Here is a 121,896-nt window from a genome sequence, read left to right on the forward strand (position 1 = left end):
CAAATTAATCAGACTAACACATTAGCATACAGCTCAATAACCCTATAACTAAGCCGGCAATAAAATAAAAGAAAGTCAACCCCCAGTTGCAGGCCTGTTTCTTTATCGGGTACGTTGGGACCCTAAACAGCCCTCTTCGCTCCCCTTGGGAGCCCGCACATCCAACTTGTACTCACAAAGAATGCTCCTCTTCGTCTCGCGCTTCTCACCGCAGCACAGCAGCAAACGTAAGGCAGGCAGCCATCCTAGCTAACTGGCTAGTTAGCCGTTAGCACCATCTCACGGTCGAACCGTGCGCTCGCCTCGGCAGCACAACACGGCAACAGACGACTCCTTCTGCGTTCCTCGATGGTCGCATGAACCCACCACTACACTGTACTGATAACGTTACTTCGCTAAACTAGAAGACGGCCCGACTCACTGTGGGGAGAGCCCCTCACCGTATCCAGTCCATTCGCGCGTCTTGCTGTGCTAGCAACGAACACCGACTGGCTAGCTCGCTCCGTAACGTCGCTGGGTCCACATATGGGACTGACGAGTAGTCAGTTTGTCTCCCCAGTTCACACAAACAGTTCCTGGGATGGGTCTCGGTCAGACACCCGCACACATCACTGTTCACTAAACTTCAATTACATTTCTCTCACCGCAAAATAGCATATAACAACTCGACATCACACTGCTCCGTTTGGCTCACACAAGGGACGAGAGACCTCCTTCCCTCCGTCCAGTCTGCTCGTGCTCACGTTTTACGCTGCCCTCTCAACCAATCACATTCAAGGTAAGGTATTCTCTCCACAGCCAACCAATCACAACAATGGTAAGTTTCAACACTAAAATAAATGCATTTCACATTGGTAAACAACTGTTTTGCAGAACAATATCAACAATATAATATATTCATATTCAAAAGGTATACAAAATAACAAACATAGGCCAAACTCTTATCTAATAGTGCAATATAATATATCTAAGGCCTATAATTTAACCACAAGGTTACACACATTTAGCCAAGTGATGCTATGACCCTAGAGCAAGTAAGAGACAGGTATCCCACTAAAAGATACCCAGTGAACCTGGGCCCTCTGGTTGGGGAGGCTCCTCTCAGCTAAAAACAAACATCTTCAGACGCCTCGCCTGGCGTTGACTGTGTTTTTGGTGTTACCGTGTGGAGTGCGGGGAGGTGTGTCGAAGGTGTCTGGCTGGGAGAGCTGGCTTTGGATCGGTTGGGGGAGCCTGGTCTGCTGCGTCTGGTGGGCCCAGGGACCACGGCCCTGCCTGGAGCTCCTCAGGCGGTCTGACAGGACGCGGAAGCGGGGCAGGCAAAGCTAACTGCTAGCCAACGCAGACCGGCAGTTCTGACAGTCATCCTGGCGTTCGCTCTCTTGGACAGGGAATTTTTTAGAGGGTATGTTGGATATATGTTTTTGTAGTTTTTTTGTAGTTTGGATATATGTGTTGTTGTAGCTTGGATATGTGTTTTTGTCTTTGTGTTGCACTGCTGTGAGCTGGGGGAAAAGCTGTTTCGTTTCATTTCACGTGCGCAGGTGCATGGAATGAAATGACAAATACATGTTTCTGATTCTGATTCTCAGACTGATTTCCTCAGACAAAACCTTATCTAGTGGGGGTCAGTGGTCTCATGTTTATCTATTCTGTACCCTTCCTATCAAAATAATCCAATCCCCTGAAGTAAGGGAACAAGGCCGTTTGCACCCGGGAAACAATTCACCTAGGTATGATGGCACTTACATAAAGACTTCAGCCCTTGTGTAAGCATGTGTACATACTTGAGGCTTCACAAACCATTATACTCACTCACTCACTCACTCACTCACTCACTCACTCACTCACTCACTCACTCACTCACTCACTCACTCACTCACTCACTCACTCACTCACTTTCACCTGTACGCAATTTCCCAACCCCAGCCATATGTGCAGGCATCCAACCTGCTCAACAGCAAGTTAATGCTCCCATAATGGGACTTACAATGACTTGGAGGATACCAATTCAAAGTTTTGCTGGAGGCCATGGAGATACACAACAATTGTTGCAACAGAATCTATGGCCTTTACATCGAAGGGCAGTCTCTGAAAACTGCTATAGCCCCCTGTCACCATGTCTGAGTGCAAGTAAATGAAACCCTAAGGCAGATGTCATCTAATGTCTGCTCCTGGACTGTTTATGTAAAATGTTAACAATTTCTGTGTTGCTGTATTCACACTCCGCCCACCATAAATTAGTAGTTTTTATGTGCCCTTGTAAATTGTGGCACATTATTACACAGGCACACACGTGCACACAAATACACGTAGACACAAGTCAGAACATGTGTAAACAAATACTTTGCTTATACTCAGACATATACATAAGTAACAACTGTCACACATACATACACACACAAACACACACACACACACACACACACACACACACACACACACACACACACACACATACATACATACATACATACATACATACATACATACATACATACATACATACATACATACATACATACATACATGTGAAAACTGGCCCTCTTAAATGTGAGGTCTCAAATAACACCATTATTCTAAATGAGATATTCTCCTCCACCCACCAAGATTTGTTGTTCCTCACTGAAACTTGGTTGGAGGCTGGTGACTACAGCCAGCTCTTAGAATTATGTACCTCCCCCATGACTGTTTTAGCTCACCTAGGCTCAGTGGTCATGGAGGCGGTATCACAGTCATTTTTAAAAAATGCAACCGGTGCGCTCCCATTGTCTATAATGTTCACACCAGTTTTGAGGTTTTTGTGGATCAAACAGGCGGTACTAATCCCGTCCTATGTGTAATTCCTAACGGAATTTTCTGAGTTTCTATCATCAGTTGTTTTAAACTTTGATAAAATTTTTAATCTCTGGGGGATTTTAATTTTCATGTGGACATTCAATCCAATGCCAGCGTTGCTGAATTTCTTAGAACTATTGACTCCCCCCTCCCCCTCCCTTTTTTCTTCCAATTGCACCGTGCTCATCACAGCAGACTGGACTTCTAAAAGTCTCAAATGACCTACTGTTGTCTTAAGACTGTGGTAAATGTGCCATTTTAATTCCTCGAGACCTCAGTGTGGCTTTTGATACGGTTGATCACTGTATTTTATTAAACTGCCTCAAAGACCAGGTTGGCATCCAGGGTACTGCCCTCAAGTGGTTTGCCTCCTACTTAACCAACAGCACTTTTTCGGCTAATATTGGCAACCTCTCCTCCTCTACTGCCCCAATAACTTGTGGAGTACCTCTAGGTTACATTTGAGCACCCATTTTATTTTCTCTGTATATGCTCCCTTTAGGCTCTATCTTTCACAAGCATAATGTCTCCTTTCACTATCAAGCTGACGACATGCAAATATACCTTCCACTGAATCTGGAGGATTCTCACTCTATCCCATTCATACTTAATTGCCTCCAGGACATGAAATGCAGGGTGGCAAAAAACTGTCTTCAGAAGTAATTGTTTGTGGTCCCCCCAACACCACAGGGAGTCCAGCTAGCTGCCTAAGGCCTTTGACATTGAACGTCCATGCCGATGCCAGGAATCTCAGTATCATATTTGACCTGGCAATGACATTTTATAAACAGATTAACTTTGTGGAGAAAGGTTGCTATTTTCAGGTAAGAAACATTACTAAACTGAAGTCAATTCTCTCTCCCAACCATATGAATACTGTTACCACCGCATTAATCCGCTCAAGGCTGGATTACTGCAACTCATTATACCTAGGCGTTGGTCAGTCCTCTTTGTCTCACCTGCAGCTGGTGCAGAATGCTGCAGCGAGACTTCTAACTGGTACTGGAAAAGGAGTCAGCATTACATCTGGCTACACTGGCTACCTGTCAAATACAGGATTGAATTCAAGGTGCTTTTATTTGTTTTTAAAACCTTACATGGGCTGGCACCCCTGCAAATTTCATATCTTCTCTGTCCCTACTCCAACTCAAGGCCACTCAGATCCTCAGAGCAATTGCTTTTAACTGTTCCACAAACAAGGCTAGTGGGTAAGGGAGGTTGTGCCTTTGCTGTTTTAAGACAAAACTCAAGACATATATGTTTTCAATGGCCTTTGGTTGTTCCTGGTGGCTTTTGTATTTTGGTATTTATTTTTTTATTTGACCTCAAATTTTATTCTGTTTCTGTTTTACATTTGTGCACAAATTTTGTTATTGCCTTATATCTTATCCTTGCCTTTCACTGCTGTTACTCATGCCTTTTTACTACCTTTTGTGCCTTTTACTACTGATTTTATTCGCTATTGCCGTACCTTTTATTATAATTGTGCAGCACTTTGGTCAATTTCGGTTGTGTTAAATGTGCTTTAAAACTAAAAATGATTTGATTTGACACACACACACACGCAAACAGTGCATGTGAACACACAGTTGCACAAACATGCAAGCAATACTCTCAATCAATATGTATTCAAACAAAAGTCCCTCAAAAGAGCCTATGGTACATTACCCAGATTCTCTGAGTTCATCCTGTATGTTTACTACATGCTGTAGTGTGGCAACGTGTCTCCTGCATGAACTCCTTACATGTTTACAACATGCCACTGACATGGTTAAGCCACAGTGAAACTATATACTAGGGACATGGGACGTGTGTTGGAGACTTTCAAGTGTGTGTGTGTGTGGGGGGGGGGGCTTCAGTTACATTTGCCCGTCACATGTTGGTACCAAGATCTTTTACTAACTTTTGACTTAATTTACATAATAAAACATGAGAGTATAATTTTCCCTCTATATGCTGAGTACATATGTTCCTCCATAGTAAAGTATTCATCTTTCCCTTCACACACATAATATGTGTAGGTGGATGACCTTTTCAACACAACTCAAACCTTTCTCTATAGGCTATTAAGCAACGCCACCGGAGCAGTTGGCGGACTTCGGTGACTTGCTTACAGGAGCAGAGTCTGTCTCAAGAACTGCACATGCCCAAGCCAAGTTTTAAAATACTTGGTGGCAAAAAATTAGGTTTCATTAGGTTTCTAACCAAGGTGAGAGTCCCTTACCTATTCTTTTAATGCTTTATCCTTAAGGACTGAGCTTCTGGTTGACATACATTGATAGCCACCCACTATGCATTTACTCTACTTCTACCCTGTATTAGCTCAGGATAATAAACATATAATAAAGTCCTAAACGTCACAAGGTAGAGTAATATTAGGAATCAGGAATCAGAAATACATTGTATGAAATGAAATGAAATGTCGTTTCCCCCAGCCCACAGCAGTGCAACACAAAGACAAAAACACATATCCAAAAACTACAAGAACTACAATACCACACAGGACCGTGGTCCCTGGGCCCACAGGACGCAGCAGACCAAGCTCTCCCAGCTGATCCAGCGCCAACCATCAAACGAAGACAAACCTTAGATGCAGACGTGGACAAAGACACTGCATGGACGGTACTGGGTGAGGCTGCCGCAAATGTGAATTCACGGCACCATCTTTCCACACCGGTACTGGGTGAGGCCGCTGCAAACGATATTGATGTAACGAATTGTAAAACTGGAGTGTCTGTTGGCCAGATATGGAGCAGACTGTTTTGATAGCCAAAATGAAATGAAAGCTGAATTGGACTTTAAGGAATTGATCCAAAGGGTCAGCCGGTTCAGGATCAGTAGCTCATTAAGTATAAAAGGAGACTAGGAGGAGTTCCTCTGTTGGAGAGTATCCTGTCATTATATGAGAGCACCGGGGTCAAGACCTAGCAAGGTAAGTGGTAGTTACTGCTCACTTTGAAAATCTGAAGAAAAAAATGGTTTTGAGAACTTTTCATTTTCTCCTGCCCTGGCAAACAATTTGTGAGCACTTTTCTGGAAAGGCGGTTGTTTGTTTAAACTCCGAAGACAATATACTTTTTCTTATTTTGTGACTTTTCTAAGGAAAAGAAAATCTTATTTCCGACAAAAAATGGCTACACTTTGACCAAAAAGTGATTTAAAAACTTTTGTACTTTTATATATTCCATGTGGCACATGAAGGGGCGGAATCTAAATGAGAAAAACAGCATCTGCTTGCATATTATGGGTATTATTTTCCTGATAACAAGGCCGTAACACTCCATGTTAGTGTCACAGACAATTCCTGCTGGATATGAATGTATATGTTAGTGTGTCTCAGAAAAGGGCAGTTTTCTCTCAACCAGCTGATGATTTGTGCAGCTTCTCGCAGCTGAAAGGAGACATAAACCTCCTCTTTTCTAACAATTACACTAAAGGAAACAGCCGTGGTTGTTTACTACACATATGTATATATGTATGTTTGTATATATGTATATATATATAGTGTGTGTGTGTGTGTGTTGGGAGAAGAACTCTACAGACATTATTTTATTGTGTCCTACCTGCTAAAGCTGATAGTCAGAGAGGAAAGGAAAAGGTGACAGATTAGTTATCGACTTCACAGCAGTGTCGTTGGAGACGCTCAGGCTCGCGCACCACATTTTGTGCCACAAAACCTCCAGACAGTGAAGAGAAGTGAGAAGTGAGCCACATCTAATACCGTCCGGTGACCCCTCTCCTCGCTTAGGGGTGCCAGTAAAGACAGAATGCAGTGAAGACGTCCACCAAGACCACGACGGGGGGGTCCCCTCTGTTTGAAAAGGCGTTGCTGAAGGTTATTGTCCTTAAAGGTGCTGTCTTATTCATTTTAGCTCTTCCTTTTACATCTGATACATTCCGGTTTGCCGCGTCCTGTGGGCCAAGGGCCCACAGCGCTGCCGGAGCTGCGCCCGAGGAAGAAACACCGAGGGCGGTCTGACAGGGCGTGGAAGCGGGCCAGGCTAAGCTAACTGCTAGCCCATGCAGACCAGCAGTTCTGACAGTCATTCTGGCTGGCGTTCGTTCTCTGGATGGTGGAATTTTTGGACTGTGTTGCACTGAGTGCACTGTGTTGTTAACTGTTTGTGTTTGTGTTCGTGTTTTGTTTTGTTTTTTGTTGCTTTGTTCTCTCTGTTTTTGTATGTTTTTAGTGGTGTTTTTGGGAAATTTGGGATGTGTGTTTTTGTCTTTTGTGTCGCATTGCTGTGAGCTAGGGGAAACTGAATTTTGTTTCTTTTGTGTACACAAGTACATGAAAGAAATGACAATAAATTGTCCCTGATTCCTGATTACTAATTCCAAACAGTTTTTTTTTTTTTTAAAAAAGAGTCTACTTTACAAATACCTTCATCTTCTTATTATTGTGAGCCAATTTGTCAGGGTGAAGCCAGAGTTTGGCAGTGGCGTATAAGCCGTGTGCTCCAAAGTGATGAACCCCCAGATGGTTATATCTGCAGATGTGAATCAGCACCAAATGTTCAACCAGCTCCACATTTTCTGACTGACTGGTAAACGATGGCCAGATCCGGCCCTGCGCTGCATGCTGATCTGCTCAACACATCACAATCAGAAAAATACCCACTACTGACTGCTCAACACACAATCAACGACAAGAGGAACGGCAAGTGCAAAGCAGGAATTATCAGATAGTGGGATAGGAGGCGACTTTACTTTTCCTGTCCTGATCAAACCTGACGATCCTGCTCATCGCAACACAATATGTGACCAACTACTGATTGTTAAACGCTCACTGACCAACAAAAAGAAGAGCAAATATAGGCCCCATCGAAACAGAAGCAGTGAGACCCACGCTGTGTGCATATGTTGATGCTGCCATTGTAGTTGATTTAGTCTGTACTGTGTGTGTGTGCGTGTGCGCGTGTGTGTGTGTGTGTGTGTGTGTGTGTGGGCGGGCAGGTACACGTGCATGTCTTGCGTGTCTGTTTACACATGTGTGATGAGACAAAGCAAAGCGGGTGCAGGGGGAGGTGTCGGGGATTCTGCTGACGAGGCACTCTGGGAGAGAGAGGATTGTATCTGGAGTGTATTTCGGGCGGTTCGTTCAGAGTTGGCTAAAAGTAGTACCAGCCAGGCTCCTCTTCAGCTGTTGTTTTGTGTGTGTGTGTGTGTGTGTGTGTGTGTGTGTGTGTGTGTGTGTGTGTGTGTGTGTGTGTGTGTTTGTGTGGGGAAGGTTGCCAGGTTTAATTAATTGGTATGTTTGAGATGGCACAACTTCTAGCGTTAAAATGCGTGGAGATGAAGTTAGTCATTCATCCATCCAGCAAACCATCTACAGAAGAACAGGCAGAAGAACAGGCTCCTCTTCCTGTGTGTCTGGGAGTGTAAATAATGTGAAATGATTTGTATTTGCGATAGTTCCGTCTACTTTTTCAAGCTCTACCATGTCTCTGGATAAACAGGGTGTGTGTCTGTGTGCGTTGTCCTGTGTGCCAGAGCAGGATAATGCATCACAGCGTGATGAGGAGGTAGAACAAGTTTGTTCAGTCAGAGATGAAAAACACCGTTGTCGACTCTTATCTGCAGACATAGTCGTTCTCTTCCCACTTTGCACCGAATACCAACTCAACGGCCGCTTGCAATTTCACTGCGTATCCGAGGGGGGATCGTTTGCAAAATTAGTTTGTGTTCTGCCTTTTTGTCCGAAGGTCAGAGGTCACGGGGCCTGTTGTGCTGGGGGGATGGTTGGGAGTGGCGAGCGTCTCATGTTGCAGCATAGTAACTAGGCTCATGCGACTCAACGAGGAGACCAGAAGCACCATGGTGCAGAAGATATAAAAGGTGATCTTGTAGTAACACTGGCACATGGCCATAGGCTTCGCGGTTTCACACCATGAGATCAGAGAATCTCCAACCATTAAACCTCCCTGTCACAGGACAACCTGTTAGACACCAGATTTGACAGCTGGGTTTGTTTAAAATCTTCAATGCCATTTAAAAATGGTCTAGAACTGCCTTGCAAACACAACTGAATAATTTCCACCAGGATCTGACTTGGGGTATGGTGACCCACTCCCATTTTGAGGACAGTATCCTCTCCGTTGTTCTACGGGACAAACTTAATGTAGGCATTTTATTTCAGTTATTACCAATAACTTAAACAAATCATTTAAATCTCTTGAAATTTTCAAAACTTGCGTTTGGTTCTGTAAGGTAACTTTGGTTCGAGCATGCTTTGGCGATATGAAGTGGACGTGCTTCGTTTAAGCCCAAAGCCTCCTCACGCTTTGATCATTTCATTATTCAATAATTGAATAACATAATTATGGATATAAAGAGACCTAGATGGCTCGGCGTCAGATGGCAGTCGCCCTCGCCAGCTAACCAGACCCGCCAGCACCGCCGCCTGTCTCGGCTGCAGGACTTTTTGTAAAACAGACCATCCCCCCATGTTTGCTCTTAAGCTTCGGGGGGCCTTTCCTCGCCGGTCTGGACAGCAGGGTCACTCGTAACCTGAAAACCCAACTCCTACATACTTCACATTCCCCCCTTTCTCCCTGCCGGAAGCACAACGCATTCTCCCCCCACTTTCTTTAAATTACCACTGCCTGAGGATAGAGGTAAGACGGAAAAATGAAATACATTGAAGTTTCCAAGTTAAACAAGCTGACTTAACTTCCAGCCAGAAAGGGCGACCAAGGCAGCCTCTCAGTTATACAGGATTTGGGGTCCTGCATGTCTTAGAAAGGCATTGGTGAGGCGATCTGATGTTGTTCTTCTCCCCCCCCCCTTTTTATTGTACTTGGCCAATTACCCCACTCTTCTGAGCCGTCCCAGTCGCTGCTTCACTCCCTCTGCCGATCCAAGGAGGGCTGCAGACTACCACATGCCTCCTCTGATACATGTGGATTCACCAGCCACTTCCTTTCACCTGACAGTGGAGTTTCACCAGGGGGACGTAGCGTGTGGGACGATCACTCTATTCCCCCCAGTTCCCCCTACCCCCTGAACAGGCACCCCGACTTACCAGAGGAGGTGCTAGTGCGACGACCAGGACACAAACCCACATCCAGCTTCCCACCCGCAGTCATGGCCAATTTTGTCTGTAGGGATGCCCGACCAAGCCGGAGGTAACATGGGGATTCGAACGGGCGGTCCCTGTGTTGGTAGGCAACGGAATAGACCACCACGCTACCCGGACGTCCCGTGATCTGATGTTTAAGATCGCCTATGTTGATCCTTATAATCACATTAGCTTTTGAGTTCTCCAAATGCTCCAATCAACAAGTGCAGTGGACGAAAACCTGGTTTAATCTGGTCTTTAGCTATTGATGGTGTTTTATCTCTGCTCTGCCATATCTGTCTACTACTCACAACCTGTTTACTTCTCTGAATGTGCTGCTACTCCCCTTCTTTTTTCGGGTGGTTTGTGTCTTCCTCAAGCTCGGTCCTCTACCAAACGCCTGGGAATTTGATGGTTTTGGGCAGTATCTTAGCTGTTCCTAGGACCGCTCTCTTCTGGACAGAAACCTCAGATGCTGTTCCTGGAATCTGCTGGAGCCACTCTCCCAGTTTGGGGGGTCACAGCCCCTAGTGCTCCTATTTCCACTGAGACTACTGTTGATTTCATCTTCCTCGTCCGATCTAGTTCTCCCCTCAGCCCTTGGTATTTCTCTAGCTTCTCATGGTCTTTCTTGCTGATGTTGCCATCGCTCGGGATTGCTACATGGATCACTACTGCTGTCTTCTGTTCCTTGTCGACCACCACAGTGTCTGGTTGGTTAGCCAGCACCTGCTTGTCATGCAGCCAGCAGTTAAAAAGAGCAGCTACAGTGAAAGCTTTTGTGTGACAGGTCAATTTTCCAAACTGGGGGCGTTATAGAGAAGCCGGGAATTCACGAGGCTCAATTTCTGAAGCTTAATGCTGCTTGTTTGTGTTCGGGTATGTGTATCCTTTTACGTGTGCTTTTGTGGATTTGTGCATGTCTTGCCTATGTGTGTACATTTGTGTGTGTGATTCAAAGCGGGGTGGGGGGGTACTTATACCTCTGTGAGTTTTTTCTGAATACTATAGTTTACACTAAGTGCTGGTAAGATGCCAATATTCTGTCGGTGTGTTTCCCTCCAGAAGAACGATAGAGGAGATATTTAGCCTATGTATGTTACTGTTTGTCTTACCTGATCAGCGTTGTCAGCCTAAACACATATTTACAATTTATCACACACACACACACAATGTTGGAATTTCCTTAGTGGAATTTTGTTTGTCAACAAATATTACTTCCAGTGTGAGCTTCATGATGACCATTCCTGCCCCATCTGCACTTACACACAGGGATTAAAGCATACAAGTATCTGTACCTTTTTACCTTCTCAACAGCCTGTTTCAATGAACATGTGTCCCCTCCATGTGCTCTCCCTGTCCTCAATATTCTAAATCCATGGCCACTCTCTTCCTGCAGATTTAAAGTGACCTTTGACCTTACCAAATAACCTTTGGTCTTTTCTAGCCAATCAGCTGTTACTTCCTTCATGCCATGTAGTTTCCTCAGTGGCCTCTGACATCCCCAAGTACCACCACCAGCAGCTCACCTGCTCAAAAAAAAAAAGGAAAAAAAGACAAACACAACTTGGAAAAACAAATGGTGTGTATACACTCGGGTTTCATGTGCTTTAAATCTAGTCTGGAAAATTCTTCTCCCTGGTATGTATCATCGATATCATTCAGCAGGATTAAAAAAACCTCATCAACACCATGGTCCCAGGTCTGCTTCAGGACAAGCTGTCCCAGCTGCACGTGCCTGTCTCCACCTGCAGGTGCATCACCAACTTCCTATCTGACAGAAGCAGCACATGTACCTGAAGAAACACGCCTTTGACTCCCAGACCGTCAGCACTGGTTCCTCTCAAGGCTGTGTCCTTTCCCCTCTACTCTCCTCCCTGTATACAAACAGCTGCACCTCCAGTCACCAGTCAGTCAAGTTCTTGAAGTTTGCTGATGACACCACCCTTATTGGGCTCATCTCTGGTGGGGATGAGTCCCCCTACAGGTGGAAGATTGACCATCTGGTGGCCTGGTGTGGCCAAAAAAACTTGGAGCTCAACACTCTACAGACAGTGGGGATGAATGTGTTCTTCAGAAAGTACCCAGTCCCACCCAACCCCATCACCGTATGTGGCTCCCCAGTTGACACTGTGGAATCCTTCCACTTCCTTTTTTTTGGGGGAGGTTCCCCAATTGTAAATGGCCAATTACCCCACTCTTCAGGGCCATCCTGGTCACTGCTCCACCGCATCTGTTGATCCGGGGAGGGCTGCAGACTACCACATGCCTCCTCCGATACATGTGGAGTCACCAGCCGCTTCTTTTCATCTGCCAGTGAGGAGTTTCGCCAGGGAGACATAGCGCATGGGAGGATCACACCATTCCCCCATTCCCTCTCCCCCCTGAACAGGCACCCCGGTCAACTAGAGGAGGCGCTAGTGCAGCGACCAGAACACATACCCACATCCAGCTTCCCATCCGCAGACACGGCCAATTGTTTCTGTAGGGGTGCCCGACCAAGCCAGAGGTAACATGGGCTTTCGAACTGGCGATCCCTGTGTTGGTAGGCAACGGAATAGACTGCAATGCCACCCAGACACCTGGGATCCTTCCACTTCCTTGGCACCATCATCACCCAGGACCTCAAGTGGGAGGCTGAACATCAGCTCTCTCACCAACAAGGTACAGCAGAGGATGTACTTCGTGCGGCAGCTGAAAAAGTTCCACCTGCCAAAGCCAATGATGGTGTACTTTTACACTACCATCAATGAGTCCATCCTCACCTCCCCCGTCACTATCTGGTACGCTGCTGCCACTGCCAAAAATGAGGGCAGACTGCAGCATATCCTTCGCTCTGTTGAGAGGTTGATTGGCTGCAACCTGCCATCCCTCCATGACCTGTACACCTGGAGGACACTGAGGCGAGCAGGAAAGATCATAGCCAATCCTAAACACCCAGGCCATGGTCTCTTCAAAACACTCCCCTCTGGCAAGAGGATAAGGTCTATACAAACCATAACCTCGCACCACAAGAACCGTTTCTTCCCTACATCAGCAGACCGTTCCAACAAGCCCCCAGATACCTACAGATCCTGATATTGCCACTCCACCCCTTTATCTTCCCTACTGTGCTCTTTGTACAGACACCTTGCATAAAACCTGCACTACCCTGTAAATAACTCTTATTCTGTAAATACATTTAAATTCTCATTTAAATTTTTGTAAACACAGCTCCCAAAAGTTAAACCTAGTGCCGTGCATCAGGGGCTGCCACCTGGTCTCATGTTCCCATCTGAACCGGTGTTGATTGCACAATATTGCACCTTACTTGCATTTTTATTTTATCTTGTAAATATATATATATATATATATATATATATATATATATATATATATATATATAATTCCTTTTTAACTTTTGTCTTTACTGTTTACTGTTATTTTTTTCCTCTCTTGCACCAACATACCAGACAAATTCCTTGTATGTTCTTGTACTTGGCAACAAAATTCTGACTGATTCTGAAAACACAGATGATTCTCCCCTCAAAAACAGATATTTTGTAAGCTAAGACATTGCAATAATTCACCATGTCTCAAATTTCATGTGACAGAGATCGTCAGTGGATCAAATTATTGATCATGTCAGTAAACATCACATGGGACAACTAAACGCAGAATTTTGACACTGTTTGTATGTGTAGATGTTTATCCATCTCTGTTTATGCATCTCTGGATATAACAGGCCTGTGACCTTCTCTTGAGTCGCTCGCAGTCTTCAAGTTGGCTTAGATCTGAACCACGAAGCAACACTTCATTTCAATAAAAGGTCAACCCTGCTCACTATCTCAATCTGCTCCACACGCTGGTTGAAGAAGACAAAAGAGTATTATAAACTTAAAACTTAATGCTTGTTTTACAAATTGCATAGAGGATAGAGGATGTAGAAGCTGTAATTTTTTTTGTTTTAGTTTGTTGGGAGAATTCCCGTGCAGCCATAAAAATGGGTTGTGTTTAACTGCCCCCCACACACACACACACGCACAGAATCAGGAAAGTGCCGATAAGTGATGAAGGGTCTGCGTTGACGGCAACCAGACAAAGATAGCTGCACGGTCCTGACTCACATGTCAGAGCACTGTGTCAAACAGACAGTATCAAATACCAGGGGTTCTCCTGGATGTGTTGATATCACAGAAACATACACGGAGGGACAAAAGGGGTGATGGGGGAGAGCGAGGGAGAGAAAGAGAGAGGGAGAGAATATTTGAATGTACAACAGCTCTTTATTTAATGAGAAAACAAACTTTAACAAGAACAATGACATCATCAAACACAGTCACTCCTTTATATTAACATGCAAAAAAGAGTTCAACTTCCATCATAGAACCATGATCGATTCAAAGAGAGAGAAAGAGAGAGAGAGAGAGAGAGAGAGAGAGAGAGAGAGAGAGAGAGAGAGAGAGAGAGAGAGAGAGAGAGAGAGAGAGAGAGAGAGAGAGAGAGAGAGAGAGAGAGTCTAGCTCCATTTACACAAAGTCTTTCAGTATCAAAAATTACAACAAAGCAAATTCATTCAAAAACCATAAAGGACTCAGATATTCAGAACCAAAGAATTCTCTCTGACTGAACACAGCACATCCTGCACACCCCAAGAGTTCACAAAAACTTCTGTCTTTTTTTGTGAGTCTGCAAAAACCAAATTCCGCTCTGAGCCGAGCCGCCAGCAGCCCGGTCAGCATCAGAATCACGCCTTCTGACCCCTCGCCCCTCACACATTTTTTTTCTTTCTTGTTTTCCAAATAGCTAATTTGGCCAGTCTTGAAATGAAATTCATTAAAGTGGTGGGTAACTGAGCTCAAATCTGTGTTTTGGGATACCCATACCCCAGGAAAACATATCAGTAACCACCCAGCCAATTCTGTATGATTAAAAATGTTGCGAAGTATATAAAACAAAGCTTCCAAAACGTGTAAAAATCTGCAGCGTCCACTGGTTTCAGACTCTGGGGGTGTGGCACCAAAAGGAAGACAGCAACGTCACCAAGGAAGCCTGCCAAAAAATCAAGAAAGGAAAACGGGAAAAATACCCAAAAACGGTCCAACTCCGCAAATCAGTTCTATACATGGTTCAACACATTTTAACATGTCAACAGCAATACATCCCCCACATTTATAAAGTATTTTGAAGCAAATCTGTCAATTTGGTTACCCTGCTCTTTAATGTGCGTCCAGATTTTTTTTTTCTTTGCAGAGTAGTGTGGAACATAGAGGAAAAGATAACAACAAAATCTTTCTCCTAAGCCCTGAAACCATGTCTGTAGTAGGCTAAATAGTCTGACCAGTCTGAACACTGGATAAACAGATGGTATATTGTTTCTGTCTGCAAGCACAAAGAACAGCCACCCCCTATGCCAGGATTGAGGTGCACCAGATACCTGTTTGTAGCTATGGCCCCATGTAAAATCCTCCACTGGAGGTCACCTGTCCGTTTGTTCATGGGAAGTTTGCACAGGGGCCGCCAACTGTCCCCCGGGGACGATCCCACACCAAAAAACTCAGTCCACCTCGACACCATCACCCCTGTCAGGAAGTATAAGTTTGAAAAATTCACACTGATATAATAGGCTGCTTTTTTCCCTTGAGCCTCAAAGTCTCCCAACTCTAGGGTCTTTAGAGACAGTAGGATGTCCTCCTTATGTTGCCACTGTCCCACAGCAGGAGAGACAGACAGGGAAGGAAAGACATACTCATATTCATCATCCCATTGGTCAGATACAGAGTATGATTTTCAGCAAACACTTAGGGCTTCTAGCAGGGAAGCCCAGACCTCCTCCAACAGCCTGAGCAGCAGTCTATTGGACTTGATGTTGAGCAGTTCAGCTAGATAGGTGATGGATGTCTTCATGAGATTACCCAGCTTAACATAGCCAGCCTCTCTCAGTCTGGATCTCATGCTAACAGAAGACAAAACCTGATAGGTGATGAAACCATCCATGGTTTCATCACCTTGGATGTCTACCAGGCCCCATCCTCCCTCCTGTACCAGCAGGTATAGTATTGCTGATCTCAGCCAGTGCTGCCCTGACCAGAAGAAATCCACAAATGCCCTCTAAATTCCTTCAGTCAGGCCCCTTAGTGGAGGTAAGATGATCAGTTTGTGCCAAAGGGTCGAGGCAACCAAGTTATTGATGATCAGGACCCTTCCCCTGTAGGAAAGCTGAGGTAGCAGCCATTTCCATTTAGAGTCTGGCACATACTCTCTCAATAGTACCCGCCCTGTTCTTCCTCTGAAACTCCTCTATTCCGAGGGAAACACCGAAAATATTCATGCCCTGCCTTCTCCACCTGAGGTTTCCTGGTAACTTTGGCATGTCCTTGTCTGCCCACTGCCCAATCTGCAGAGCTTCACTTTTTTCCCAGTTCACTTTTGCTGAAGATGCCCTTTCATACATGTCTAAACTACTACCCAGGAACCCCACATCTCTCTGGTTTCTGACAAACACAGCAAGGGGTGCTGAGGCAGCCCTGGTAGCATAAATCCTGATAGTCTGGATCTTAATATATTCAGAAGAGGCTCAATAGCTAAAGAGTATAGCTGTCCAAAGATAGGATATCCCTGTCTAATGCCTCTCTGAACCTGTATTGGACAGCTCAGCCCACCACCCACTTTCGCCAAACAGAACACTTCCTTATAGACCAAACCCAGCAGTGACGCAAAACCATCTCCAAAACCAAACACTCTTAAAGTGGAAAAACACTCTTAAAGTGGAAAAAAGAAAACCATGATCAACCCTATCAAACGCTTTCTCCTTGATCTAATGATATAACTTGAACATCAAAACTGTAGTTTACAAATGTCAAATAAATCTCTCATGAGAAAAATACTGTCCATAATGGAACTGTCTGGTACACAGTATGACTGGTCTCTGTGGATTATTAATTCCAGAAAGTTTTTAGGCTATTGGCAAGCACTTTTGAAAGAAATTTGTAGACTGTACATAACAAAGCCTCTAGTCTCCAGTTCTTAAGTAAAGCCAAATATCCTTTTTTGGGTAAAAGTGAAAGAACTGCGTGCCGGCAAGATATCGGTAACAGGCCTGTCTAAGAACACTCCTGCAGCACCTCCCACAGGTCGGCTCCCAAGCACTTCCAGAAGTACTTATAAAAGTCTGCAGGCAGTCCGTCCAGTCCAGGAGCTCAACCAGAAGCCATTTGACCCACAACAGCAGTGAACTCCTCCAGGAAGATGTTAGCATCCAGGACGGCTCTGTCCTCTGAACTCAACTGAAGAAGCCCCTGCAGCAGCTCATCCGCACACTCTCTGTTACAGTCCTCGATCCTGAATAGGGCACTACAGAACTCTACAGCATGTTGTCTCATCTTAACCAGGTCAATTGTCACCGTACCATCAGGGAGGCAGAGGCAGACCATTTATTTGGTCTGAGAGATGGCCTTTTCCTGGTTAAAGAAGAAACAGATGGGAGCACCCATGTCTCTAATGCTGGTGAACCTTGACCTGACCAAATCCCCTTTAACTCTTTCATGTATAAAAGAAAGTAATTCCTGTTTCTTTTGTTGAAGCCTGTGATTGTGCTGTTGTGAGTGAATACTTTTTTTTCCAAATCCCTGATTTCTTTTTCTAAATCCTGAATGACTCTTTTGACTCTCACTGTGGAATGACTTGTATACTGTTGACAGAAAACTCGTATATGTGCCTTGCCCACTTCCCACCACTGACTCAGGTCTCAGGGACTCAAAGTCCCCCTTCCTTTCTTTCCAGATTCCCCAGAACATCTCCAATTTCTGACAGAAATCACTGCCCTGAAGCAGCTTAACATTAAAGTGCCAGTATGAGCTGCTTTTAGTGGTTGGTGAGATGTGAAAGTCTAGAGTGACTCAATGATGGTCAGTGAAACCTACTGTGTGAATGTGACTGTTCAATAACCTGTTGCTAAACCTATGTGATATGTAAACCCTATCCAGCCTGGTTACACTCACATTCCAATCTAGCACCTGTATACTGCCTAACCTGGGGATGTTTGACCCTCCATACGTCTACTACACCTGATTCTGAAATCACCTGTGATAAAGTGGTGGATGACTGTAAGTGGGGTTCCTCTCCTGTTCTGTCTAAAGTAAAATTTGTAGTACAATTCCCCCCATCACTGCACATTCACTCTGATCACACTATTTTAAGAAAACCTTTATTTTCTGAAAGATGTCCAGCCTGTCTGAGCCCTGATTCGGAGCATACGTATTAAAGAAACAGAAGGACAGGTCCTGTATTTTTGCTCTGACCAATAAAGCCCTGTCTGTCACTATCTTTGTGGTAGAGATGATATCAAAATTAAACCCTGGAGAAATAGAATGGCTATACCAGCAGAAAAATTAGTCTCATGAGACAGAAAATACTGGTCCTTCCACCACAAACCCCAGTCTATCGCATTATCTTTGCTGTTGTGTGTTTCCTGCAAAACAAAAAACAAAACAAAAACTATGCCTAATCTTTTCTGTGTGATCATTTCTGAAATTACTGCCCTCTTCTGTCGATCCCTCCCACCATTAATATTCAAAGAGCTGACCCTCGCCTTGTGTATAAAATACTGAGAGAGAGAGAGAGAGAGAGAGAGAGAGAGAGAGAGAGAGAGAGAGAGAGAGAGAGAGAGAGAGAGAGAGAGAGAGAGAGAGAGAGAGAGAGATGATATAAACAGGTAGAGGGAACAGTAAGAGGAAGATCACCCAGTGCAACACACTCATCATGACCTTACTTATGTAGTCTTTAACTTGTTTGAACCTTTTCCTTTACTAGTCATGAGCATCTTTCTGAGACCTGTTATGTGTTTTTTCAGATGGATACTTTTTTTTCATCTAACAAATGAAAACCAACTACTCACTGCAAAGTCAACGTGCTTTTAATAAAAATGTCCTGTGTCTGGAAAATACTCAGATACTTTCACAGACTTCCCAAAGGTGTAATCTAAGAAACCATTAATTTCCTCTAGCGTGTACAAATCTCCACTGTGTGACTGTGGGTCTGTAACAGGGATACAGTCAGAGTCCATGTCATACCCTATTCCTCCACCTTATACTCACCAGCAACACTCTCCATAACGCGCAACTTGCCCTTTCTCTCCTTTGCACCACAACCGACTTTGGTCAGGTCCAGCTGCAAGCCCTTTTCCGCTGCTTTCTCCTGCTGCCGGTGTTTCCTCTGTTCCTTTCCTTTCTTCTGTTGTGACACTCGGGACAGCCGAGCTCTCATCAATTACCTTCTCACTGTCTGAATCAACTCGCTGTTCCCCTGCCTGCCCACTGTATCCCTCTTCTGCCTTGGGCTCAATCAGCGGGGCGCCCGCGGAGCAACGGCAACCACTGGCTCCTCATCCGGCGGAGCACCGGTGTTAGTGCGCTCCTCGGCCAGCCCGGCCACCGCCTCAGGGCGCCCATCGGTCGGCCTGTGACGGCAAGCGTTCCGCTAGTGCCCCACATCCCCACGCTCAAAGCATTTAATGCTGCCTATGCTGGCGTACCTCATGTAGTAATGTCCCTCCCCATGTTTCACTCTGAAGGAAACCTCCAGCATCTGTGACGGACATTTCAGATACATGAACAACTGTCTTTGGAAAAATTGGATATGTTTCAGTTTATCGTTCTTATAGCCTAACCCCACTGTCCTAAAACTGCTCGCCAGCTTCCCGAAGTGCTGCAGCTCCCACTCCAACACCTCACTGGGAATGAACGGGGGAACACCGAGATGGTGACCTGGGTGGAAGGCACGGCGAGTGGGGAAACCTGCTCCATAGATAGATGGATATGCCGCTCGCTATTAAGTCAGCTACAAAACGCTCTTCTTTCAGGAAATAAATCACAACTTTGTTCATCCTGGAGGCATAGGAGAGGTTGGAGTGTCCCACACGGTCTCCTACAGCTAGTAGAACCACCTGTATCGGAACAGATGGATCGGGCTGAACCCGCACTCCGTGTCGGATAGTGAGAGAAAGCGTCTCCAAGGACACAAAAAAAACTACGACAAACAAAACACAGACTACAGCAAATGTTGACCACGACCACTAAACAAACTGAATCTGAAACCATCGCCCTAAAGACAAAAAAAAACTACAATAAATTGAATCAATAAATCGAACTTACTGACAGCAGGTCCCGCTCACTGTCATTGACCGGTCCGTTGCGGAAACCCATTTGTTCGACGAAAATGTGTCTACTTCCTGTCACCGCTATCGTTTTACAACTTGTTGAAATCATGGATTCTTTGCGTCATATGAAAGATGCATGTCGACAGTTCTTATGGCAGGCCCTTTTAACATTTATTAGCTACGTTTGACCGTCCGGAATCAACATCACACACATCAAAAACGTCATCCTGACTATCAAAAGCTGAACTACAGACATCTGCATTGTTGCCATGCGTAAATTGCTTCGACATACTGCCGACAGGAAGTAGATGCATTTTCGCGCATGCGTTGAAGAATCGGCTTTCCGTAACGAATCAGGGAATGACAATCACCAAACCCACTCACTCACACACCGACTCCCAGCATGCAGAGAGAGAGAGAGAGAGAGAGAGAGAGAGAGAGAGAGAGCAAGAGAGTGGAGAGGGTAACTGTGGTCAGCCATCATTCGACAGAAGACAGATGTAAATGGACAGAAAGACAAACAGATGCGCACGCACGCACGCACACACACGTTCATCTGTCTCTCCGACGCTCCTTCGCTTCCAGACACCCTCATATGCATAGATACCAACACATCACATCCTCCATCCCCTTCATATTCTCTGTGCTGCTCTCTGTCTGCCCAGCCCTCGGGGGCCCACTTCCTTCTCAGTCTATTCCAGGATACCACATGTCTCTTCCAGACCAGCGCCGCTCAAAGCCTGGCTTAGGCCTCAGCGGTGTGTCACTTAAAGACCAAAACGGGTCACTGAGTTATCTCAACACAATTTAAACTTTGTCACCCCCCCCTCCCATTTTGAGCTGTACAGTACGTAGCGTAGCCTGGTGTGTTATTGTTACATGGATCTGTCCACGTTGTGTACTGACAGCTTAACTGTGTTTTTTATGTTGCCTGGTGCAAATATTTGCCAAATCATTTAAAAATGATTTCCACTGCTGAATGATTAATTGATTGTTTGTTTAAGGCTACCGGCCGCGTTATGCTGCCAGAGCCATGGAAAACAGAAAGCGGGAGAGGTGGGGGCACATAATGAGTGTGTGTGTGTGTGTGTGTGTGTGTGTGTGTGTGTGTGTGTGTGTGTGTGTGTGTGTGTGTGTGTGTGTGTGTGTGTGTGTGAAAGAGAGTGAGCCGGAGGGAAACAGAAAAACAAACAAAGAGACAGACAGACAGACAAAGAGAGAGAGAGCGAGAGAGAGGGAGAGGGAGAGGAACAGAGCGCGACAGACAGATAGACAGACAGACAAAGAGAGACAGATTGACAGACAGACAGACAGACAGACAAAGAGAGGGGGGAGGGGAGAGGGAGAGAGAGCAACAGAGACAGATAGACAGACAGACAAAGAGAGAGAGAGAGAGAGAGAGAGAGAGAGAGAGAGAGAGAGAGACAGGCAGACACAGACAGAGAGACAGACACAGACAGAGGACATATTGTAACAGAATAACCACAGCAGGAGTTTTTGATTTAAGAGGGTGAACTGGGCTCCGGTGTGACAGCTGCCAGGAACTAAAAAGACCTCAGCCGAAATCTTCAACCTAATTTGGTCACTGTGTCTTATTTAGATCGAGAGACCGGGCCGCAAAAACTCTCTGCATTGCTTGCTTTTCAAACGGCCAAACATTTCCACTAATGCTCATACAACTCAATTTGAATCCCATATTTTTCAGCAAACGTCATAATACTGCAGTCATGGACATTGTACAGGTCTACTCCACTGAAGTACTGACAGATATCCTGTCAGTACTGTCTATTGAACTTGTTGAAGGATAGCTTGAGATGTAGCATCTCATTTTCAACGGGGTCCTGTGGACAAATGCAAAATTATAAAACACATACAAACAGAAACAGCATGACATAACAAACATACACTGCAAATGCACAGATACAGACGGCTCGCTGACCCTCCTCCACTCAAACCCCTGTCAGCTAACACTGGGTACAACGACCCACATGATAAATGAATTGCACCAACATAAAGAGCAGTTGAAGCAGTTTGATTGTTGACTGTAAGTACAGTCAAATTAAAAGCATAAAGAGGTTGTTTTAAGATGAGAAAATAAAGATGTCCTGAAGCAGTGGAGAGAGGTAACATCTTGGAAAAAAGAGGAAGATTATTCCACTCGGATGAAGCTTTGTATTGGACTGACCTGCATCCGACTTCTCTGAAAACTCTGGGGACCAAAAAAAAAAAAGGGATATTGCGTATGTCTGAGTGGATATGAAGGTCTACACAGAACCAAAAACTGTTTCAGATAGGAAGGACAGTTAAAGTCCCCACATCTGAAGATGAACTGAACCCAGTGAAATGACCTTCTACATTTAGGCTGCAGCCAATAAAAAGATTCATACATGAAACAGTGATGAGCTCTGTATAAGAACACCAAAACAAATCTACATAGAGAATTACACACAACAGCCTAATATACGTGTCAGAGGTGTTCTGATAGACAGTGTCAGCATCATCAATAATAGGTAGTATCAACTGACAAGTTTTTCTTTTTCTGATTTGAAATAACACTCTCAAAGGGTGACCCATCATCCAAATAAATATGCAAATCAAAGGTATATGAACTATTCAACATCTGAACTGCAGACTATTCTTTATTCAACATTAGACAGCATAAAACACTTGGAATAGGAAAGAAAATACATGTAGCATCTCACCAGCAGACCTGTCACTTCTGACGCCTCCATCTTAGAGATGACTGTCGGCAGAATCACTAACTTTGTCATCAATTTCCAATTCTGTGCTTCTACTGCTGGACCTCAGTGCAGCCTTTGACACCACTTATCCCTACATACTATTAGACAGATTAAATTGTAATTTTTGCTGTCTTTGGCTTAGCATTCCCTTGGCTTAAGTCCTACTTATCTGGAGGAACACATTGTGTCTGCTATAGTAATATTACATCAAAATGCTCTGACGTTAAATGTGGTGCACCTCAGGGCTCAGGTCTTGGCCCTTTACTTTTCTCTCTTTATATTTCACCTCTTGACTAAATTATACACAGTTATGGAATAATTTTCCATTGCTATGCAGATGATACTCAGCTGTATGTGCCTATAAGATCTGATGATCACATTCAAATTATTAATTTAGAGGCCTGCTTGACTGCTGTGAAAAATTGGATGACACTAAACTTTCTGCTTTTAAATTCGGATAAAACCGAGATGCTGGTCATTGGCCCTGCTAGACACACACCAATTTGATCAAATAACAATAACAATCGACAACTCTGTGATTTCACGAAGTGTGGCAGCCAAAATCTTGGTGTTACGTTTGATCCCAGCCTTTCCTTTGATAAGCACATTAAAGAAATCACAAAGACTGCCTTTCCCCCCTTATGAAACATAACTAAAATTCGGTTCTTTCCTGTCCATGGCTGACGCAGAGACTATAATACATGCATTTGTTTCATCCAGACTTGATTACTGTAATGTTCTGTTCTCAGGTCTGCCACATGCTAGTACTAAAAGTCTTCAGATGGTTCAAAATGCTGCAGCTAGAATCCTAACTAAAACTAGAAAATTTGACCATATTACACCAATTCTTGCCTCTCTTCATTGGCTTCCTATCCATGTTAGATCAGAATACAATGTGCTTCTGCTGACTTATAAAATCCTAAATGGGCTTGCCCCATCTTACCTGTCTAATCTCCTTAAACGGTACATTCCATCTCGAGCTCTTCACTCTCAAAATACAGGGCTCCTGTGTGTACCCAAAGGCAAAAAGAAGTCAGCTAGTGGCAGGGCCTTTTCCTGTCAGGCTCTGTTCTTGTGGCATAACCTACCTGCTGCGCCATCAGACAATCAGGGTCTGTTGAGTCTTTAAATCCAAACTTAAAACTCATCTTTTTGCCTTAGCTTACAACTAGTTGCCTTTAAACTGAATGTTTCACAAACTGTACTGTATGGCGCGTCAGTTTCAGTCTCAATGAATTTATCAACCACTGTTCTGCCAACGAGATTATAGTGTATAGATCAGGGGTGCCCAACTCCAGGCCTCGAGGGCCACAGTGTCTGCAGGTATTTGTTGCAACCATGCACTACACCACCTGATTTAACGCATTCCTTTCCCTCCTTGGTCCAAGAGGTGAGTTAATTATTTAAATCAGGTGGTGTAGTGCATGGTTGGAACAGATACCCGCAGACACTGCGGCTCTCGAGGCCTGGAGTTGGGCACCCCTGGTATAGATTATCGACTATTGCAAACTGTTCTCTTCTCTCACATGTCTTTTCACTCTCTCTGAATAATGTCTTCTCCTACCTCTTCTTCTGTGTGTGAATGGTGTGATGTGAGTCTCCCCTGTGTGCACGTGCAGTCTGTCCTCCCAGGTCTCCATGGTGATGGTGGTCACCTCCTGGACACTCCTTGGCGTCCCCCTCATCACATTTTCTTTTAGTATATCTTATAAAGCCATATAATTGTGTTATCCTCTTTCAACGCTGTATTCTGTAAATTGTGTAAACACAACATCCATTGCACGTTATGCGTCTTGGGAGACAGATCCCTCCTTTGTTGCTCTCAATGAGGTTTCTTCCTATTTTTTCTCCCTGTTAAAGGTTTTTTTTAGGGAGTTGTTCCTTATCCGATGTGAGGGTCTAAGGACAGGATGTTGTATTGCTGTAAAGCCCCCTGAGGCAAATTTGTAATTTGTGATATTGGGCTATACAAATAAAATTGACCTGACTTGAATTGACATTTTGACTGGCAAGCTGCTTTGTGTGGGCTTTAAACCAATAACCCGGCAGTACAGTCTGAACTCCTCCCCCCATAAACACTCAGTAAACACTCAAACTTATCCTAACTTCCAATTTTATGGATCGAATTTTTCTGCCGGTAACCTTTCCCACAATGCCAGTACTATGCATGTACTCCCCTGATCCCCTTGCAGGTAATGAAGCAAGGCCACCAGAAATGTAGAGGTAAAAGCGGCATAGGGGACAACACTTGCTGTTATATATGTGGGCAGAATGACTGAATGGCTGCATATAATGTACTGGAAATTCACAGTAGCATAACCTGAAGATATGTGTGTCTCTTTAGCCGTCGTTGATTCTGGGCAAAATACAAAATAGACGTTTGAAAACTGCTCTGGGAAAACAGGGTTATACAAGTGAATGAGGAAAACAGCTCTTTTTGATACGCCTTTGAGCAAGGCGCCAAGCTCCTACCAAACTGGCTGCTGAGAAACTGTAGAAACATATGGGTGTGAGCTCGACCACTCCAAAGTCCATCCATCCAGTCAGTGTCATTATTTATTTGTTTGTTTGATTGTTCGCTTGTCTGTGTGAAGTGGGACATTGCTGAAGATAAATATATTACTTGCTTAGCATAGCTGCCTAACCCTTGCAGATATAGTTTTAAATTAACTTGATGAGTTCGACACAGCTCTGAGTGACACAAGATGGAGTCAGGTGAGAATAAAAATGACACTACGCCAAACCTATAGCTAACTACACACTGCCCTCTAGTGTTAGAGCTGTACTATAATATCTCCTTTGTGCACCATACTCCATACATAGAGAATAGAAAATGACGGCCCGGGCCGTTCTAGTGTTAAATGGCACATGACGCGTGGTTTTGTGTGCGTGCGTCCGCAGCTAAGATGGGAAGATGGCGGCACACCAAGCCACGAGGAGTAACAAAAGGGGAGAGAGGCGGCTGTGTCTCTGTCTTTTTGCCTGTCTGTGTTGCGTTTATTTGAGTGTCTGTGTCTGTGTGAAAGAGGCAGGGGGAAGGCGTCACATCAGAATAAAACACAACTGGAGCTTTTGGTTTTAAAGGTTGATGATTTAACATCTGTCTCCTGAGAAATGAGAAAACTAAAAATAGCATCCGGATGTGGGCCACTTCAGGCAGTGATGCGGCACTGATGGCCTTCTTCTGGCCCTGACAACATGGATGTGAGCCTGAAGTGGCCTACATGTATAATACCAAATATGGCCCAAATATGCCAAATCACATGTGGGCCTTTTTTGGCAAAGATGTGGTGCTCTGGGCAACATGTAATCTGGATGGGACCCTGAAGTGGTCCGTGTGGTAAATGGAGAATATGGCCCAAATATCACAACACAAATATGGGCCACCTTTGGTAAATATGTGGCACATGCGGCACTGCTATGGCTTGGTTCTGGCAAACAGGAGCAGACTGGCCAAGTGCCATCATTGCATGAGGTATGTGGGCTGGATGAAAGTGTCGAGTTTGGGACGGGTCTGGGCCACAGCAGTTTTGCTATCTGGGCTTACTCTGACACTGTTTCTCATTTTAGAAAAAGAGACTGAATCACATCCTACCATTTATTCATTCTACTTTTTTGTGTGTTTGACAGGAGAAAAAACAGTTTACAGTATCAGGTATGAGGTCTGTCATACCAGCCTTTCCTTACCAGAAACAGAACTTGTCCGGTTTGTACCACAATGTCATTTCATGAAACGTTTGGGGAGCAGTTAAAAACAGTTACGAGGGACGTGCCAAAAAACAGGGATCATTTGAACACTATTATGTATTCTTGCTTTCTCATCCTGTCTCATCTTACCACAAACACCACTGAAATGATCCTGTGTACCACTGCAGGGGTCCAGAGCCCCCGGTTGAAGACCGCTCACATGTTGTTAAGACATTTGGGGGCAGGGGGCACTGCAAGCCGGCAGCTTCCTGACTTCTTGACTGGACTTCCTCTCTGAGGGGAAACGGCTCCTGGAACATGAGTGTGAGCCAGCTGGCCTCAAGGGGGCGATAGGGCAAACCGGTACTGGATGATAAAGCTTATGACAGACTGAGACGTGCTTATGCACTGGCGCAGGAAAAAAGGGTGTAAACAACATGAAAATACAAAACTTTACTTTGAAGGTCACAACGAGGTCAAATAATTTAGTGTCACATTGCACAAGGACAATCAATCTTACGTTGGTAGCATTACAACAGTCACAACTTTCATAAAACTATAAACTATCAATAATTCACCGTGTGTTTATGTGACGGTATTGTTTGATTTCTGACCCCTGAACCCAAAGATCCGCAGTCTGAAGCTCCAGGACGGTCAGTTTCCCACCTGACACCAAACACAGCTCAGTTTGAAGTTTTACTGCGACGTAGCGAACTCAGGGGGCAGCCGGGAATTCCGCCGCAGCCAGGATTCGAACCCAGGGTCGGACCCTTTAGTCGTCCCTTTAAGTCGTCTTTAGTAGACCCCTTAGCTGCCCCCTGAATTCGCTACATACCCGCCTGGCTCAGTGGGTCAAATACATCCCAGCAGAGGCTGTGTCAGGTCTTCAGAGCACTAACGTCAGATCCAAAGATTGATGTTGATTTTTCTTTTCCTTTTTTTGACATAATGTTTGTCGAAATACTGCTGTCTCTCGGTGCACCGCAAGGAGGAACCGTTTGGCACTGGTGGAAGAAGTATTCAGAACTTTTACTTAAGTAAAAGTATCAATACCACAGTGTAAAAATACTTTGTTACAAGTAAAAGTCCTGCATTCAAAACCGCACTTAAGTAAAATTACAAAAACATTAGCATCAAAATATACTTAAAAGTAAAGGTAAAAGTACTCTGTGCAGAATGACCCATTTCAGAATCATATATCATATTATTGGACTATAATTATTGATGCAATAATGTGTTCATCACATTAATGTTGCAGCTGGTAAATGTGGAGCTAATTTCAATTACTTTATATACTGCTGGGTAGCTTAGCCTATAAAAATATATCATTATTAGTTGATTTATAATTTATATTAATAATCTAAATCTGCAAAGTAACTAGTAACTAAAGCTGTCAAATGTAGTGGAGTAAAAAGTACCATATCTCCCTCTGAAATGTAGTGGAGTAAAAGTATAAAGTAGCATAAAATTGAAATACTCAAGTAAAGTACAATTACCTCAAAATTGTACTTAAGTACAGTACTTGAGTAAATGTACTTAGTTACATTCCACCATTGCCATTTGGCAAAGTCATGCTTTGCTCCTCCAACTTACAAGTTACACAGAACAGACTCGTAGCTACTTCGCTAAAACACACTACTACAGTTTTCATAACACACTCTTGAATCTACAGCACGACACTGAAAAAATATTTAAACCACAGCAAGATGCAACGTAAATGCACGGAGGATGACTCCTCCAATGGCTACCACTGTAAATGGGTCTCATTATTTTCAATGGACAATTATTGATTTTGTGAGGGAAAAAAACCCATCATGCTTTTGTATGAAGCCTTTAACACAGACAATGAATGGTCTTTCTATCTCTTCTGCAGACTGTCTTTCATAGCTCACGCCATAAATAAGTTTGAGAAAGAGATCAGGAACAGAAGAATAACTTGTGCTGGGTGACTATGGAGCAACATCTTATCCCAGCGGTTATCGTTTAGATCAGTCAAGCAGATGACAGTTCCTCTCTGCCGAAGTCCTCTCTCCAACCTCGAACCATCATCATCATCCGAGGTTCAACCGCACTGAATATAATAACAGGTTCACATCATTTCACTTTAGATTTGAGGCCCAAATTCGGTTGTTGGTTACCTTTATGGCCCAGTGAGCAGCGCTGGCACCTGAAGTCCTACCATGCCATGGTCAACATTAGTGGGCTACAATGTAGCTAAGTGTAGACAACACACCAGCCAGTCGACCAGCTACGATACGGTATATAGTGTTCAAAATGTTCACAAATCTGAACAATAGTGTGCCACTGGTTCATTTAGCTAACATCAGATACCTCGTGGGAAAAAAAGCCTTGTTGTTGGTCCACAATGGATCAGGTTTGGAGCAAGCTGGTTTGATTTACCATTTGCTGTTTTTGTCACCAATTGGGCCCTAGAAGCCCTGTGATGGGCCTGGCGGTCTGTCCAGGGTGTCTCCCCGCCTGCCGCCCAATGACTGCTGGGATAGGCTCCAGCATCCCACGACCCTGAGAGCAGGATAAGCAGTTTGGACAATGGATGGATGGATGGATGGGCCCTAGAAAACAACTGTCCTGTTTGAAAACGCTGATGTTTGCCTCCTGCCTCGTGTTGGGGTGCCTACTGTGAGACCTTATCTAATAGCACCCTCCACTACATCAAGTCCAGGCTGAACTTCAAAATCATAAACAACGCCAAATGGTGTTGTGATGCACGGTATTCAAGTTGATCCAAATGTAGATTATGGAATGAGAGCCGGTGGCTTTCACATGTCGCTTTGTGACCCACAATCTGTGTTTTTATGTTCATGGTACCTTAGACTGGGCTCTGAGACAACTGTCGCACAGCTTCTGCCCACTTTCAATCCGGTGAGCAAGTACCACGAGATACCAAAAATATCATCTTTTAAACATAACATTCATAAAGCTTGATTACCAGTTTGCGCCAGTCTACTTAAAAGTCTCATCTTCTGTTGAAACCCTGTGTCCACACTCCCCCCACACCGCTGGTCAGGCGGTCAAGTCCTCAGGCTGCGAGCATGGTTGGGGTTGTACCAGGTCTGTGTGTGCAGGGGGCATTATGGGGTGGATGGGGACGCTGGCGTGTTCTGAGTACGCAGGAGGGAGATCCTCTTGTTTGAAGTCCAGCTGGAACGCACACAAACACGCACAAACATACAGAAAGAGTTAAACACCTGCAAAGTGTTTTTGATGCACATCCTACATCTGCCTCTTATCTCTGTCTATATATATATATATATATATATATATATATATATATATATATATATATATATATATATACACTACCGTTCAAAAGTTTGGGATCACCCAAACAATTTTGTGTTTTCCATGAAAAGTCACACTTATTCACCACCATATGTTGTGAAATGAATAGAAAATAGAGTCAAGACATTGACAAGGTTAGAAATAATGATTTGTATTTGAAATAAGATTTTTTTTACATCAAACTTTGCTTTCGTCAAAGAATCCTCCATTTGCAGCAATTACAGCATTGCAGACCTTTGGCATTCTAGCTGTTAATTTGTTGAGGTAATCTGGAGAAATTGCACCCCACGCTTCCAGAAGCAGCTCCCACAAGTTGGATTGGTTGGATGGGCACTTCTTTGAGCAGATTGAGTTTCTGGAGCATCACATTTGTGGGGTCAATTAAACGCTCAAAATGGCCAGAAAAAGAGAACTTTCATCTGAAACTCGACAGTCTATTCTTGTTCTTAGAAATGAAGGCTATTCCATGCGAGAAATTGCTAAGAAATTGGAAGATTTCCTACACCGGTGTGTACTACTCCCTTCAGAGGACAGCACAAACAGGCTCTAACAGGTACTATTTAATGAAGATGCCAGTTGGGGACCTGTGAGGCGTCTGTTTCTCAAACTAGAGACTCTAATGTACTTATCTTCTTGCTCAGTTGTGCAACGCGGCCTCCCACTTCATTTTCTACTCTGGTTAGAGCCTGTTTGTGCTGTCCTCTGAAGGGAGTAGTACACACCGGTGTAAGAAATCTTCAATTTCTTAGCAATTTCTCGCATGGAATAGCCTTCATTTCTGAGAACAAGAATAGACTGTCGAGTTTCAGATGAAAGTTCTCTTTTTCCGGCCATTTTGAGCGTTTAATTGACCCCACAAATGTGATGCTCCAGAAACTCAATCTGCTCAAAGAAGTGCCCATCCAATCAATCCAACTTGTGGGAGCTGCTTCTGGAAGCGTGGGGTGCAATTTCTCCAGATTACCTCAACAAATTAACAGCTAGAATGCCAAAGGTCTGCAATGCTGTAATTGCTGCAAATGGAGGATTCTTTGACGAAAGCAAAGTTTGATGTAAAAAAAATCTTATTTCAAATACAAATCATTATTTCTAACCTTGTCAATGTCTTGACTCTATTTTCTATTCATTTCACAACATATGGTGGTGAATAAGTGTGACTTTTCATGGAAAACACAAAATTGTTTGGGTGATCCCAAACTTTTGAACGGTAGTGTATATATATATATATATATATATATATCAATCGATCTATCTATCTATCTATCTATTTGTCTGTCTGTCTGTCTGTCTGTCTGTCTGTCTGTCTGTCTGTCTGTCTGTCTGTCTGTCTGTCTGTCTGTCTGTCTGTCTATCTATCTTTCTGTCTATCTATTTATTTGTCTGTCTGTCTATCTATCTAGTCTGTCTGTCTGTCTGTCTATCTATCTAGCCTGTCTGTCTGTCTGTCTGTCTGCCTGCCTGCCTGCCTGCCTGTCTGTCTGTCTACTTATACTTCTTTTTAAGTTTGTGTGTTTTGCCTGAGTTTCCCATCAAGTGACTGCTGGTGTGGGGAAGGCAGCATGGTGGACGCTCAGTAATGCGGACCAGCTGTGAGGACTATTGAGCATGTGTGGGTATTATGAGGGTGGGTGGGGACACCTGCAGTCAGCTGAGAACTGACGAAGTCACTTAGATGAGTGAGGAAACATTTTGCCACTAAACGTGGTGTCGAGGTGAACTGATTCAGCTTTACACTGGGACTACATGGCAAATAAAACTGATCCGGACTCTGATTCTGGTCTGGATTTGCACTGAATGCATGAATATAGGAGAGCAGCCAGATGTTCACTGGATGATCTCTGTGTGCCCTGTACCTCGTTGTAAGATGGTGGGGCGCCACAGTAGACCGCAGTGCTGTACCGCGGCGGTCTGTAGGCCTCTTGGCTGAGTCGGGGCAGTCTGCCGTGCTCTTCGCCCTGCTGCATTGACCTGCTCCCTGGGTAGGGGATGAAAAAGATGGGGGATATCTGTCCCTCCTCGCTCCGACTCAACTCCTCCCTCTCCTCCCTGATGCGTTGGCACAAGCGGCAGAAGACGGTGCAGAGCAGGATAGAGAAGCCAAAGCCCAGGATGCTCAGGAAGATCCTTGATGTGCGTGTTGGGGGGGGGGGGGGGATAAGGAGGAGACAGTATGAATCCTGGCTCTGTGTGTGTGTGTGTGTGTGTGTGTGTGTGTGTGTGTGTGTGTGTGTGTGTGTGTGTGTGTGTGTGAATGGTAAATGGACTGCATTTTATAGTGTTCCTCTAGCTGCAACAGCCATCTCAAAGTGCTTTACAATTAATTAATGCATCACACACACACACACACACACACACACACACACACACACACACACACACACACACACACACACACACACACACACACTGTACTATAGCATCCGCATTGTGCACCATACACTGATGGCGGTGTCAGCCATGCAAGGCAACAACCAGCTTAGAACTGGAGAGACTTGGACTGAGTTGAACTGAAATGACCTGAGCTGAACGGTACCGCAGAGAGCCGATCCAGTTCTGAATCAAGCTGAGCTGATATATAAACCGCACCGAACCACATCAAATCAGTTCAACTCAAATTAAATTGTGCTGAACTGAAATGAATCAAGTCAAACCGAAATGCAAGTACATGTATTGATCTGACTGAAAGAAAAAGAGAGTTGTAGAGAGATATGGCTCTTACTCCACAGCAGGAATGACATCCATAGTCCAGTAGATAAGTCTTGGTAGATCACAGCAGAACCACACCTAACAGCCCGGAAACAACCACAGTACAGACCTGGAAGAGGAGCAGACAAAAGAGTAAGTTAATATAATAATAATAATCATAACAACAACAATAATAATAACAATAATAATAATAATAATAATAAGGTCCATAGTTTGGACCCGGCTCCTGTAGAAAAAAAGCCTCATAAAAGCCTCAGGTCCATAGATTGGACCCAGCTCCACAGGATGTAAAACAGGAAAGGTGAAAGAAATAATAATAATAATAATAATCCACTTTTTTAAAATAAAGGGTTTGAAGGTGTTTGTTTTGAACACTCAGTCCTAATGCAATCTCCCACATTTTAATATAAAATCAATAAATAAAATAATAAAATAATAATAGAAATACAATCGGTTGGCGTGGCGGTCTATTCTGTTGCGTACAAACACGGGGATCGCCGGTTCAAATCCCTGTGTTGCCTCCGGCTTAGTGGGGTGCCCCTACAGACACAATTGGCTGTGTCTGCGGGTGGGAAGCCGGATGTGGTTATGTGTCCTGGTCGCTCCACCAGCACCTCCTCTGGTCGGTCGGTCGGTCGGGACGCCATTTCAGGGGGACTAGCGTGATCCTCCCACATGCTACATCCCCCTGGTGAAACTCCTCACTGTCAGGTGAAAAGAAGCGGCTGGCGACTCCACATGTATGGGAGGAGGCATGCGGTAGACTGCTCCCTCCCTGGATTGGCAGAGGAGGTGGAGCAGCGACCGGGACGGCTCGGAAGACTGGGGTAATTGGCCAAGTGCAATTGGGGAGAAAAAGAGGGGAAAAAAAACCCCCAAAAAAATAAAAAAGCTGTACCTGAAGAGGAAACACCGAGGGCGGTCTGACAGGATGCGGAAGCGGGGCAGGCTAAGCTAACTGCTAGCCCATGCAGACCGGCAGTTCTGAAAACACCGAGGGCGGTCTGGCGACGGCCTCACCTAGCATTGACTGTGTTTTTAGTGTTGTCGTGTGGAGTGGCTGGGAGAGCTGGCATTGGATCGGCTGAGGGAGCTTGGTCTGCTGAGTCCTGTGGGCCCAAGGACCACGGCCCTGACCGGAGCTGCGCCCGAAGAGGAAACACCGAGGGCAGTCTGACAGGACGAGGAAGCGGGGCAGGCTAAGCTAACTGCTAGCCCATGCAGACCGGCAGTTCTGACAGTCATCCTGGCTGGCTTTCATTCCCTTGGAGAGTCATTATTATTATTATTATTTTGTTTAGTTTGGATATGTGTTAGTTTAGACATATGTGTGAGTATGTATTCTTGAAGTTCTTTTTGGATATGTGTTTGTGTCTTTGTGTGTCATTACTGTGGGCTGGGGGAAACGATATGTTGTTTCATTCCATGCACGGAAGTACATGAAATGAAATGACAAGGTGTTCCCGATTCCTTTAAGAAATAAAAAGAAAGTGCCATCTCCACAAGGATTCATGGAAGTCATTGATGACATAAGGATGATTATAGGAAAACAATCAGCCTATCGTAGAACAGAAGGTTCCTTCCCTGCAATGATGGGGCAGGGCTGGGAAACTACATAACATGGCTGTAAAAACTCATGCTACTAGACTATCTGCCTATGACCTACTTTTATTACATACTGTAACCTTGAGTCACTGTCAGCTACTTCAGGTCTTAGTCTTCTTGCGTTGACTCATTCATTACCCGACAACAGTCTGAAGATAAAAGTATCTTTGGTTGTAAAACAGACCACATGAACAACTATATAATGAGGTGGTAGGAAGGTTGAGTACTTTTTTTTTTGGATCAGAAACATCCAGACTACAGCTGCCTCCGAAAAAAGGGCTAAGACTGACAAAAATTCGGTATTGCACATTTTGTTCAGGTCTATTAAGAGTAGTGAAATCTAAAGTTGTTTTCCTCCAAGTTAGGCCATTCAGTACCTTTATTAATTTTCCAATGTCAGGATATTTGACATATTTGATGGGTAAGAAGCATCAAGGGTTGCTGCCCAGATAGCAAAGAATCTTTGATCCAAATATGACCCACATCTGCAGTTATCTTACGGCCCATATTTGGTCTTGAATGATGGCGTTGACTCAAGGTGAGTGTGGCTGCCTCAACTCAGCCACACTTGGGCCACATCTGGCCTACATAGTATGTGCTGTAACCCAAGTCAGGCCCGGCTTATGACATCTGGGCCATGTCTGGCCCACACAACAGTTACCAGTGCCGTAACTGAGCTGTAAGTACCAAAAGTGCCCCAGATTAGGCCCAAATGTGTCTGCTATCTGGGTGGTTGACTTTCAGCAAGAGAAAAATTCTGGGCAGTGGTGTGACTAACATTCTTCCTTCTCTCAACATCTACCATCCAGGTACCTTTGAACAAGGTATTCAAACCCCTGTCAACCATCAGCTAGTGGTTGAGGGGGTATCTGAAGAGTTGCTAGTTCAGTATTTTCCGCTGATATTGCCCACCACTACCAAAATGCCCTTGCACAGCTATTCTTCAACCAGTTAGCATTAGCTAACTGATTGAAGACTTAGACTGACATGAAGAAGAGGGAACACATCCCTCCTGGGATGGATTCCCTTCACCAGCTCCCAGTTCCATCCATCAGCCGAACCGCTTATCTCGCTCTCAGTGTTGGAGGGATGCTGGAGCCTATCCCAGCAGTCATTTGGCGGCAGGCGGGGAGACACCCTGGACAGGCCGCCAGGCCATCACAGGGCCGACACACACCCACACACATTCATACCTAGGGACAATTTAATATGGCCAATTCACCTGGCCTACATGTCTGGCCCACACAACAGTTCTACATGTCTTTGGACATGTAGGCCACGCAGGAAACCCACGCAGACACACGGAGAACATGCAAACTCCACACAGAGGACAACCCAGGATGACCCCCCCAAGGTTGGACTACCCTGGGGCTCGAACCCAGGACCTTCTTTCTGTGAGGCAACCACACTAACCACTGCACCACCATGCCGCCCTCAGCTCCCAGTTAAGTTTCAAAATTGATTTTAAGGTTTACATTTTTTGCCTTTAAAGTATTGCAAGGGCTACACTGTCTTCCTATATTTCTGATCTCTTTTGCCCCCATTCCGCCTGTAGGTCACTCAGGTTCTATCAACAAATGTTCTGCTCTGCTCCACAGTCTCGGTTCAAGCTTACGGTGGGGCTATGCTTTTACTGTCGCTGTCCCTGAGGCGGTGGTGGAACAAACTTCCAATTTCTGTCAGGTCTGCCCCAACCAGTGACACTTGTAAGTCCTGCTTTAAAGCCCACCTGTATTCCCATGTATCTGAGTCAACCTGAAGTACTCTTTGTCACGTCATGTACCTTTTTTCAGTTTTATCTACGGTCTTATTTACTGATTTATTGTGCAGCACTTTGTCCTCTCTTTGACGCCGCGCAACCCTTTAGCCAACGGTCGTTTTTCAATGTGCTGCATACCTTTAGCTTGGCCTGACCTGTCAGGGTAGAGTAAATAACCAGCAACACTAAAAATAAAGTTACACTTTGCTTTTAATTTCCTCTTGATAAAGCTCAATAGAAGTTTAGATTCCTTATGTCATTTTGGTTACAATTCTTCATGTGGAAGTACTAAACACAAGAGAATCTGTAAAGATTATGTTACACTTATCATTAGTATTAACACTGATACATCCAGAAAGCTTGCAACATATGAGATATTAATTTATGAGTTCGTCAATGATTTTTTTTAAATCCAACCTTTATGTAACCAGATTAACGTGACACGTGTTTTTTTTTCCCAGCAGTGCTGGGTTTAACACTCCTACAGTTACACACAGATCCAGGATAAAGTAACAACAAAAAAAGGTCTGACAAAAATGTACAATTTTTTTTAAAAATTTAAACAAATTAGATCCAAAATTCCTACTGAGTCAGTCTCCAGATCCTCCATAATTGATACCAATTCTCCCACAGGAAATCCCCTCAGAAGGTAGGGCGTAGTGAAAACCCATTACTTAAGTGTTCAAAAGGCCATGGTCCAGAACAGGCCAGTAGGATCAGGGGCCAAGCCGACATACTGGCTAAACAAAGTGTGGACAGCTCTTGGTAGATTTTTTCCCCCATGAACATTAGTGGTTAGTTTGAATTAATGGATTTCTCAGTTTAAAACAAACTTTTTCAGTGAATTCGGTGAAAGGGGGAGCAGAGTCAAATGGTGAGAAAGAAAGCAAAACACAGCAAAGGCACTTACCTTCTGCACGATGGCTCTCCTGAGGTGAATCTGGACTGGGAGGGAATTTATCTGTTCAAAGGGTGTGCTCTGCTCGGATGTGCTAAAGGTCCATCACTGACTTTATGGCCACATTAGAGCCCTTAAAGTAACATAACAGCTATGGTTCCACAGCAGGTGTTCGCTGAGATGGAGGACACCTTGGAGAAAACGGCAGCTGAAGAAGAACAGCAGCCTACGGCAAAAACCCATTGTTAAAATTATAGAGGAAATGAAATCCCCTATAAGAGCGTTAGTCCAGGACACCAGAACTTACCATTAATTTAGTTTCGCTGTTGTGGGCTCAAAACAATAAAACAAATAGGGCATGTTGGAGGCAATGCTAGGTTAGAGTAAGAGAGGCAGCCTGATGGCTGTTGATTTAAAACCCTGGCCAGTTGGAAAATATGGAAGGGACAACTGCTACTGAGGCGCCCCTGAGCAAGGCATGCAAACTCCAACTGTTTCATTAGAGTTGCTCGATGGCCGACAATGGTGGACTGTGGTTGTTATGAGCTGCTCCCACATGGAAATATGAATGTATGTGAATTTGAAACAGAGCATTTCTAAAAGAACAGAATGAGTGGTCAGTCAATTATCCCTTAATAAATTAATGGAAATAATGAATATGATAATACACAGGGTTCCATCCATCCATTATCCAAACCGCCTATCCCTACTCAGGGCCGTGGGGATACTGGATCCTATCCCAGCAGTCACTGGGCGGCCAGTGGGGAGACACCCTGGACAGGCTGCCAGGCCACCACAAGGCATACTCAGGGTTCTCATTCTTTCACAGACATTTTTCATGACTTTTCATGACAGCTGTTGCAGACAGGTCATATAATTCAGTTATAAGGATCAGCAGAAGCCTCAGCCATCTCTAAATGGTCTGCGTTACCTTTAGCTGCTCAAATTACAAACACCAATGTACAATATTAGCGGCTAAACAGATAAAATTGAGTCACAGAAAGGTGAATCAGTTCATCTGGACACAACATTTATTGAGAGAGACATTTCATCACTCATCTAAGTGACCTCTTCAACCTCAACCGACTGCAGGTATCCCCACCCTTATAAACCATACAGTGGCAGAACGATCGAAACCAACAATCATTGGCCCTGTGATGGCCTGGCGGCCTGTCCAGGGTGCCTCCCCGCCTGCCGCCCAATGACTGCTGGGATAGGCTCCAGCATCCCCACGACCCTGAGAGCAGGATAAGCGGTTTGGATGGATGGATTTTAGTTGGATCAAGTGTTGGATTGACAAGACCATGCCAGATCGGTCGGGGCTCCATAACGGATCTGCGACTCCTGAAAAACAAGGAATAAGGTGAAAGAGATAGTTGGATCAAGTGCATGGAAATGATGCCCCCCCCCAAAAATAACAAGAAAGAAAAAAAAGCCAAAGGTCTCTGTTGATCTGTTCTGGCACTGACCTGGTTCCATTCACTAAACGCACACGCGCATGTGTATGTATGTGTGTGTGTGTGTGAGAGAGAGAATTAAATTTTAAAGAAAGTCTTTATTTAACAAAAAAATTTAACAAAAAACAGACTTCAAATCTTTCTAAACATAAACAATACTCGTCAAAGTACAAACACTCAATAAGCAACTTTTAACAATCCCAAAAAACAATCATTCAACAACAACTCAAAAAATAAAAAAACAGGTAAGAACCCTTTTATCTGAGCTCTGCAGCAAGAACCAGCTCCTCCTTTATGGTTGAACACAGCACCCCTTTATAACACCACAAAGTTGTGAATGTGTCCATATCTTTCATCGCCTTGTAAAAATTGAAGTCTACTCTTATCCTGGCCTTCACCATCCTGCTAAACAACAGTTCAACATGACATTCTATACATTCTTTAATTCTTTTTTTCCGGCTGACATAGATAGCCATTTTTGCCTGCCCTGCAATGAAGTTTAAGAGTTGACATTTATATTTTACACGTTGGCTGTATTTGGAACCAAAAATAAAATTCTGTTTGCAGAAACTTTCCCCAGATGATCTCAATAAGCGTTCTAGTAGCAGAAACAGGGGTGTGAGCCTCACACATTCTGAAAAGCAATGAAAAACTGTTTCTCTCTGGGCACAACAGGTACAGTTGTCATTCACATGAGGGTCGAGCACAGAAAAAAAAGCATTGACCACCACTATGCCATGCAAGACCCTCCACTGCAGATCATCAGCTTTTTTAATTAACGGTGGTTTGTATAAACCCCTCCAGACTGGCTTCACATTCTCCCCCAAGCCCAGCTGGGCTCTCCAGGGTGTATCAGTCCGACCACTCAGTTTTTCTTTATTCAGGCTTTTTACCAGCATACTATACTACATAGTCTTACCTTTAAGTACATTCAACCTCTCGTTAAGAAAATTTCCCAAATCCAAAAGTGGTCTCATGCAATTTTTTCAGATCAGGAACAACCTTTAAAACAGGAAATGGATCCTCACAATTGGGATGAGTAAAACCACTGCAGTATGATGTCAAAAATCCCCGTTCTATTGCTGTGAGCTGACCGTTCCACTTAGATAGTACCTGACTAAGGAGGCGTGTAGATTTCACTCCCAGGTGAGATGCTAGTGCAGCAGCATTGTCCAGATTGGGCCCCGCCAGCTCCACCACCTGACCCAACGTGACGACCTTTGCCTGGCAGAACAGCTTTGATACAGCGGGTCCGATGTCGCAGAACGTGTCCATATGCCCACCATACACCACCGGCTCTTTTAGAAGCCAGCTCAGAGAGTCAGAACAGCCCATTCTCTCCTTCTTGAACATATTCCACACTCTTATGAGCCCACGATAAAAACCAGGCAATCCGTTGAGGTCTGAGTTGTTAATAGCCATTAAAAACAAAGGCAAGTCTATTACGAGTCCACAACACCGTTGGAAGTGTTGCACAGGCTGCTGGGCGCCACACTAAGTCTCTAGGTCCAGTGAGCAATCTTTGAATGAACGGGAGGCGGAAGGCTGCACCCCTGCTGGCCAGATGGATCAGCCTTGACCCCCTTCATCTTTAGGAAGGTACAGCACACTCTGAGGAATCCAGTGCAAGTTGTCCTAGAAAAAGTTCACCAGCACAGCCTGAATCTTGGCCAGGAGGTTAGTTGGAGGATCAACGCATGTTAATCGATGCCATAGCGTTGATGACACCAGGTTGTTGATTACTAACATGTGACCCCTATATGACAGTTTTGGTAGAATCAATTTCCACTTCCTAAGACGCCCTTCTACTTTTTCCAAAACATTCTCACAATTCTTATTTGAAAAAGTGTCATTCCCCACAAACACTCCCAGATATTTCATCCCTCCCCTTTTTCGTGTCAACCCCCCAGGTAACATGAGCTTACCGTTCAGTCCCTCTCTACCATCAGTGCCTCACTTTTTCCCCAGTTTACCCTAGCTGATGATATCTGACCAAACCTGTTAACATTTTTTACTAAGACATGAACATCTCTTTGGTCCTTTACAAACACAGCCACATCCTCGGCATAGGCAGAGAGCTTAAAAGTTGCGCCGCAACCAGCAAAAGCAACTCCAGACAACTCACACCTCAATTTATGCAACAGGGGCTCAATGGCCAGGGAGCACAACATTCGGGACAAAGAGCATACCTGCCTGATCCCCCTTTGAACCTTAAAAGGTGCACTCAAACCACTGTTAATTTTAAGTACACTCTCAATGTCACTGTACAAAACCTTGATCGTAGCTATAAAACCTGGGCTGAGACCGAAAGCTTTCATGGTTTGCCACAAGTGCTGGTGTTCAACCCGGTCAAAAGCCTTTTCCTGATCTATGGAAATAAGACCAGTTTCAACTCCCAATGAACTAGAGATGTCCAAAACGTCCCTAATTAATGTAATGTTGTCAGTGATCAGCCTACCGGGCACACAGTAAGTCTGGTCAACGTGGATGACCTCCTTCATCACCTTTCTCAGTCTGTTTGCTAACACCTTAGAAAAGATCTTGTAATCAGTGCAGAGCAGGGTCACTGGCAGCCAGTTCTTAATGTCCTGCAAATCCCCTTTCTTTGGCAAGAGCATAATGATGGCCCTTCTGCAACTCTGAGGCAACCGCCCCTCAGTTGCACTGTTCCTCAGGACAGTCAACAAATACCATCCGAGCACCGGCCAAAAAGACTTATAGAAGTCCACACGTAAACAATCTATACCAGGTGCCTTGCCACTTTCCAGACTTTGCAGGACGTCATGAAGTTCTTACGGGGACAGTTGTACCTCGAGGTCTGTATTGAGTGCTTTCTCAACCTTTTTTAGCCCATCATAAAATGATTCAGCCCCCAGCACATCCTGCCTGAATTCACTCTTATAGAGATCACTGTAAAACCCTGCTGCATATTTCAGAATCTCAGAAAAATCTGATCTGATAGCTGCACACCAGTGTTAGTACGCAGAGAGTGAATGGGTTTTCTCTGCCCATTCTTGCGCTCTAGACTAAAGAAAAAGTGAGAAGGAGCATCCATATGTGTGACGTTCAGAAAGCATGAGTGGACCAGTGCCCCCTGTGCTGTAATACCCAGCAGGCTAGCCAAAGCAGACTTTCAGGATTTGAGAGCCTCTACATGGCCTCTATCTCCTGTGGAATCTGCCAAATTCTGTAGTTCCACCATTTCATCCTCTAGATCTCTCATAGATCTGGTTATGTCTCTGGTGACATTGCGAGTGTACTACTGGCAAAACTGCTTTATCTGACACTTGCCAATGTCCCACCATTGCTGTAGAGAACTAAATTCAGACCTTCGGCTTCTATATTGGCCCCAGAAAAACTTAAAAGCATCTCTTAAGTTGTTATCATTTAGAAGGCCTGTGTTAAAATGCCAGAAAGCACTATTTGTTTTAACACTCTGTATGAAAACCGAGCACTGTACAAGAGAGTGGTCAGAGAAACAAACTGGAAGTATGTTACATTGTTTAAACACATTAAAATGATGTTTAAAACAATAAAACTGATCAAGCCGTGCCATGGATAGCGCATTATCTTCTAAATTTGTCCATGTATACTGCCTTTGGGTCCCATAAAAAGCTCTCCAACCATCTTTCAGTTCACACGAATTAACCAAGCGTGTGAGCCGACTAAGAGATGCAGGGTGTGGTTCCTGATGGTTCCTGTCCAGCTTGCAATTCTCTGTACAGTTAAAGTCGCCTCCCAGAAATAAATACTCCTCACTGTCACATTTACTAATAACATCAGATAACACATCCAAAAAAGCTAATCTTTCGGGGCCAAGGTGTTATGTCTGCACACATCGACAGTGCTGCATTTGATTTGGTGCTGTTCTATTGTGCTGGGGGATCGATTGGTGATGCCTGCGAGCTCTGGGTTGTTTGATCGGGTCTGCCTGTGATGCTGTGTCAGTCTAAATAAAGAATGCAACATAGCGGTTGTGTCGAGCGACAGCGCTGTGTCCTGACGTGATTTCTAAATACAATATTGGCGACGAGGATGGCTGATATCTCTCTCCCACCACCTGCCCCCTTCCTGGCATTACCTGGCAAGCCTCCGGTACCATGGACTCGCTGGCTACATAGTTTTGAAAATTACATCATCGCCTCAGGGCTCGACGACGTGAGCCAGGCTAGGAAGACGGCTCTGTTGCTACACTGCTTGGGAGCAGAGGGTCATCATGTGCTCGGGACTCTGGGGAACATCACAAACTTTGACGAAGCTGTGGGACTTATGAGCACCCATTTCGCTGCTCCACAGAGTGCCCTCCTTCGGCGATTTATATACCGTCAGCGACACCAACTGCCTGGTGAGTCTGTGCAGCAGTATGTAGCTAATTTACGAGGGCTAGCTAGCTCAGGCAAGTTTGGCGCGCTTCAGGACGAGATGGTTCGCAACCAGCTAATCGAACACACCAACAACGCAAAGGTGCGTGAGACTCTCCTGCTGGAAAAAGACGATCTGCTGCTGTCCAGAGCAATTACCATCGCACTACAGGTTGAGGGAGCAGCTGAGTGTGCTGCTACGCTAAATACACAGCAAGTGGCCACCTCCAGTCATGCTGCCAACGACTCCTCACTCGGGACGCAACCCAGCCAGAGCGAGGCGGGCGCCGACTCCACTGGGGACGTCTTGCAACTGCAACGACGGCGTTCTCGGCCCCGCCCTCAACAGTCCTGTGGTAACTGTGGATCTCGGTCTCATGTTTCAAGGGCTCAGAACTGCCCTGCCCGTGGCCAGACATGCCGTAGCTGCGGTAAGCAAAATCACTTTGCCAACGTCTGTCGATCTTCCCCGGCTGGGTCAGAGGGCCACACCCCCCAGTCTTCAACCGCCGTCATTCACAAGGTGAGCTCTGGGCCAGTGTCATTCAAATCATGCACAGTCAACATTAATGATGTGTGCATCCCCCTGCTGTTGGACACCGGCGCAGGTGTGTCTCTCCTGAATGTTGATACCTACAGTCAATTTTTCGGTTCACTGCCACTGTCCGCACCCTCAGCTGTCCTCTGTGGGTATGGTGACTCCAAAATTGATCTGGTTGGCTCTCTCCAAGTGACTGTCTGCTATGGAACCAAGCTGGTGCCCAATGCAGTTTTTCATGTGGCACGCCGTGGGGCCAACCTGATGGGCCTGGACCTGTTCTCCGCTCTGGGGTTCTCCCTCTTAGACACAAGGGGGGCAGCAATCCTGACTGTTGCCACACCTTGGCAGCAGAAGTGGCCATCGCTGTTTATGGGGCTGGGCTGCCTCTCCGCCTTCGCCCATCAACCTCTCCTCAACCCTGCTGTGAAATCTGTCATCCAACCACTGCGCCGCATCCCATTGGCTCTCCGTGATGGGGTCTCCGCCGAGCTGCAACAACTGCTGGAAGCTGGCATCATTGAACCGGTGGACGCGTCACCTTGGGTCTCAAACCTCGTGGTGGCTAAGAAGAAGTCGGGGGGCCTGCATGTCTGCGTCGATCTACGTGCAGTAAATAAGGCAGTGGTCCCTGATAAGTATCCACTGCCCACCTCAGAGGAACTCACTGCTCAGTTCTATGGCTCTGAGGTGTTCTCCAAGCTCGACCTCAGACAGGAGTACTTACAGGTGCCCCTCCACCCCAACAGCCGAAACCTCACAGCCTTTGTGACACATGCAGGAGTGTTTCGCTACACCAGGATGCCTTTCGGTCTCAGCTCCTCCCCTAGCTGCCTCCAGAAAATCATGGTCTCCGTGCTGGCTGGCACGTGGCCATTTATCTAGACGATATAGTGGTACACGGGCCCACCAGTGAAATTCACGACAAGCGCCTCAACATGGTCTTCGCAGCCCTGTCCAAGCACAAGCTAACTCTCAATGCTGAGAAATGTGTCCTCTCTGTGCCAGCCATCGACTTCGTGGGGTTCCGGCTGTCAGCGAGCGGTATAACTCCACTACAATCCAACGTGGACGCCATTCAGGCCATCCCTGAGCCCAGCTCGGCCGCCCAGGTCGCCTCCTTCCTGGGTATGACAAGTTACTACCTGAGGTTTCTTCCCCAGTACTCTGCGACCACAGCCCCCTGCGCCAGCTGCTGCGTAAGGACGAGCCATGGGTGTGGTCAAAGGCATGCAGTGACACTGTGCATGATCTCAAGACTCAACTGATTTCACCACCAGTGTTGGCTTACTTCGACATCTCCAGCTCCACCTTTGTGACCTGTGATGCATCAGCCACAGCGATAGGGGCTGTGCTGTCTCAAACCCAGAACGGTGTGGAGAAGCCCATCGCCTTCGCCTCCCGTGCCCTCAACCTGACCGAGCAGCGGTACTCCGTGGGTGAGCATGAGGCGTTAGCCTGTATCTGGGCTTGTGAAAGGTGGCACCACTACCTCTATGGCCACTCCTTCACCCTCAGGACAGATCACCAGGCCCTAACAGCGCTGCTGTCCACATCTGGGACAGGCCACAAACCCCTGAGGTTGCACCGCTGGTCTGACCGCCTCCGCCAGTACAACTTCAGCCTGCAGTTCACCCCAGGCAGAGACAATGTTGTCGCCGACCTGCTCTCTCGCTCTGTCTCCACCCCAGCTCCACAGACGGACACTGACTGTGTGGAAAAGGACATTGTCCAAATGCTACACACACCCCTTCAGGCCACTGTCTCTCTGCAGAAGCTGAGGGCAGCCTCCGAACAGGACCCTGTCCTCTCCCAGCTCCGCACCTACATCCAGAACGGCTGGCCTCACAAGGTCCCAGAGGAGCTGGCTGCGTTCGCCCGAGTCAGACAGGAGCTCTCCTGCTGGAACGACACCTGCGTGGCACGTGGGTTTTGCACAGTGGTCCCGGCTGCTCTCCGTGCACGTGTTTTGAATATGGCACATGAAGGCCACCTGGGCATTGTGAAACTGAAACAGCGCTGCCGAAACCTGGTGTGGTGGCCGGGGATAGACAGAGATATTGAGGCTCTGGTGAAGGACTGTTCTGCCTGCCTTGTGAGTGGCAAGACTGGCCACCAGGCTCCCCCACCCCTGCAACCTCTCGCCTGGCCCTCTCAGCCCTGGGAACACCTGCAGTTGGACATTTGTGGTGAGATCCATGGAGTTCCCCACCACCAACGCTTCATGGTGGTCGCCTACGATTTACACTCAAAATGGCCTGAATTCACCACTTCTGGCACTGTGACCTCACAGATCATCATCGACTTCCTGGACTCTCTTTTCTCTCGCTGGGGCCTCCCAAAGACCATCACCACTGACAACGGCCCTCAGCTGGTCTCTGCTGAGTTCACTGCTTATCTCGAAAGCAAGGGCATCCGTCATATACGCACTGCGTACTACCACCCCCAGGCCAATGGCGGCGTTGAACGTTTTCATCAGTCACTGAAGAACGGCCTCAGAGCACACATGGCCCAAGGGTGCTCTTTCACGCAGGCCATCCGTCACACTCTGCTGCACTATCGGGCCACACAGCACTCGACCACAGGCGTCTCCCCAGCCTCTCTCATGCTAGGCCGGGAACTGTGCATGCCCCTTGACAGGCTCCGCCCCTCCACACCCCAGGCACCTCCCTCTGGGGTCAGAGCCTCAGTCACTTGTCAGCAGACGCAGATGAAGCAACGGTTTGACCAGTCAAAACGAACCAGGGTGCCAGACATCAATGTGTCAGACTGGGTCAGGGTCCGCAGGCCCCACAGGGACAATAAAATGGCTTCATACTGGTCCTCTCCTCTCCAAGTCACCCGTCAGCTGGGCCCAGCCACTTACCTCCTCAGCGATGGCACTCGGTGCACTCCAGTTGTCTACGGAAGGTGTCAGCTCCGCTACGCACAGCTGGTGACACAACCTTAGCCATTCCCTCAGCATGGCGAGACGCCCCGGGGCTTCATTCAGCTCCTACACGGGCCCCAGACATTCCTGGGCCTCAGCTTCCCCTGCCTTCTCCCTCCCCACCTCGGCCTGCCCAGCCTCAGGCCGCCCCGCGACCTGTTCGCACATGTTTACGCCCTGGCCACCTAGAGGACTTTGTGTCAACCTTTCATGTTTGAAATCCTGCCGCGGGGGGGGGGGGGGGGAATGTTATGTCTGCACACATCGACAGTGCTGCATTTGATTTGGTGCTGTTCTATTGTGCTGGGATCGATTGGTGATGCCTGCAGGCTCTGGGTTGTTTGATCGGGTCTGCCTGTGATGCTGTGTCAGTCTAAATAAAGAATGCAACGTAGCGGTTGTGTCGAGCGACAGCGCTGTGTCCTGACGTGATTTCTAAATACAATACAAGGGTTGGACCATAAACATTTAGAAAAACTAGTTTTGTTTTCATAATGCGCTCTTACTTTCAGTAGCTGGCCTTTGACTGCTTCCTCTACCTCAAGGGAGCATGGCAAAAAATCTCTTGAGAAAAGAATCCCGACCCCACCACTAACATTTGATTTATGACTGAGAATCAATTTTCCAGTCCGATCCCTCTTCCATTCAATTTCATTATCTGCTGTGCTACGTGTTTCTTGCACAAGCAAAACATCCATTTTCTTCAGCTCAACCAGTTTAAACACAGCAGCTCTTTTCATGTCATCTCTTGCTCCATTCAGATTTAAAGTTCCTAATTTTATATTACACATGAGGAGAGTGGGGCTGAACTGTGCCAGAAACAAGCTTACACTGACCAAAAAGATAAAATTACCCAAACTTGTCATAAACATCATTATGAAGTTGCAATTTTCCTTTCTGTACAAATTTTTTCAGCCTGAAGACTTCCTGCTCAGTAAATGTGTTCACCTCCAAGTCCCCTGTGTTTTTCATAAAGCATTTAACTGAGTCAATAAAAAGCTGCAAGTCTGGAAAGTTGTTTTCCACCTTGACTGCCCTCGAACCCTTGGTACCCTGCAAAAACTTCCTGATTTTCAGAAGGCATAACTCCCTTCTGTGTCCACCTGTGTATGAGGACAGGAACCTAACTCACAGTCACTTTCATCTGTGTTCTCATCAGACAAAGAGGAGGATGGCTTTTTATCTTTTGAAGCCCTCTTCGCTTTTAAATTTTCCTGTCTACCCTCAGTCGGCTTCCTTTTAATTGACTTTTTTTATTTTATTTCATCGTCCAACATAATCTCTGCCTCTTCCTCGAGTGCAGACTCTGTCACTCTAACAGCAGTCTGCTGTATTTGCGTCCTCCGACCACAATTCGTATCTCGCCCAGCCAATTTGCTATGATCCCTGTTCTCACTGTTTTCGTTTCCCGTTTCATTCTGTTCAACCTCCCCTACCTGCTCACCCTGGCCATCAGCTGTGACTTGCCCAAGTTCTGTTACCTTCTCAGTGTGCTCAACGTTTTTAAAATGCTCAACCTGCACACCTCCTTCTCCTGCCTGCTCAGTCCGTCCATTTTCCTTATGTTCCCCAGCCTCGGTCTCTTTCTGTGTCACCACCTGGTCTGTTTCTCCCGCCCCTCGCTTCCCAGCCTCCTGTCTGCCCTGTGCCGACTCGGCAGCGCCGTCTCCAGCCAGAGATGCGCCGCTCACGGCGGCATCGGGGGACGATGGCCGCCCTCGAGGCTCAGACCTACCCTCACTCCTTTCGGGACAAGACCTTACTAAATGCCCCTCTGACCCACAGCCAAAACATTTCATCATACCGGATGTTACTAATACAATATAGTCAAACTCGTCAATCCTGATTTTCAGCTTCAGATCCAAATCCTCCGCATTATTTTTCAAAATCATGAAACTTTGCCTCCTATGGGACACAACGTGTCTCAAGTGAGGAGACTGGCAACCGGAAAAGACCATTTTTATCGGGGACACTAGTTGTCCGTATCTTGCGAGCTCCTTCTCAAAAGCTGCATTCCTCATGAACGGGGGAGCATTGGAGATGGTGATTCTCTTGGCTGGGTTAACCAGCGGCAGAACGGGAGTCAACATGTCCCTAATCGCCACACCACTTTCCACCATCTGGTTGACTTTATCAGTACTGTCAAGAAACATGACTACTGCACTGTTCATCCCGGGTGCTGATTTGATGCTTCCATGTCCCACATGCTCGCCTACCGCGAGGCAGCGCTCCTCCACCGACCATGTGACCACCGGAGCCACTTTAATCGCGTGCCGGTGTGTCGACTTCTCAAACGCCGCTCCTCCACCTCCCACAGCGGCCATATTGCCCCGCTACCAAAAATAAAACAACTCCGCTTAAACCTACCACCGAAAAAAACTAACTAAAAATAAACAAGAACCAACCCACAGAAAGCACGTGAAAAGGACCAGACAAAAAAGTCCAAGTTTTAGAAACTCGCTCACACCGAAGCAACACGCTGCTACTCCGCACACTCACTCGCATTTCTGCTCAGAGAGAGAGAGAGAGAGAGAGAGAGAGAGAGAGAGAGAGAGAGAGAGAGAGAGAGAGAGAGAGAGAGAGAGAGCGCATCTAAGATCTGAATCGTATCAAGTGGCGTATTAACCCTCAGTTAGAACTTGGTGTCATGTGGTGCGGTAGCTAAGTTTAGTTTGCCTACCCGTCTCTGTGTATCGCCATACAACTGATCTGACGTCACTACTGTTGTAGGGTAATGTTATGCAGCCAACAGCTCCCCCTGGGGGCACTGATTGATGTATACTTGCCCTGTGTAACGTGCCTCAGTTGCGTTATGGGCACAGCCGGTGAATACATGTTATTAAGCGACACAGCCCGACTCTGTCTGTTATTTATATGCACCTACACTTGCAACATGGTGTCAGAAGCTGTACTGGAACCCAACGTGAGTCTTACGTTGCCTGTTGCTTGAACAGCGTGCGTTTATTTTTTAGTTTTAGTTAGCCTGCTAGCATTAGCATCGAGCCAGGACGATGGCTTCCAATATTCCGCCGCCGGAGCCCATGAAGATGACTGGGGATCTTCACAGCAACTGGGCTAGCTTTCGATCAGAGTTTGAGGATTATTTGCTTGCGACCGGGATCGACAAGGCAGAGAAGCCGGTGCAGGCAGCGACGCTCCGGAGGCTAACGGGGAAGGAATGCCTCCATGTTTACATGCACAACCTGGGACTCACAGCGGAAGAGCAGAAAGACGCCGGAGCGATACTCGACAAACTGGGGGAATACTTTACACCTACCAAAAACGTCATCTTTGAGAGGTATGTTTTTGGCAACCTTAAACAAGAGGAAGGAGAACCTGTGGATGCTTTTGTCACAAGACTGAGAGAAAAGGCTGCCACATGTGAATATGGAGCTATAAGAGACGAGCTTATAAGGGACAGGCTTGTTCTTGGAACAACTGATGAGGGCGCCAGACGACGCATGTTAAGAGAAAAGGAGCTTACGTTGGAGGGAGCTATTGACATTTGCCGTGCAGCGGAGGTGTTGGACAATAAGTTAAAATCCATGTCACTTAGCAGCTCTGTGCCTGGGGAGAGCATCAATGTAGCACATGGACAGCGACCAGGAGGGAGACCTACCAGCAGGCCATCCGAGCCCACCAACACATCTGCACAGCCACAGAGAGGCACAGGTGAATGCAAGTACTGTGGCACACTGCACAGACGGGGGCGAGACCTGTGCCCCGCATTTGGAAAGTCATGTCGCTTGTGTGGCACTGCTAATCACTTTGCCAAAGTATGCATGAAAAGAGGCCAGCAAGCACGTCAGTTGAACGCTGTGGATGACCCGCCGCTAGGGGACCCGGAGGACAGCGACCGCGATGAGAGGGATGTGTACACGGCTGAGAGCGTGGGGGCTGTGAACACTCAAAGGAAAAAGTGGTTTGTAAACCTGCCACTGCACAGAGGGGTCCAGAGGTGCCAGCTTGACTCTGGAGCCACCTGCAACGTGATGAGCTTGAAAGACAAGATGAGACTGGCGCCTAGAGTGCCTCTTCAGAAAAGTCTCACCAGGCTGAGACTCTACAACAGTGAGTGGATGAGCTCAATGGGCATGTACAGCACACAGTGTGTCATCAGGGGCAAGACGCACAGACTGGACTTTGAGGTCATGCGCACCAGCCAGAAGCCCTTGCTTTCAGGGGAGACATGCGAGAGACTTGTCTTGATACGCTTCACCATTCCCGAAGAGCTGAATAAAGTGGAGCACTGCAAGACAGGTGAGCTAACCAAAGGCTGTCTCATTAACACTTACAATGACGTGTTCACCAGCCCAGTCGAGTCACTGCCGGGTGATGTTCATTTCGAGTTGGATAGCACTGTGGCCCCTGTCCAGTGCACACCAAGAAATGTCCCGGTGGCCCTCAAGGCAGCTGTTAAGGCGCAGCTGGACCAATATGAAAAGGATGGACACTTAACCACAGTCACTCAGCCCACAGGCTGGATTAGCAATCTGGTCATAGTGAAGAAGCCGGACAAATTGAGGCTTTGCATCGACCCCAAGCCACTTAACTGAGCCCTGAAAAGGTCCCATTACCTCATGCCCACTTTAGATGACGTGCTGTACAAGCTGCCTAAGGCACGTATCTTCACCCTGGTGGATGTGCGTGACGCATTCTTGCAGTGTCGCCTTGATGAGGAGAGCAGCTTGATGACAACGTTCTGGACGCCGTGGGGTAGAAAGCGATGGCTGAAGCTCCCTTTCGGCATGTCAGTCGCACCAGAGCTGTACCAGAGGAAACAACATGAGCTGCTGGCCGGTTTGAAAGGAATTGAGCCCATAGCCGATGACATCCTCATAGTCGGCTGTGGGGACACGGAGGAGGAGGCCGTTTGCAACCACGACGCAAACCTCATTGCTCTGATGGACAGATGCAGGGAAGTGAAGCTGAGGCTGAGCATAAAAAAGCCACAGTTTCGTGTGAGGGAGGTCCGCTTCCACGGCCACATACTGTCGGCGGAGGGCCTCAAAGCTGATCCTGAGAAGGTCAGGGCAGTCCTGGACATGCCAAACCCCACGGATGCAAAAGCCGTTCAGCGGTGTGTCGGCTTTGTTAACTTTTTATCGAGGTTCATGCCCCGCTTGTCAGAGGTGTGTGAACCGCTGAGAAGGTTGCTGGACAAAGATGTGCTGTGGCACTGGTTATCCAAACATGATGCTGCTATGAAGGAAATCAAGATGCTGGTCACGGCAGTGCCAGTACTACGTTACTATGATGTCAGCAAGCCAGTCACCATACAGAGCGACTCCAGTCAGACCGGTTTGGGCTGCTGCCTGCTTCAGGGGGGACAGCCGGTCGCGTTCGCCTCCCGCGCGCTGAACCAGACGGAGCAAAACTATGCACAGATTGAGAAGGAGTGCCTGAGCATCGTCTTCGCTTGTCAACGCTTCCACTACTACCTATATGGGAGGGGTGATGTGACTGCAGAGACCGACCACCGCCCGCTGGTGTCAATCTTCACTAAGCCCCTTCTCAGTGCACCAAAGAGCCTTCAAAGCATGCTCACTTCAGAACTACTGCCTCACGGTGATGTACAAGCCAGGCCCTGAAATGTACATAAGTGACACGCTCAGCAGAGCCACCACCCCGCCACAGAGAACGGACACTCAGTACAGACGTGAAATGGTCTGCAGCGTGCAGCAGGTGCAGTACAACACGGCAGCCATTCAGCAAGCAGACTATCTAAACGTCACCAGCCAACGCCTCGCACAGATTCGAAAACACACAGAGGAGGATGTGTGTCTTCAAACACTCAAGTCGGTCGTGCTGGAGGGATGGCCAGAACACAAAGAGGAGAGCCCCATAGCCATCAGAGAATACTGGGCCATCAGAGATGAAATAAGCGCACAGGACGGTGTGCTTTTTAGGAGCCAGCGTGTCATCATTCCGAAAGCTATGCGTCCTGAGATGCTGAAACGGATCCACTACAACCACGTGGGGGGTGAGGCTTGTTATAGACAGGCCCGGGATACTCTCTACTGGCCAAATATGCAGGGGGAAATCAAAGACTATGTGCAGCAGTGCTCAGTCTGTAACGAGTATGCACACGAGCAACAAAAAGAGACTATGATGTCACACCCGCTCCCCACACATCCCTGGCAGCTGGTGAGCATGGACTTGTTCAGCTACGCAAGGCAGGACTTCCTGCTCATGGTGGATCACTATTCAGACTTCTGGGAGATTGATCTACTCCCAGACCTGTCGGCAGAAACGACCATCCGAAGGTGCAAGGCGCAGTTTGCACGGTACGGTATCCCTGACCGGGTCATTTCCGACTGCGGAGGTCAGTGTGATTGTGGAGACTTTGGGGCGTTTGCGAGGGAGTGGGGCTTCGAACATGTCATGTCCTCCCCGAGACACCCAAAAGCTAACGGCAAAGCAGAGTCTGCAGTGAAGATTGTGAAAGGCCTATGCAGAAAAGCAGACCGGGCCGATGAGGACCCCTGGAAGGCTTTTCTACATTGGAGAAACACACCCACTGAGGGCATGCGCTGCAGCCCAGCACAACGGCTGATGTCACGGAGGCTGAGAACTCTTCTCCCTGTGGCCAACCAGCTGCTAGCACCTCAGATCATCACTGGGGTCACAGACAAGCTAAGGGCGAAGCATCAGGCAGCGAAGCTGACATATGACAGAACTGCGAGGGATCTGCCAGACCTAAACGTCGGCCAGCCTGTCAGGATGAAACCAATCCTGGGTGACAGGACAGGCCGATGGAGGAGAGGTGTATGCCTGCAGCAGGTGGGACCTATCTCGTCAACATGGAGGGAACCACGTACCGTCGCAACAGGGTTGATCTCCGACCAGCAGAGGTTGCCCCTCCACAGCCGTCAGCCCACACAGAACGGCCACCGGAGCAGCCTGTGGGCGCGTGTGCAGCTGAAGGGGGCCCTGTGAGCGGGGGCAGCATGGAGGAAGTCGTCAGCAGCCCTGTAATGTCTCCAAGGTCGTCAGCCCCGAGGTCGCCGCCATCTCCCCCACAGGCTGTGACCACACCATGCCGTGAGTTACAGGGCCGGGCCTTCTCCCCGGAGCGGGAGGCAGATTAAGCCTCCAGAAAGACTTGACCTCTAGGTCATACACTGTAGAGATTGACACACACACACACTCACACACACATACACACACACTGGACTGTGGACATTAAAAAAAAAAACGAAACAAAAACTGTGATGTTCACTTCTAATGTTCTTATTCAGTGGTCTTGTGGATGTTCTGATGCTACCATTTTGTCGTTATTGTTCTGCAAAGGTTTTGGTTGATATTGACTTGCTTTTCCTTCTTGATGCACTATTTCCATTGCACTATTTTAATATTGGGATATGAGCACTAATGTTCTAATGGCTAATACTATCCATTATATTATTTGGTATTGTATTCTACGAAAGGAAGGGAGATGTTGTAGGGTAATGTTATGCAGCTAACAGCTCCCCCTGGGGGCACTGATTGATGTATACTTGCCCTGTGTAACATGCTTCAGTTGCGTTATGGGCACAGCCGGTGAATACATGTTACTAAGCGACACAGCCCGACTCTGTCTGTTATTTATATGCACCTACACTTGCAACAACTACTCCGTTGTTTTAATCATACTCATATCCCGGTACGGTTGAACCTGGAGGAGAGATGACCGAGTAAGAAATGTTCTTGCTTTTGGTCAGTGTCCAGAGGGATACACCAGAACAGAGAGGCAGACTTTACGGCGAAATGCAGCCAAGTTCAGACTTCCTGGTCAGTAATAAAATTTTGAAACATTTTGGAAATAAATTTGAATACATAAAAACAAAGACATAACATAGCTTTTTTTGTCTTGATGCAGATGGGGAACTTTTTTATGGACGGAGGAAGGCTGTGAGGACAAAGACAGAATGCAAATCCCTGTTTTGCAAATTCCATAGCAGCTCTGTTGGAGGCCACAGCGGCCAGGAATCTCTACCGACATTGGGAAATGGGTTAGTAATCAATGACCTGCTGCCCTGATTAGCTGGTTGTGTAGGTCTTGCTAGCTATTTGGTGCTAGCAACATCCCACCAGATAAACACTTCCAAGTAAGACGACAGACGGGGTTCTCTTCTATCAACTTTAGTTGGAAACTTGTGAAACTGTAACACAATACAGACACTGTATCAGAAATGCATGCAACATTACATCTCAGCTAGCAACAGAAATGCGACATCACGGCTAACAAGAATATAGAGCTAATGGAGCTAGCCTAGTCTAACTTAGTTACATAACAATTCGGCTGAGTATATTAATATATTTTTTAACATACAAACTGTACTCACAGACGTTGCTTTAGCTGGCAGGAAAATAAAAAAAACTGTTGAAGAACTGCAGAACTGACGACTGTTAGAGACGAGAGCACCAACGTAACGTCACACTGGAGTAGGGAGCCTCGCGTGCGTCAATTTAAACAATAACCAACCATGGCTATATACTACCACAAGAGGGCGCTCTGATGTGAGATAAACATACAGCTACTCAAGAGGCAGAACACTGGTCATCTATTAGTTTTAATAATCACATGTTACTATTACTTCCGCAGTTAGTTTTCTTACTCTCGCTCCATATCCATTTACTTTTTTACTTTAAATGTGTTCACTCTTCTGATTGGTTACCCTCAACAAACCCACTAATGTTTTCTTCATTCTTCCAGGTCAGTGAATGTGGTCAGTGCCAAAGGGTTGAAAAACCCCTCGTGACTGATGCTAAACTGGACAGTATTAAGGTAAATGAGCATTTTCGTATATGTGAGTTACTATAGAATTTTAAAAATCATAAATCAGGGTACTGTAATGGACTGGTGGCCTGTCCAGGGTGTATCCTCACCTGCCGCCCAATGACTGCTGGGATAGGCTCCAGCATCCCTGCCGCAACCCTGAGAGCAGGATAAGCGGTTACGGTAATGGATGGATGGATGGATAAATCAGGGTATATAAACATTTGACCCACTGGCAAATTGGGCTAACATATAAGATATCTGTTGTCCCCAAATCCTACCAAATCATCACAAACAGGAGTTTATATACTGTACATCCAGTTTTGCTTTTGTTAGGGTTCATCAGTCTGGGAATTGCTCAGTATTGACCTGACAGGCCCACTTCCCAAGTATCTGATGGCCATATTTACATTTTGACAGCCACATATATTTTTCCAAGTGGGTGGAAGCATTCCCATTAAAAACTAAAAGTGCTGAGGAAGAAGCTAGAAACCTTTTTTCTATAATTTACAGGCACAGTTGCCCTGTCATAATTATTTTCTTATTTTTTGGACCCCCCCCCCTTTTTTTTCTCCTAAATTGTACTCACCTCACTCTTCTGAGCCGTCCCGGTTGCTGCTCCACCCCTTCTGCCTATCCAGGGAGGGCTGCAGACTACCACATGCCTCCTCTGGTACATGTGGAGTCTCCAGCTGCTTCTTTTCACCTGACAGTGAAGAGTTTCACCAGGGGGACCCCCCAGTTCCCCCTCCCCCGAAAACATGCGCCCTGACCTACCAGAGGAGGCGCTAGTGCAGTGACCGGGACACATACCCACATCCTGCCTCCCACCCGCAAACACTGCATTGGAAACCAATCGTTGGTTTCAGTCATTAGGCACTGTATTGTTTATAAGGGTGGGGACACCTGCAGCCAGGTGAGACTGAGGAGGTCACTTAGATGAGCGATGAAACGTTTCTCTCAATGAACGCTGAGTCCAGATGAACTGATTCCACTTCCTGTGATTCTCTTACTTGGATTACTGAGCATGCATAAAGACAAACGTATGAGAGCTCAGCTGAAAAGAAAGCTTAACTTACACCATTTTAGCAGGTAAAATATAATTCTATAACCTAACTTTACAATTTTGCATGACCTCAATAATATTTCTACAATATTTGATAATTTTTGTAATTTTCCAGGTGTTTTCCATGACTGGAAAATGAGTGTATTCATTTTCAGGAACTCCGGGACGTGTGAGAACCCTGAAAACTTGACAGCCTCACTGAAATGGTCTCTTTCACAAAACAGTTTAATATGTGTGAACTAAAATAAGTGTTTTTCATAAGAAACGACACCAATCTGTCCTTCCACAGATAGCTGAAACATGTTAGCATGCTAGCACTGATCCAAAGAGGTTTCAACAAGGGGCGTTGACAAGCACCCTGATCTGCTAGCAGGGAGCCGAGGATGGGATGAAGGGACCATGTATGTGACCTTTTCTAAAGTCATTTTGGTGACATATCTATGCCAGATATGATGCTGACAATAATGGAGGTTAAGTGCATTTATTACCTTGGCTGAAAATGGCAGAGAAGTATGTAGGAGTGGTGCAGGATATGTATGAGGGAAGTGTGACGGTGGTGAGGTGTGCGGTAGGAATGACGGATGGGTTCAAGGTGGAGGTGGGATTACATCAAGGATCGGCTCTGAGCCCTTTCTTGTTTGCAATGGTGATGGACAGGTTGACGGACGAGATCAGGCAGGAGTCTCCGTGGACTATGATGTTTGTGGATGACATTGTGATCTGTAGTGAGAGTAGGGTGCAGGTTGAGGAGAGCCTGGAGAGGTGGAGGTATGCACTGGAGAGAAGAGGAATGAAAGTCAGTAGGAGCAAGACGGAAGACATATGCGTGAATGAGAGGGAGGACAGTGGAACGGTGAGGATGCAAGGAGTAGAGGTGACAAAGGCATTTGAGTTTAATTACTTGGGGTCAACTGTTCAAAGTAGCGGGGAGTGGTGAAGAGAGGTGAAGAAGAGAGTGCAGGCAGGGTGGAGTAGGTGGAGAAGAGTGTCAGGAGTGGTTTGTGACAGAAGGATATCAGAAAGAGTTAAAGGGAAGGTTTACAAGATGGTTGTGAGACCAGCTATGTTATATGGTTTGGAGACAGTGGCACTGATGAAAAGACAGGAGGTGCAGCTGGAGGTGGCAGAGTTGAAGATGCTGAGATTTTCACTGGGAGTGATGAAGAAGGACAGGATTAGGAACGAGTATATTAGAGGGACAGCTCACGTTGGTCGGTTTGGAGACAAAGCAAGAGAGGCAAGATTGAGATGTCTTGGACATGTGTGGAGGAGAGATGCTGGGTATATTGGGAGAAGGATGCGGAATATGGAGCTGCCAGGGAAGAGGAGAAGAGGAAGGCCAAAGAGGAGGTTTATGGATGTGGTGAGGGAGGACATGCAGGTGGCTGGTGTGACAGAGGAAGATGCAGAGGACAGGAAGAGATGGAAACGGATGATCCAATGTGGCGCCCCCTAACGGGAGCAGCTGAAAGTAGTAGTAGGTCATAATAAGAAGTGAAGGGGAGATGCTCTCTGCTTCTTTCAACCAATTAACAAGTGGTTTTAGAAAGTGCGTGTGCACGTCGGAGTGCATGTGCACGTAATAAAATTGCAATGCAACACCATCCACATGAGTATCATAGAAATATAACTTATTACTGGCCAAATAGCTCTACCAACTGAACGGATAAGTAAAATTGAACAAGGATCACCACTAAACTCTCGTTTGTGAACATCCAAAATAAACAAATTTGTATTTTTACAAGGTCCAATAAGCAGGCGTTTTAATTAAAATACTTTTTTTCCTCACAAAATGATGAAATCATGGCCTATAGCTTACATTAGAGGTTTTTACATCAGCATCTTAAAAAGAGATCAAATAATGCAAAGATGAGAATGGGCTTCACTCCCCATCTCTCTACAAAATGTGAGCGCTGCATCAACACTGTAACTCTGTAAAGAGGAAAAGGGCACACTTTGAATAATCTGATTTTTTATTTTCCAAACATCTCAGCATTCTGAAAAATAAAATACAAACACAAAACAGCATGTACAGTACATTCCAAGGCCATATTTAGCATTGGGAGGTACCATTATATAGTATTTTATAGATAGATATATACACAGTGTGTGTGTGTGTGTGTGTGTGGGGGGGGGGTCTGTAGGCTGGCCCCCAGAAATATTTCAGGTGCTCAGAGCTCATTTCCTGAATATTGCGAGGGTATGGCTCCCCCAAATGTGTATGATATACTGCCATGGCATGTACTACTGCAGCGTGATCACACCTCCTGAGTAAACTTCTATAGCAACCAATCCAAACGTTTGTTGGAAAATAAAAACCCTTCTTAAAGCTAAAAACAAAGAATTTATAGAGCATTTCAATCAAATTCAGTACATAAGCAAGACTCCAGTATACAGTTCAGATCTGAGCAATTCGCATGCAAAATTGAAAAAATCGTTCACAGGATTATTGAGCAAGCAGACAAACTGACCAAAAAGCAGCATTAAATTGGAATTTCAGTCTTTTCCAGAACCAAAATTTGAAGACAGCAGAATATTCACAACTAGTCCAGTGCAGACAACATTTCTGCATGGGGAGGATTTCAGCAAAAGGTCAGTAGTTCAAGAATTCAGACGTCGCCACTGCACAAGTTCCACATTTACTGCACGTTCGCTGAACTTGTGATGTGTTCTGGCTTTAGTTCCAAGAACTTAGATAAAAAAGAAAACATTTTAATAATCTGAAAAATAAGATAAACCGTTTGCTGTCCAGCTGTTGCAAGTTCATTCATTCATTCATTCATCATCAGCCGCTTCTCCGGGGTCGGGTCATGGTGGCAGAAAGGTAAGTAGGGCACTCCAGACATCCCTCTCCCCAGCAACACTCTCCAGCTCTTCCTGGGGGATCCCAAGGCGTTCCCAGGCCAGATTGGACATGTAGTCCCTCCAGCGAGTTCTGGATCTACCCCGGGGTCTCCTCCCTGTTGGCCGTGCCCAGTAAACCTCCAAAGGAAGGCGCCCAGGGGGCATCCTAATCAGATGCCCGAACCACCTCAACTGGCTCCTTTCAATGTGAAGGAGCAGCGGCTCTACTCCGAGCTCCCTTCGGATGTCCGAGCTCCTCACCCTAAGGCTGAGCCCAGTCACCCTATGGAGGAAACCCATTTCAGCCGCTTGTATCTGCGATCTCACCCTTTCAGTCACTGCCCAAAGCTCATGACCATAGGTGAGGGTTGAAACAAAGATTGACTGGTAGATTGAGAGCTTTGCCTTCCGGCTCAGCTCCCTCTTCACCACAACGATCCGGTACAACGTCCGCATTACTGCTGATGCTGCACCAATCCGCCTGTCAATCTCCCGCTCCATCCTACCCTCACTCTTGAACAAGACCCCGAGATACTTGAACTCCTTCCCTTGAGGCAACAACTTATCCCCAACCCGGAGGGAGCAATCCACCATTTTCCAGTAGAGAACCATGGCCTCAGACTTGCGAGGTTTCGACTCTCATCCTGGCCATTTCACACTCAGCCGCAAACCGCCCCAATGCATGCTGGAGGTTGCTTTCTGATGAAGCAAACAAAACCACATCATCTGCGAAGAGCAGAGATGCAATTCTGAGGCTCCCAAAACGGACACACTCCCCACCTTGGCTGCGGCTTGAGACTTGCTACACATGATCCAACTAATTTTAACTGACTCATTTTTCATCATCTGAAGGCCTGCTTGCTGACACGCTGTTTTTTGAAGTAATATATCTTAGTAGTGAGCCAAATATAGGTATTCACTTTTGAATGATGGCTAGGTCTGTGAGAGAAAAAGTACACATTACACTCATTTGACCCAAAAAAAAAAGGCAGATAAGGTGTCTTCGGCAAGATGGCGGAGGGAGCACACGGTAAACAGCTCCGAGTAGCAAAGCCTTGAAAATTGATTAATTTAAACTTAAAACTTACAAGAACTTCTGCCAAATCTGTCGAAGTCATTCAGCATCTAGTAAGGAACCCCAGTCACCTTTTAACAACAGCAAAGTTGACACTACGGCATGGCCAAGGCTAACGCTAAAGCTAGGGCTCTCCTAACACACCACTACTGCGGACCAGAAAACGCCAAAGGGACAAAAAACACCTTGACATCGCCTTCCAAGCCACCTGTACCGCAGAAAAAATACAGAAAGGAGACGAGGGCATGACTGCTGGAGGCCATGCCGGGGATGCCTCAAACGCTGCAGTTCAGGATCTCAACATTCGTTTTGCAGAAGATCTTGTGTTGACCTTGTTGTTGTTGTACTCATTAAAGACCCTTTTAATCTAAAAACTAAAGAAAAAAAAGTTTGGGAGGATAAGGCGGAACTTCCTCTCTGGTGAACCAACCAGAGAGAAGCATCAACTATAGTCGACCAGCGAAAGATGGTAATGTAACGGACAGTGGAAATCTTCCAGATTGCCACTTTGATGTTTCTACTGTGTATCATTCATTAGTCCACAATCTGCAGCGTGTTTCACATATATAGATGTAAAATAACTGCATAAAGGGGGACTTCTGTTAATGGCTCCTGCTGCACATGTATCTACACAATTGGAACATAGTCTGAGATTCAGAACCCTATGTCCAGCCATCCATTATCCGAACCGCTTATCCTGCTCTCAGGGAGCCTATCCCAGCAGCCATTGGGCGGCAGGCGGGGAGACACCCTGGACAGGTTGCCAGGCCATCACACAAGGCCAACATACACACACACACACACACACACACACACACACACACACACACACACACACACACACACACACACAATTTAGTACGGCCGATTCACCTGACCTACATGTCTTTGGACTGTGGGAGGAAACAGGAGCACCCGGAGGAAACCCATACAGACACGGGGAGAACATGCAAACTCCACACAGAGGACGAACCGGGATGACTCTCAAGGTTGGACTAACCCAGGGCTTGAACCCAGAACCTTCTTGCTGTGAGGCGACCGCGCCACCATGCTGCCAGAACCACAGGTGGGAGTCACAAAATACATCTGTAGTCCATCTCCGTTTCTAAAAATATATTTTCATTTCAAGTCAAAATGAAAACACAAACAACACTTATAGTACAAACAATAAAAAAAAAAACAAGTGCAATAGACAAAAAAAGGTTTCCATCACCCATAGACAGAGTGTCGCGCTATAGTCCACCAGCCAATTTGAGTCAAGCTTGCTGATTACTGGCTGTTGCTCCACTGGTGTAGTGAAGACAGGGCTGTATTCCTCCTCTACAGAAGTCAACATCAGCTGAAATTTTCCAAAATCAAAATTTTATTGATATAAAATGAACACACTCGTGGCGACCAATTTTTGGGCTTGCTGGCATTTGTATGCATAGTCACTAGGTATGTTCCTCCTCATTTGGGATTTAGGATAGCGTCACCCTGTGATAGGAGACTAAGAAATAGGCCTAAAAGCCCTCCCCAGGATGGCTCCTCTATTTTTTTAAGTGGTGGTTGATGCATGCACACACCTTTTGGGCTCATTTCTTGTTTGAAATGCACTCCTTCATTCCTTTGCTATGTGAACTGCTTGTTTCCGTCTTTATTATTTTTACATTAACAACTTTTTGTTTGCTAAAGGCACTTAATAAATAGATTTGACTTGACTACATCTAATAGTTTCCACCAGAGGGACCCCTCCTATTCATCCTCACGAGTGCAAAATCAGAAGCAATCTGAAGGAACATGTTCAATCCTTCCCTGTGTCTACAATATTGCTTAGAAATTATGCAACCGGGTCTTGGAACCCCTCTGAAGGATGCTCACCTTACAGGGTGGTCAAACCTACAGAAAAATATACAAAGAGTTGCTTCGCCATTTGCTTTTGTGGTGATTTAAGGGGCGGCGTGGCTCAGGAGGTACAGCAGGAAGGTTCCTGGTTTGATCCCCGGCTCCTCCATAGAGCGTAATGAAGTGTCCTTGAGCAAGACACTGAACCCCTAACTACCCCTGATGAGCAGGTTGGCACCTTGCATGGCAGCCTCCACTATCAATGTATGAATGTGAGGCATACATTGTAAAGCGCTTTGAGTGGTCGGTAGACTAGAAAGGCGGTCTATAAATGCAGTCCAGTGACCATTTTAAAGAATAAAATGTCACATGATTGAGGGTGGGGTGGCACCATTGTTCAACTTTGGTTCGCAGCTCAGCTATGAGAGAGACGGAGAGACATGCTTTCACCTCTGACATTGTCAAGTCACACAGAAATGTCACCATCAAGTCCTGTCTCCTATCTGACAGAAAGCCAAACTGCATTTTTTAAAATTTGTTTATCTACTTTTTTTTATTTTTCTTTACTCTAGCAAAACTGTACTGTAGCGAGCGCTGTGTTGTAATGAATCTTTGCACACTTTTCTGTAAATGTGACCATCCCTTAAAGCAGTGTTTCTCAACCGGGGGTCCGCGGACCCCTAGTGGTCCGTGGTGTAATTGCAAGGGGTCCGTGAAAATAAAATATCTTTAAAAAAAAGATCCTATGACATTTATAGAAATAGGATTATTTTACTCAAATGTGACTGAGACCTTTATCTACCTAAACTATAAAGGGTAACAGGACTTTTTTCTCTAATTACATCTGTTTCACAAGTGTAATTTATTGTATTTTAATAAGAGAGCTCGCTCCCATTTGCATTGTTAAAAGTTACTGCACAAAAATTCTGTTGGTACATATATCTGAAAGTTACTGAATACATATTCTGTTTTGTTACATATATCTGAAAGTTACTGCATAAGAATTCTGTTTTGTTAACTATATCTAAGCTACAACTGAAAGCTCTTATTTTTGCCCCAAAGAGTGAATAAATGCTATAATGCAATTTAAAATGCAGTTTCTACTGTTTCTATCAAATTGCAACCCCCCTCCCCCAAGATCAGGTGGAAGGGTCCTCAGCGTAGATCAAAAATACGCAGGGGGTCCAGGACCCCAAAAAGGTTGAGAACCACTGCCTTAAAGGACAGACATTTTTAGAGAGCAAGCCTGAGGGTGATCTTTGGCTCCCTCGAGATTAAGTGGACCTCCTTATCAGTTTTTCCTATCATAGCCTCTGCCTTGAAGAAGGATGTTCTCCATCCAAGACTGCTCTCTTCCATCCGCACCTATAAATCCTCATGTATCTGCGGCTCTGCGTGGGGTCGGGGGCTGTGCTGGTCAAGCCAGGTCTGCAGCAGAGGAAGGTGCCGGTCCATCCAGCGGATGTTCTCGTCGATGGTCTCGTACGCTTGCTGGATACACCTCAGCTCTGAGCCTGTCTCCTCAGTCAGAGCGCTGAAGAAGCCTCGCACCTGAGCCCATACAGATGACAGATTAAGACTACAAAAAAAGAGCAAAATAATCCAGTGAGTCAAGTAAATTCTTTATGACACAGTACAAGCCTGTTTCATGCCATAAGCAAGACCATACCATTAACTGCCTCGTTGTGCACAATGTCCAATGGGGAAGGGAGAGGTGCATACATTCAAAAACACATGATTGGACCATTAGCAGTCACGTGTTTTTGAATTTTTGGCAGTAAATGGTATGTTCTTTTCTGTGTAACTTTATTGACAGCTGATGATTGCTTATGGCAAGAAACAGGCTTGTACTGTCTCAAAGAATTTACTCGAATCACTGATATATATAGTATATATATATATATATACACACACACACACACACACACACACACACACACACACACACATATATATATATTTATATTATCATATTCGCTTCATCTGTAAAAATGAGCAAGTCGCAAGGGCAGATTCCATGGCTAAGAAGCTGCTAGGAGACAATCTTGCTAATTTCTGGAAAGAAGTGAGAGTTCTCAACAACTGTAAAACATCTCTACCAGGCACTGCTGATGGTCTCTCCACTACAGACAATACTGCCGAGTTACAGCGATAGCTTTATAGTACCTTATTCAACTGTGTCCAGAGTGATCTGTGTAAGATGGGCATACTGAGAGTGATGATTCAATCAATGGTGATCATGTCACATGAGGTGTACCAAGCTACAGACAAGCTGTCTGTTAACAAAGGCAAGTGGTTTCGATCATATTACTGCTGAACATCTTAAATATGCCAGTCCGAGGACAGCTTAAAAACATGATTCAGACAAGCTGACTTTAGCTCTGTTGGACCAGTACAAAAGCATCCATTTTACGATGTCATTTTTAAATGGGATATGATGTAAATAATATGCTACGTTAGCTATTCAGTTGAAAATGTGAAGTCAATACTAGACCTACTTCCAATTAACTACTTAAGACAAGATCCCATAGCTTTCTGTTCACAACAAAGTCACACAACCACAGTTTAGCATGGTTTTAGGTGCATGTGTGTTGGGGGGGGGGCAGTGTGGCTGCCCACAGGGTGTTGTGATGCGTCTAGTGCAGCAGCGCATAGTTGGAGGGAAGGTGCATGTGTTCTTCCAACCCGCTTGTGCCCGTCCTGACTTTTCCAACCCACTTGTGTCCCTCCAGCCCTGCTAGTTATTCCCAGGTCTCAGTTGGTTACAAAGGGTGACTGGGCTTTTGCTGTTAGAGCCCCCACACTATGGAACTCTCTTCCTGCTGAGCTAAGACAAACTAAGTCTTTAGCTTCTTTTAAATCTCGTCTTAAAAATGTTCTTTTAATGAAAACTTTTACAAATGTTTGATATTTGTTTTTATTTTTACTGTTTTTAATTTTACTCTTATTTGATCTTACTCTTATTCCTGCCTTGTCTGGTTTTATCTGTATTTCTTTGTGAAGCACTTTGTAACATTGTTTTAGAAAGGTGCTATATAAATAAAATTATTATTATTATTATTATTTAGCTTGCTGCTGCTGGCTAGCCCTTGTGGCAAACAGGGAAGCATCCTAGTGTGTAAGCCTTCCCTTGACAGTACATAGCCTCTCCTTCACCAAGACTCCTGCCAGGCCTCCCCGCAGCCACACAAGGTAACTGGGGTCTTGCAGCCCCAGGCTAACTTCGCAGGGGATCTCGGAGCAACAGTGGGCCCCATACGATGTGCAGCCCCACCCTGGTGCATGTGCCCTGGCACATATCAACCACTACCCCGCTGCCTTGTGGGTGAGTCTGGGAAGACATTAGGTTAAGGGAGCTTACCCCAACAGAATAGCAAGCTGTGGCGGCACGCTTTGAGGCAGTTTCTGAAAAACTGTATTTCCGGCAGCCTCCTGCAGTTGTGTGGAGGTGCCGGTCGTCTAGGGGGTCCCCGTTGCCATCGGAACCATCTCTGCAATCAGGTCAGTGGTGTCGGGGGAAGCGCACCCCCCATGCCACTTTAAAAACCATGTCTGCGCAGGTATCTTCTTCTGCTACCTGAGTCCCTGACCCCACCAGCAAGCAAGCCCGTGAGTGTGTGTGTGTGTATAAATGAGACAAAAGCACCAAATGAGCTGAAAAGCTCTCAAAACCTACACTGCTCAAAAAAATAAAGGGAACACCTAAAAACACAATATAGACCTCGATGAATGAAATATTTCAGCTGAAAATCTTTATTTATTAGACAGAGGAATGTGTTTAGAGCAAAATAACCTAAGAATGATCAATGGAAATCAAAATCATTAGCCCATTAAGGTCTGGATTCAGAATCATACTCAAAATCAAAGTGGAAAATGAGAACATAGGCTGATCCAACTTCTGTGGAAATTCTTCAAGACGATTCAAAATGAGGCTCAGTAGTGTGTGTGGCCTCCACGTGCCTGTATGCACTCCCTACAACGTCTGGGCATGCTCCTGATGAGACGACGGATTGTCTCCTGAGGGATCTCCTCCCAGACCTGGATCAGGGCATCGGTCAACTCCTGGACAGTCTGTGGTGCGACATCGCGTTGGCGGATGGTACGAGACATGATGTCCCAGAGGTGCTCGATTGGATTCAGGTCTGGGGAACGTGCAGGCCAGTCCATAGCATCAATGCCCTCGACATACAGGAACTGCTGACACACTCTGGCCACATGACGACGAGCATTGTCATGCATGAGCAGGAACCCAGGGCCCACTGCACCAGCATATGGTCTGACAATGGGTCTGAGGATCTCATCCCGGTACCTAATGGCAGTCATGGTACCTCTGGCTAGCACGTAGAGGTCTGTGCGGCCCTCCAAGGATATGCCTCCCCAGACCATCACTGACCCACCGCCAAACCGGTCATGCTGGAGGATGTTGCAGGCAGCAGAACGTTCTCCACAGCGTCTCCAGACTCTCTCACGTCTGTCACATGTGTTCAGTGTGAACCTGCTCTCATCTGTGAAGACCACAGGGCACCAATGGCGAATCTGCCGACCAAGATGTTCTCTGGCAAAGGTCAATCGGGCTGCACGGTGTTGGGCTGTGAGCACAGGCCCCAATTGTGGACGTCGGGCCCTCATATCATCCTCATGCATTCTGTTTCTCACTGTTTGAGCAGAAATCTGCACATTAGTGGCCTGTTGAAGGTCGTTTTGTAGGGCTCCGGCAGTGCTCCTCCTGTTCCTCCTTGCACAAAGGACCAGATAGCGGTCCTGCTGCAGGGTTGTTGTCCTCCTGCGGCCCCCTCCACGTCTCCTGGTGTACTGGCCTGTCTCCTGGTACCTCCTCCATGCTCTGGACACTGTGCTGGGAGACACATCAAATCTTCTTGCCACAGCACGCATTGATGTGCCATCCTGGATGAGCTGCACTACCTGAGCAACTTCTGTAGGTTGCAGATACCGCCTCATGCCACCTCTAGTGGTGAGGGCACTAGCAAAAGGAAAAACTAACCAAAGATCGGCCAGAAAAGATGAGGACAGGCAAATGGTCTGTGGCCACCACCTGCAAATCCATTCCTTTTATAGGGGTTGTCTTGCAAATTGTCTAATTTCCACCTGGTGGAAATTAGACAATTTACCAACAGGTGAAATTGATTCACAAATCAGTGTTGCTTCCTAACTGGGCAGGTTGATATCTCAAAAGTGTGATTGACTTGGAGCTACATTGCATTGCTTATGTGTTCCCTTTATTTTTTTGAGCAGTGTACTATTTACTAACAGAACACACACAATTCTGTAAAAAGGAGTTAGGCTTTGCATCTCTGACAATATATGTCCTTGTTCAAAGTGTCCTCCTGCTGAAAGTTGAAGCACAACTCAACACCTGGTGCTTTGAGACCTGAAAATCAGTTCAGCTCTACCTGCTGTCAGGAACACTGAACGGTACTTTCTTTCCAGTAAAAAAGTGGGAAGATGATGTGAGACAGAAAGGTTAGGAGAGAGGACTCAGAGTGGGCATGTAGCCTTAAGGCTCTCACCTCCTGCAGCATCTCCCTGGTAGAGTACTGGCTGGTCACACTGGTCACCATGTTTGCTATGGAGTGGGAGCCCAGGTCAAACCTAGATGGCCAAAACCCCACAAAAGGAGTCACACAATGCAAGCCACAAAACATCCAAACACCTACAGACACGCTCTCAGAAGGACACATTATCAGTGACATTATGGGGTTTCTTTAAATCGTCGTCATAGTAGGATCCCAAACGGTTCCTGACATTAGGACCCGTGACACTACTTCCCCCAGTTCTTTAAGATACGCTCGCTCAAAGAGGATCTCCACAGTTTGTTTTTCCCTGACACGGAAATTCAAGGTGCTTATTGGCTAATGAAGAGAAGCAGAACTCGTGCATCACAAAAAACTATAAATCAGGTGCTGGACCATGAAGAAACTGAAATGAAGATAAATGAAGGTCTACAAACTGTAGTTCCCCTATATGCCATTATTTGGACAACCAAATATTTTTTTTTACATTATGGGGGCTACAGTGTGTAGACCTTCATTTAAGGTGCTTATTGACTCCCTTTAGATCTTGGTTGTGACAGATGCCTGCTTGTGAACAAAGAATTGCAGTTTCAAATCCTAGACCAGCTGTGTCTTTTTCAAGCCAAAACCTGGGTAGAGCTTGACAATCTATCAACATAATATGGATATTGTGATATGTGGCGGCACGGTGGCGCGATGGTTAGCGCGGTCGCCTCACAGCAAGAAGGTCCTGGGTTTGAACCCTGGGGTCGTCCAATCTTGGGGGTCAACCCAGGGCGTCCTCTATGTGGAGTTCGCATGTTCTCCCCGTGTCTGCGTGGGTTTCCTCTGGGTGCTCCGGTTTCCTCCCACAGTCCAAAGACATGTAGGTCAGGTGAACCAGCCGTACTAAATTGTCCCTAGGTGTGAATGTGTGTGTGAGTGTGTGTATGTGTATATGTGTGTGTGTGTGTGTGTGTTTGTGGGCCCTGTGATGGCCTGGCGGCCTGTCTAGGGTGTCTTCCTGCCTGCTGTCCAATGACTGCTGGGATAGGCTCCAGCATCCCGCGACCCCAACTGGGATAATGGATGGATGGATATTGGTATATGGGACTAGATATGGGATTTTGGTCATAATCCATCCATCCATTATCGAAACTGCTTATCCTTGTTAACATGTTGTTATCTCTATGCATCCCTATTTAGTTAATGTAATGGAGGACGGCTCCCCTTCTGGTCAGGTTATGCATGTGCAGTGTATTGCCCCTTCTAGGCGGGAGTCTCTTGTCATACGCAGTTGTGGTGGTGCGGATGCCGAGAGCAAGTTGCTGGTCGCTTGGTATCGTGAAGAAATGGAGTGAATAAAGTCGGTTTCACTGAAGATAAACGTCGTGTTTATTCAGAACAAGTTTAGTAGTCAACATTGGTAGCAGAGGATGGTTATCAGAAAATGGCTTCTGCTAGCTACAAAGTTCCACCGAAGTTCGATGAGTCCCGACCGTACGAGAGTTGGAAAAATGAAGTTGCTATGTGGAAGCTCGTTACTGAGCTGGATAAGAAGAAACAGGCCCTTGCTGTCGTCCTGGGGCTTGAAGGAAGGGCAAGGGATATCGCCATGGAAATACCCGCTGCAGACTTGAATACAGATGGGGGTATGGACGTTTTAATTGCAAAACTAGATGGAATGTTTCTCAGAGAAGAGAGGGACCGCGCTTACGATGCTTATTCGTATTTTGACTGTATCAAGAAGGACAGTTCTGTGTCCATGGCGGACTATGTGATTGACTTTGAGCAGCAATACAATAGAATGAAAAAGTATGATATGACTCTTCCCGATGCCGTATTAGCTTTTAAACTTTTGGATATGGCTTGTCTAGACGAGAAAAATAGGCAAATGGCGCTGACAGCATGTACGGATCTAACGTTTGCAGCAATGAAGTCCATGCTCAAGACGATCTTGGGAGGGAAAATACAAGTCGACGCGACTAATGGCATACAAGTAAAAGATGAAGTGTTCTACACAGAGCAGCGCTCGCGAGGAAGATTTAAACGAACAAGTAACGTTGTGCAGCAAGCTGGACAAGAGTCACAGACAACACAGGTTGGACAACAAAAGCCACCGTTACAAGGTACTAACCCACTGGATAGGTTCGGTAGGCGATCAAAATGTGCTGTATGTCAGAGCACGTTCCATTGGGCCAAGGACTGTCCCCACAAAAATAGCGAGCCAGCAAAAGTAGAGGACACATTGTTTACCAAAGCCTCGCTGTCTGAATCAGCATCAGAGATCTTTCTGACTGAGTCGTTAGGGACAGCTATCATTGATACTGCATGTACCCGCACAGTATGCGGAGAAAAGTGGTTGGAAAATTTTGTCGCAGACCTCAGTCAAAGCCAAGTGAACCAGATAGCGCAACGTGAAATTCCAAGCAGCAGACCATTTCGCTTTGGAGATGGGAATATAGTACATTCCTCCAAAATACTGAAACTGCCTGCAAAAATAGGACAGACAAAATGTCAAGTGGAAACTGAAGTAGTTAAAGCTGATATCTCACTGCTTCTGAGTAAGACTTCACTGAAAAGGGCAGGGACCATTTTGGATATGGAGAATGATAGTGCTGTGATGTTTAATCAAAATATCCCTCTTGAATTAACCAGCTCGGGACACTATTGTATAGATATCAGAGACAAGAGCACAGAAACAAAGCCAATAGAAACTGAAGCACTGACGGCTCCAGAGAACAGCCTGAATGAAGATGAGGTCCTCACAGTCACAGAAAATATGACCACAAATGAGAAACACAAAGTTCTTCTGAAATTGCATAAACAGTTCGGTCACGCCTCCGCCGAGAGGCTACAGTGGCTCATCCATAGCTCTGGAAATAAAGACACAGAGTGTGACACGATTTTGCAGCACATAGTACAGGACTGTGACATTTGCCAGAGATACAGCAAGACGAAGCCAAAGCCTGCTGTGGGCTTGCCTCTTGCTTCAACGTTTAATGAAACGGTGGCAGTAGATTTGCATGAGTTGGAACCAGGGGTATGGTACCTCCACATCATTGATCAATTCACAAGGTTCAGCGCAGGAAGCATTGTAAAAACCAAGAAGTCCTCAGAGATCGTCAAGTCATTTTTTCATACATGGATAGGAATCCACAGCGCCCCCAGAGGCTCTACAGCGATAACGGAGGAGAATTCAATAATGCAGAGTTCCGTGATTTGGCTGAGAACTTTAACATTGAGACGAAAACAACAGCGGGATACAGTCCCTGGAGCAACGGACTACTGGAGAGGCATAATCAGACCCTCACCGACATCATTCTGAAGGTCAGGCAAGAAAGTGGCTGTGACTGGGAAACGGCCCTGGACTGGGCTCTTATGGCTAAGAACAGTATGCATAATGTGCACGGCTACAGTCCACGTCAACTTGTGTATGGTTTGAATCCTAACCTTCCTTCTGTACTGGTTGATAAACCACCCGCACTAGAGGGTACTACTATGAGTGCTAGAGTAGGACAGCACATTTCGGCCCTACATGCTGCTAGAAAAGCATTCACTGAAGCAGAGTGCTCAGAAAGGATAAGACGAGCACTACGTAAACAGCTCAGAGCTACAGATGAAAAATATGACATGGGTGACAAGGTGTATTACAAACGAGCTGAATGTAATGAGTGGAAAGGACCAGGAATTGTTATTGGTCAGGATGGAGCTGTTGTTTTTGTAAGGCATGGTGGAATCTTAGTGCGAGTACATCACTCTAGACTTTCCAAGGTGAACACAAGGGTTAACGAAGAACAAATGGTACAAAATGAAAATGATGCTGAAACAGTAAATGATGAACAAGACACAGAAACAGGAAATGATGAACAAGGTATAAACAATGTAGCTGATGATTTAGCCAGTGAACAAAATAGAGAGAATGAGTTACCTGAAAGTAATGTTGCACAAACTGAAATGGCCCATAAGCCTAATGCACATGATAATCCTGTCCCCTCTGCAGGTATGAGTTTAAAAACAGGGCAGACTGTAACATATATGAACAGAGGTGACAATACTCTACTTAGAGCAAGAGTCTTGGGGAGAGCAGGCAAAGCTACAGGGAAATATAAAACATGGTATAACATGCAACATCTAGAGAATAATGGAAGTGATGGGCAAAAGGTATCAGTTGATATCTCAGAAGTTGATAATCTCCACATAGAAACAGACAGAGAAGCTGATGTACTTATAACGAAAGACATCTCATTTGATGCAGCTAAACAGGAAAAATAAAGAACTGGCACAATAATAATGTCTTCGAGGTAGTTAAAGATGCAGGTCAGAAATGTATCTCTACTAGATGGGTTTGTAGTCTTAAAGAAACACCTAAGGGTATTGTGCCTAAAGCACGACTGGTTGCCAGAGGTTTTGAAGAGATAAATATTCAAGAGCTACAAAAGGATTCCCCTACATGTGCTACTGATTCACTTAGACTTATGTTATCAGTGATATGTCAAAACCAGTGGGAAGTGCATTCTATGGACATCAAATCGGCATTTTTACAGGGTATGGAGCTATCCAGGGATATCTATATCCGCCCCCCTACAGAAGCAGGCTGTGAACATGTTGTATGGAAACTTAAGAAATGTGTTTATGGACTTGCAGACGCATCACTATATTGGTACAACAAAGTGAAGGAAATCATGCAGACTACTGGTGGTAGAGTGTCTCAGGTGGATCCAGCAATATTTTATTGATTGGATGAACAATGTAAGGTCACTGGGGTGCTTGCATGTCATGTAGATGATTTTCTTTGGTCAGACACGAAAACTCCTTTCTTTGCTCCTTTCTTTGCTCCTTTCTTTGTGAGACAGTCAGCGAGTTGCGCTGACTGTCTCACAAAGAAAGGAGCATCGGCTCTTGTGCTCTTAAAGGCACTCTGTGAAGGACAATGGGACCCGGGTTAAAAGGGTGTTGGATGGACAATTGATTTTGTTCTCAAATGTTTCCATGACATGTTGATTTCTCTGGAAATGTATGTTCCATAATTCACGCTGTGAATTTCATTTTTTTGTTTTCTGTTTATTTCTTTAAAAAAGAGAATGAGATTGTTAACTTTGGGTTCGCGAAGCGAACCCTAGTTATATGAACAACGACAAAATGGCTGAGAGGGTTATTGCATTGTGACATCATCCACAATAGCTCGCTGGAAAAAAGAAAAACGATGGAGGTGCATTCCCCGTGCCAATCCCGGACAATATGACCCCCTGTGGTCATATGTCCTCCCACCGACCCCGTATTGGCACGCCCACCGGAAGCGCTATTCCTCTTTGTAAGTCGAACCATCTCCAACTAAATGAGCACCACACCTGTGGCCCGGGTAGGGGGAGAACGGCTCTATTCTCAGCCATTTTGTCGTTGTTCATATAACTTGGGTTCGCAAAGCGAACCCAAAGTTACATTTCACGTACTCCAAAATGGCTGAGAGGGTTATTGCATTGAACAACGACAGGATTCGTGCCTCCGTTCCCTAGCCGTCCAATGAACCCTTCAAACCCCTGGTGGGAAGGGGTACGCGTTCTGATGAGAGCATCCTAAGAGGCCTGCTCCAGAACAGCGTCGGCAACCAACCGCACCTTAACGTGCCGGTAATAATGCCGTAAGAAAGTGGTCTCACCACTCCAAACCGCCGCCTGGCGGATGACCTCCCAGTCGATACCTGACAACACAGCTTTCGACGTAGCAGTCCCTCGGGTAGAATGCGCCTTCAGCTTAGGAGCTGTTTTACCCGCTTTGGTATACGCCTCCGTAATACCATCCACCAGCCAGTGTGCTAGCCTCTGGGTGGAAAGGGCATAACCTGGTTTGCTCACTCTGTAGGTCAACAGCAGCCTGTCAGACCTACGAATATCTGCTGTGCGCCGCATGTAAATGCGTAAAGCCCGTACAGGACACGAGAGGTGCAAGCGTTTCTCATCCCTAGTCACCGGTGACGGATGAAACGCGTGTATCACCACCGGGGCCCTACTCGTCAGGACAGACACAGTTTTGGGCACGAAGCTGGGGTCTGTAAAGAGCGTGACCATCAGATCACCAGAAAACACCATCCCCTTGATGGTGAGTGCAGTGAGCTCACAACCCCTCGCTGCGGTGGTAAGTGCCAAGAGCATAGCCAGCTTAGCCGAGACATAACGCATGTCTGCCGTAGACATGGGTTCAAAGGGATCTTACTCTAGTGCGCGCAGAACAAGGGAAGCATCCCAAGTTTCAGCTCTCGTAAGCTCCTTAGCTGAGAGCTTCTTAGCACCCAACAGGTACTGCGTCATGAGCAGGTGCGTGAAAACCGTGCTACCCTCGATCTTCCCCCCGGAAGAACGTGAGAGCCGATACACAGACTTTGACCGAGGAGAAAGACCATAGTCTATCACTCCTACAGACCTCCACAAAAGTCAGTATAGGGCCAATCCCTACTGACAAAGGGTCCATGTCGCGTTCAGCGCAAAATTGGTCAAATCGATTCCAGTACCCCTGGTACCTGGAATACGTGGAGTCTTTACGCGCCGCTAAGATGACACGAATCACTTGCGCACTAAGTCCCATAGCTAAGAGCCTGGCTTTGTAAGCATCCACGCCGCTAACCGGGAGCCTCCTATCCAGGGGCCCTCCCGTAGCAGCCCTCCTGCTTGCGTGAGCGCGTCCGCCCACTCCGGGACGTCGAACCGCTCGCCTACTATCCAGGGCACTATTCGCGGAAACCACGGGGTGCTCGGTTCGTACAGGGCCACGAGAACTAACCGACCCCCTGTGCGCTCGAACTTGACCACCAGGTCTAGGAGGCACCTGCACGGGGGGAATGCGTAAAGCATCTCCTCGGGCCATGGATCTAGTCCAAGCGCGTTGACCCCCAACGGCGCTAGGTCGGACGGGAGCATCGAGTACCAACGAGGGCACTTGTAATTGAGTTTCGATGCGAACAGATCCACTTGAGCTACCCCAAACCTCTCCCAGATCATAGCCACTATGGCTGGGTTGAGGCTCCAATTGTCCGCATGCGGGCCGCCTCTCGAGAGGATGTCCGCTGCTTCGTTGTCCTTCCCAGGAACATGAAGCTCCCTGATTGATAGCGCGTTGCTGTTGACCCAAATCCAAATTTGCATGGCCAACTCTCTGCAACGCTTGGACTTCATACCGCCTTGGCGGTTGATGTAGGCCTTGGCCGTCATGCTGTCTGTCATTATCAGTATGTGACGGCCTACGAGATCCTGAGCGAAATGCTGGATAGCCAGCCAAATCGTCTCCGTCTCGCGCGCGTTGATGTGGACCTTCTCCCCAGACGGCCACACTCCTCGCGCTGTTTTGTAGCCAAGGATGGCCCCCCAACCCGAGAGGGACGCATCCGTATAAACCGTTACCTCGGGTCCCCTGGGGTCCATAGGGACCCCAGACATGTCCACGCAGGCTGTGTTCCAGTGGTCTAGGTCCTGCGCTACCACGCACGGGACCAGGATAAGATGGTTGTTGTACCGGCGTTCGTTGCCGTATTTCAAGAAGTGAACTGCGAACCACAATTGCAGTCTCCTCATGAACAACAGACCTAAAGGAACAACTTGGTGAGCCGATGCCAGAAGGCCCAGCAGCCTCCTGATCATCCGATAAGTGACATATGTCCCCGGGACGAAATGTGCTAACGTGGTCCTGGTGGAATGCCATCTCTCTTGCGTAAGGGTTGCGCGCATGGATACCGTATCCAAACTCAGACCCAGATACGTTGCCTGGCACGAAGGCCATGGCGCGCTCTTCTTTATGTTGATAGTGAAACCCATGTACTCCATGAATTCCATCAACTCCTGAGTATGGAGTATTGCTTGTTCCGGCGACCAGGCCAACACCAACAGGTCGTCTAGGAACCATGCCAAGCGCATACCTTTGCGCATCAACACTCCGAGCGCTGCTTTCACACACCTTGTGAACGTCAGAGGAGAGAGGCGATATCCGAACGGGAGGCATGTGTACTGGTAACACTGACCCCGGTAACAGAACCGAAGATACTTTCTGTGTCTTTCCGCAATCGGACAATGATAGAAAGCATCTTTTAGGTCGACCGAAGTTAGCCAATCGGACTGTGTCACCATTGACAGCAGAACCGGTGTGCGTAGCATTTTGAAACTGACCTTCTCTACATACTTGTTGAAGGGTTTCAAATCTAGGATTGGGTGCATGCCCCCATCCTTCTTCGGGACCAGAAAGTAACGGCTGTAAAACCCGTCTTCTCTTTCTAGGGGAGGAACCACCGTGATTGCCCCTTTCGAGAGTAACTCTGTGAGTTCGTTGTCTAGGATTTGTGCTTCGGCCACCGACCTCGGTTCCGTATGCACTATTCCCAAGTACGGGGGTACAATACCGTTCTCGAAAAGGATTTGGTGTCCGTGGGCTATCTGATCCAAAACAGAAGCCGATGGGACCAATTCCTTCCACCTGTGTAACATGCGTGACGGAGGTCTCGTTGCCTCCTGTACCTTGCTGTTCAGGTAGCGCGCGTAAGTTGCGCGTAAAGGGTCTGGGGAAGCCCCGCCCGCCATGCCCTGCATCCATGGGGGGGCTTCGTCCTTGTAAAGGAGACCCAGATGGGGGAATTGGCGTTTTGAACCTTTCCAAATTACCATTTGACCCATCAGAGAGACTAAACATTGTCGCATCATAGTCTCCTCCCAGGGGCTCATTTGCGCTCATGTCATTATTATCCAATATTTCCAGCCGTGATGTTATTACATTGTTATCATCATCTTTACCTAAAGATTCAGACAGACAATCAGACTTGCGTTTCAAACCTTTTAAAATGCAATCACCATCATCACCAACATAAAAACTTTTATTCACATTCACAACCTTTGGAATAGAACAAGTAGACTGTGCATCAGAAACCAAAATAAAAGGCGCAGTGTTTAGCCCTGCGCACGCTGTGTCCCCTGAACACGCGTCTATATCGCCGGAGACGGCTCTGGAATCAGTCTGTTGGTGTGGGTGGTAACATCCTGCCGAAACACGTCACTTGGCAGCTCCCTTCTTGGAAATGTCTGTGCTGTCCGGCTTGGCCGCCTTGGCCGCTGGATCTGTGGAAGACTGGGAGTTTGGACGTGAGCCCTGTCCACGCCCACGCCCCACTTTACCACCTCTTTTTGGATAAGTCTCTCTCATTTTCTGCTTGCGCGCAGGCTTGTCCCCCTGCCCTGTGCCCACCGCGGGCATAGGGGTAGGAGGGTTCTTCATCATTGGGAGAAGCTCCTTGTGCAAGGTTTCACGCTCGGCCTGGGCGGCCTTGTATTTGCTGATAATGTCCGGGGTCGTTCCTAACAGGCCCTGGTTCCCTGCGCAGGAGTGGGCCATCCACTCCTTGCAGAATTCCTCTTTTAGCCCGGCTGTCTCTAGCCAGAGACGTCTGCACGAAAGGGTGGAGGCAGCTGCGCTAGAACCGCATTCTAGAGCGATGGAATACAGCAGCGATCCCAGGGAGTCAGCTATGCGTTCCATTTCCAAGATGTACTCACAACCTGCTTCGCTGGCCACTACGTCACCGAACTCGGCCCCGTCGATACCTGCTGTAGCGATGGCGGCTTTGCTTTGCTCGATGTTTGATAGGCTGCAGAGCTTGTGCATGTACGCCGTTATCATCCCAGCCGTTGAGACGAGTCCAGCTGCGCGTGTACTGGCGTGCCATGCATCACACGCGTAACGATCCACCTGTTGGCCCCACTGCGAAGGGTGTTTGGGAGTATCGCGAGACCCCACCTTGGTGTTAGGGTTGAACGATAAAACGTCCACTCTGGTTGCAGAATTTTCCAGTCTTTGTAGTTGAGGTTCCTAACCTCGACTGCTAAGACGTCAACCCCCTTCTGACTGAACTTTGAGGACGATTTAAGTAGCGGATCCGCCTCCGCCCGCTTAAACGCTCGTTCGATGTGAGGATAAGGTGGTAGAGTGGAGTCCCTGACCCTCTCTGCCATTCGTGGAAAATCGGCTACCATCGGATCTTGAGGATTGCCCGGCTCGGTAACGATGTCGGCAGACTTGACCGCTCGCGCGAACAGATCGCGGAAACTGGCGAGGAATGTTTCGGACCCACGTTGCATGGCGTCGCCATCTTTGTTTGGTTGAGACGAACTTGGCTGGTCATCTTCCACGCCCTGATCGTCTACTTCCTCAGGCAGTGAATCCTCGGGTTCCGCACCCGCCGAATAACATGCCATGGATTCACCAGGGAGAGATAGGATCTCATTGATCCAGTCCTCTCTAACTATCCCGGATGGTGGGATAGCCTCTGGCTCCGGAGGGATGCTAATGCTAGCCGCCGTCCCGTGAATGTAGCTAGGAAGCATCGGAGGGATGTTGCTAGCCTCCGCCCCATGGCTATAGCTAGGTAGCACCATGCTAGCCGCCTCATTAGCAGGTGCGAAGGGATCTGCAAGTCCCCATCTTTGACGGTACAGGGCAGCCCACCTTTGGCGCCCCGATCCTCTGATGGTTTTACAGAAATTGCAGTCGATCTCATTACGGTCTACATCCCTCAAGTAGCCCGTGTAGTGAACATGCGGGATATGGGAGACACAGTCCGGATGGGGGTCCCATTGGAGCGTCGCCGGTTTAACACACCCGCACCAAGCGTAGAATCCGGCCACATCGACCGGATTAACGAACATCTTGGCGATAAAAGATAAGCTAACTATAAGTTAGTATCTAATATACCAGTATATCACTAGATTACTTGCGTATTTGCAGTTTTCCTCTTAGTCCCGGCAAGAGAGAAACAGCCATCGACCGATCTCATTTAGTTGGAGATGGAAAGAGGAATAGCGCTTCCGGTGGGCGTGCCAATACGGGGTCGGTGGGAGGACATATGACCACAGGGGGTCATATTGTCCGGGATTGGCACGGGGAATGCACCTCCATCGTTTTTCTTTTTTCCAGCGAGCTATTGTGGATGATGTCACAATGCAATAACCCTCTCAGCCATTTTGGAGTACGTGAAATGTAACATGTTGTTATCTCTATGCATCCCTATTTAGTTAATGTAATGGAGGACAGCTCCCCTTCTGGTCAGGTTATGCATGTGCAGTGTATTGCCCCTTCTAGGCGGGAGTCTCTTGTCATGCGCAGTTGTTTTTTTTTTTTTTTTTAATTTATTTCTGATTTTCCCCTTTTTTCTCCCAATTTAGTGGCCAATTGATCCCTATTTTAATTCAAACACCCACCCTCGTATTGCATGCGTTCGCCAACTGCATCTCTCCGGCCGGCAGTCTCGAAGGAAAGCGCCTCCCCACTTTCGTGACAAGGCGAATCCAAGCCGAACCACTGTTTTTCCGACACACACAGAGACGCATTCACATGACGAACACAAGCCGACTCCGCCCCCCTCCCGAAGACAGCGTTGCCAATGATTGCTGCTTCATCGAGTCCGGCCATAGTCGGATCTGACGAGACCGGGGCGCGAACCCCAGTCCCCAGTGGGCAACTGCATCGACACCAAGCCGACGCTTAGACCGCTACGCCACCGCGGACCCGTCATGCGCAGTTGTGGTGGTGCGGATGCCGAGAGCAAGTTGCTGGTCGCTTGGTATCGTGAAGAAATGGAGTGAATAAAGTCGGTTTCACTGAAGATAAACGTCGTGTTTATTCGGAACAAGCTTAGTAGTCAACAATCCTGCTCTCAGGGTCGCAGGGATGCTGGAGCCTATCCCAGCAGTCATTGGGCGGCAGGTGGGGAGACACCCTGGACAGGCTGCCAGGCCATCACAGGGCTGACACACACACATTCACACCTAGGGGCAATTTAGTACGGCCAAGTCACCTGACCTACATGTGTTTGGACTGTGGGAGGAAACCGGAGCACCCGGAGGAAAACCACGCACACACGGGGAGAACATGCAAACTCCACACAGAGGAGGACTTGGGACGACCCCCAAGGTTGGACTACTGCGGGGCTTGAACCCATGACCTTCTTGCTGTGAGGCATCCGCGCAAACCACTGCGCCACCATGCCACCCTTTGGTCATAGTAATATGGTGATATAACTTAAATGTCATTTGCTGGTCTTAGGGTTGGGTGACATGGCCTATAAATAATATTGCGATATGTTCAGGCAATATTGTGATACACAATATATATATATATATCTTGATCTTTTGAAGTCTCCTCTAAAGCACTTCATAAATGCTCAATTTAAGCGTTTGATGCATACAGTCACACCAGTATGATGATTCTAGTAGTCCCTGCAACACGTCTGCATTAAAACGTTCTTGTCTATACTCAGTAGTGGTTTCTATCGGAACATTTTTAAACTTGAAGGCAAAAAGGGGGGAATCACAACCAAGTTAAATTTAACAAAACAGTACTCAAACTAGGCAATTGCACACATAGGCTTTTAACAGCTGTTAAATGAAAATAAATAATGGCATGATGTAGGCTTAGATACTGTAGTCTAGTTCTATAGAGCTCAAGCTCAACAAAGACCCTTAACAATAAGCACGAAAACATTCAGACCCACGGCACTAGTCGTTGTCCTCTGTGTGTCCGTACATCAGTTTTGAGTGTGTCACGGCGAGCAGCAGTTGCGTGTAAGCGGTGGGAAAAACAGAGCTCAAAACATGAATCCAGTGGCGTTTCTTTTCGGAACCAATTCGTCCGCCTCCATCTTCTGCTACCGTTTCAGAACTAAACACGTATAAACTCGCTTTGACACTTCACTTCTTCATCTCCAGGCTCTTTCCTTATTCCCTCCAGATACAAAAACACCACACACACTTGCCCAGGAGAGTGGTCTGGATGGGGCGGGTGAGTGTATGTGACATATGGGTGTGAGATTTTTTCTTTTTGTGTCTGTGAGAGGGAGCGAGCCATAGGAGAGAGCGAGAGAAGTGAAACGCCAAAGCCAGTTTATACGTGTTGAGTTCAGAAAGGGTAATAGAAGATGGAGGCAGACGAATTCTGAAGAGTCATGCCTGCGGCTTAAAAACATCACGTGACAATTTGTACTCAACGCTGGTGATATAGTAATTTACTACGTCACGTAGAACAAGCCACAATACATGGAGTATATTCGATATATCGCCCACCCTACCCGGTCTTAAAGGCTGCATTACAGTAAAGTCAGAATTTTCTGAACGTGCTTGACTGTTTTAGCTGAGTGAAATAAACAGTGAAGGTCTCCACCTGTTTGGTCAGTGTATCCACAATCCTCCGATTGTTTCTCAACAACTTCTTGTATGTGAATATCTAATGAGAGCACCAACAGTAATCCCCAAAATGGTTTCACATTATCAATATCAAGGTGTTCAGTCAAAAATATGGTGAGATTTGATTTTTGTTAATATCGCACAACCCTTGAAAAGAGTGCAAAAAAGAAACCCCCTCTCACATTCCTGGGTAACTATTGTTAAGGGGCCTTTGAGCAAATCAGTTCACCCCCTTGTGCTCATGTGGAGCATCTCGGAGCACCAACAGAAGACCGGCTGTACCAGGGCAGCTACCTGGTTTGTAGTGAGAGTCCGGGTGGTTAAATGAGGGGCAAAATAAGGGAAAAAATGTGGTGAGAGACAGGCCGTGCATAAAGACTAACTTGTTGACCAGGGTGAACCAGTTGGCCCGGAGGAAGTCCCAGGCGAGCTTGTAACCATGAGGGTTCCTACTGACGGAGATGACCATGTAAGGAAGGTCCTGAGTCTTCATCACCTCGCCATGCAGGCTCTGGTCCATCATCCTGATGGACAGAGTAGAAGACAGGAACAGAGAGAGAGAGGTGTTCACAGCTCACATCAGTGAACTAGCATTTGAATCAGTTGGTTTTTTTTTTTACCTATTATATCTACTATATCATGTACCCACCACTTCAGCTTATTTTTCAGAGGGCTGATGGACAGGGCAGCCTTTATACGGCTCTTCATGGATGTGTGCAGAGAGTGGCGATACTTCTCAAACAGAAAGTCCCACCCCTCCAGTGTTCGAGCTCCAATGGCAAACACGGCCAGGCTGACGTCACTGGGTAGACTGTGGGGAAACAGAGAGAGCAATGAGACCCAAGAAACAACAACAACAACATACTTAATGATTGCCATCATTAATTATGTCGGGGGGGGGGGCCTGCAAGCTGACCCAGTGCTTTCAGCTCTGTATGGATGGTGGCAAGCAAAGAGAATTTCCCTTTGAGGAACACTGTATAGTTAAGATCCACCAACACTGGATAGTGGGGATTTGTTATATGAGGAGTTTGCCTTTCAGAAATTTGTAGTTTTTGCACTCTGTACAGAAGAAACTCATTATTCCCTAAATTTGTTGACTCCCTTGCTTCCCATCTTAAATATTCTGCTTTACGTGTTTCATGTGAGCATCTACTACAGCAGATTCTTACGTTTGTAAACTAGTTTTGACAATCGATTTTAAAGGAAAGGTTAAGTGGGCTTTCTGAAGTCTGGGAGAGGCAAACAGCAGTAGCGTTTTAGGGAACATAATATTGTTGAGTCTTATCTTTTGCAAAAGACTCGCCCGGTTCTTTGATTCAGGCGTTCCTACTCCCAGGCCCAGCTCCTTTAATACTTTAGGTGTTATATCCCCCCCCCTCCCGCAATTCACCCACTTCATCCCATCCATCCATCCATCCAAACCTCTTATCCTGCTCTCAGGGTAACAGGGATGCTGGAGTCTATCCCAGCAGTCATTGGGTGGCAGGCAGGGAGAAACTCTGGACAGGCCGCCAGGCCATCCCAGGGCCCTGCTTCATCCCACTCTCCCTAATTGGCTCTGTGCATAACTGTAGTCCGCTGACTTCCAGTTTCAACCACGGCAGTCGTACCAGTTTCTGGTTTATTGCCCTATGCTATCGTCAATGGCTTAATGTTTGCGATGCCTCCAAGATTTATCACGGATAAATGTGAACGACATGTACATAATTTTCGACGCACTTTCACCTGCAACCACCAGCAAATGGGTGAAAGGTTTCAAGTTGTACATGTCAAGTTACACCCACAATTACAAGGGTGAGTAATTACAAACTCTACGAAGAAAAACAACTTTACAGACATCAAGCTAGGCTATAAACTAGGCTATATAGGCTTATTTACTCACCCTTGTAATTCTGTACATGTCGTTGACATTTACCTGTGGTAAATCTTGTAGGCATCGCGAACAATTTGCCATTGTTCGATAGCAAACGGCACTAAACCGGAAACCGGTATGGCTCAACGGCTGCCACAGACTAGTTATGCAGAGTGCATTGTCTCCCTTATCTGCTGCCACTCCTCCTGCACTAGTTTCTGTCCCTGTTGCCTGTGTGTCTTCAGGACTCAAGGCAGGCGTGCTGCAAGCAGAGCAGAGGTCCACCACCTGCATCTCATCCACTGCAATCAACTCAACTTCTTATCACACCAGCCTTGCCACATTCACCTTGCCAGATTAAAGAGCCGGCTCAGTCAGACTGAGATTCCAGCCTCTTACATTGTGCAATTGTCTATTCCTTGTTTACCCATCTAACCTTGTTCTCCACAGTCTTGCCTGCTCTGCCCAGCCCCTTTCTCCGGTCCCCAGTCTGTCTCTGTGAATTCCCTGCTTAACTTTCCTGCTCGCTGCTTGGTTTTGGTCTAACTCCCGCTCGTCCCTGTTTCGCCTTGCTTCGTACCGGCTTCCCCTTTCTCCTGCCTGGTTTGCCACCAGCCAGGTTGCCGTCTGCGCTGGAACGTTCTCTCTCCCTTACCTCCCCCCACCCCGCCTAGCAATAAAAGCCTTTGCTTTTTACACAACCTTTGTCTTTAATTCTGTCCATGTCAGCATATTGGGTTCGAGCTCACAGCCCCGGCTAAAATTAGGATAGAAGCTACCACCAGATGGTGGTCTGTAGGATGACTTTGGAGATCAAGAAGAGGAAGAGAGTGAAGGCATAGCCAAGGATCAAATGGTGGAACCGTTGTGTGGAGTTCAGGGAGGAGTTAAGACAGGCACTGGGTGGGAGTGAAGAGTTGCTGGATGGCTGGGCAAGCATTGCAAAAATAGCGAGGTAGCCAGCTAGGAAGGTACTTGGTGTGTCATCTGTGTGGGAGTGGTCTCATCCCCCTGATAAAGGGGGCGCGAAGGGTTAATAAAGGGAGTCTTGTGTATCCAAAGTCATGTTAAGTTATAAGAGAGTGTCGCTCTTATAACTTAACATGGTGTCAGAAGTGGGATGGTGAGACTGTGAGACCATCGGAAGCGCGTGCGCCCATAGGCGTGAGGGAGCTGATATGCTGAAGCGCAGGGACGCGCTTCCCGAAGGAGGGGGGTAGTGTAACGTGCACGGATAAATAGACGCGCTAGCCCTTGGCTAATGGGTTGGACCCTTTAGTCGACTGGTTAACGTAGTTGCCCGTGGTGCGGGAGACTCGGGTTCGCGTCCCGGCTGCGGCGGTTCCTAGGCTGCCCCCCTTGAATTTGCTACATTGGTTACATACAGGTCAACTCCCCTTTCCAATGGACTCAGCCCAGCAGAGCTTCTGCAAGGCAGGAAGCTGCATATGACCCTCCCCACTTTGCCCCCACTGTTGGCCCCCAGGTGGCCATGCCTGTCTGAGTTTGTACAAAAGGACAGACAGTCCAAGCTCAACCAAAAGGCACACTTTGACCGCCGACACTGTGCAAAGACCCTCAGTCCTTTGCACCCAGGAGACCCAGTCTGGGTACAGGACTGTCATGAAAGGGGTGTGGTACAACAGCATGCAGACACACCACGGTCCTTCCATGTCAGCGTCCAGGGCCAAACAATCAGAAGAAACCGTCGTCATCTCACTCAAGCCTACCCAGGCACTGGCCCTCCCCAACTGACCTCAGACATCGGCGCTCTGTCCACTGACCCCAGTCATGGGGATCCCCCACTGGCTGAGACTGATAATGCAGCTCCTCCCCAATGGTCACCCCTTCGACGGTACCCTGAAAGAACCAGGTGCCACCCGACGTACCTCAAAGACTTTACTAGTACATAGTAAACCCACACACCTTGAACGGGGCCAGAGTAATGCCCCAGGTATGTGGAGAGAGTTACAGGTAGTCTACCCTGTATACTCTAGGTAAAAAAAAAAGTTGTGATTGTTCCATGTTTAATACACTGTTCCCCATTTAAAAATGTGGGGGGGGGGGCAGAAGATGTACTGTTCTCATGTTGAATGTTCATTCAGGGTACTATTTGCATGATACTGAGCTCAGCAATATTATGTGTAGTTTGACATTTTAGAATCTTAATTTGTTTACAGAGGTTGTTGTTTTTCCTCTAGAAAGGGAGATGTGGGAGTGGTCTCATCCCCCGGATAAAGGGGGTGCGAGGGTTAATAAAGGGAGTCTTATGTACCCAAAGTTAGGGTGTCAGAGTGTCTCTCTTATAACTTAACAATCTGGGCAGAGGAAGGAAGACAAGAAGACTTGGTGGTGGAATAAGTACAGTAAAGTATACAGAGGAAGAGGTTGGCGAAGAAGAAGTGGGATAGTCCGAGAGATGAAGAAAGTAGACAGGAGTACAAGGAGATGCAGTGTAAGAAGAAGAGAGAAGAGGGTGAAGGCAAAGGAAAGGCATATGCTGAGTTGTATGAGAGGTTAGACACTAAGGAAGGAGAAGAAGACTTGTACTGATTGGCTGGACAGAGGGAGCAAGTTGGGAAGGATGTGCAGCAGGTTAGGGCGATGGAAAATAGAGATTGAAATGTGATGACAAGCGAAGAGAGTGTGTTGAGAAGGTGGAAGGAGTACTTTGAGGAGCTGATGAAGAAAAGGAGTGTTACGCCCCCTAGTGGCCAGAGGACCAAGGCGCAACATTTACCACAACAGAACAAACCAAAATGTGGGTGCAGCCTCACAAAACCACAACTTAAGCAGGATGAACCACAACGTAAGCAGAAAGAACCACAACTTAAGAAATATTTAATACAAAAACACAGCAACACAGGGACATAGGGCGCTAATCAGTGGCACCAAATAAACTATAAACTGAAAAGAAAACCCCTCCCCCCTGAACAGGCGTCAAGCGCCCCTAAATACATGGGTTGGTACCCACCGCTAAACTAATGAAGAATAACATAAACAAACTACGTGTAAAGTAAATGTAGACCCCAGGGTGTCTAAACTTACCAACTTACCCAAATGTCCCCTATGAGCTTAAACAAGAAAAGAAACAAAGAAAAACTAACCAACAAACAAGCATAGGCTGATCAGAGGTAAACTAACTCATAGTCTTAAACAATCAAAACAAACACAAAAACCCAACCAACCAACCAACCAACCAACCAACTGCTCACCTCCTGATACTGCCACTACCCAGGAGAACGAGAGGGAACAATGGAAAAGCTAGGACTATATATAGGAGGAGGAGCAGGGCGTGGCTAATTGGTGATACAGAACAGGTGTGATGATAGACAGGGGATCCAAGCTGCAGCTTCTGTAAGAAAGGGAATTATGGGGACACAAGGGGGAGACAAAACCACAACACACCAGGACAAAGCGACACATCCATACAACATGCAGGCCTGCATACATTAAACACAAAAACAATACGGGACGTAACAGAGAGGGAAGGTTGGATGATGTGGGGATGGTGAGTCAGGAAGTGCAATGGATTAGCAAGGAGGAAGTGAGGGCAGCTATAAAGAGGATAAAGAGTGGAAAGGCGGTTGGTCCGGATTAGTGCTGCACAACTTGGTGAAAAAGTCATATTGCAATTATTGTGGACAATATTGCGATTTACGATTGTGATATAATAAATTTATACATATACAAATAATACAAATTTGTCATGTTGCCTCGACATGTAGAAACTTTCATTTTGCATGTTTTACACAGTACCTCTTTCTGCTCAATATCGCTGAGCTTGAATCCAAAATATCACCATATAACAGAGGTCGCGTTTTTTGTTGTTGTTTTTTTTTTTGCTACCAGTTTATCAGTGTTAACCTGCTCGTTGTCATCGGTATCCATTTTTTCATTCTTTCTGGTCTGCACACAGCACACCGGATAGTCATGTGACCGTAGACTGCATACGCATCACTGCCTCAACAGAGACTGATTGGTCATGTCTTAATTATGGGCGTAGATATGCAGATTGCACACAAACAGATGTTCACAGATTCATATTTCATTATTTAATTAAATTGCAGCCTTTTGCGATTATATAATTGTAATGTGGCTTTCTTCTTTCTTTCTTACTGGGGTTAAAAAAAAACTATTGGACCTGCAGCAGCAGTTGGGAGTTTTGGATACAGGAAACCAGCATCTCTTTTTTTTTTTATTGATTCTTCCCCTCTTATCTTTTACTAGCAGAGGTACCCGGCGTTGCCTGAGGAAAATGTCCTCACCAAAACAACAGACACGATCTGATCTTTACGATATAATTGATGATGAAATATAGGATAACTTATATGATATATGTGATAAAAGAATGTCGAATAAACGAAATTTATTAATGAAAATGATAAAATGTCATATTTTTCAATCCATTCATCAAGCTTCGTTGCCAATGTGTGTATTAATAACGCTGCGTGCCTTCAGGCTAGCACAATGTTAGGTGTAGTGCCTCCTTTGACCACTGGAAGGATTTGCCAGAAGTCTCCACAAAGCATCGTTGGAATGCCTCTTTCACAAATAGATCAAATTTTTTACTTGGCTTTTAAAATATTTTTCGAACTGTGCAATCCTTGGAAAGTGCTGATTCTAAAGATACCTTTCTTTTTGTTCTACAATGAATATTTCTGGAGTTTTAAGCAAACATACAAACATACACTCTTGCTTTATATAAATATATATATATATATAAGATGTACAACTATCAGAATTTTGTTTGTTGTAATTGATACAGCCTACGTGAGAAACCCACCAAGTAAAAGTCATTGTAAAGGCAAACTTACACTGCTATAAAACTGGTTTTGGTTGGAGTGGACGATTGAAAAATGAAATGGGAGGCTATAATGTCATAATGTGGTATATGACCCCTGACCTCATGTTGCCGTCGGAATCCCTCCACTTGTTGAAGAGGTCGGTGGCAGTGGCCACGCATGAAGGATTGTTCCTGACGCAGGCAAAAATCAGCAGGTAGCTTCTCAGTACTCTCTTGGAGACCGAGCCGGAGTCGTTCCACTCCTGTTGGTCAATCAGCGACCGGAAGAGCTCCACAGTGTAACTCTGGACAAAAGATGGATTCATACCGGTGTAATCACGGTTTTCTTACAGGAAAAGTCGTTGGATTAATTCTTTAATTCTGGCCCCCCTCCCTGACAGGCATCTAGAAAAACAAAACAAGGACCGCTTTGCTTTTCAACTTTCAGGGGTTATTAAAAAATGGTTCTTTGTAATGTTGGTGAGCGGGAATTTAAAATGTATGTGGTACATTCATTCTCTTTTCAGCTATCGAATTTACACATAATTGTCTTAACTGTCAGTGTGTACAACACATCTCTGTTTATCTTCAGAGGAGTCACTAATTCTAGGGTGACAGTATTTTACTGTTAGCCACTAGGCAGCGTTTTGCTCCAGGATACCTCAGTAGTCCTTGCTGAGTGAATGGGAGAACATGTCTTTTCTCAGACAGCCTGGGGCTCAGACTAGCAATCTTTTATCGGCACGCCTGAGGCTCTCTCACCTTCATCTGATTCTCCAAGGCCGTCATGTCTCTCTTCTCCATCAGTTTGTACAGAGGTACCAGCTCCCCGAAGCCCTGAGTCACAGCCATGATTTCCGTCTCTCTAGACAGGTACAAGGACAGATCCAGCGCTGTGTCCAGCTGCACCTTCCCTATGCTGGAACGCAGAGGAAAGGAAAGAAAATTGCAGACTGAGATCATCTAAATATGGCCCCAGTACAAGGTCCAGTATTAGTAAATAAGCATTAAATACTGTAACGACCACGGATGTGTAGACTCTTTAGCCCTTGGCTAATGGGTCAGACCCTTTAGTTTACTAGTTAGTGCAGTCACCCGTGGTGTGGGCAACCCGGGTCCGCTTCCTGGCTGCCCCGAATTTGCTACACTGGTGTCAGAAATGGGAAGGTATGGGCGTCCGGGTGGCATGGCGGGGATTACTGGTTCGAATCCCCGTGTTACCTCCGGCTTGGTCGGACGTTCCTACAGACACAATTGGTCGTGTCTGCAGGTGGGAAGCCGGATGTAGGTATGTGTCCTGGTCACTGCACTAGCGCCTCCTCTGGTCGGTCAGGGCGCCTGTTCAGGGGGGAGGGGGAACTGGAGGGAATAGCATGATCCTCCCATGCGCTACGTCCCCCTGGTGAAACTCCTCACTGTCAGGTGAAAAGAAGTGGCTGGTGACTCCACATGTATTGGAGGCGGCGTGTGGTAGTCTGCAGCCCTCTTGGGATCGGCAGAGGGGATGGAGCAGTGACTGGGATGGCTCGGAAGAGTGGGCTAATTGGCTAGATACAATTGGGGAGAAAAAGGGGCAGGTGAGACCGTGAGGCCATCGGAAGCACGTGCAGCCAGAGGCATGAGGGAGATGGTAAGCTGAAGTGCGGGGATGCGCTTCCCGAAGGACAGGGGTAGTGTAACGACCACGAATGACTAGACTCGGTAGCTCTTGGCGAACAGGTTGTACCCTTTAGTTGACTGGTTAGCGCAGTCACTGTTGTGGTTACACCGCCCCGAGCTGCCTCCCCGGCACGTTCAAGCCACTCCCCCAGCTCGGACGTGCCGGAAACATCCGAGCGCTCGGCTCGCGCTCTGAGGAGACGAGCGCTGCACTGCACCAGGTGTTTGCCATCATCCATCAGGCACACCTGTGGCAATCGGGCAGCCTTCTACAAGAAGCCTCCCAGAACGTCTCTCAGTGCTTCGACGTACTGAACCCTGCGGTGAAGTTCTGATAAGCCCTCCAGCGTTCCTTGCTTTCTGTTTATTCCCCAGTGTCTTATCTTCGTGTCTCTGTTTCCTCCCAAGACTCTCCCTCCGCGATTTCCACGGCTCCCCGCGTCTCCCTCGTCCCCAGCGACCTTCACGTTTCTCCCCGGACCTCTCCTGCGATCTCCCCCCTTTGTCCCTCTATCTGGACCCCTCCTTTCGGACTCGACTTCCCGGATCTCGGACCTGGACTTTCTTGGACAACCCCTCTTGGATCACGGACTGGACTTTCTCGCCAGGTGCACGCACATTTTTTCAACACCTCCCGGTCATTTACATACCGCACCACACATTGGCTAAAAACACTCGCACATAGTTATACACGCAAACCACGGGACACCACACATAGTTTATTCACACATCTCACTAACAGAACGCCTTTTTTTCACCATACATTTCCCTCCCACAATAAAACCTCCCTTTGTAGCTTTTGAAGTCATCTCGTGTCTGTCTGTCTTGGGTTTCGCCACACGGGTCAGGTTCTGGTGCGCGAGCATAACAGAACGTCGGAGCCATTATGGACCCAGGCAAACCCAAGGAGCGGACGGTCCCTGTGACGCCCCAGAGCCCCGTTCCCCTAGAGGCAGTAGTAAGAAGTCACAGTTGCCAACTTGCCTCTCTCAGCTCAGAGCTTACTACTGCCTTCACCCGTGTCACCGGAGAGATCAGCGATCTTCAGTCCGGCTCCCAGGCCGCGACGAGCGCGTTAGATGCCCTCACCGCGCAGATCGCTGCACTCTCCACAGGGGTCTCCAGGATGAGCGACCACCCTGCCCTGGCCTCGGTCTCTGCCCCCAGCTCGGCCTCCGGTTTCCCCGTTTCTGGTCCCGACGTTCCCCCTCCTCCGAGTCAACCCCCACTGGACCCCCGGTGCGAGCCTAACCTCCCCTGCCCCAAGGCCTTCGGTGGGGAGTTCGAGCTGTGCAGGGGTTTCCTTGGTCAGTGTGAGCTCCTGTTCAAACACCAGCCAGCTAGGTATAGGACAGGAGAGACCAAGGTAGCCCTTGTCATGTCCCTCCTCACCGGCAAAGCCCTCAGCTGTGCCATAGCGGTGGCAGGCCATACCGAGCAGCTCGCCTCGGACTATGGTGCCTTCCGCCGCGAGTTCAATCTGGTGTTCGACCACCCAGCTGACGGGCAGGACGCTGCCGGCCGCCTCCATTCCATCCAACAGGGAGCCAGGTCGGTGGCAGATTATTCCTTGGAGGTAAGGATACTCGCGGCAGGCAGTGGGTGGGATGACACTGCGCTCAAGAGCGCGTACAGGAGGGGGCTGAGCGAGCCCATCAAAGATCTCATCGTTCGGGACCGCCCTGCCTCCTTCAACGAGCTCGTCACCCTCACCCTCCAGATGGACGAACGGCTGTGGGAGCGGCGCCAGGAACGCGCCCCGCGCGCTGGCCCCTCCCATAGACTAACCCCCGTCCGTCCTACCGGTGCCTTCCCTGGGTCAGCGTCCCGTGGGCTCTCTCCACCCTCACACTCCCCCTCGCAACCCTGGGTGGCTTCTGGATCCAGGCCGGAGGAGGAGCCCATGCAGTTGGGTCGGTCACGGCTCCCGCTGGAGGTTAGGGAGCAGAGGATGCATGGCCACCTCTGCCTCTACTGCGGGAGGTCGGGCCACTATATCAAGGCCTGCCCGACTCGCCCCAAAAGACCCGGCTCACTAGTGAGGGGTGTCCTAGTGAGCCTGACGACCCTTCCTCAGCCCCAGCCCAAGAAGGAGCACAACCACCTTTTTCCGGTCACTCTCACCTGGGGTAACCACTCACTGTCTGTTGGTGCACTCCTGGATTCGGGGGCGGACGAGTGTTTGATGGACATCTCGCTGGCTCGGCAGGCCGGCATTCCACTCGTCCCCCTAAACACACCCCTCACAGCCCAAGCCCTAGATGGTCGTTCACTTGGTAAAAATCACACACAGCACTGCTTCCCTCACCCTCACTCTTTCGGGTAATCACGTGGAAGCTATCCGTTTCTTGGTTTTGCACGCCCCCACAGCGCCCCTGGTGTTGGAAGACCGTAGTTGGAATGGCACGATCCCTACATCTCTTGGTCTACTGGGCGGATTTTGGGTTGGAGCGTTGCGTGTCATGCCAACTGCCTTCGCTCCGCCCACTCCCCGTCCAGCGGCCTCAGACCCGTGCCTCCTCCCACGGATCTCACTGGTGTTCCTTCCATTTATCACGATTTAGCCCCTGTATTTAGTAAAGACAGTGCACTTTCCCTCCCCCCTCACCGTCCCTATGATTGTGCCATAGATCTCTTTCCCGGGGCCGCCCTTCCCACCGGTCGCTTGTATAACCTCTCCGTCCCAGAGAAGGAGGCTATGCACAATTATATCAGAGTCCCTGGCCTCAGGAATCATAAGGCCCTCGTCTTCCCCGGTGGCGGCGGGTTTCTTTTTTGTGGCAAAGAAGGAGGGCAGCCTGAGGCCTTGCATAGATTATCGAATGTTAAATAATATCACGGTGAAAAATAAATATCCACTCCCCCTTATGAGTTCCACGTCGAGCCACTCACTCACGCCACGGTGTTCACGAAGCTGGACCTGTGCAGCGCGTACCACCTGGTGCGCATCCGGGAAGGGGATGAATGGAAGACGGCCTTCAACACCCACCTAGGGCATTTTGAGTACCTCGTTATGCCCTTCGGCCTCACCAATGCCCCGGCCGTCTTCCAGGCATTGGTCAACGACGTGCTCCGGGACATGCTGAACACGTTCGCGGTGGTGTACCTGGATGACATCCTCGTGTTCTCCAGGACTGAGGAGGAACACCACCAGCATGTCCGCCTGGTCCTCTAACGGCTGCTGGAGAACAGGCTCTTCGTGAAAGCCGAGAAGTGCGTGTTCCACTCCGCCTCCGTGGAATTCCTTGGCCACATCGTGGAGAAGGGGCTCGTCCGCACTGACCCCAGGAAGACCCGAGCGGTGGAGGAGTGGGCACGGCCCACCAACAGGACGCAACTCCAGCGCTTCCTGGGGTTTGCAAACGTCTACCGGCGCTTCATCAGGGGGTTCAGCCGTGTGGCCGCCCCCCTCACTGCACTCACCTCCAACCTCCGCCCCTTCTCCTGGACCTCGGAGGCGGAAGCCGCCTTCTTGGCCCTGAAGAGGCTGTTCACAACGGCTCCGGTGCTCGCCCACCCGGACCCGTGCAGGCAGTTCATCGTGGAGGTGGACGCATCGGACACGGGCATCGGAGCCGTCCTCTCCCAGCGGTCGGAGGAGGACCAGAAGATCCACCCGTGCGCCTTCTTCTCCTGGCGTTTCAGTCCTGCGGAGAAGAATTATGACATCGGCAACAGGGAGTTGCTGGCCGTCCACGCCGCCCTAGAGGAGTGGAGACACTGGCTGGAGGGAGCAGGGCAGCCGTTCGTCGTATGGTCCGATCACAAGAACCTGACCTACGTACGGACGGCTAAGAGGCTCAACCCCAGGCAGGCGCGCTGGGCTCTCTTCTTCAGCCGGTTCGACTTCACCCTCACCTACCGCCCGGGCACCAAGAACGTCAGGGCAGACGCCCTCTCCCGTCTGTTTCCCGAGGGGTCCCCTGACGCCCCAGACACCATCCTTCCCCCGGCCCGGGTGGTGGGTGTCGTCACCTGGGCCATCGAATCAGTGGTGAGAAGGGCCCAGCGCGCCCAGCCCGACCCAGGCAATGGACCCCGGAACCGGCTATTTGTGCCTCCCTCTGTCCGGCCCCAGGTGCTGGAGTGGGGCCACTCCAGCCATCTTGCCTGCCACCCCGGTGTCTACCGAACGGCGGCCTTCGTCCGCAGGGGTTTCTGGTGGCCCACCATGGAGGCAGACACCAGAGAGTTTGTGGCAGCCTGCACCACCTGCGCCCGCAGCAAGGCTCTCCATCGCCCTCCAGCAGGTCTTCTGCGCCCCCTTCCTGTCCCTGGCCGACCTTGGTCCCACATTGCCTTGGACTTTGTAACTGGTGTCCCAAGGCAATGACACCATTCTGACCATTGTCGACCGGTTTTCCAAGGCCGTCCATTTTGTTGCCCTCACCAAACTCCCCTCTGCAGCCGAGACGGCGGACCTTCTCGTCTCCCACGTCGTCCGACCTCATGGGATTCTCCTGGACATTGTCTCTGACCGTGGTCCCCAGTTCACTTCGAAGGTATGGCAGGCCTTCTGTAAGGGGATTGGGGCCACGGTCAGCCTCTCCTCCGGGTATCACCCCCAGACCTATGGGCAGGCAGAGCGGGCCAATCAAGCCCTGGAGGCGGCTTTGCGTTGCGTTACCACCAGCAACCCCGCCTCCTGGAGCAAGTACCTGCCCTGGGTGGAGTACTCGCTCAACTCCATGGAGAGTTCGGCTACCGGTTTGTCCCCCTTCGAGTGTTCCCTGGGCTATCAACCCCCTCTGTTCCCCCATCAGGAGTTGGAGGTGGCGGTCCCGTCCACGAGGGTCCATCTCCGCCGATGTCGGCGCGTTTGGAAGACCGCCCGGACCGCTGTGTTGCGAGCTACAGAGCGGGCCCGGCGCAGCGCCAACCGGCGGAGAGTGCCGGCCCCAGCTTATCGACCTGGCCAGAGGGTATGGCTCCTGGCCCGGGACCTGCCCCTCCCTACCCTCAACCGGAAGCTGGCTCCCCGCTACGTCGGTCCCTACACCATCGACCGCATCGTCAACCCTTCGGCGGTGCGTCTCCATCTCCCTACCTCACTCAAGATCCATCCCGTCTTCCATGTCTCGCGCCTCAAACCGGTAGCCACCAGCCCCCTGTCTCCCCGTCCAAGCTCCTCCACCCCCCAGGGTCCTCGACGGTGGTGACATGGTCTGGGATGTCGACCAGCTGCTCACCGTATGCCGCCGGGGGCGTGGGTACCAATACCTGGTGGACTGGGTTGGCTATGGGCCCGAGGACCGCAGCTGGGTTCCCCGGTCCTACCTGGCCGACCCCGCACTCCTGGAGGAGTTCTATCGGGCCCACCCCAACGCCATCGGACGGTCGCCCGGTGTCTCCCGTAGGAGGGGGGGTCCTGTTGTGATTACACCGCCCCGAGCTGCCTCCCCGGCACGTTCAAGCCACTCCCCCAGCTCGGACGTGCCGGAAACATCCGAGCGCTCGGCTCGCGCTCTGAGGAGACGAGCGCTGCACTGCACCAGGTGTTTGCCATCATCCATCAGGCACACCTGTGGCAATCGGGCAGCCTTCTACAAGAAGCCTCCCAGAACGTCTCTCAGTGCTTCGACGTACTGAACCCTGCGGTGAAGTTCTGATAAGCCCTCCAGCGTTCCTTGCTTTCTGTTTATTCCCCAGTGTCTTATCTTCGTGTCTCTGTTTCCTCCCAAGACTCTCCCTCCGCGATTTCCACGGCTCCCCGCGTCTCCCTCGTCCCCAGCGACCTTCACGTTTCTCCCCGGACCTCTCCTGCGATCTCCCCCCTTTGTCCCTCTATCTGGACCCCTCCTTTCGGACTCGACTTCCCGGATCTCGGACCTGGACTTTCTTGGACAACCCCTCTTGGATCACGGACTGGACTTTCTCGCCAGGTGCACGCACATTTTTTCAACACCTCCTGGTCATTTACATACCGCACCACACATTGGCTAAAAACACTCACACATAGTTATACACGCAAACCACGGGACACCACACATAGTTTATTCACACATCCCACTAACAGAACGCCTTTTTTTCACCATACATTTCCCTCCCACAATAAAACCTCCCTTTGTAGCTTTTGAAGTGATCTCGTGTCTGTCTGTCTTGGGTTTCGCCACACGGGTCAGGTTCTGGTGCGCGAGCATAACAGTCACCCGTGGTGCGGGAGACTCACATTCGCTTACCAGCTGCAGTGGATTCCTGCCCCCCCCCCCCCAAATTCACTACAATACATTTGTGCGTACACAAGGATAAAAAACAGGAGGAAATCAGGATGATCTTGAACAAGTTAACTACCTGGTAATCATCGAAACTGACAAAGCAACTCAAACATTTTGCATGTCTGAAAAACATCTTGACCAATAAAACTGCTTGGCTGGAAATAAAATGAATTAAAACACACTGTCAGACTTCCTGTTCTTCACTGATCTATGGTTAATAGTTATGTTCAGCTTTTAGACTTCTTGCTTTTTACTCCTTTTGGACATTTTCATGTTTAATTAAACTTATTTGTTTACTCAATTCTTGATTAAATTATTTGAAACAGTGAAGTTGTCTTATACTAGTGTCTGTGAATGTTCTCATTCATCCAGGTCATAGTTATCCAAAGGAGTTGAATCAAGTGCAACTGGACTTGGTATATATCCGTGAAGATGTTTCGCCTCTCATCCAAGAGGCTTCCTCAGTTCGTGCCTTTCTGACTAGACCAAGCTAGTCTGACTGGCTGGTGATGAGACTCAGAATTTATCCTCTAGGAGTCGTTGTCAGAGCTATTGATATGCGTGGCTCTTTGTGATCCGATGTTTACCAACGCCCATCGCTAACAGAGCCATAGATATGAGTGGGTCTTTTGTGTACCGATTTTTGGCCGCGCCCATTGTTATCGGAGCTATTGATATGTGTGGCTCTCCTGTGCTCCAATGTCCAGCTGCACCCGTCACCATTGGCGCACAGGAGAGCCACGCATATCAATAGCTCTGACAACGACTCCTAGAGGACAAATTTTGAGTCTCATCACCAGCCAGTCAAACTAGCTTGGTCTAGTCAGAAAGGCATGAACTGAGGAAGCCTCTTGGATGAGAGGCGAAACATCTTCACGGATGTATATGTTACGGGTAATGTGAAAAAAGGTTAATGTGCAAACTACCTGGTTAATGTGCAAATTACCCAACGGGGCGGTTAATGTGCACATTACCCGCCAGAAGGGGTTATCTGCACATTAACCGGGTAGTCTGCACACTACCCGCTTGGGCGGTTAATGTGGATAGAACGAACCACATTATCCACATTAACCGGGTAGTCTGCACACCACCCGTTTGGATGGTTAATGTGGATGGAACGAACCTGCAACTCATCTTTTTATGATATTTTGATATTTAAATCAGCAATAGGAATAGGTGTGTGTGTGTGCATGCGTGCATGTGTGTGTGTGTGTGCACGCGCGCGCGGATGTGCAGATGCGCGTGCACGTGGGTGCTTTACTTGCACAGCAGCGAGTCTAGTCTACATCGACAATCTGTTTGCTCCCTCCCATATTCTCGGTTAGATTAGGATATGATCGATGAAATATGTAGACTACTAGTAGGATATTAGCCAGGTGAGGGAGGGGATCGGGCACATTTTTTGTCTTTTTTTGGTGGTTGTGTAAAAGTGCATCTGAAAGGTATCGCCTGTTCATTCATTTTTCTTGCCTGATTGGCAGACAGGAATTGCATTTTGACAATATTTTTTCTCTGCTTCTGCTCCTACATACTGGGCTTATAAAACGAATTTCGTTCTGTTTTCATATCATCTAGTCTTAGTATTTTTTTCCCCACCAGTACCCCTCTTCCATAAAGTTTTATTTACCAGTCTGTCCACGGAGTGATTGCCATTTCGGATTTGGTTGAATGACGCATGTCTCCAGTGAGAGTAGGCTATAGCAGCCTGATGGGAGATGGCCGAGACTGATATTTCTTTTCACCCTTGTCAAATTTGTAGGCTATTCATTCATATCAGGGATCATATAGAGAGCGAGGAGGGCTCATGTTTGTGTTCTTTGATGCTAATAGCCTAGTTATACAAGTGGGGGAAAACGCTGATCTAAAGACAGAATGATATCGCCAACGTCTGTTCTTTCATTTACCACAACTTGTGATTCCTCAGATGGCCTCACTTCATGAGTCATTAGGCTAAAGGCCTATTGCTGATTTAAATATCAAAATATCGTAAAAAGATGAGTTGCAGGTTCGTTCCATCCACATTAACCATCCAAACGGGGTAGTGTTCAGACTACCCGGTTAATGTGAATTCGTTCCATCCACATTAACCATCCAAACGGGTAGTGTTCAGACTACCCGGTTAATGTGAATTCGTTCCATCCACATTAACCATCCAAACGGGTAGTGTTCAGACTACCCGGTTAATGTGAATTCGTTCCATCCACATTAACCATCCAAACGGGTGGTGTGCAGACTACCCGGTTAATGCGGATAATGTGGTTCATTCTATCCACATTAACCGCCCAAGTGGGTAGTGTGCAGACTACCCAGACTACCCGGGTAGTTTGCACATTAACTGTTTTTTCACATTACCCGTAACATATATACCAAGTCCAGTAGCACTTGATTCAAGTCTTATACTAGTATTATTATTGTTATAATTATTATAATTATTATTAGTATTGTTATTACTAATGCTAAAGAAGAAGTGCATGGGGTGGGACTTTACCAGTGAGTACATTTTCATGTGAACAAGAAATCTGATTATTAGGAGTTATCAGTTTATGCAAATATATTGATTACTGCACACACATGGATATTGGTAATACAATTATTCCAATAGCTACAGCTACATGATTCTTTGTATAATTGCTGTATCCTCCATGGAAACAATATATTTACTGCTTCCCTCCATCTCTCCGCCCTTTAGGCTGCGCAATGGATTGCCCTCACTTTAATCTAAATGCAGTTTTATTTTTGCCGTTAATTCAAAATCAGCTGACAACTGCCTTCATTTTGGCGTTCCATCCATCCTAATGAAAGCTGCTCCCCCAGTGGGTACAGCTGGTATTGGCCATGGCAGATAAAGGAATTCGAATGAGCATTTCAATAATCACAGTACTACCGTAACCACAGTAAGATTGGTGTATAAGTGTAAAATGTAAAATCACCCAGTGACTGTAATTAAAGTGATAGATGTAATGAAGAAAGGGGCTTTTCACAGACCTGACCAAATGGAAGACATTGTTGATGAGGCTGGCTCGGTCATTGCTGCTGAGGGCAGTGTGGTTGTGCTGGAGCAGTCTGATCAGCGACCTCCAGCCCTGGCCCTCATAGTGAACCATGTAGTAACCGCTCATGTCCACGTTGAATTTCAGCCATTCCACCTCCTCCGGCAGGTACAGGACATCTAGAGAGGGGGAGGGGGGAGAGGAGGAGATCGGAGTTTTACCAGACCTCTTTGAATGACTGCACACTGAAGTGGTTCTCAACCTGTGGGTCGGGACCCCTCCTCCGAGTCTGCAGTGAGATGATTGATGGAATCTTGAATGTAATTATGCTTCATTTTGTTACCGTGTTGTCAATCATGTCTGTAACTCGACAAATTCTTGAGGGAAAATGCGACATAATGGGACACTCAATGGTTCTAGGGTTATATTCAAAAAGGTGCAAAAAAATTGTTTAGTGTCAAAGTTTATAATTGTGGGGAGGGGGAGTCCATATCTGAAACAGGTTTTTGTGATTAGACATTGCTTCATGCTTGTAAAGCAGTGAGCTGAAGAGTAGCCTGCTGCAAACTAAACAATGTGGGGATTTTTGAGACCCCAAAGTGCACTGATTTCAGTTGAAAATAATTTCTGCTGCAAGGTTTAATATGTGGGGTTTTTCGTGTTACTTGTTTCTGTAAATTCACACTGTTGTTTCTGGCAGTGTTACAGGATTTACTAGGTGGATGTACAGTATCTTACTGTATATGGGTACTATGTGGTACATAAGCATGCTGTGATCAAAGTCTGCTGGTTGTACCTGCTGTGCTCTGTGTATGCTAAATAATTTGAGAACAATATCAGAACAACAACCCACCTAAATAACTAAGCAAAACAGCCAGCTAACTAAGTACCACACTCACCAGGTCACAATCCACCTATCTACCTACAGTGTCTGAAGAATCTCTGATATGCTTACCGGTCTTAGTCTTGAGCAGGAAGCGATGGATGACATCTGACCCACTGGTCATGTAGGTCAGCGGGATCTGCCACAAAAATCTATCAACACAAAGAGAATAATATGAGATGAAAAAACATGCTGACACTACAGATATAAGTGTTATAAAAGTCCCACTTTTTACTGACAGCATGCTGAAACACTGCTGACTTTGGCTGCTTCATCAAAAAACAGCATGGAGAATAAAAATATGTCTGCTCTCTTTAGCTCTTGACAGTAAGAAACAAATGGTTCTGTAACTCATTGGTTCTCAACTTGGGGGTCGGGACCCCAAAAGGGGTCGCGAGATAGTTTCCAGGGGCCGCCAGATGGTTGTGGAGAAAACACGCATGGAACCATCCAGATCCACGGCACACCTGATGGTAAATATAGGTGTACTGTCTCTTTAATTGCTGTGCCGTCACAGTATACAAGGTGGGGCCTCTGCACCGTCCCTCAGTATACTTCAATACTTCAGCTGAAGACGTACATCAGCAATAATAGCTTCTGTGTACATAACAGGGACACATTTTAACCATCAGCTTCTTAAGAGGACCCTGAGATCCAGCGGTCTCGGCTACTGTGCATGAAGGAACAAATGGTTGCCGAGAAAATCGAAGGACAGCGAGGACAACAGCAGACTCACAGCAGGTGCAGTCCAGAACAACAAGATCAACGTATATAGATGATATATTGCGTCCTACTAAACGTCCCTCTCAGATCATCCATGAGTGAGTGACCACAACTTGCAATGTAGTCCACAGAGGCAGTTCCATAGCGCCACTGGAATAATAAAACAAGCACAAAGCCGTCCAGACTCATGACGCACCCGATGCGAGTTGCAAGCCCATCCTACTAAACGTCCCTACTAAACATCTATCTCAGGGTGTCCATGAGTGAGTGGTTGACCACAGCTGCAGTTGCACAGCGCTGTGGGAAAAACATATTGCAGCAAATTCGGGGGGGCAGCCAGGAACCGCTGCAGCTGGGACGCGAACCCGGGTCTCCCACACCACGGGCGACTGCGTTAACCAGTCGACTAAAGGGTCCGATACGTTAGCCAAGGGCTAGCGAGTCTAGTCATCCGTGGTCATTACACTAAACTAGCTACTAGACTGACTAGCCTAGACTAGACCCATTAGCCAAGGGCTAGCGAGTCTAGTCATCCATGGTCGTTACACTACTCCCCTCCTTCGGGAAGTGCGTCCCCGTGCTTCAGCATATCAGCTCCCTCACGCCTCTGGGCACATGCGCTTCCGACGGCCTCACGGTCTCACCATCCCACTTCTGACACCAATGTAGCGAATTCACGGGGCAGCCGGGAACCGCCGCAGCCGGGACGCGAACCCGGGTCTCCCCCCACCATGGGTGACTGTGCTAACCAGCCAACTAAAGGGTCCGACCCATTAAGCCAGGGCTAGTGAGTCTAGGCATCCGTGGTCGTTACAATATTTTAGACTGGGGAATGGTTTGTACACCGCTTGTACCAGTGATATATGTCGTAGAATAGATTTCATTGTGTGTGTGTGTGTGTGTGAGAGTCAAAGTGTGTGTGCACATGAGGTGTCGTTATTTCAATAAATCTAAAAACGCTAATTAAAGCCAAAGTCACTTAGTTGTTGTTCAGGTTTGTGGGCAAAGCAGTGGTCTTCCTGTGTGAGTCTGGCAGGTTTCATGTGTTATATTACAGTAATCCCTGAACAGTCTCGGCCAGACAGTTTATGAGTGATCAATGCGTTTGCATCTGGGTGTTGTGAGTTAAATGTCCCAGTGCTATTATGGGGAGGATCGCAAACACCAAAAACACCAACCTCAAAAAGTCCACTGCTGATTCACCGGACCTACATGTCTTTGGACTGTGGGAGGAAACCGGAGCACCCAGAGGAAACCCATGCAGACACGGGGAAAACATGCAAACTCCACACAGAGGAGTTCGGGCTCGAACCCAGGACCTTCTTGCTGTGAGGCGACCGTGCTAACCACTGCACCACCGTTCTGCCACACATTTTTATATACTTTTTTTATACACCGTGCCGCCATACATACTTTTTTAATTGCAATGTATTATTAAATTCAAGCAATAGTGGTCTGGACTCTGGAGAATAAAGCGCCATCAATCTATGATGGGGGGGTGACTAAAATTGTTACTACCGTATTGCCACTACTGCAAATTTCAATACTTATCCATAAATCATTGAATAAATACCCAAATGAGACCGAGTCACCGTTTGCAAAACCCCATGAACTGAACCTGCTACAGGTCCTGAATGAAACAAGGTCTAGAAACAGAAATGAACCACACACACACACACACACACACACACACACACACACACACACACACACACACACACACATATATCTGTCAGAAAGGTGTCAACTGGAGACTTTACCCTTCAGTGAGAGAGGGGTCATCTGTCTTGAGGTAACGCTCCTGACTCAGTCTGACTTCGCGACCAATGACCTCCACAGTGACCAGCGGGAATCCCTCTTGCAGTGTCCAAGTGTCCATAATTCCCCTGATGTCAACCTCATTACCAGAGAACCATTTCTGCAGATGACAACACACACACACACACACACACACACACACACACACACACACACACACACACACACACACACACAATTAGATGGGTTAGACTCAGTTACATAACAATTCAATAAGCACAAATACTTGTTGAGAATGTCACAAGCTGTAACAGACTCCAGTAAATAAACACTTAACAGCATGGTGCAAGAATGGACACTTATCATGTAAATATGACACTTTGTAAACAGCCCCCGCTGGTCAACATGTCTCCCCTACATACCTACCATGTGCACCACCTCTTTAAACCAGATGTGCAATACAAATGTACAATTGTAAATACACATTCAACTGCTGTATACTGGTTACAATTATTGCTGTTATTGTTGTGGTTGTAACATAGGCATATAATATAGTATGTAGTTGTGAGGTGGATGGTAGGTGAAAATATAATTTATACTTCTGGTACATAAGATAATACAGTGTAAGACAATATGGTGTAATATAGTGTGAATATATAGCGTTGTATATGTGCATGATGGGTTGTGGAGTTGTGGTATGGTTTATGGTATAGTGTATGGGCAATATAGTATATATGCAATAATGTATAATATATGGACATAGGCTGTTGATTAGTCAACCATAACAAAACTCTGTATAGTAGTGACACACCTGTTGTGCATACATGATTGCCTCCAGCATGCTGTTGTTGTTCCATTTATTTATCTATTTATTGTGTGAGCGATATCTTGAAGTGCTAGAAGCTGCTGTGTACCAGAGTCATATTCCATGTGTGTGTCGGCACACTTGGCCAGTAAAGTTGATTCTGATTCTAAATGTCCTGGCAAAATTCCCAACCTGGCTCTCTCCATCTGGCCACCTGATCATCCCCACATGTAACTGGTTCAATGAGTCCCCCCTCGCCACCTCAAGCTGGTGTGTGGTGAGCGTTCTGGTGCAAAATGGCTGCCGTGCATCACCCAGGTGAGTGCTACACATTGAGTGCTTCAATGTGAAGCTCTTTGGGTGACTAGACAAAGCACCTATATAAATGTAATGATTTATTATTTATTATAAATATGCTCAGTAAAGCCTCCATATGGTGGCGAGGAGCCGTATGGCAGTTCCAGAGACTGGGGCGGTGGTGGAGGGTTTGTATGGAGCAAATGTGGCAGCTCTGTGCACTGTCGCCAAAAAACTTGTAACTGTGCTCTGTACTCCCAGCACAGACATGTTTGGCCGAAAGTTGTTGGGGGGGGGGGTCAAAACAAACTGGCTTGGTTCTTTAATAAAAAATAAGACTGGGAAAGACTGAAGAGTGCCTATCTGATGTTGTACGAAGTTATGGGATAGCAAGGTCCAACAAATAAATCCCTAACCTGTGGACTGAGATAGGTAATATAATCAGGAAGGGTGGCGAACTTTTCTAAAGACGTGGCGGCAGCAGTTTGTCAGGGCAAAGATAAAAACACATTGTTGGCTCAACCTTTTTGTCAAAGGTAGGGAGACCGACTTCCGACGTAGTTCTGGTACAGCCCTGAACCGGTACAACATTAAAAGTACCATACCAGGTTTGGCCTTTTAAGACCATTATTAACAGCGTACACCATATTTCTCTTGTTTTTGCCGGGAGACCAGATCCTTGGGGTGGCCCAACTTCTGGTGCGGCGTGTTTTGGGGTTTGAAAGCAACTGAGACGTGGTGTTTGGAAAATACGCGCCTCAGCTGTTCCAACACTCCCACCACATACGGCATCACCACTGGTTTACGCTTAGACAGCTGTTGTCCTTCTTCTCTCTTCAATCAGCTGCTGCACTGTCTGGGTGTCTTCCTGGCTTTGACAAGCGCCCAGTTAGGATAACCACACTTAACCAGGGCCTGTTTAATGTGGAATTTCTCTCCTTCCCCGGTCGCTGTGTCGGTGGGGACATGTCAGCCCAGTGGTACAGCGTCCTGATGACTCCTAGTTTGTGCTCTAGTGGATGATGAGAGTCAAACCTTAAGTACTGATCAGTATGTGTTGGTTTACGGTAAACATCAACAATCAAATGTCCCCCATCACCGATGGCAATTTCACAGTCTAAGGCTAACCTGTCATTTTTCACATCCTTCCTGCTGAACTTGATGTGGCTGGGGAGGCCTGCAGTCAGTTGAGACTGAAGAGGTTGCTCAGATGAGTGATGAAACCTAGTATCTCTCTCAATAAATGTTGTGTCCAGATGAACTGATTCACCTCTGTGATTTCCTTACCTGGATTATTGAGCATGCATCAAGACACTTTTCCAACAGTGGTTCTCAATTACTTTTGGATGACTTAATCTCCATGACCAAACGAAACCACTTTTTAGTTGCCGCTGAAAGGGCGCGTTTTAATCTAACTCTATACGTTATGTTTAAGTCAGTCTATACTGTATTTCTAAACTGTGTATAAACAACTCTAATCTCAACAACTTTTACAAGTCATATTTTGTACTTTTCCATTTAAAGCCACTGACTGTTAAAACTGCACTTGTCCAGTGTACTTTTCCGCTTTGGTGTGGGAAGATGGCTGCACGAATTCACGTTTGCAGCGGCCTCACCCAGTGCCAGTGTCGCAAGATGGCGGCATGAATTCACATTTGCGGCGGCCTCACCCAGTACCGTCCATGCAGTGTCTTTGGCCACGTTTGTGTCTAAGTTTTTGTCTTCGTTTGATGGCTGGGAGAGCTGGCGCTGGATCGGCTTGGGAGAGCAGGGCAGGCTAAGCTAACTGCCAGCCCATGCAGACCGGCAGTTCCGATAACACAGAGAGCGTTTTGGCGGCGGCCTCGCCTGGCTTTGACTGTGGTGTATTTGATATCATCGTGAGGAGTGCGGGGAGGTGTCCAGGGTGTCTGCCTGCGAGAGCTGGCACTGGATCAGCTGGGAGGGCTTAGTCTGCTTCATCCAATGGGCCCAAGGACCACGGTCCCTGCCTGGAGCTGCACCCGAGGAGGAAACGCCGAGGGTGGTCTGACAGGACGCAGAAGCTGGGCTGGCTAAGTTAACTGCTAGCCCATACAGACCGGCGGTTCCGACAGTCATCCTGGCTGGCGTTCCTTCCCGTGGACAGTAATTTTTTGTTTTGTTAGTTTGGGATATGTGTGCTCTTGCAGTGTTTGGATGGGTTTTTGTCTTTGCATTGTACTGCTGTGGGCTGGGGGAAATGGCATTTCATTTCATTTCATGTACGTAAGGGCATGAACTGAAATGACATATAAAGTGTTCCTGATTCCTTACTGTCCACAGCAAGCTAGCTAGCTAGCTAACTGATACGAAAGCTAGCCAGAGGAGGCACATGTTAGCATACTGTGTAAAACTGCTGCAGGCACTAACACAATGCAAATTTGGAAGCCTCACCACAATGGTTCCACCCGCTGTTACTTTTATGTAATCAGGTCAATTAAACTTTAATGGAGCTGATGCTGTTTCCATGGCTTTTCCAAAACTGTAATTTTTACATAACTTTTCCAGGGCATGGAAATTGTATTTTCAAATTTATTGACTTTTCCAGGTTTTTCATGACTGTATGAACCCTGCTTGTGGGTTTGTGGAAAAGACTGACTCGAGCACTTACAGAGGCTCCAACCACGAGTTTTCCGTTGGAGCAAAAATTTTTCCGTTTTAATTGGCCCTCATCCAGGTTGTCTGTGTGGCAGATCTGGTGGGGACAGATAAAATGTATTACCATAAAAATGCAAATTCCTTTTCTTAGAGATATTCTCTTTCACGAATTAAAAAAAACCCTCACCAACAGATATCCTGATGGTCTCACAAACACACCTACACACATTCTCACACACACACCAACACAAACTTACATTGGTCAGGCTCTCCCACAGGTGGCTGTTGACAGTGTTTTGGTAGCTGTATTGTTTGAGGTAGCTGATGATGCCCATCTTAAAGGCATCTGGAGTCAGGAAGTCACGAAGCATGTTCAGAACACAGGCACCCTGAAAATAAAGGAAACAAATGAAGGAACTTCTTACTAGTACTTTGAACTTGTCGTTTCCCTGAACTCTTTAGAATATCATCAAATTAACATGTTTGTAACATAAAACTCTTGAATCTCTCCAGCCATGTTCAGATGGCAGACAATCTGATTTGTTTTTCGAATCCGATCTTTAAGACTGACCATCCACAACGTTATGTGCAAGTTTATCAGATCTGATTTGTGTGTTGAGGTAGGCATATTAATGTGCTGGTGTATCTACATGGGCCAACTCCGGGTTCAGCAAGTTATCAGTATGGAAACAGTGCCTGTTCTTACTGCTTTCACCATGGGAGTGTCTGGTCACAGTGCAGAACACGTGGTGCATGAGACATCAGCGACAAATGAGGATGCTTTGTGTCATGTTGTCCTGTGTGTTGCTGTCAGTGTCAGCATCACTGTACAGCAAGGGGTATGGATGCATGACAGAACTGCCGACTGCAGAGCCGGGGAGGGCTGCAGACTACCACGTCTCCTCCGATACATGTGGAGTCGCAAGCCGCTTCTAATTACCTGACAGTGACGAGTTTCGCCAGGGGGATGTAGCGCGTGGGAGGATCACGCTATTCCCCTCAGTTCCCCCTCCCCCCCGAACAGGCGCCCCAACCGACTGGAGGAGGAGCTAGTGCAGCGACCAGGACACATACCCACATCCGGCTTCCCACCCACAGACATGGCCAATTGTCTGTAAGGATGCCGACCAAGCCGGAGGTAATACGGGGATTCAAACCGCCAATCCCCATGTTGGTAGGCAACGGAATAGACCGCCACACCACCCGGATGCCCCAGAATTTAATCATTTTTTTCTGCAAGTGTCTAAGTTTGGCCTGCACTGAGACCTCACCCCCCCCCTAGTGAAAGCAGACATGCTATCTCTGCATTTGACCATGAGAGGCTGCTCTCCTGGCTCTCCTCCATGCATGTTTACTCTATGATGTTTTCATCACGGCTGTGCGACATGCCGTTGAGCTCTTGCCTGGTGGCATTGTTAGTGACATGGAAGGGTGGGAGGGAGAACCATGTAATATGACTAGTTGTCAAACTGAGAAATATGATTCCCATCACACAGCATGATGTATGATGGTTTGCTATCCCGTTGGCCGTTTGTTGTACAAAAAACATTCTATGTGACCATTTGAAATGCAAAACCTTCAAACAGTTCCACTTGGTGATGGAGCCAAACTACAGTTGCAGTTCAGCAAGCATGCTTTTACTTCCCGTGAAGTGATTGTTTTTTGAGCAGATTCCTTTGGTTAGATCAGAAACCAAATTAAAAAGAAAAGGGCATCAGATGGATGGGGGGCAGGGGTGAGGGACTGGGGATTGTCTGTTTGGTCCACTGTCGTGGAAATGGGTGAACGGAGGAGAGTCAAACCTTGTCGTACGAGACATCGTCGAACATCTCCTGGATCTGGGCGGGGTTCTCCACTGGGGTGGAGATTGGGTGTGAGGACCTGAGGGAGTCCACCTCCATGGCTTCAAAACATTTCGACAGGAAAAAGTCATTCTGTGTGGAGGGGGGGTGGGGATTAGTAAGGGATACAGGGGAATGTAATGATACAGAAAGAGTGAGGAACAGGGAAAGAGAGTAAATTAGAGACAGATAACTAGACAGAGCAGGGGAGAGGGATTTGATAAAAAGAGAGCAAGAGAAAGAGGAAGATACACAATGCTAACTGTAAGACAAATCAGAGGAAATGACAACTTTTTTCCTGTATGGCAGCATTTTAATTTTGTTGGTTTGTAAGCGAGTCAGCTCCCAGTGCTCGGCTCTCACCACTTGCAGCTCCGGATAGGTGACGGCGACAGAAATAAACTCCATGAACTTGGCGAAGCCCTCGTTGAGCCACAGGTCATTCCACCACTCCATGGTCACCAGATTCCCAAACCACTGGATGGAGACGACGAGAACACAGTGTGGTTATACCAAGAAAGAAAAAAGACTGACGTTCCTGGTTCAGTTTTCAAAATGTAATGTTAACTACCTTGGGACTATGCACCTAGTTGTATTAATAACCTTTTTTTAACCCCCTATATGGCAAAGTGCAGCCTGAACTTCTCTTCAGAAGCACTGTGGTTCTACAATGTAGCCTGAAAACGGAGGGTTATGAATGGCTTGCCAGTGAGACCTGGACCGCCACCTCATAGCTTATAAAACAGACTACCTCACACTTGCTTTTACCCACTCTTAAATTCACATTTTGTTATTTTGCTACTAATCTAGTTCCACTTGTTCTATCAATTTGCCCTTAGGTATTTCATTATTTTTCTGTATTAAACTTTTATATGTACATTAATCCTGTAATGCAGTGTGTGACTTTTTTTACAGATGCTCCATGAATACGTTTATGATGATGATGATGATGATAATAATAATTTAAATTTTATTTATATCGCACCTTTCTAAACAACATTACAAGGTGCCTCACACAACAGGATAAAATAAATCACATAGTCAAGATAAAACAACAAAATACAATATAAATATAGGACATAATCTCAGATCAGCTCCACAGAACAAGGTAAAAGACGATCAGGATAAAATCACAAGAGGGCAGCCGGAGGGCACTCAAGATTGGAGACAGCAGGAGGAGAGAGACACCTGCTATGTTTCCCATGAGGAGCCGGGGCCGTCAGGGAGTTTCAACGCTTCAGACCGAAACACCAGTCTAGCACCGTTCTCATGCCCAAATTGCCGAGACCATAATTACAATGGTAACGTGCACTGTTCACAGAGGACTGAGGAATAGCTGCGATCACGGCATTGTCAGACCGATGTTAGAGCTCCCATTTCGGTCGTTACACAACTGTGCTATTTATAAGGTTGGGGTTGCCTGCAGTCAGCTGAGAACTGACAAAGTCACTTCGATGAGTGACGAGACCTTTTCCCACTAAACTTGGGTGTCCAGATGAACTGATTCACCTTTTCTGGGATTTCTACACCTGGATTGTTGAGCATGCATCAAGAATTTCACACCAGCAGGCAACATTAACATGCAATTTAATTTTATGATACCAAAAAACAGTCTTGATGGTGTGAAATTAACATTAAGGTTCTTCTTGTACAGTATGCCATCTGGAAAAATGTCCAGCACTAAAGCTTTGATAACAGGCACCCTGACAGACAAATGGGATGCATATCAGATACCTGGTGTGCCAGCTCGTGGGCGATGACCTTGGTGATGCCCAGTTTGTCTGAGGCCGACGACTTGTTGGGGTCGAAGAGGAGGCCTGCCTCTCGGTAGGTGGTCAGACCCCAGTTCTCCATGGCTCCTGACTGGAAGTCAGGAATAGCTGCCAGGTCTGTGGGGAATAATGTAAATACTGCTGAATGTGTGAAATACAGTATGTCAAACTGCTTGCTTGGCTGTTTCTTTTCACTTCTCTTATGAAACGTATTGCTGGAGCTCAAAACTAAGGTCTACATCAGGAACTACTGCCAATGAAAAACGTTCAAGAAAACGCTTCTTTCTTTTCTTTTCTTTTTTTGGATTTCCCCCCCTTTTCTTCCCAATTTTACTTGGCCAATTACTCCATTCTCCTGAGCTGTCCCGGTCACTGCTCCACCCTCTCTGCCGACCTGGGGAGGGCTGCAGACTACCACATGCCTCCTCCGATACATGCGGAGTCACCAGCCGCTTCTTTTCACCTGACAGTGAGGAGTTTCGCCAGGGGGACATAGCACGTGGGAGGATCACGCTATTCTCCCCAGTTCCCACTCCCCCCCAAATAGGCGCCCCGACCGACCAGAGGAGGCGCCAGTGCAGCAACCAGGACACATCCGGCCTCCCACCCACAGACACGGCCAATTGTGTCTGTAGAGACGCTCGACCAAGCCGGAGGTAACACGGGGATTTGAATCGGTGATTCCTGTGTTGGTAGGCAACGGAATAAACCGCCACACCACCCGGACGCCCCTAAAAGTCCCTTTTCATTAGGGGTGTAAATCACAAATTAATCACGATATGATATTATATCACTTCTTTGGACAATGATATGATATTTGCTGATATCACAAATTCTGCCATGATACGATTTTGATTCGATTCAATTCAGGCGCCTACAATCGATATCGTATGCCCATTTAACACAATCCGTTACATTTAAATCCACTCACAATTTGACAATTTTTTTTACTAAGCTCTTCCAGACATTTAAATGAAAACAATCTGTTTTTTTTTTTTTTATTTATTTCTGATTTTCCCTTTTTTCTCCCAATTTAGTGGCCAATCGATCCCTATTTTAATTCAAACACCCACCCTCGTACTGCATGCGTTCGCCAACTGCGTCTCTCCGGCTGGCAGTCTCGAAGGAGACCGCCTCCCCACTTCCGTGACAAGGCGACTCCAGGCCGAACCACTGTTTTTTCCGACACACCATAGACGCGTTCACGTGGCGAACACAAGCCGACTCCGCCCCCCTCCCGAAGACAGCGCTGCCAATGATTGCTGCTTCATCGAGTCCGGCCATAGTCGGATCTGACGAGACCGGGGCGCGAACCCCAGTCCCCAGTGGCAACCGCAATCTGTTGTTTTTAATACAAAGAATAAAAACAGACCTGCTGTTCACTATAGTGTCAAATTTCTCATATTTACGTGCAAATATTTTTAATCAATTAACTTAAAGAGCCCTTGATGACCTTTCAGTTATGAACATAAATCACGCACATCTATGCTTGATCACCGTGGCTTTACAAGCTTCTATCTGTGTGCTCAGTGGTTTGGAGATATTGAGCTTTAAAATTTTCACATCCTAGGCGTACCTTAAAGATGATGATATGTATCGATGTTTTCCACATTGCATCAATGATATGGGATCATTGATCACTGAATTGATACATTGATCCAGATCGATGGATTGTTACACCCCTACTTTTCATGCATTTATCCTCCATTATTAAAGTATACAGTGGTCACAAGTGTAGAAGTCCCCCTTCTTGAAATAAATCATTCTGTCAGACAAAACTTCAGCGTTTCTCAGCGGACTAGCTATCTAACCACTTGTAATTTGCCACATCTGAAGAGAGAAAATTAAAACTGAAGCTCATAAATAACACAGAGACGTGTTGTGTTACCACAGACCTTGCTTGGGCAGTGGGTAGGGAATATCGAAGTAATCATCATAGAAGTCCAGCAGCTTGACGGCAGCATCCAGTGCAAAGGCCGTCTGGTCAATCTTCTCTGGCACAGTGTAGACTGAAATCTGATGGGAAAGTATCGCTGTTCATCTTTTTCAAACATTTCAGCCAACACGGAGTTGGACTGGATACAGTAAAGTGTTCAGAGATGTTTAAGTAGCCTGAGTAACAACAAAAGCGGTGTGTGGTGAAGTTACAAAAAAAATACCAATCAGGCCATTCTACACTGTAATAACGCACAATATAATGACACAGTCAGTTATTATGAACAACCCAGAAACCATAATAACTATCAAGAGCAGTTGGGAAAGTTTTCCTCAAGGTAGGATGTATACAGAAAAACCAAAGGGAAAAAAACAGAGGAAACCAGAAAGATCACCCAGTGCCTTCCTGGTTACCACAAATGTAGGCGTAGAAACCAGTAAAGCACACAGCCTGCTTTACTGGTTTCTACGCCTACATTTGTGGTCATTCTAGGGGCTTAACAACAGACCAAAAATGCATCTTTGGCTATCAAGAAGATTTCTTGGTTGAGACTAACTGAACCCCAAGATATTTCACAATGTTTTTATTTCTTAAAAAAGGCTTTCAAAAAAGCGTGGTCAGCGTCTGTCCTCACCTTGACACCATGACTGGTGGTCTTGCTGACGGACAGGAAGTCAGACACGATGAAGGCCACCAGGTATGTGCTCATTTTCACACTGGTGTCAAAGTAGTCTTCCAGTAAACCACCTGGCAAGTTCACCGTTTTAATCTTGGAAACAGAGTGATGGAGAGATGGAGAGACAAAAGGAATATAAAGGAGCATTCACAGAGGAGAGGAAGTGTGGATGGGAGAAAATAGCGTTATTTAAATGTATCAAAATTCCTTATCAAACTTATAGTAGTTCTGTGAAATCCAGAACTGTCAGTTTTCAAGATTGGACATGTCAATGCAGCGAGAAAGACTGGTAAAGGTATTGTACATCTACCCAGGAATAACTCTATACGTTAAGTGTTTCTTGAATATGGACTGTCTGCTTCTTTCTCAGTAGAACTATATAAGTACAGCCAAAAACGAAAACATATATTAGAGGGACCACTCAGGTTGGACGGTTTGGAGACAAAGCAAGAGGGGCAAGCTTGAGATGTCTTGGACATGTGTGAAGGAGAGATGCTGGGTATATTGGGAGAAGGATGCTGAATATGGAGCTGCCAAGGAAGAGGAAAAGAGGAAGGCCAGAGAGGAGGTTTATGGATGTGGTGAGGGAGGACATGCAGGTGGCAGGCATGACAGAGAAAGATGCAGAGGACAGGAAGAGATGGAAACGGATGATCCACTGTGGTGACCCCTAACGGGCACAGCTGAAAGTAGAAATAGTAGTAGCAGTAGTAGTAGTAGTAGTAGTGGTGGTAGACATGGTTTTTAACCTGCAGATGTCACCAAACTCACTAAAAAGGTTGAGGGTTTAGTTAGTCTTTTAGGGGCTACCTCTGTACCTGAAAAAGTAAACTCTGGGTTCACATTACAGGCTTTTATAACATACCTTGGGCATATTGGATATGGCTTTATGGCGGGCCTCGCGTACAATCTGTATGGTGAAGTTAGCTTTGAAAGCGGGCTCATCAAAGCAAGGAAAGGCGGCACGGGCACTGGTCGCTTCAAATTGGGTGGATGCCAGAACACTATCAATGTAAAACACAAGCATACATTTGTACTGAGAGAACACAAAAAAAGGAAGTTGGTAAACTTCACGAATTGACACAGAGATCAATGAAAATCTTACCGAACCTCACCACTGCTGGTGCGGTAAGTGCTCTTGTAGAAACCATGGTAGCTTTCAGATAAATTGGCTGCGAAGTCAAGCTGAACTTCATAAATCCTATCTTTGGCCAGCACCATGCCCGGCAGTAGGGCGAGCTGATGGAAAGGCGCATACTCCAAAAACCTGACGGGTCTCGCACCTTCCGGGAGCAAGAGCAGCACTCTGGATATCTGCATCTGTTTGCTGTGGAGAACAACCGCGCTTGTATCCTCATGCACCTCGAACCGGATACGAACAACGCCGGTGAAGTCGAGGGTGGTCAGGTTGGGATGAATGGTGAGATTGTAGTGGAGGGGGGAAATGGTTGTTGGAAGCCTCATCCGGTCCCAGGGGAACAGCTGTCCGCCAGAGGCTGTGGGAGACACATTGGCTTTACCGTCCTGCGGTAGCTGTGTTCCGAAAGCAGGAGTGTAGAGCACCAGCAGAAGCAGCAAGACAGGACCAGGACACACTACCATGCTGGCAACAGGACAGGATGGACCTCACAGCTGTCAGAGAGAAAATCAAATAGATACAACTTAAGATACCCATTTTGAAACCATGCAATGTGTTGTCTTCATACATTAATCAAATTTTCTTTTCACTATATTTTTAGAAAGTGAAAGGAGAGAGACAGGTGACATATAGATATGAACTGAACCAGATGCTAATGCAGGAAGTTGGTTACACATATAGCAGAAACATCAAGTAAAGCTGGGCAATACATCAATATAACACCAATATTGTGATATGAGACCAGATGTGGTCTGGGATTGTGGTAATATGGTCATATATCTAAATGTGTTCATTCCCTGGTCTTAAAGGCTGCATTACAGTAGTGATGCAATTTTCTGAACTTATTCCACTGCTTTAGTAAAAAGAACAACAAATGTCTCTACCTGCTTGGTCATCCACATTACTAATGATCATTTATCAACATTTTTTTTGTTTGTAAATAAGTTATACAAGCACCAATAGTCATCCACTATATATATAGTCAATATCAAAGTATACAGTCAAATACATCGTGGTATTTTATTTGGTCAGTATTGCCCAGTCCTACCATCACAACACCCTTGGAAATTTTACGGTTTTGTGCGTCTAAATCAAATCAAATGTCTTTATTTCGAACACGCAAAAATAGAAGAAAAAATGACCAAGCATTTTAAAATAAAAGAGAATCCAACAAATATTATGTGTTCAAAAAGGAGCAGGGGGAAGTTTACTACTTATAATTCCCTGCCCCCTCTCTCAGTGCTTAATAAACCTAAATAATAAACTTAGTTTTTCACACATAATTCTCAATATCTATCTCAGAATGACTCAATAAAAAAACAAAAGCAATAAAAAAATTAAACTGGAAAAAACAAAGAAAACAATAACCATTTGTCCATTTCACTTCAGCTTTTCATCCGCCCATATTTTTAATAAAGATATTTCCTCCGTCGATCATAGCGCGCGCCTTTGCAGCTCATAATTGTGCGACCGTCAAACAAATTATACGTCATCAGTACCGTTTACTTCCTGATTTTATGTCGGATAGCGTTTGACAGACACGCAAATACCAACCTTAGTCCATGGGCCAGGGCCCAAAATTTCCTATTTCGGTACACTCAAGGTGGCAAAACTTACTTATAATTTTTGAAAGGATCCATGTCTGTAGATGATATTTTGGTATGATAACCATTCCTGAGTGGCAGCTGTATCACAGTTATCAGCTAATGAAGTTAACCACCCCCTAAAGTAAATTGCATTTTAGACGCTGGTGCATATCCTGGTTTAGCCTCATGGTCAGGACATTTTTCAATGTTCTATCATATTGTCTTTGGTATCATTTTAAAGGGGACCTTCTTAGCTTTCATTCAAGCCCTGTTGTGGATATTTCTCACAAATATAGAGGTCACTTGAGCTCTTCAACCCGTCAATAACACACATCTTTCTGCAATGTTCGCCTAAACTATATACTTTCTTTTAGCCCTGTGGCATCTAGGAATATCAGGGACACAAAACACAAAAACTGGAATACTCACAGGACTGTAAAGATTCAGGAAATGTATAATATACCCATACTATTTCATTGTGTGAGGTGATTGTGAACCTTAAATTAGAAGGGCATTATTACTAAGAAACTAACTAGACCAAAGCCAGTTAGTCCATGGGTCAGACCAGATATCGATATCACCCAAGGTGACACAACTTCACTGGTGCCATTTTATTTGGTACACTAACAGAAGTAAAATAATACATGATAACCTTTCCAAATGAGCAGCTATTTCATTTTTCTTTCAGGAAACCTGTTTCTGTGCCTCTCACGATTGTGTATTTGCCCAGATTTTTACAAATATAGCATTTCAACACCCCTGGTACTGATTAGCCTAGCTTAAACTCTGGGACAGTTCTTAGTTGGCCAACAACCAAGGATAACCAGTACTGTGTACTTCCATTCATTGTGCTAAGCTAGGCTAACGTGCAGCCAGATAGCTTTCTACTAAACACATATAGAGGAAACTGGTATCTATCTTCTTGTCTCACTCTGGAGAAGATTGTAAGCTAATTTCTCATAATGTTAGCATGTTCTTTTAATGTATATGTTAATATGATTAGTTAAAGTGGCTACGAGGAACTTTCATCTTGTGTTGATTTTAGCGGCCTCATGTGGATAAAATACAGCTGTTGCATAGCAACTAGGTAATGTCTCTATTTGTGGCTATGTAAGATAAATAATGGTAATATGACGCTGGTGAAGCAAAGTAAACTTTGTTTTAGTAGTGTTCATACACCTAAGTTACATGTATTTGTTTGTATGTGGCAGGTGAAAACTGACTGAATATGGCCACTGGTGAACAAGCAAGTTTTTACCCAATACCAAAGCGCCCACGGGTGGAGTGCATTATCCACTGTTCTGATGATACAGATAAGCTGGTTTCACTACAAAGTGTCGACTCATGGTGAACTCTGCTCAGGGCAGCTCAGATACGAAATCATGCACCAGTTTTGAAACTGGCAAAAGACATTCCTGAGGGACAGATTCCAGCAATCTACTACCACAGAAAGTGTCGCAGTATCTTCACTATGAAGCAAATTCTTGATGGCCTCCTTGCAAAAGAAAAGAAAAGTTGTGTCTCTGCTGAAGAGAAACAATCTAAGAGAGTAGCTCGACATGCTCCAAGTACATCTGGGACTTATGATGCAGAGTGCATATTTTGTCAGAAAAACAGCAAATATTCCAAGAGACAGAATACGAAAGAAGTACTGGTGCAGTGTCGAGAACTGCGAGCTGATGCAAAGATCAGGAGTGCAGCCACAAAGAAAAGGGACAGCAGAATACTTGCCATTGTGAGTAGAGACCTTGTAGCAGCTGAAGGGCACTACCACAGGTCATGCTATAGACTTTACACCAAAGAAGAGGTTTCCAAAGGAGAGGTTGCCAGCAATGAAGATGATGATGCTGCAGCCCAGTATGAAGCTGCTGTGAATAAGGCATACAATGAGCTGTTCCTCTTCATCAGGACGGAGCTTTTTGGCAATCCTCAAGTGATGACAATGACTGATCTCTCTTCTAGACTGGTAGCTTCAATGAACTCCCAAGGCATTGCCCAAGTCAAGGAATCAACCAAGAAGCACATAAGGCGAAACCTGGAGAGTAAGTTTGCTGGAGCCTTGCAGATATTCCCTGATGAGAAAGGAAAATTCCTCCTCTATCCCGATAACTTGTCCATGAGGGAACTTGCCAAAGAAAATCAGTCTCTCAAAAGGGAGCTGCAGACCCTGAAAAGTGTCAGTGCACAAGATGTTATAGCCAAAGCAGCCATCAAATTGAGAGCAGACATTAAAAGTCAAGATGTTCCTCAAACCTGGCCGCCTGAAGTCAAACCAGAAGCAGAATGTCCTACCATTCCAGAGTCGCTCATTATCTTCCTGTACTCTCTACTCACAGGCTCAAATGATCCTGATCATGCATCCCAGAGAGTGCAGTGCCTTCTGCAGTCATTTGGCCATGACATAGTATATGCAGTGACATGTGGAAATACCAAGCCTTCCAAGCACATTGTTCTGCCATTCAGTGTCAAACGTTGACAGGAAATGTAGAGTTGATAAACATCCTCAACCGACTTGGTCACAGTGTGTCCTATTCACAGATGGAAGAGATCAACACTGCCCTGTGTCTCCAGAAACTCTCATCATCAGGGAGTGGCATTGCCCTTCCAGCTAACATCCATCCTGGCATATTCACAACTTTAGCCTGGGACAATATCGACCGTCTTGAAGAAACTGTCAGTGGTGAGGGAACATCTCACAGAGTCAATGGGATTGCTGTGCAAGCAAAGCCAGTCAACCCACTTCCTGTCCAACCCATGCCCACTGTTCCCAAAACAAAGAAGAGAAGCATTGATGGACCCCCACCAATGTTACCAACTTACAATGCTGGACAACGGGTAGGGCCACCACAAAGCAAAAAGTCAGATGCCGATACTGCAGCCAATACTAAGCTTGCCAGAGAGAAAAACCTTCTTTGGGTCCTAGCACGCATGTCCCAACAAGAAGAACAGTCAGTCAGCAGCTGGACAGGCTTCAACATCCTGACTCGAGGAGAGATGACGGTCATCCCCGACAATATAGGCTATCTGCCTACCATCAATGCTCCAGCGACACAAATGTCTACTGTCAACGAGGTGCTTAACCAGTCACTGAGCATCATGCAGTGCTTAGGCCTGAGGAAGATTGTCTGTGTCTTTGACCAAGCCCTGTATGCGAAGGCTGTCGAGATCACATGGAAACACCATAACAAGTTCCATGATATCATCGTTAGGCTTGGGGTATTCCACACCATCTGCACACTGCTGGCAATAATAGGAAAGCGTTTCCAAGATGCTGGACTCAAAGACCTCTGCATTGAGTCTGGCATGATTGCAGAAGGCTCAATTGCTGGTGTTATGGATGGCCGCAAGTACAACAGGGCAGTGCGACTACACAAGCTCCTGTATGAGGCTCTCATGCGACTGACCTTGAATGGTTTCCTGTCCTGGTTGGAAGAAACTCACAGGAATGACATGGTTCACCTGAATGAGACACTGAAGACCATTGACAGCCTTGGGAAAGAAGTCTCACAACATGCTTTGAAGGAGGTCCTCGAGAACAGCTCTTGTACACGCATCATGGATCTATTTGAAGTCTACCGTGAGCTCCTTAGAGGTGGAAACGGCAGCCTCTCGAACTTCTGGATGTCCTATTTGGACATGGTTGAAATCTTTTTGGGGCTCATCCGAGCATCCAGAGAGGGAGACTGGATGCTACACTTGGCTAGCATTTGAGCAATGATCCCATGGTGCTTTGCTTATGACAGGATGAATTATGCACGCTACCTCCCCTACTACTACGCCCAGATGTCTGAGCTGCCCATCACACACCCAGATGTGTACACAGAATTCATGGAAGGAGGCTTCTCAGTCCAACTGGGCTCCACCAATCCCTTTGGCCGAATCCCTGTTGACCAAGCTATAGAAGAAACGGTGAACAAAGACACCCAAACAGCTGGAGGGACAAAGGGATTCAGCTTGAAGCCAGGAGCTGTGACCAAATATTATCTCACAGCTGAGTATAGAAGCATGTACCTCAGACAGCTGAGAGACCTGACAGGTCAAGGCAGGTGCAAATGGTCTCATCCAGATCTACAGAGTCCAAGGATCAAGAGAGATGAAGCAGATGTCCAGTCTCTCATGGACCTTATGGAGAATAACTGGCTCAATCCTATGTCCCCTGATGAGATTGGTTAGCCTCTCCACTGGCAACATGGCTCCACCTGATGTGACCATAGATCTCTTGAGAGCTCTTGAGAAAGGAGAAGAGGCCTACCAAGCATTCCAGCAAACAAGGTTAGATGCAGACCCACCACCTGTGAAATTCCACGACAAGATGACCAAGCAAAGTCTGAAAACATTCTCCAATGTCAGAACAAAACAAGCTCATGGAAAGAAAGCACAGGATGTGGTTCTGAAGGCAGATAGAAACCTTTTCAGTCACATGATCCTGGTGGCTGAAAGCAGGAAGGTGAATCTGAAGGATGTCCTTGCCTACCCATTGGGCCCACTACCATGGGCACTGGCAAATGCTGATGGGTCCTTACGAAAAACAAACAAGGCTGCACTTGCCAGAGAGCTTGAAAAGAATGTATCTCCTGCAGAAGACATCCCAATCCCATCTACTTCCATCATTGATTGGATGAGCCTGGTCCAAAAAATGAATGGCAACAACAAAACCTTTGCACAGGTGGCAGAGTCAGCCTTGACCCAGGTCCTCCATGAGGGAGCACAGAGTGGGAGGATTGATGTTGTTTTTGATGTCTATCACCAGACTTCGATCAAAGATGGTGAACGACTGAACCGGGGTGGAGACATCACTCTCCAGTACAAGAATCTTGCAGGGGGACACCACGTCCAGCAGTGGAGAAAATTTCTGTGCAGTTCCTCCAACAAGACCAGTCTCATCAAGTTTCTGGTGGAAGAGTGGAAACTCCCACGATACAGAGCTATGCTGCATGGCAAGGTGTTGTACATGACCTGTGAGGAAACCTGCTACAAGTTGACAGAAGATGGGTGTGAGGAAGCAGCAGAACTGCACTCCACACATGAAGAAGCTGACACCCGTCTGCTCCTGCATGCATTGCATGCAGCAAATGCGGGCTCAAAGTCAGTTATCATCACAGCTGAGGACACTGATGTCATGGTGCTTTGTCTTGGCTTCCAGAAGGACATCACCTGTCCCATCTACCAGAAGTGTGGGACTCAGAACCGCACACGGTTTGTCGACATCACCAAACCGGCAAGTTCACTTGGAGACAGCATCTGTGACAGCCTAATTGGCTTACATGCCTTCACAGGCTGCGACACTGTCAGTGCATTCGCTGGTCGAGGGAAGCTGAATGCCCTGAAGATAGTGAGAAAGCACACTTCCTGCCAAGAGACTTTTAGTCAACTGGGACAGACATGGAATGTGAGTGATGAGCTGTTCCAGAAAATTGAGCAGTTCACCTGTCGGATGTATGTTGCTAATAGCAGCACTGCTGAGGTGAACAAACTGCGTTACAAGCTCTTCTGCACCAAAAGGGGAGAGGTTGAGTCCAGCCAGCTGCCACCATGTAGAGACTGTCTCTTTATGCATGTTCAACGAGCCAACTATCAGGCAGCAATATGGAAGTGCTGTCTGCAGGCTAACCCTGTGGTGCTAAGCCCTACTGAGTATGGATGGACAGACGATGAAGGCAAGCTGGCCATTTACTGGATGCGCTCCCCACCTGCACCAGATGTGGTCTTGGACATGCTAACATGCAAGTGTGTGCATTCATGCAAAATGCCAAGCTGCATGTGCCTGTCAAATGGACTTCCATGCACAGACATGTGCAGGTTACAGACCTGCAGTAACCAAAAACAGCAGGATGGTCCAGAACTGGACTTTGAACTTGGGGAGTCAGATGATGAGAGAAACGAGCAGTTTGATGAATGACAGTGTGATGATTCTGATGGTATTACTGTGGTAGTAGTCTATTGATGCACAGGATGTTGATTGTGGACTTGGTTACCCAGAGCTTGATAACAATAATGTAACCATATTCACATATACCCATTACCCTACCCATTACCATTACATATACCCACTAATGATATGGGATTACATGTATCATTGACTAAGTATATGTAAATGTCAATGTTGTTTAAAATATTAAAATAGTTCATTACCTCACTATGGTATTCCTTTTTATCATGTATTTTGATTGTGTATTTAAACAAATGTATAGAGACCAGTTTGTGACCTAACTGGCTTTGGTCTAGTTCTCATTTAAGGCTCACAATCACCTCACACAATGAAATAGTATGGGTATATTATACATTTTCTGAATCTTTACAGTCCTGTGAGTATTCCAGTTTTTGTGTTTTGTGTCCCTGATATTCCTAGATGCCACAGGGCTAAAAGAAAGTATATAGTTTAGGCGAAAATTGCAGAAAGATGTGTGTTATTGACGGGTTGAAGAGCTCAAGTGACCTCTATATTTGTGAGAAATATCCACAACAGGGCTTGAATGAAAGCTAAGAAGGTCCCCTTTAAAATGATACCAAAGACAATATTATAGAACATTGAAAAATGTCCTGACCATGAGGCTAAACCAGGATATGCACCAGCGTCTAAAATGCAATTTAGTTTAGCGGGTGGTTAACTTCATGAGCTGATAACTGTGATACAGCTGCCACTCAGGAATGGTTATCATACCAAAATATCATCTACAGACATGGATCCTTTCAAAAATTATAAGTAAGTTTTGCCACCTTGAGTGTACCGAAATATCGTCTGGCCAATGGACTACCTCGCTGGAGTTCAGGTCAGCCGCACTCCAAGACCCCGTTTCCTGGAGGACTGTGGCGCGGTCCCCTGGTGCGCACCCGAGTTCGGAAAACAGCAATCACGTCAACAGAAGGAACCACCTAACGGCTCAAGCGGACAAAGCTCGAGTGTGAAAGCACCTTGAGAGAGGATAAACGATAATACTGAATTATTGCACAACGATAAGACACCCCATAATATGAACTGTCCATTGTGACCGCGAGGACCAAAACACTGTAGGCCTATCTTTGAAAAACGGTCCTCTCGTGCCGTCCCGTTATGTATGGAGTATATAACACACGTTAAAACCAAACTCGCTGATTTCTACTGATTATACTCCAAAGCACCATGTTATGCCGCAAATGCACAGCAAAGTAAAAGCCTAGTCAACTCTTACCCGGAAGATTAAAGCACAACTTCACGTGGACACCGCCGACGCTATCAATTTCACGATTGTTGGAAATCGCGTAACGGGCAATATCACGTCAATATAAATTAACATCGTCTGTACATCGGCTTCTATCTTGCAGCTTCATCACCAGTCCGTTTATTTGCATATAGCCGATACTTGCCTACTTACTGTGTGAATGAGCTCCCAGATACTATATCGGGCGTATGCAACGCGCGTCGAAGAGTGAAAGTGAAAATAACTAAAAACGAGTGCATGCTGGGAGAACCCGTCACAGCCGCTGTATGGAAGAACACAGATGAAGTTAAAATATAACCAACACCTATGCCCTAAAACAATGACCACAAATAGAAGCGAATAGACATTGATGATGAGTTGCACCATGGATTGTTAAGAGGGAAAAAAAGTGGGAGTATTTCTGTCTAACGTGCGATCACTGTGCGGCAAACTAGACAAACTTCATCTACTGGTGGGGAAGAATGGAGACTTTTCTTCATCTTGCGTTTCGTTCGCGGATATTACCGCAACGGTATGGGTTCGAATCCGGTTCGCAGGATGACGTCAGCGACATCACACTAGATGGAGTGCTGTTGTACTGTATATCAGCAGGGATGTGCACAAAAGCACGACCTTCACTGTTATATTCCTTTTATATTATAAAACTGATTACATATAACACTTGGATAAACAAGGTCATTTATCGAGTAATGGTAATTTGGGACAGTAAATCATGATTTTTGTCATTTATTTGGCTTTGCCATCAAAGTATAGACTTCTTGCGGGTCCGCGGTGGTGTAGTGGTCTAAGCATCGGCTTTGTGTCGATGTAGTTGCCCGATGTAGTTGATCCGACTATGACCGGACTCCACGAA

At 46.6% G+C, this 121,896-nt stretch overlaps 2 protein-coding genes across 2 annotated transcripts; both read right to left on the minus strand.

The window, feature by feature from the left end:
* Window positions 1-26,376: 26,376 nt before the first annotated feature.
* On the minus strand, window positions 26,377-36,765 carry si:dkey-283b1.6 (uncharacterized). Its single transcript, XM_056293130.1, has 4 exons — window positions 36,745-36,765; window positions 32,484-32,579; window positions 31,618-31,888; window positions 26,377-29,623 (listed from the first exon to the last, which is right to left on the minus strand). Exons 2-4 carry the CDS (start codon window positions 32,504-32,506, stop codon window positions 29,486-29,488), a joined length of 432 nt encoding a protein of 143 aa, XP_056149105.1. The 5' UTR covers window positions 32,507-32,579; window positions 36,745-36,765; the 3' UTR covers window positions 26,377-29,485.
* A 23,605-nt stretch (window positions 36,766-60,370) lies between these two features.
* LOC130130435 (endoplasmic reticulum aminopeptidase 1-like) lies at window positions 60,371-121,230 on the minus strand. Its single transcript, XM_056300178.1, has 19 exons — window positions 121,197-121,230; window positions 112,226-112,752; window positions 111,986-112,124; window positions 111,079-111,213; window positions 110,404-110,524; window positions 108,471-108,625; window positions 107,100-107,213; window positions 106,698-106,829; window positions 105,153-105,284; window positions 104,909-104,992; window positions 101,177-101,334; window positions 98,766-98,845; window positions 97,806-97,989; window positions 87,709-87,865; window positions 87,067-87,251; window positions 80,955-81,116; window positions 80,689-80,829; window positions 67,116-67,197; window positions 60,371-63,138 (listed from the first exon to the last, which is right to left on the minus strand). The coding sequence occupies exons 2-19, from the start codon at window positions 112,720-112,722 to the stop codon at window positions 62,953-62,955; spliced, it is 2,844 nt and encodes a 947-aa protein (XP_056156153.1). The 5' UTR covers window positions 112,723-112,752; window positions 121,197-121,230; the 3' UTR covers window positions 60,371-62,952.
* Window positions 121,231-121,896: the final 666 nt, after the last annotated feature.

Source organism: Lampris incognitus, chromosome 1 (genome assembly GCF_029633865.1).
Source record: "Lampris incognitus isolate fLamInc1 chromosome 1, fLamInc1.hap2, whole genome shotgun sequence".
Lineage (NCBI taxonomy): Eukaryota > Metazoa > Chordata > Actinopteri > Lampriformes > Lampridae > Lampris > Lampris incognitus.

Bases quoted from the DNA above. Each gene is read 5' to 3' on its own strand.
- si:dkey-283b1.6 (XM_056293130.1), bottom strand. From the start codon at position 32,506: ATGGATGTCATTCCTGCTGTGGA. The intron at 31,889-32,483 runs GTAAGAGCCATA...ACGCACATCAAG, and splicing joins GATGTCATTCCTGCTGTGGA to GATCTTCCTGAGCATCCTGG. The intron at 29,624-31,617 runs GTACAGGGCACA...TGTGCGTTCCAG, and splicing joins CCCCACCATCTTACAACGAG to CTGGACTTCAAACAAGAGGA.
- LOC130130435 (XM_056300178.1), bottom strand. From the start codon at position 112,722: ATGGTAGTGTGTCCTGGTCCTGTCTTGCTGCTTCTGCTGGTGCTCTAC. The intron at 112,125-112,225 runs GTAAGATTTTCA...TTACATTGATAG, and splicing joins ACCAGCAGTGGTGAGGTTCG to TGTTCTGGCATCCACCCAAT. The intron at 67,198-80,688 runs GTTAGTCTTTAT...TTGGCCATCTAG, and splicing joins TGGTTCACCCTGGTCAACAA to GTTTGACCTGGGCTCCCACT.